The sequence below is a fragment of the Epargyreus clarus genome, unplaced genomic scaffold (genome assembly GCF_041222505.1).
Source record: "Epargyreus clarus isolate Ecla_fem2 unplaced genomic scaffold, WU_Ecla_fem_2.2 ptg000021l, whole genome shotgun sequence".
Lineage (NCBI taxonomy): Eukaryota > Metazoa > Arthropoda > Insecta > Lepidoptera > Hesperiidae > Epargyreus > Epargyreus clarus.
Window position 1 is genome coordinate 12093013 of NW_027332228.1, and position 112588 is coordinate 12205600.

A 112588-nucleotide genomic window follows, 5' to 3' on the forward strand; every position below is an offset into this window, starting at 1 on the left:
CAATTTTAATGTCAGAGCCTCCGATATTTCGAAAAAACTTTTTGCGAAGGAAAATAAGTAGGTATACAACAGGTAGGTAGGTGTAGGTATATAACACAGGAGTATAAAGAAGAAATACAATTTATTTGATAATGCATCAATAGGGAATATGCACATTTTTATTTTATTATTTTAAACCACTTATCACATCGTTTTAACATAGTAAAAAATATAAACAATTTTATTAGTGATTGAAATATTTTTTTAAAAATTATTTAAAGTATCAATAAAATTTGACACATTTGAACGCCGCCATTTTACGCGCTCTTTGAATGACGTCACGTAGCGTGATTTGTATTAATATTGATGATAACTGTATGCACATAAAGGTATTATTAAACATTTTCAGGTTTCATCGTTATTTACATCATGGGAAAGGCTAAATAACCCCTTTATAAATATTTCCTGGACTTATTGTGCAAAACCAGTACTATAAACTATAAATACATTATATAGTGTTTTTTCTTTTGCAAAAGATGAGAAAATACGAAAAATGTGATGCAAGATTATAGGAAACAGATATAGTATCTCCAAAATCGCATCAACATTTGTATTTACTGTAACAAACAATAATTTTAGGTAAATGATTTTAAAATATTGCATTGATCATCTACTTCGTTAGGTACTTATCGACTTCTACAACAAATACTATCATTTGAAACACACAAAATGCATTATAATCTATTATAATATTATAAAGATAGGTGATTGGTTGAAGGTGGTAGAACCCTCTGTGGTTCGACTGCGGAGGCACTACCGCCACACCTATTTCTACCTAATAACAGCAGTGTTAGGTGATACTGTGTTCCGGTTTGAAGGGTGTGGTAGGAGACAGACTTTTCCGAGGCGTTCCAGCTTAGTTCTCAGGGGTAGCGGCGCATCTGTGGCCGACCTTAGGTGGGAATATCTAATCCTATCTGGGGTTGATTACATATGTCCATGGGCGGACTATATGCTCGTCTGCTACTCCTATATTATAAAAAAAAAATATTAACATAATAAGTTATGATCAGTTAAATATTTCCAAATTGACCTAGATGCATAAAAACCAGTTTATTCATTTTGCTTATTTTAGGTAAATAGTCCGATTGTGCTTTGACAAAACTACTTTCAATCATTGTTCTTGATTATTCCTAATAATACTATGTAGAAAAATCGCACTAGGTAATAAATAACACTGTAGGAATATAGACAAAAACAATTTTTCTCTCAAACAGTTTGAATATCGACGCCGATAAACATCGTAACACGCTATGTGACGTTATTTTTCGATTCGACCAATGGGAATGCGTTTTGCAAATTTGAATTTCGCGCGCATAATATACGATTTTTGATTAAAGTTTTAAACAATTTAACACGAAATAAAGAAAGAATAATGGTTTAGATGTAATTTCAGGACCGTAATGTACCGAGGAAAAAAATAACAAGCAAATCTAAATCACATGCATATTCCCTATTGCCGGGCAAGGACCTCTGTATTCACCCCCTGTATTACTATTAAAAACTAACACGGCAACGCCTATTGCTGCTGTTATTAGGCAGAAATAGGTATCTATAGAGGTGGTGGCTACGGAGTCGAATCACGAAGAGCTCTACCACCAGGTTTTATGCACCAAGTGAACAAATTTAACAAGAAGTGGTACTAGTGGCAAATTAACTATTTATTGTACTGTCACAATTTAAAAAAATAATAATTTGAGATTAACACGTATCTACTCGTACGCATGTATACCTTCTTTAATAGGATTTATTTAAAAGTGAAATTGATTTAAGGGGAATGACATTGGTATTTCTGGGGATCATCAGGAAGATATAACGCCCTTTCTGTATCCCTTGATGTGTTTTTAAGTGCGGACCCATTTGACCCTAACGTTCGAATCGACGCTCAAACTCCGCACTATAATGGACTATTTAATGAGTTGCTTTATTTAATGTAAGTAGTAAGGATCATTTTTATCCTGTTTTAAAATTAATAAACTAGTTTTCAATATCATGTGATAGCTGGCTGCATTGGTGCTATAGAAGTAATTGATACTTTTCAGTCTGTTTTTTACCGTCCATACCTTTCTGTTTCTGTAAGGATAACTAACATACTATAATCCTTTCTTAGAAATATGACAATATAAATAATTATTATAAATATGTTGAATTAATTAAAATATGTCCCAACCAACATAAAGGATTATTATAATGCTGCAAAAAATAAATACGTAATTTATATACTCTGAAGAATCAATTATACTTGCTTACTTTTATAATAAATACAAAAATAAAAATGAACATAAAATTAACTTTCTTAATAGTTGTCTATGGCCTTGCCGGATGTGGTCGTGGTGCTAGTGTTGCTATTCCATAAATCTCCGCGTCGCTTCGCTTTTGAATTGACAGTTCGCGGCGTCTTAACAGCTGTTCGACCATTGCGTGAACCTCAAAGTGTGGATATAAAGCAATTGGTTCATCACACGTGTTTGTGCTTATTAGGATTGAAACAATAACGGCGACTAATATATAGACCATGGAAGACGAGACAGGCGTTAAAGGTATTTAGATAGACATTATACTATTTAAAATAATCGTAAGAGCACGATGCGCAACCGAAATTGCGTGTTATCAATGTTCATTTTAACGTGCTCCTGCTTTTCTTTTGCGTATAACTTGATATTTATGGTTTATATCCTTTTCCCGAAACATGTTTTTGATTATAAATGCCCTCTGCAGTTACGCAAAAGCACATCTCTAATTTAATTTAACAAATCCTGAGACACTTTAGAATCTTCTCTCGACCTTACTTTAAGCCGGTATTATTTGAAAACTACATAGGTTTCTCAAATATACATATGTAGACAATTACTCATATATTATGTAGAACTCGATTTAAGTATTGCACAATAGTTATCATGCAACAATGGAAAAGAGTGACCATGTGATACAAACGATGATTATAGTATGCTGCACAAGTTTTAAGGTTAAATAAAATATAGTATTTCAAAACGTTTGCGTATTTTATTATTTAGGTACAATGGAGATTAAAATGTGTATTGTTATAAAAATAATTATTTAAAAATAATATCCACATCAGAAGAGACTAGATCATAACTTCAATTTAATTTTACACCTTATACCATTTTGGTCTAGGTGAAGAGGTACTTTTTAATGTTAATACTTTATAGTATTTAGTAAAATATGCACCATTTATTGCACTGATTGGTTTACTCTACCTATTCATGATGATAACTTTTTGGCTATTATTTTTTGTTAATTTTATATTCTTCTAGGCAAATGTCACATCTTTATTTACGTATTCTACAATATTTATTTAAATTTATATTACAAAAGAAAGGAAAAAAATGTACATATTATTTTATTGCATGTTTCCACTATTTTGTTTCGTGGAGTCAATCAGTTTATGTAATAAAGTGTCCATAGATGTGTCTATTATATTTTAAAATGTGTTCTTTTTTTTTCATTACAGCGCCAGTAACTCGGCTTCGAAGGAGATTGTCTGTGGAGCAGTCTGATGATGCTAAGTCATCCTCAGCACCAAATACACCAACCAAGAAGAGAGGTGGCAGGCGGGCAGCTAAACCTGAGCTGGATCTCATTGATGAAAATGGTAATTATTATTTCATATCTCTCTCTCTCTCTCTCTTAATCAATACAATAAATTCAATAAAACTGTGATTGATATGATGTCAACTTTCCACTTCAAAACTAATATCATGACATGTTAAAACTACAATAATCTAATTTGCATACAGTAAACATACTCTGTAATTAATTAGTGTTTAATTTTGAAGATTTTTCTCTTTATATTTTGGTTCCTATTTATTTTCTTGGAAAAAAACTAATATTTCTGCAATATATTAGGGTTGAGCTTGCTGCTTGCTTCTTTTCTTGTAAGTTTTTATTAACATTCTTGCCAGCATCCAAAATCTGGATAAGAAAAGCAAAGATCCCTTTATATTAAGCTTGCTTTCAATTAAAATTTAAAGCTTTGAAGCCTTTTTAACTGAAATATTCTTCATGTCATCTAAAATGAACCTTAGATATGTTTAGTAGAAAATAAAAAACATTTTTGTATATTCTTCGTTCTATTTGACTATTTCAGCCCCTGAAATGAACACCTCAACTAGATCAAAGAAAACAATTGTGAAAGACATAGAATTAATTGAAGAGAAACCAGTGACACCTTCCCGACGTAGTGCCCGGATAAAGTCTAACACTAGTATTGTGTCGGAAACAACACAAGGAATTGATTCACCTAGGGCCAAAAGAGCTGCTCGTAGAACGTCTCAAGTCGGTATGTATTCATTGTGGATATGTTTACTCATCTGCTGTACTTGGTTTTGTGTTGTAAAGTAAATATTATAAACTCCTTATTATAGTACTTTTGTTTAGAAAATAGTTAAATCCTTTGTGGTTCTAGTCCACACTGCTATGCTTATTGTGTTCCAGTTTAAAAGGTGTTAAGAAATAGATGCAAACTTAGACCTCAGGAGCAAGTTAACAATGCATCTGTGGCTGATTTTAGGTTGCACTCTTATTCTATCTGGGGTTGATTTCAGATGTCCATGACAATAGTGACCACTTATTATCAGGTGGACTGTATGTTGTTTGCTACTTTTAAATCGTAAAATAATCGTCTGCATCAGATTCTGAAATATCATCCATCAGGAATGTGTTAGGGACACATCTGTCCGCATGTACATTAAAGTTATTTAAAGTCTTTGGTACAGAAAGATAATAGTTACAATATGGTCCTTAGAAATTTAAATTTTACAGATAATTAGTATTGCTACTTACTATATGTTAAATATAATATGTTAAGTTAATACAACTTTTTTTTTTTAGGGAGCGACAACGAGGCTCCTCTTACACCTGCAAGGCAGACCAGGCGTACGCGGAAGGATTCGGCATCAAATGCTGAAAAAGGTATAGGATATTATCAATACATTGCTTAATATCTACCTTTACCTACCTACCTTTCAAGGATGTAAAGGAATTAAATGAGCTTCTATGGTAGAATAAATAAATTTAAAAAGTAAGTTCTCAATTAAATATTTTAATTTTAAATTTCAGTTGAAACACAATCTTCGGAAATACCGATTGCGCCTATAGCGGAAGCCATTGTTGAAGAATCAGAACCGCCTTTAACGAAGTCTCAAAGAAAGAATGAAAAAGATAATGAAGAAAATCATTCCCCCAGTGGCCTTCGTAAAAGTCCAAGACTTAGTTTGAAGAAGAACAAAAGTATTAATGTAATAGATTCAGATAATACAGTAGATAATAAAGCAGATAATGAATCTGAAGACCTTAATAACTCAAATAAAGAAAATGAAACAACTCCAGAAAAACAATCTGACAAAAATACATCATCACTTGAAAATAGAAATGATTTATCTAAGGTAGACAAAAATAGACTTTCAGCGGCCAGTGCAGAGTTAATTAAACATTTAAATAATGAACCAGATAAAAACAAAAATGTTCTAAACAAAAGTTCCTCATTAGCTGTAGATACACAAGGCTTTAAAAGTAAAAGACATAGATCTAAATCATGGACAACTCTTGCAGACCCCGAATCAAATGATAATAAATGTTATAGCGATAGCGAAAGTGCAAAGAAAACAAGAAAATCCTTACTAAACAATTCCAACTGTATTGATATGCAAAATAATAATAAGTTGAATGTATCTGTTGATCAGAAACAAATAAAATTAAAGGAAGTTTCTGCAAAACTCACAAAGGATGTAGTTAATTCGCCAAATCGAAATGAAGAACAAAAATTGTTATCACCATCATCCGAAAAACCTGGTAATACTTCAACACTAGAAAGCCTATTCGAAAAGGATCCTACTCATACTGTACAACCTATGGTGTACATAGATGAATCTGACTCAAATTCAGAAAAGCAAAATGATCGAAAAATCACAAGGGATGAAGATCAATGTGTTCCTGTTGTTGTGTCCCATCTAATTGGGCATGAGGCACCACCACAAGAGGAAAGCAATGACAATAGTTTTAACTTGAATAAGGGTAATGAAAAAGATAGTTCATTAACTAAGATAGATAACAAAAACGACAGCTGTGAACCTATGGATGTTGATGAAACTATACCTGACAATATTATACCAAATACCTCACTTTCTAAAACACTCAATACATCTAAGAATGAAGTCAATGAAAGTAGTGATCAACATACTAAAGATAGTACTGCCGAAAGAAATAAAAGTAGAAAATCATCTTTAAACTTGTCCACATCGCAGAACCTTGAAAAAACAGCAAATGAAAACAAAAGCACATTAGTCCTGTCACAACTCAAAGATATTTCAAACGAAAACAATGAATCGCAGTCTCCACAAATTCCTACTCATAAAATATTGTCGAAATCTGATCATGCATTAGATGTGACACAAGATGATGAAGCCGGGAAAAAAAATCGTTCACTTAACTATTTGACCAGCACTCCTCTTCAGCAAAAAAGCTTAGTAAAACTAGCTCTGCAAGGAAATACTTCAGGCATAACTTGTAATAATACCAGTAAAATAGACAAAACGTCCAAAAACATGGAAGAAGACGTATCAAGTACCTCAAAGTTGTCTAACAAATCTGAAAACTCTTCAGAAGAGTCAATGTCAGGTGAAGAATCAGAAGAAGAGCAAGATGAAAGTAATTTTGTGGATGATGAAGCGGAAGACGCGGGCGACGACTATGAATCAGGTGACAGTAAAGATGAAGATGAAGAGCAGTATGAACGAGAGAATGAAATCATACAGAAGGGTGAAACACTTACTTCTGAAGATGAATTATCCAATGATTCAGACTATGAAAAAGATTCATTTATTGTCAGTTCCGATGAAGAAGATAATGATTTATTAGATGGATCTGGCGATGATCTGTCTATGAGTGATAATGAACTTAAAATGACTGCAAAGTCGAAGCAGAAATACAATGAACGTAAGATGAAAGAACAGAAAAAGGCGTCGAGAGAAATGTTTGAGGCGAGGCATAAGCTGAATGTATCAAACAAAAGTAATAAATCAGAATCGTCTAAAGTAAAGAGAGGTCGAGCAGTGATAGATTCCTCAGAATCAGAAGAGGAAGACATCGAAGTAAAAGTAAAGAAAAATAACAGAATGAGATTAGATTCTAGTCATGAAACTAGTGTTAATAAATCATTGGAACATAATGTTAGCACAAAAAAAGATAAAAGCTTATCAAAATCAGTTAATAATGAAAGTCTGAATAACGAGGTAGAAATGACAATTTGTGATGAAAACGCTAATGATGATATTGATCCTTTGGCAGTGGAAATTAAACAAGAGCCAAAAACGCCACAAAAGAAAAACGCAAATACTTCAGTTAAATTTGTTGATCCGGAGAACATGGAAGAAAACGAAGTTGATAAAAATAAATCACAGACAAATAAGACATTGGTTGATGATCCGCTAGAAGAATCAGACGAAGCTAGTTCAGATAGTAGCGACAATGTACATATTCAAAATTATGACTCTATTCTAAACGAATTAAATAAGAATAATAGGACGAAGAAAAATAAGGATGGCGACATTTCACTCAATTTAGATAGAAAAACCAAACCAAAGAAAACTGTGCCTATTGTTGATCAACTTAACCTTACGCAGATCAAACCGAAAAAGATGAAGAAAAAGCGATCTGAAGATGAAGTTGATTCTAGTAATAAATCTTGTGATGAGAAATCCATTTCAAAGAAGGAACATACTAATGATGATAGTGATGATTCGATTGATTTACACCTTCTGTTTTCCGAAGAAAGTAACAGCAGTGATGCTATGCAAAGTAAAGATAACATTGAACTGAAAAGTAATGAAGAAGAATCTTTTATTCCATTGAAAGAAAGCCAGGGCAAAACCAATATGCTGGAAACTTCCGGTGAGATCCATTTACAATTAATGAAATAATAATACTTTGTACCTTAATGTACCATAAATATATAATGTTATAACATGTGTATACCAATATCGTATATGTAAAGTATGAAACTTGAAACCAACACGAAATTAAATTATAGTTCAAATATGTATTTAATACACTAATAAACTATATTTATCTTTTACAGTCACCAATGAGAGTGCTAAAAAGAAAAATAAGAAACGCAAATCTCTAAACAAATCAAAAATTGACGATGACGAATGTGGTAAGTCATTTCGTTACAAATAATACCTGCTACTAGAAACTACTACTATATTCAAATAAATAATTATCAAGGTACATCTTATAAATAAAGATTATGACGATGATTATAAAGTGATGTATCAAGTTGCAGCTTGCAATTTTCCAGTTTAATGCAAGTTTATAAGTAGCTAAATAAGGATTGATTTTGTATATTATAATAGCTTTTTACTGTCGTACTATAAACTTTAACTTATTTTTTCACTCTATTTTTTCACATTTCTATCATACTCTTCAACACATAATACAGGTCTATGTTCTTCAACCCTCAACATACTGTCTAGTTGGTTGCAATACTCGTCGCCGAATCGCTTTTCAAATATACGATCGAAATCTCTGCTGCAAAAAATTGGCTTGTTCAATATATCACACATCTGGTACTATAATGAATAAGTAATTTTCTTTACTTTCTTTCGACAAGTGAAAAAATGGAAAAAATACCAGTTAGTCTAGTTGTTAGTTTTTTTCCGACTGTTAAGGTTAATGTTTTTCAAGCATGTGTATGTATGTCTCAGTCTTTGGCACGCCCCATAGTCCAACTGTCTTTGATTTTATGAGGTGTCGTTAGATTCGTCTTATTGTGTTTCGTTCTATAGCCCAATTGTCTTAATTTTGACATATCAGGTGTCATTAGATTCGTCTAATTTTAAGAGTTACATAACCTATATTTTCAGAATTGGGTTTTTGCTTGAATTTTACAGATGACAGTGCCGATGTACAATTCTTTATAGACACAACTGGCACCCATAATTCCACAGCGCTTGAAAAATCTCTTAATGTTAGTACTACAAAGAAGAAAGCAAAGGCCATTGTAAAAGAAGGTAAGATTTCATAACACGTTCACATTTTTGCAAATTAATAAATAAATAATTTGGTGGCTTTATGTCAAATTTAAAATATAAAATTACTAAATACATTTAGGTGAAAATGTCTTATGATACCTTATGTATGGGAATACCCAGTCGCACTTTTCTGTATGATAAAACTTGGTCTTGTTTCAATCGCTTATAACTAAGAGTACGCTCGACAAATTTGTAGGAGTTTGTCTTTCATTGTTTCTATATTTGTTAGTTATTTGTTTGTTAATATTAGTTCTTGACAATGCATGTTGTACAATTTTTCACACTCGTTTATTAAATAAATAAAATAACAAACAATTAATTTTTGCAAAATGTATAGTTTGTTTTATTTAAGTTGTTCTCAATCAATTTATTTAATGTTAATCTATTCATCAATTCTGTTGTTATTACAGAGGGTAATTCTGATTCAGATGCACCTGTTGAAGTATCAAATAAAAGTATGCTAGAAAAACAAGTTGAATTAGAAGAACAAAATAATAAAATTAACACAAGTGTGTCATGGATCAATAAATCTGTCACAAAAACTCCCAAAAGCGATAAGAAAAAGAAAAAGTTGTCAGAATCTCTAGCTAAGGAACAAATTGGTATGTATTACACTATAGTATACAGGATTTTAAAGTTTGAAATGTAACTAAAGCTTCATTACGGTGATACAACAGAAGTGGCTTCGTCGTCGAAAAAAGTGTCATCTAGTCTGAATTTTTTTCGCCTCTTGATAATGGAAAGAGGGTATTCCTAAATTGGATTTGTTATAGCATATAAAACAGTTGTTCATATTTACGAGCTTTTTATCAAAATATATTTTTTATTTATATTTGGCCATAGTAATGATAAAGTTTGTGCCGGAAACATCCTTAATTGATTTTTTTTTAAATAATGTTGTCTGACTTTATTGAACAATTAAAATGTATTTTTAATATTGTGTAATCACAGTTATTTAACTATTTGCCTAAAATGACAATATCGGATTTTATGTAAATGTTGTATATTGTATTTATTTCAGATGACAAAGATGTTGATACAAATAGTAGTATTATGGAGCAAATTAGTCAAAATAATATAGAAGAAAAATTAAATCAGACAGGTATGTTATTTCTTTATTCCATAGACACAAAGAGTCTGAAACAGTTCTCAATTTATTTTTTATATCCTCTCGTATTATTTTAGATTTCACTTATGTTATGTGAAAAAAAATATTTGAGTTTTATCATGAAGTTAAAAAGAAACATTCATTGGTCCTTAGATAAATTGTACATCTATTTAAAAATAAATGTATTTTAATTTTTCTTAACACGAACACATAAGTAATTTTAAACTATTTCATATTTCAGAAAATGGAGATAAATCCCTTAACAAATCAAGTACAAAAAAATCGAAGGGTCAAAAGAAAAGATTGTCAGAATCCAATTCAGAACAAAAAGGTGGGTAACACACAATTTAACTATATTGTATGTTATTGAATGCTTATAAAAGTAGAATAAGTCTTTTTTACTGTTAAATCAGTAGAAATTGCTGGATCATCATTAGACTGTAGTAAGTCTTACTGTAAGATGAGTATACTATTGTGATTTTTCACTTTTAAAATTTTGATGTATCACAATGACAGAAAATCCGTTAAATTACTATACAAAGTTTTTATGTAGGCATATATGTATCTCGGAGAAGGTCGGCTCTCATCGACATCATTGATAGAATTTCTGGGTTTTGTGGGTGTTGTCATAGCGTAGATGCAGGCACAAACACAGTAAACAGTAATTTTATTTTAATTTCAATAGTCTTTTCATTGTCAAATTACTGGCAAATTAGAATGATTGATATTTGCAATTGTTATATCTACAGACTTCAAGACCTAGACACCCTAAAAATTTAGATAACATTTTCAAGATTTCTTAGCAATTATGTTGTACGCAATTGCTGTATGTTTAATGTCATGCTTTTGGCTCAAAAAAATGATATGCATTTAATGTATTTAATACAGAACCCTTTAAACATATCAGTTAACTTGGTAATGAAAATTTATTTTTACTTATTAATTAATAATTCATACTTGTTTATTTATTAATAGATGAACAAGATGCCGATGGTGTGCCTGCAATTAAAATGAACACAAGTATTGTTGAAGAATTTGGTGGACAAGATATAATTGAAGAAATAGGAAATGACACGGGTTCGTTAATTTACGTTACTTTCCTATATTCATTTTCTGAATAATAAATGTTATTTTATCGATTTCCATATACATTTAACATATTATTATATTGATAAACACATTTAAAATTGTTAAGTAAAATGCCTTATTTAATAATAAAACTATATTTTCAGGTGCAGCAGATAAGTCCGTAAATAAATCTATAGCCAAGACACCTAAGAGTGATAAGAAAAAGAAGAAACGGTTATCAGAATCTCAATTAGAACAAATAGGTATTGGAAATTAATTTATGTAATATTGCTAGATTATCGATATTAATTAATTGAAATCATCCCTCGCAGTAGTCGAAATTGCCGTAAATAAAAACTAAAATTGAATAGTTCTAAAGTTCAATATATTATACATATTTACCGGACATAATAAGAAAACTGTTGTACTAGAAAGAAAATTTAAATAAATTTCGTCTTTGTGTTCAATTTATAACTTTAATTATGTCACAACTCAAATCGCACTCATGCTCGCTGAAACCTCATTCGTAAAAAGAGATTGTAGAAAGATGCCCTTTGCTAATTTATATTGGTTACTATATTCGCTCACCAAATTTACTATCGCGATTTATATTACTCAGCCTTTCTATAGTTTCTAGCAAATATTTTGTTAAACAATCAACAAGTATATTTTTTGCCTTTTTCAGCAATAGAAGTCACAACTGAAACAGATCACAACATTTCATTGAATAGTTCTAAGAAACAAAAGTCTGACAATACTGAAGAAGTTATTGAAGGTAAAATTTTCATCTTATACAAATTCATGGATTGTTATTGTTAAATAGTCTTTCTTGTTTCATAAATTTTTCGTCCAATCTATTATTGTGTATATTTGTAGTAATTTTAAAAATATCGAAGTATTGGGCCCCGTTAAATCATATATACAAACTATTACAGACATTGAAGGTATCATATATGGTCCGTAGCAGATAGTCATATTTTTCTATACAATATTTTGACAGGCAGGATCCGCAGTATATTTAAATACATTTATATACATTCTATAGGAAAATATAATGCTGTCTGCAACAGCATGATATACACCGCTATCACCTAAAGAGATTTAAATGAACCTTAAACATTAACTAACAATTCTCTTTTCAGATACATCTGTAAACAAATCGTTAATAAAAACACCTAACAGTACAAAGAAGAAAGCTAAGAAGTTATCAGAATCTAATACCGTAGAAAATATAGGTGAGTTAATACGAGGGTGCGTTTTTAAGTCCGCGGAATGGCAGGGTTGGAGGGGGGATAGCGGGCTCGTTAAGGGCGGTACGTGTTAAGTGACTCATAAATAGTATAAATATAAAGTTTTATCACAATTGCATCATTAGTTTTAAAACTATCGACAATTAAACAACTCAATCCGGAAGAAAATTGGAAGTATGGAGAAAATCGAGCATCGCGCCGTTATAAAGTTCCTTACCAAGCAAGGAAAGTCTGTGCAAATCATAATGGAAGAGATGTCATCGGTTTACGGGGACTCTTGCCCTGGAAAAACGATGGTTTACAAGTGGAACAACCTTTTTAAGCAAGGCAGGGATTCACTTGAAGACGACCCACGACCAGGACGGTCTGTTGAGGTGACCATTCCGGAAACGATAGCGGAAGTCGAAAAATTAGTACTGGAAGATGCTCGGCTAAAGAAGAAACAGCTTGCAGAAATGGTTGGAGTATCGGATACAACCATTTTTAAAATTCTGCATGACCATCTTGGCATGACTAAGGTCAGCGCGCGGTGGGTGCCGAGAATGCTCACGCCGCCTCAGAAACAACAGCGCGTTGAATGTTCCCGTGCGTTTTTGAACCTCTGTGGAGAAGATAAGGATATTGTACTGAATCGAATTGTTACTGGAGATGAAACTTGGGTTCACCGTTATGAACCTGAGTCTAAACAAGACTCCATGCAGTGGCATAAAAAGGGTACAGCACCTCCTAATAAGTTTAAGGTGTCACAATCGGCCGGCAAACTCATGGCGACAGTCTTTTGGGATGCAGAAGGAATTTTGTTAATAGATTACAAAGATAAAGGTGTCTCTATAACCGGAGAATATTACGCAACAATCTTGGAGCGGTTAAAAGAAGCCATCAAAGAAAAAAGACGAGGAAAATTATCCAGAGGTGTCCTGCTGTTGCACGACAATGCGCCCGTACACAAGAGCCGTATTGCACTGGCTGCCCTGCATAAGGTGGGCTTTGATATTTTAAATCACCCACCCTATAGTCCAGACCTGGCTCCCAGCGATTATTATCTCTTTCCAAAAATGAAAAAAGAGCTTCGTGAAAAGAAATTTTCTACAGACGAAGAAGTAAAGGACGCAATTTCCTCGTATTTTTCCGACAAGGACAAAACATTTTTTTATGAGGATTTAAATAAGTTAATACAAAGATCTAAAAAATGCATTCGTCTTGCAGGAGAATATGTAGAAAAAGAAAAATAATTTTGACATTTTATTTTCGCTCCTTGCCCCTCATTTGATCAAGTTTTTGATATTAATGTTATCTTACTCTAATGCATTTAGATTGGAAGTACTTCAAACTACACATCATTACCATTGAAATAATCGTTTGTTTCAAAATATACTTGCTATTCTCTCTAATACATATTTTTTATAATACAGATGAAATTGCGACAGAACAGAATGAGGGCGTTGGCAGTATAAAGAAAAATAAAAAGAAAACTTCAATTAATTTAACTGATGAAACATTAACAAAAGGTTAGCTTAGTATTTTATTGATTAAAACTATTTTGTTTTTATAATATAGACATCTAATTTTCTTAGCTTACATGATGAAATACGTTCTTAGTTAAAATACTGTTGAGTCTTTCTTAATTTTTATGGTGCTTTTGCAATAAGGCAAAGGCATGTGTTAAGTATAACATTGGTATTAATAGAGGCAGAAATATATTTTTACCTCGACGCTGTGAACGGAATGATATGGACCACAAAAAAGTATATACATTAGTAGAACTCTGTGTAATTAAAATAAATTAATCTAAACTAAATATTAATTTTACAGAAGACAAAAATGAGAGCGCCGATGAAGTATCAAGTTCAAAAAAACGCAAAAGGAAGTCATCGCTTAATAAGACCGACCGAGAAGAAGGTAAACAATCACAATTGTTTTCTTTGGCTTTCTAAGGTCAGTTCGTAGATCGATCGGAAGTCTGGATAAGAATTTTATCCTTAATTTAAGGGACGAGGCATTCCATATTATAGATGTCCATGGGTGGCAGTAGCTACTTAACATCAGGTAGACTGCATGCTCGTCTGCTGCTACTGTGCTATATAATAAAAAGTGTCATTTTTGAGTCGAATATTATAGTATACACACTTCTGACATAATTTTACTCAACACCTATGGATGACTACTTGGTTCTAAATTTGCTCTAGGTGGGTAAATTTTATGGAATTTTAACTTTTTACCCTATTTCAGATGTTGAATCCGCAGATACTTCTAAGACTTTAAATGTGTCTATCACAACTAGCAGTCTAAAGAAAAAACGTAAAATTTCACACAATGTTGAGGATTCAGAAAACAATGCTCAAGGTAAAATGAAACATCTACTTTTTTATCGGTACCTATGTGTTTAATTTTTATTATGCATAACTATCGTCCATACTTTTGCAGGTCAACTGACAAATAATGTAGAAATTCCAAAAGAAGAAAAGAAACTAAGCCATGACATTGACAAGACAAAGCAAAGGCATCCACTACCTGACCAAAGTAACATTCAAATCGACACTATTAATACAGGTTTGTTATTGTAACAATATCTAAATTATCAGGCTTCCTCAAATGGCTCGACTATAATTTATTGTGCGTAAATTATTATTATAAATTATATTATACGCAATTTTCTGGGCATAAAAATAGTAATTATGTCCATATTATACAAGTATACAAATAATATATAGATTCGTCTTTGATAAACTGATTGTCCTTTATTTTTTCTTAAATGTATAAATAATTGTTTCAGATATTATCGTAACCAAGAAAAAAGGTTCCAAAAAACGTAAGGAACGGGAAGATGATGAAGAAAGTAATCTGGCAAAGGTTACTTACTTTTGTGTATTTTTTTTATTTCCTGGAAGCATTAACGATCGTACAACCCACCCGACATAAAGTAATTACTGCCTCGCCCACGAACATCTAGCACCCATCATAATCATAATATAATCTCTTTTGCTTGGTTTTAATGTTGAAAACAGTATGCCGTCGCAAAAAGAAGTGTTCTTCGACTTTTATTCATATCCGTAATAAAATCAATTTGTTTAGGTAATATTCACTTGGAATTAAACAATTAATTTGATTTTTAGGTTACGAAAATAGACTCTTCAGACAAAATGCCTGTGCCGCGATTACCCACAAGTATTTTGAACCAACTTGAAGACAAATCAAAGAAAAAGAACCATGAAGTCACAAAACCCAAAGCAATATCGACGACTAACTTTGTTGTAGAAGAAAACAAAATCCGAAAAATAAAGCCCTCTAACTACCTGGAAGAAAGCATTTATATACATGAAGACGAAACATCGGAAATACAGAAGCAAAAACGTATCAAAAACCCAAAAGTTTTACCGTTTCTTCCGACTGTGTCGACATCAAATAGCGGTTATACCACAAACTTTAAAGTGAACATTATACCAAAAGAAGTCAAATTTGTAGCTAAATTGAGCGAAGTCGGCAATTTCAAAAATGATTACCTGCAAAATAAAAAAATGAAGCGATTGGGCACATACGAACATTATAAACGAAATAGAAATATTAAAATGTCCAAGTTCTAATATTCCTGCATAAAAATGCGTTCTATATTGATTCCGCCTTAATGCTCTTTACTTTCCGCTTTCTTTCTATACCTATTTTTATTATTCTACTCTATTTTGTTTTCTTTTTAGGATAAATGTTTATGTTACTTAATTTTACTATTATTTATATCGTAAAAATTAGCATGATAATGATAATTTACTCTTATTGTTAGTTTAATCATTGATTTCTTTGTTATGACTATAATGTTACAATTTACCTAATAATATATAATTTATAATGTGAATAAATGTACCCACAGTGGTCAGAAATGTTTTTGTCGTATGGCAAAATAACAGAATGAGATATTGAATATAAGTAAAAAAAAAACTGGAATATTGTGAAATAGGTAACTTCTCGTTCTTGTTATAAACGTTAATTGTTAACTGTGTGACAGATGAACATATTATAACTTTAGTATAAATTTTAACGTCGAAGCTTAAATAGATCATGTTATTGAAAAATGTGGCCATATTTAGATTATTGTACGTATTTTATGACATAAATACCCGACTCGGCTCTGTTTCTTATCATTTCATATTTCCGCGCCATAAAATAATTTAGTTACCGAATAGAATTAGGTGGCGCTAGTGGTTGCAAAAAAATGGGATTGCCCGTGAACCGTGTTTTTAGTTATATCTGATTACATTTTGTCAATTTTATAAATTATTTCAATAAAAAATGTTCTTTGAATAAATATTGTTATTCTTAAGTAACCATAAATGACTCTAAATATTCACAAACGAGACAAATACTTCCCGCCTTATCATGCCGGTGTAAACAAACCGCCATGTTGTCGAGAAAGGGCGAATTAAGAGAACTGCAAAATCTTCAGGTAAGCAATTTTTAAAACTACGAATAAAACGTAAATAAGTAAAAAAAATTTTTTGTGATTTTATATTTCATCCATAATTTCAATAAAGTTTTCAATATAACATTGAAGTTATAAAAGTAAAGTGATTGACTATTGACGTCAATTCGCCGTAAGCTGTGAGCCAATGGCTACGTTTCATGCCTAGTCACGTGGGCAAAGTCCGCCAATAGTAACGGCGGCCATTCTTTGTGTACCTTTTCACATAATAGTAAAACAGATTGTAGTCTATGGAGTGAGTGGTGTTATATTTGTCAATTTCATGACGCTAAAAACGTAAATGTGTGAAATTCAGGATTATTCTATTGAGCATAGGGATATTTATATGAATAAATATTCGGTGAGTATTGTTTCAGTTTACAAATAGTGTGTTTTACTGCGAAAACAGTATGTAGACAATGGGAAAGTCCAACCGGGTTACGTCCCGCTCTTTTTAATGTCATTCATTATTTTTCTTTTACGTAGCATTTACAACATTTTATAATTTTGTAGTGATATTTCTATGACTGTGTAATTAGATAAAGAATGTGATTTTATCAAAGTGGCGGGAAATCTGTATGTTATACGTATGTATAACTAATCATTAGTGAAAATACATAATATGACCATTTAATTATTGAAGATGATAAACTGAATGGTGATTACGTATGTCTTTTACTAATTATTTGCTTAACAATTATATTAATGGATCCGAAAACTAAAAATTGTTTTGCTTACACGCGGCATAATGGGTTTATAACGGACGAAATTGTTTCATGTTTCCTCTCTTTCCCTCCTGTCAGTTTGCATGAACGCCGATAAGGAAGGCATGAGTATTATTATTTAACAAGTTTTGCTGTAGTAATATCTAAATTAAAGCCAAATACAAACACGGTATATGTATTTTATTGCACGAAAATGTTTAATCATTGGTGTTTATAGAAATAACGATGTTAATCAGCCATTTAGCCGTCAATGTAACTCATTTGTAAAATTTAATCATATGTAAACAAATAAATATAGGTATGTATGTATATGCATAAATGTTTACACTACGGACCGTAATACACTAGGTACAGACCGGAATTATTAGCTTTCAATTAGGATCTTAAGCTAATTTTAATGAAATGGGAGAACCTTTATAAAGCATATTCTATCAAAATGCGATCAATAAAAATGGAGTATTTTAAAATTGAAGCAAAAAGTATTGATCTAAAAAGTAATTAAAAAGCCGTTAATTATTCATTCTTCTGTTTTATATTGTGATAAAAATGTCTCAAAATGCCTAGTTTGGCGTCTACGGCGTAAATGTTCCCACGGCCGGTTCCAAGCGAGAATTTCAAAACGTTTAACAATGAGTGCACCTTGTCTATGTAGTGGTGTGCTTCCACGTAGCCACGTGCATCGGCGGGGCAGCTGTGCGCGTAGCGTAGTGCCACAGTGTAGAGAACAACAATGAAATTTCTTAGAAAAAAATGTAGTGCAGTATTATAGGCCTATTTTTTACAAAAATGAAATCGATCCCTAGTAAGTTAAATAACTGCAATATTGTAAGATCTTTCCGATTTGGATGTGTTCAACTTTGATGTTTTAATAATAAAATGTAGAGTCCTACATAAATATCTAAAGATAGGTACTATTGACGTACGGCGACGCTCGATTCTTTAAACATTTTAAATATTTATATTTGCATGAATTATAATTTGAGAAATTTAAAAGTGTGTAGAGGTAAACTTCTAATGCCCGACTAATGATAATGACTTCAATTATTGTCTATCTAATGCTTAATAATGAGCATTTATTAATTATCATACATATTATGATTTAATGTTAACGAACCTAACTTTGCAGTGATATTGACTCGAATTGAAAAAAACTGTTAGTAGTTCTCCTTTTTCAGTATTATTTACTTCATTCATGCAGTCATCTAGATAAATTCAATTCTTACTCACTAAATGATAAAATATCTTCTACATCTATAGTAATCTAAAAAAAACTAGTGATAATGAAAATTCCGAATTCACTTTAGAAGCCAAAATATGATTTCAAATACCTAAAAAGAAACATAAATAAAGTAAACAATATTTTATATTTAAATTTTCTTACTCTGTGGCAGTGCATTCAACGAAAAGGGACGACGGGTGACTGCAACCTGTCAGTGTGTGCGTATCCCCGTACGTAGATATAGTTTTTGTATACAAATACTGAACGCACACACCTGTGTTAAGTTCCGTCAGCCGTTACACTCTCCCCTAGCGTTAACTGTAGGAGTTCCGAGTAGTGAAAACAAAAAGTAGGACCTTCCTCTTCTGTTTAAATGAAATATAGGCGCTTTTCATTATGCTTTTGTGCTTCAAAACTTATAAAATGTGCTTTATAGCATTGTTTTTACTAGAATTTCGGTTTTCATGTATTTACATTTTAAAAAATCCCTATTTAAGCAATTTGTCTTTCCATTGCAATGTAAATAAGCAGGATAAAAACCACTATGTACTTATGATTTAAAACAGTTTCCACAGTAACCGTGGAATTATTAAACAGATAGATCATTATGGGTGTAGGTTTTGATCCTCTCCTCCTGTCTCAAGGGTGATTCAAAATGAAGTGCGACGGCGAGACTTTCAGCGTCGCCTGGCAGTAAAAAATAATTATGAATTGCTTCCGCTGGAAAGTATAGAACCGTATAAAATTAAAGTTTTAGTATAACTAAAGTCTACTTATACACCCTATATAGGTATAATCCATAGAATGTTTATTAATACGTGTGCAAATAACGTCCTATATTGAGAAACTAAGAAATAATATAGAGTGGAGATTGAATTCATTTATAGATTTTCTCACGCATCCAATAACGTCTATTTGTATGAATTATTATTCCTATTAGCCATTCATGCAAGGTTGTGTCAATGATGATTCTGCGCGGCCGTTGACCTATAAGGCCGTCACTACATTACTACGTTATTATGACTAACGATTTTCGCATAAAATATAAAGTATTGTTTTTAAGACGAATCTATAATTTCTTGGCATAACTATTCATTATATATTTATTTGTGTGTAGCAGAGAATTCTACAAATTTACAGACAGATTTTCCGGTCTAGACGTGAAACTACATAAAAGTTCAAACAAAATATTTCAGTATCCCCTCTACAGTCGCTTGGGAGTGGTCGGGCGAGGGGAAAGAGGGCGCCCGTAACTTTAATCAATACAGGTTCCCTCCAACCTCAGGCCCTGTCTGCGCGCGCAACAGTGAAAATCCAATCCAATAGTTTTCGCGCCAACGAACTTCTTCCCACTTTTTAATTTCCGTCTTTCACTTGAAATTTATCTCCAATTTATATGAATCCTTTATAGGAATTATGTTTAATTACTTAGGATTATGTAGTATTTTTATTTAAAAAAAATCAAATAATATTTAAAAATATGTTGATTTTAACTCATGCCACTAGGTACATATTTCCCTCTTTATATTAGCTGTCGAAAATTCTAATAACGTCCGTTAAATGAAACCAGACGAATTCTATGACAAAAAATTACATTTATATTCAACTAAACAATTTCCGTGTTCCGATTTTTCGCGGTAATTCTCGGGCGTCGACCACCGGCGCAAGAGACATAAAGGTAATTTGTACCAGAGCCGACCACGACGAGTTCAAGGCGATCGCGCGCGGTCAGGTTCGAGGACAGCGGCGGGCCCCTTGCGGCGCCTCCACAGCCAGCCAGCCCCCCTCGCTTCATTATTTGTATTACTGAAAGTATATGCTAAACTAACTACAAAACATTTCAAGCATAAGTTTCAAGTTATTTGCCATTCACGAGTAATAACGCGGCGGCAAACTGCCAAGAAATCTAATCTCGCAAGAAATTATAGTCGGATAGAGTTTGAGCTTATTTACCAGATCTTTTTCATTATTTACCTAATTGTGAGGAAAACAAAAAAAATAGACTCTACGGTTCAAGTTATAACTATGTATATAATATAAATAATAGCGCCATAAAAGCGCCAATTCAAATATTGAAATTGTTAAGATCTTACCCCTCCCCGCGATAAGCTTCTCGCATATTTATAGAGAAATCCTAAAGATTTTCAGAGCGTGAAGTGTTATTCCCTGTAAAGTCCTCTTTAAATTGCAACACCTTCACTTAGTAATAGTAGATAAAGTTGTAAAAAATAGTTCAATTTAAAATAATTTGAATTATAATAAATTAAGACAATTTGTCAGTGTGAATATCATTTATTTATCGGCTTTGTGCTTTTTCGAATAACATTTAGATTGTTTCAATCACTTCATTCGTGAAAAATGTATGTGGTTTATTAATATAAAGAGTTAATCGACATTTATATTAATAAACATTTATATTAATAAACGTATATTTTTATTTAAAATATAGCAGGTTAAAAACTATAAAAATATTATCAAACTATAAAAATATTTTGTGCTTCCAAAACCTCTAGACTCTTAATGATACAAAAAGCCTTTAAGATATAGATAACATTCAAGGACAGATATCCTTTGAACGTAAGGATTATTTAAGCCGAAAAATGAACCAAATATTTAAAATTTGTTATCTTGATGACTACGTGATAAATGCAATGCGCGCGCAGAAGGTACCTAACTCGCGTGGAACATATCTGTATATTAAACCTATAGGTATTTGTATATTTAAAGGCGATATAACTACGTTATTCGACTGCGGCGGCATCCGCCACGCCTATGTCGGCCTGATATTTTCTGGATATGGATAATATAATTTCTATACGATACGCTTAACTTAGTCCTTGAGGATAATACCTTAGTAAAACTTATAATAGACTGACTACTTCAGACTTCAGACCATTTACTCTTCTGTTATATAAAAAGCCCGTACCTTAAGTAACAACCGAATGTACGAATTAAAATGTATTATCAAATGACTTAGTTCCTACTTCATATCGCACGTACACAGATGAACTCTTGAGTAATAAAGCGAGTTCATGGCCCTCTACAGCATGGCTCGGCTCTGCCACCAACGAGACGGATATAGAGACGTTTTTGGTTCGTAAAAATACCTTAACAATGCGAATTATTAATGCATCTGTCTTGAAATTGAAGGTATTCAGGATTATATTTTCTTTGGAAGTATAATATTTTAAGACATGATATAATAATTATTTTTTTAAGTAGGTATTATATCTATTCATCAAACACATTATACTTATTATTACACAATAGTATAGTTTAAAAAAAGCTAGTTTATATGAGAAAAAATATTTTTATTTCGTAAAAATCATATCAATATCCTTTTAATAAATAAGCTTTTAAAATTTCGTTAGTTTGCAAACTTAACGATTAGTAGTTAGTACAATATTCGTACGAATTAACTGCCTGGTCGTAAACTCAAAAGGGCGCGCTGTGGCGGCTGCAATGTCATTAGGGGTCGATTCACCCTCTTTCGATCTTCTGTAGCTATCTCTTTTTGGCACCCCTATGCTTGACTGTCTCTTTCACTCAAAGGGAAGGTATACATACACTTTACGACTCAAGAGTAGAATACTTTTGTAGCTTTCATTTATAATATGCGCAGGAAAATACACAGGACAAATATTTAATTTTGTTTTAAAGTACATTATTTCGCCAACACTTGAACAAAGCTCGCTTTTAATTTATTTAACATTTTACAATCAAACTTGTCTGAATAAAATGTTGTTAGTATTGTTATCATTTTAAAAGTTCCGCGATAATGATTAGCAAAGGTAAACAATTTAAAAACGTAAAACCCTGAGCCCGATTGGTCAAAGCTATCATATTCACGTTTTTCTTATCTGCCAATGCACTCACTTCACATTTGGTTTGTATGTTTGTGTCGGTATCTATGTTGTGAATGATTATGCTTAGCAACGAAATAAACAAAACACAGATAGATAAGAATCTACACGTTACATTCCAATGAATTAATTTTTAATCTTGTATCAAATCCAATAGCCGCGCCGCATAGTTCAATAACGTGCCATCGTTTAAAAATAAATATAATTTGTATCTTAAATTACATCCGATCGGAAGAAGGTCAAAGTAAATTCATGGTTTAGTTCGAAGCCGCACCAGACAGTATTTATTTATAGGTACAGGTCTTCACAAAAATAACATCCCAAACGTTGGAAGCCTTTGAATCTGTACCATTCTGTCTTAAGGCGTTTTTTATGTTGTTCCCTAGGTAGCGAACGACCCAATACAGACCCTCGACAACAAATCATGGGTTGGTGTAGGTCTGTTCGAACAAAAAAAGTCATCCCAATTTCGACATTGCAAAGAATGTTTAAAATTTGTCATGACAAATTCTTAAAAAAAATGTAGAGGTGAAAATTATTCGAATTCTCTATTAATTGCTTAGATACTTAAGATCTACATTAACATTAATGTCGTCAAAATAAATACAGAAAAGTACAACAAAAATTGCTCCCACTTGCTTCAATGAGCGTAAACGAGATAGCAATAAATACAACTTAACTCTTTCCTTACTTGGGAACGCATACCTTAAGACAAAAACAGGTTTCTAAACTAAATAGTGGTTTCAATGCCGCCTCTCCCGTCCCGCTGTCTCGTCAAGTACTCGTAGAATCGTAGATACAAATTATGTTCAATTGAAAAGAAATTGGCGCCAAAATACTACCACATGTGTGTTATTTCGCATGATTTGTTATAAATAATAACTTCAATGACTTATTAAAATAATTTTCCATGTTTCATTACAGGGGTGCTCAGACATGGACTTGTATATTACAGACTCGCTCCAAGACATGCTAGACATGGATATCAAAAATGAAATAGCAACAGACCTTAGCAGTATCACAGATTTCTCAGTTAGTCACATTTTATTGTACATTTTTTGTTTCATTATTACTCTTACGTCATGATAAATGGAGTAACATAATATCATTTTTCGACAGGATTCATTAGGACTAAACTTCTCCGAAATGCCGCCATTATTAGATATGGACACAGACAACTCTGCTACATGGCTAAACAACTCGTCTAGTTTTGTCCAGAACCTTGATCTATATGGCTCTGAGGCGAATGCAGTAATGGTAAATCCGAACTCTGTTATGCCGTCAAATTTTGCTGAGACGCCAATAAAAAACATAGTGAAAGAGGAAGCATCAAACCTGTTACTCACTTCCGCAGCGAGTAACAGTCTAAACAATAGCTTGTCAGTGCCGAGTCCAAAGGAAGAAAAAAGTCACTTAACATTCTCTCCAAATACTATTAAAGTATCAAAAGTACAAGAATCTGATGAAACTACAACTTCAACGACGACGACCACTACAACAATAACTCAAAGAAAACCAATGGAAGAAGCTACACAAATGGTTATTTACGTACGGAAACATGATAAAACTGTAGTCAAGGATTTATTAAAAGACTTAGATAACAATTGCAAAACCAAATTGACTACAGCTCAAACGACCACGCCCACCGTGCGGATCAAAGCGCAACCAGAAGTTGTCAAAGTGAATGGGAAAAGTTGTTCTATTTTAAATACATCTCAAAAAATAGCACACCAAGTAGGCACTAAAACAATAATCTCCGGCAATATACACATATTGGACGCCCAACAGTCTAGGACAATTTTAGCAAATGGTAACAAAAGTCAAGCAACTATATTAATCGATAACTCATCATTAAATAGTAATAGGCAAATAATAAAAACCTCTGTAACTGGAGCATTCACAGTTGACACTAGCCAAGCGAAATATGTAAATACCGCTAATAGTAAAAATACCGTGGGAGAGTTTCCCAAGCCCGCCTATTCTTACTCATGTTTAATAGCGATGGCTCTGAAGAATTCACGAACAGGAAGTTTGCCCGTTTCAGAGATCTATAACTTTATGTGGTAAGTAATTTTATCCCAACAAATTCAAAAGCTCTTGTTCAAACCCTCATTAGCGGAGTTTAGTTATGGCTATTGATATGTTTAATCCCTTTCTTCATAAAAGTTCGTTAGACGAGGGGAAGTTTTTAAGATTACGCGTTTATAAAGAGAAAATCATATAAAACTAAAATACAGTTTAAATAAATTCACACAATTCACAATTTTTTTATCCCTTGTATTTCAGCCAACATTTTCCTTACTTCAAAACTGCACCAAATGGATGGAAAAATTCAGTCCGACATAATCTTAGTCTGAATAAATGTTTTGAAAAAATTGAGAAACCCTCAACAAATGGAAGTCAAAGGAAAGGTATGTACATAAATAAAAGAAAAATACCTGTGTATACCTGACGACGTAATTTTATTTTCTCACGACAACATCAATACTTGTTTCTTTTTTAGGTTGCTTATGGGCCATGAATCCCTCTAAAGTTGTAAAAATGGACGAAGAAGTTCAAAAATGGTCACGGAAGGATCCACAGGCAATAAAGAAGGCAATGGTTTATCCAGGTAATTCTAACAATAATGTTGTACAAATATTTAATAGAAAAATTGTAAATCAATGATATTCTTTCGTGATTACGTTCGTCTTTATTTTACATGTACAGTACAGTAGTTCAGTTCTAGTGTTTGAACATAAAATGTGTTCTTATATTTTGTCTGTATCTGTATGGGGGAAGAATTAATCATTACTGTTTCTGCGAAAAAACAAACGAGCAAAAACATTATTTTTATGTGCAGACCTTCATTCAGTGTATTAAAAACTTCATAAATGATACTTTGTAGTTGCATTGGTACTTTTACTAATGTTAAGGTTTCCAGATTCAATTCTAAACAGTTCCTCTTTTTACCAACTTCATTTTATATTTCAGTTTTTTTTTCGAGCCGTAAAAACCAAATTCTTTGATAAATTTCATGCCACTCCGTAAAAAATAACTTGCGGTGTTAAACGACTAATGTTAACAAAAACTGTTCCGGCGAAAAGATAGTGCTAGTTTATAGGTTTCCATATAACAAGAAGTCATCTAATAAGTAACTTTTGTTATTTCAATAAATCCTATAGCCTAAAACGTTTAATATTATGTATGTGTTAGGAACCTCGTTAGGACATTATTTGAAAGCCAACTTTTTATAAGTCGAGAACCTTAACTTTCCACAATAAATTAACAGAAACACAATTAAACGTAAATGAGCAACAAAAGTGGCAGAGTAACGTTATTTACAAAGATCGGAAAATAACTACTCAGTAGACGACCTGCAGTGTTCTTATATACGCCCACTTTTAGTTAATATCCGCATTTGACAATTAAAGTTTCTTAATCTTACCACTCCTAACATATGTGTATATTGTGACATGAAATGAATCTAATGATATTATGTGTATTATGAACAGATAGCTTGGAAGCGCTGGAACGGGGCGAGATGAAGTACAGCGGGTTCGGCAGCGACACTGACGCGGAGGATGACGTGGACGCGGACGCTGACGCAGAGCTTGACGCGGACGTCGAGATCGATCCCGAGGTCAAGGAAGAGGTGGAGGAAGACGACACAGTGGTGGAACAGGTTAGTATCATGTTTTCTAACGCTTTTTATACTTATAGACGAGCCGCGTGGTGGAGCGATCATACTGAACTGACAGGCAAAGTGTTCAGATTTCGATACCCGGCCAGAAAGATATGATTGATAGATTTTGATTTATCTTCTGGGCGTTTGTGTATGTCCATGGCATCCCCGACACGGAATCCTAGTGTGTAACGATTTTTACACTTTTTTTTTCGAGTGGGAAACCCACACAGAGGGCGCGACACAGAGTGGGATTCTTACCGCACTAAAACCCCCCCGGTGGCTGTCCTCAGCGCTGCGTAAAGGACTCCGGGATCTCCAGAGGAACGCAACCGGAGTAGTCTTAGCGCGTTGCCCCGTCGGGCTCCGCCCAGATGAGCACCTCTGTCACACCGTCTGTTGTACACGACGGTATGCGACCACACTTACCGCCGTCCTTCCCGGCGTCGCTTGCCGGGCAGTTTGAGCTCCTACTCTTGCTACCCGCAACCCCGGAAGGCCCATTTAGTCGCCTCTTACGACAAGCAGGGGATACCGTAGCTCTACTCTGGTCGCGGAACTACACGGACAACACTCATTGCCCCTATGAGTGTGAAAATCGTCTCATAAACCCATATCAGGATTTTGTATTGTCGGTGCTATAGACACGCACAACGACGAATACGCAAACACCCAGATCCAGAACAGAAATCTTAATTCATCTATAAACATATAAATACCACTGTTGCCGATAGTGGTTTCTATACAATACACCGTTTTGGGAATATTAAAGAGCAATGAAAAATTTATAGTTTTCATAATAACGTTTTAGTCATCACCTTGTTTTCAAAAATCATAAAGTGCTTGCCTGTTGTGTACTCTTGCAGTGCAGTTTGAGAATCCGAAAATCAAACCACCATGAAATATAATAATCACTATCAATTATTATTATTTGCTTTGTGCTTAGTTCTTATTAACTGCCCAGAGCATGATTATATAAATACTATCACAATCTTTTCCACTTATACGTACCGTAGTCGTCATAATATGTAGGTTATCCAATAATATCCCATCAAACGCACATCGGCTACGATGACTATAAAGTGCAGTCCGACATTAACGCAAGGAAATGACCGGTGATCAAATAACACTTGGGTAGTGTTATGTTCCTGTTTACGTAATTTCACTTGATTAAAGCATTATAGATATGTTGCTTCGTATCATATATTAATGTGAATATTATAGGTACTGTCACTTCTCTTCGTTATCACTGCTTCACAAATATCGTTCGCTCCACGAATTCACTGACCTATGTCTTTTATGTATGATTATGTTAGTAGCTCAAGTAGAGGTCTCCATCAAAACAGGCGAACCATTTTCCAGTTTGTTAATTCATAGGCGTAGTTACAAAAAATATTCTCGCTGCTATTCTTTGAGTCGAAGTATTAAAAGTAATTAAGGTTATATTATGATACTTTACAAAATATAATGATAACAACTGTAGTTTAAAAAGAGACTACTAGGTGATCAGATGAATATTTTAGGCATATCCATTGTGTAATAAGAAGTAATTCATCTCATGCATCTTATACATACAGTTAAGCAGCTACTTATCACTAAATGTTGAAGATTAAATTCAAATATTTAAGACTTTAAAATACTTAAGATATTAACTGTATGATTGTAAACTCGAGTAATCTTGCTGTAATAAACATGTAATAGATTTTATTTTTAGGTTTTAAACCTTTCTGGTTTGCATACAGAGACACTAACTCCACTTATTTCTGCCTTATAACATAACAGCAGTGTTTGAAGATCTCTCTTGTGTAAGTGTCTACGCGGAGCATTCAAACTTTGCTCTCAAAGGTAGTAACGGTTCTATGATTGGCGTAGGGTAGAACACCTATTTTGTATGAAGTTGATTACAAATGTCTGTGGGCAGTAGTGATTACTTCCCAACGAATACACTTCAGACTTGTATGCTATTTCGATGTTAAAAAGCTTTAGTATAAAAAAAATTATAATATTTATAATATAGCAGTAGCAGACGAGCAAGCAGTCCACCTGATGGTAAGTGGCTACTGCCGCCCATGGACATCTTTAATCAACCCCAGATAGGATTACATATTTCTACCTGAGGTTGGCTACAGATGTGCAGGCACCCTTGAGGACTGAGCTGGAATGCCCCGGAAGAGTATGTTTCCGCTACCACACCCTTAAAAGCAGAACACAGCAGTGCTTAATGCTGCTGTTATGACGTAGAAATAGGTGCAGCGCTGGTGCCGCCGGAGTCGAACCACCAAAAGCTAATATTTTTATTTCAATCGTATGTATATTTCCAGGAGGTATCAGACCAGGAGTTGGAAGTGGAGGAGGTGGAGGGTACGGGCATGGTGGGCGGCACCTACCGACTGCTGGCCGCTGGGCCCTCACTCGCTTCGTACGTCACCGATGTGGACTCCGCTGAAGAAGTCAGCGATATTGAGGTGACGTATAATAATATCTTATATATAAAATTCTCGTGTCACAATGTTAGTTACCGTACTCCGTAACGGCTTTACCGATTTCACCAAATTTTATATCCATATTCAGTAGGTCAGAATCGGCGACTATCTATTTTTCATACCCCTAAGTGATAAGGGTTGTTCATGTTCACCCTTAACATTTTTTTAATTATATGGCAACACGTTTGCCGGGTCAGCTAGTTATTTATAATATGTTATTCAAATCCATGTTATTTCATTAAGAGTACTACTTTGTATTAGCCTGCTATAGTCCGCGCCAAACTGCTAGTCCGCTCTGAATATAGAAACGAGTCGCGTCGAATAGCAAATCATAGATATTAGCGGGACGAAGACAGCGCGAAATCCCTCCAGGCACCCATCCGCTGCCCGCTCTCACCCACGGGTACGTAGCTGCGTTAGTATACCCTTATGTTGCCACAGAATATATGCTTGTAGTTGTGCGCAACAACTTCAGAGCGGACTACGAGTTTGGCGCGGACTGTACCAACTTGTACAATGGTACACTTGTATATTTAAACCACGACCACCCTTTTTATGACTTAACGATTAAGTATACTAAAGTCAACTTACTGTAATGATTGATATTAATGTCTTATCTACTATTTCTTAACTTAAAAGGTTAATTTCAGACTGCTCTATCAATATTGGACAGTTATAAACAGAAAAATCAACAAATATTGTCAATGTCATTTGAGTTATAATTTATTTATTTTTGTCTATTTTTCTTAGGTTTTGGACCACTCCTACGAAGAAATTGATGTTGAAGTAACGAAGCCTGTGAAAATAGATCTGTCAACAGTCACTGAAAACTATACCAGTAAGTATTTTGAATTAGTAGAAGCCAAGTTTGTTGAACTGTTGAATGTTGAAGGCACTATTTAATAAATGTAATTGCTCATTCATGTAATTTATTATTAGAAATTACAAATAAAGATGTCAAAGTCCTGAGGTACTTTCCCTCAGAACTATGACATGGGCTCTTCAAGAGAAGTGTAAAAAGAGCCGGCAATGCATTGGCGACTCCTCTGGTGTTGCAAATGTCCAATTGTCCATAGGCGACGGTGACTGCTTTCCACCAGGTAGCCCATCAGCCTTATCGTTAGCTTAAAAATTAAAAAAAAAAAAACAAAATTACTGGCTAATTCCGTAACTTGATTTTAATGGTACTGCTACGAGTATTAATTGCAATTTGTTCTGAAAATATGAAGATTCACTAACTCAGGCTTTTACACGAAACTTTTACCCTTGTTTCAGTTCACCAAGCGAAACGAGCAAAGACGAGCTTCATCTACCAGCCCGTGGCCACACAGTCGCACACCAGCCGACGAAAAACGCCGCTCGTCAACCGAGTCGCACTCATTTGAATGCACGTAACAAGACTTATTATTCATAATTGTGATTTAACAACATAAATGTAGCAGTAACGTAGTATTTCCAGTGTTTGAAGGAATGAGTAATTGTATTTGTAATTGTAATATGATAGCTGTGAGTTGTCTGTAGTGGTGAGTGTTTTTATTTTGACTGTGAAGTTGCGAACGTGATAGTCTGTACCAGATAAGTGTATTTACACGAATGAAAAGAAACATGAACACTTGTTACATATCGTACACTGTAAATTTTTTTGTTATATTAATAAGTGAAGTGTAACCCGCGCGTTTATTTTGTATTATTGAAGAGAAATTCAATTTTGTATGGAAATCAATTTACGGACCGAAGCAATGAAATGTCGTAAATAGTTTTAAGTGGACGGCTTTACAGCCTATACTATCAGTACAAAGACTAGAATTTTGCTACTCTATTGATACATTTCGTATTCTACAAATGTTTAGGAAGATTAAAGAGGTCGTAGGGACAGTGCTGTGTGTAACCTGACCATAACAAGAAATTCTTATGTTCTGCTAGGCATGTGTAACCTCAGTCCTAAATCTATACAGCTTAATGGAGCTGAATGTCACTGAATTAATGTATAGGCTCTTTCATTGACCTACTCATGCCTACTGTGAAAAACTGAGAATGAAAATTCACAGATATAAATGTTAGAGTGCATATAAGGTTTGACATTATTGATTATATTTAATAATATCATGTCAGTATCACTATCACATGAATAGCAGATGACGATTAAAATATCCATACAATTATATGCAAATATATTTGTATTCAAAAAAGGGAAGAAGTCTTAAAAAATGTCAACTCTATATGCATTCTAAAGATAGCATTTTACAAGGGTTTTATTGTTATGGTCGGAAAGTGACTGCTTTTTTATATATCTAACATTTTTACATGGTATAAGAAACATAAATTATACAACTCGTCCGCTTTTTATATTCCAAAAATGTTGTTCAATCGTATTACAAGGTGATATTTTAAGTAGTAGATCTTGTCAATCAATGCAAATGTTGATTATACACCAAATAACTACAAACAAAATTTTGTTTATTAAAGTAAATGAATACACGCTGCATTTCACTTGATGGTAAAAACTAATACTTTCACGGTTTTTCAAGGTCTTATACGTGTTAAGAAAGTTTCTGTTACCATCTTAACAACAACCAGGGCATCATAAATACCATGGGTTTTTAAAGGAGATGAAAGATACTTACACTTAGAAGATTAGCTGGCAGGGTGGGTTTTAGCCGTCTCCGCCCATACACTGAACCGCCACACGGGGTACAATATGAAAGTTAAGGTAAAATGTAGGTGGCGCGATTTATTTCTGCGGTGTGTGCGAGTCTCTTCGATTTCCGCTAAAACTAGGAACTATTCCGATTCCGCGTAGATGCGAATGAAAATCGCCTCGTGAGTTCTCACACTTACCGTTTTACTATCGGATGAAATGCAGCCAATAATAAGTAGAATTTTACCATGTCTTATTTGCTTGATGAAGAACATTGTATCTTTGTCTCTACTAAGATGATCAGTCAATTGCATCTGGTATACATGTGTTCATGACATTGTCCAATAATTAATGATTCTATATCAATTATGTCAAGTTTTTATGAATGATACATTGAGCAATGATGATATAAGCAAATATTATGAAAGTACTTATGATAAAATAAAATAATGTGCAACAAAAAGTTCATGCCACTAAAAGTATCACTATAGTAGCAAGAAGAGTAGCGGGTATATTTTTAATTTCCCACCGCTTATATGTATATATGTTTGTATTTGTGTTCATTTTATATGTTGACACTGGCAGGTTTATTATTATTATGTAAAGCAACTTGATTCCAAGCCCTTTTAAGAATACGAAATACTTAAATGTTGAAATATATAGTCTCTTTTGCTTAGCTATAGAGTGCATACGTACTTCATGTAGTATGAAATATTGCTTTACCACTAACTCAATCATTTGATTATACAAAGGTTTTGGTGCAAAGTAAAGTATAGATGAAGTTGGAGAATGGGTATGTCAGTTGATTCGTTGGAATATCGTGATCGGTAAAGCTATGATTTTCCTACATTCAGCAAATTAACTGCAGGTGATATTATAAAATGAAGATAATGATTAGTGATTAGTTAGTAATGATAGTGATTAATCCATATTGCATCCATATTGACATCGACATTTGAATGAAATACCGAATATTGCGTTTTTCATGAATTGACCGTGGTTTGCCTAAAATAATCTCGATTCGAATAAAGTTATGCGTTATAGCTGTGTGAAAGACACTTTGTTTACTACTTAGTATTTTAAGTCCTTTAATTAAAATTAAAATTAATATTGATTGATGATAAAACCCTTAAAAGGCTTGGAATTGACTTTTTTCGCAATAAATTATGCCGTACATATAACCGATTATTCAATTTTAGATATAGCATTTCAAGTCTCTTTATTATATTATAGTAGTTTGTACTATATTTCCGTACAGTTTAACTCTAGTTTTGTTCCCGAATTCTGCACTATAGAAGGTCATAAGCAAAGTAATATAGTCCGCACGGTAATACGCATTTCAAAACATAATATAAAGTATTTTCTATTTATATTCATATATTTATATAATATTTAATCATGCAACTCCAAATTTAAAATATTTACAGAATAGTCAGCCCTATTTGAATCTTAGTATAACTAGGGATTTATCCATTAAACAGGGATTTATAACCTTTAGTAAATGCCTTATATAGCCAAAAAGTACTAATCTGAAATATAATCATAAAACACCAATTATTACACCTATAATATAATGTATCGTAGAACAACCAAATTTTATTTATCTTAATGTATCATGTAGTATATTTATAATAATTACTTATATATAAGCAGAATGGAGTGAAATATTCAGATGTTGGTCAAGGATATGTTCTAATCTGTCTAACATAGTTTTAATCGTACAATTACTGTGTAATATTAAGATGTAGACATCACTTTTCTCATTGTATGCGTGAAATTCTACTTGGTAAAAATATCTTGTCAGTATTGGTTGTGAAACGGATCTCTGTTGCGTTAAAGTATAATTTGTAAAGTGATAAAGGTGGGTCAAAGTATTGACAGAAAATATCAGCATTACATAAAAATGCAAAATGCGTTTTTTTACTAAAAAAAAGTTTTCATACTTGAATCCACCTTTATCTGTCTCTAAAACAGTTCATATATTGTGTTTGTACGAAAATACTAAAATCATAATGTTTTATTTCAAATGGTTATTAAAAACGCCCTCGATAAATGTTGAAAGATTGTAAATAACTTATATTTAAATTAGTTTTCTGCACTGCTTGTTTGCGCCAATGTATCTTAAATCGTCATCGGCACACTTTACTGAACCATGTTACTAAATAAAAGAAATATATTGTAAGTGATTCTAATAAAAATGGCTAACTGGCAATTGCCTAATAGTAAATAAACTTAACTATTTGTTCTTAGAATATTAATGTTTTAAATACGGGTGCAGATACAGGAAGAATAAATTGATAAATGGGTGATTAATGAGTTGATATTAAAATTAATTTGAGACATTTCTAAATTGTGGATGTTGCCAAAACGCTATTAGTTTATACGATATAATGTCACGAAATTAGCCTGTATTTGCGCCTGTTTCAAGTGGTATGATATAATGTGTGTTAGGGACAAAATTTAGGTTTGTACTGTCATAGTATATTATACTATTATGTAGCCGTTTTTCTTCCTTCTACATTAAACAATTAGATAATGTAAAACTGTGATATGAGATTCGCTGATAGTCCATTTTGGCTCTGGACAAAAATAAAATTTCAAGGCAAGCAACATAATGGTAATATATTTGCTACTTATAATAAAGTAATTAATGTGACTCCTAAAATACCATGGTTCTGATAATCTTGCACAATCATTCAAGATATAAACGGTTCTTCGGTTAAAAATTCTATATTGACTTTAAGATACTGTAGAGGCAATATGTGTAGTAATGGTTGAGTGTAGTAATAACTAGAGACAAAGGGATAGGCACTAGATAAACCTGCAAAAAGGTAGTATATTATTACCAGAACTTAGCAGAAGTATTTATGGCATGTTGAAGTTCACTGTCAGTGTTTAGAATGTAGCCAGTGCGTATGCAAATATAACCTTAAAATGTTTAAATCTTAATTTTGTACCGAATTAATAATACTTATGGTTTACATTTGATGCCACAACAAAGATTAAATAAGGGTGCTTTTTCGGTTTAGATACAGTAATGTGCAATTTATGTGAATGAATATTTCTAGTGAAACAGTAGCGTATAGGTTTCATAATAGTTACGCTTTTATATCCTTAAACGATTTAAAACATAACTTTGCAAACTATTATAAGACTCTGAAGTAGAGAAATATCAAATATGTTGATATCGATTCAATTTTTGGTAATTTTGTATTCACTACTTGACGAGTATCAATAGTAAAGAGTAAAGAGCATAGAAATAATATGTACCATAAAATAAGTAACGTATTTTTCCACTGCCAGTATTTCAACATCCATGTAACATAAGCTTAGTGTAAGAGTAGAATATAGTTGGTAGTATTAGATCGATAGCTAAGTTGAATGATTTTTAATAATTTTTTTTGTAATAAAAATGAAATGAATCAAAAAAATTGTTTTATTTTGATTTTATTTTTGATACATTTATGTCCTTATTTAACTTAATACAAACCGCATATATGAAAAAGTATAACCTAATTCTTCCCTTAATTAGGTAAAAAATTAACGACTTATTATATCTATAAACAAAGTTAACCTTTATCGACTTATTACTAATCTACAGGCGACATTTGAACGCCTCAGATGTTTCACAATAATGAGGTTAGTCATGGTCTACCACAAATACTACATTCATTGCTAAAAATATCAAAAAATAAAAATGTACGGTATATAACAATAATTTCCTGTATTATTTAAGCAGATGATTATTTTATTTATACGAAAAGAAATGTGTAACTAAACCATAGATTAATAAAGATTACTCACTCCTAACAAGAAAATAATTGGCTACTTGACACTTTTTGGGAAAGTGTTTTAATGAATTAGTATACGTATTATATATGCCTTTCATTGATCACTTTTTCGAAAAAAGGGTTATTCATTAATAAAAATCGAACTTTCTTTACGGTGAACGGAACGTCGCGTTAAATCAGGCGGTCAAGTGTCATTTTGTGGCGGAACGTCATTACACTGTAAACAAACAACGCTTAGAAGAAAATTGAGAGTTATTTAGCTATTATAACTAAAATTTAAATAAATGACAAGTTATTAGACGTGTGCAGTGACGATGTGTATAAGTACGATCGCTAAATATCCTAACAAATTTGCTTATACAAGTTCCTAAACCCAAACCTCATAAACGTTAAAGAACTTGCAGATTCTTATATGTTTAAATCCTCTGTTTGCAAGCAATGACATTTTATACTATCTATGTAAGAGAAGTATTATTGAAAAAAAGGAATAAATTTAGTAACTCTCGAGTGATTCGTCAATTCCAAATCATTGGAACGGGACGTAATCAAAACAAAACAACAAGTGGAAGTATTCATATATTTAATATATTATATAGATGTCTATGATAAGAATAGAATTATAAGACGTCTATGAGAATTCTATTTTAAGGGCCCATTCTGTAATTAATAGGACACAATTAAAATATTTCATGACTGTGTTATTATTGATGGTGCATGTGCACTGTAACTTATTACAGGACTGTATAATTAAAAATACATGATTTGCTAATATTAGTATTTTATTAACCGATTTCTTTGTTTATTTGGTTTATATGGTTCTATTAGTGAGTACACACAGTAGAACTTTTGTATATATTTATCATATGTTACAGTTACAATAATTACTACAGATCACCTAAGCTAAATTTTTGTGCTGCTTGCGTGTCTGCTTTTCTTCATTACTAAAATTATTTTCCGTAACAAATGGATATATATTTTTATCACTGTCATTTTCAGAATTAAATTGCAATGCAATAATAGGAACTGTATGGTCACTTTTCTTCCTTCATCTTGTCGGGTAGGTTATGCAAGTAAAGAAGTACTATTTCCCGTGTACTTTACTTTATGTATTTCAGACTGGTGCCCACTTTCGAAACTTTTGGCTCCTCACTTCTTCTAGGCAGGACAGTCATCACATTTTCATTTTCATTGATGTACCTTGTGTTCAGGACAACTTTTACTTTTCATGAAACACAAACTTGCCTTCCTCTTAAACTGCACATACTCTATAACGTCGTCACTATATGATTGTCGGGAAGATCTGTAAATATAAATATAACCAATTAATAACCTTAAAACAGTTCACATAAGAATATAAGTATATTTAAAAAAATCTTAATAATCACTTGAAGACAACCTTTCTTCTGTCTGAAGTCAGTTAAGAAATGTTTTAATTGTCCGATATGATTAAATGTAAATATAGAGAATGTTAAACTTACGTTGTTTATTTGATATTTCCATAGGTTATCTCACGGAAGTATTTGATTCCATTTTGATTTATTGCACTGCATATATGGATCTTCTTTAAGCAGGTTCACGCTATCAGCTTTAATATAGTATGGCTTCATTTCGGTTCACAACATAAATTCAATCAAATCTAACAGCAAACGATATTATTTGTCTTGTTTGGTTTCGATGTAGTGACGTCACATGACATTTGAGGCAGCACTGTCGCCGTTTTGGGATTTAAAATCCACAGATAAAAAATCGAAAATTTCTTTTGAAAAATTAAAATACTTAGAACGTATTAAAAAATAAACGAAATACTGCATAATTTATGTTTACTTATAAGCTATCATATCCAACATATTTCATATTTTATTGTTATAACTGTCAAGTACCCAATTGAAATAGTTGCGTAAAAAAGTTTTGTCACGTCTCCGTGCTAAATGTCCCTAAAATATTTGAAATAATTATTTACTTATTATGTAAATTACGCAGTATTAGTTATTTATTCGTAAATTTTCTCTAAATTATTCTTGAAGAATGAAAACATATTTGTCAAGAATTCAAAAAAATAACTTACACATCAGCCGTTTGTGGCTTCATTCAATTTCAAGGCGGCGAAATATCTTTACTAATCTATGAACTATACTGTAATATGACTGTAATCCATGCTTGGATCAAAACAGGACTTCCAATGTGAAGTCATCTAGAGTTAAGTTTTTGGTATTTATAGATAATGTACAGTTCAGCATTCAAAATACTGCATAATAATGATATTACGGGCTTTAAATGATTCTTAAAGTATTAGAAAGCAATCACATTTTTTATTTATGTTACTTTTATAAAATGTAAGCACTAAAAAGCTTGTAGTTTTGAATTTTCGCGCCCAAATAGTAGCCGCCATTCTGCTTAACTTGTAATGTCATGTTGAGTTTACTATTATTATTACTTTATGCACAACACCTGAAAAATCTCTTCGTTACATAGGCATCCAAAGAGAAATTAGTGTTTTTAGTATTTGAAGACTAGACTAAAATTAATGAATTTTAAAAATTGTGTAATATTTATGCTGATTACTAAAATAGGCAAAGACAACATGAACCCAGAGTACTGTGTTGTCAGTATCCGCGTCAAGGAGTGAGGCGTATTTTTAACTGTTCCGATATATATCGGAACAGTTAAAAACAACAGTTGTCATTGCAAGGCATTGTGGAACTGTTATATATACCTGTTCCAGTTCCACAAAAGCTTGAATCTCAACCGAAACATGCTCCTCTCTATTCTAGCTTATGGAACTTACCTTTGTTAGAGAGAGATGGCAGCTGTTACGAGTTCAGAACAGATGTTCGTAGCGATGGAAGTTTATGGTTGTTGCATTCGTTCGGATACCCAAACTGATTGGCATACAAAATCTGATGTATACATTCTATTATTACTCATATAAAATATATGCATTATAAAGCATACACGTATATACTAAATGTACACATTTAATACTTTTCATTTGAAATATATATTTTTGATCACCACATATTGTTGTGTAGACAAATATTGTAAAACTTATATTACCATAACTTGTCGGAAATTATTGCGTATGCGTGTATCCAAACTTTTTCCAAATAACTTCAATTTATTTGACATTTCAGTTTGTTGTGTTTAGAAGAGTTTATACGAATTTTGTTTTGGTTGTGTTGGAACTTACACTAAAAACGCTTTTTCAGCACTGATTTTATACCTAATAGCTATTTCTTTTCAAACTGTTACAACACAACACACTGTTATTTTGGAACAGTTTTTTGAAACTGTTGTCTTACTGAAACAGGAACAGGCGGAACAGGTTCCTTGTTTTGCCTGTTACAGACCACTTCTAGTATCAATGCGATACTGTCAGTGTCAATCAAATTATTCAACGATTAAACAAAAATGTCACAGTCACGGTTGCCAACTTAGGGGTTTTCCCCCCAGATTTAGGGGGTAAATGAGTGTTATGGGATTTTTTTAGGGGTTTTGTAAAGGCGCGGCGAGCAAAAAAAAAACGGGAAACGTGTCATCATAAGCTGGCACGGCGTCCAAAAGAAACATGTTCGGAGCCGGCGCGGCGAGCTAAAAAAAAAAACGGGAAACGAGTCATAAGCTGGCACGGTGTCCAAAAAAAAAAACAGAAGCGCACCTAAAGTGTAATATATTTTTAGGGGAATTTTCAAATAATTAAGGCAATTATAGGGGGTTTCGACTTCAGTTTAGGGATAAATATTTTTGAGAGTTGGTAACACTGGTCACAGTAACCATACCGATAAACAATGAGACAATGTGTTTATACTTATGCAAGTAAATTTAATTATTGCAATTTCACTTATGGTTCAGTAACCATTTATGGCTTAATCGTAAATATTACATGATAGTAAACATTCATGTAACTTCGTCATGTCTACTCGTGAAATATTAACATTACAATTTGGACATTACTCAAACTATGTAGGAGCACATTTTTGGAATATCCAAGAACTAGGTTTCGACTACACAGGTACAGCTAAGGCTGAATGTAATAATGATATCCTGTACAGAGAGGGTCAAACCGCGCGAGGGGAGGTTACATACACTCCTAGGTTACTGATAGCCGACCTGAAAGGGTCTTTGAAGACATTACCAGCGAGCGGTGGACTTTCCGATGAGGAGCAACAAGAAGACTTTCAATGGACCAATGTAGAAAAAATAGAGGAACCAGAAGTAAATAAAAATAAATATTTACAAGACATTGACAGTGAAAACCCACCGGAGGTAGAAACAAAGGAATATAACTTAGACCAAGAGGTGTCCACATGGACAGACTACTTGTACCCAAGACTACACTCCCGGTCCATCCATATTATTAAGGAGTATCAACATGGTGCTGAAAATGTATGTATTGTTTTTGTTTCTTATGTAGAAGTTTAGAAGAACTGGTGATGACTGTACCTAACAAATATTATTACTAAGATGTTATGTTGATGGTAACAAATGCATTGCAACAAAATAGTTGAGGTATATTGTCTTGCTTTACTTGAACAAGAAAAATTCAACCACCTTTCTTAAAATAATAAAATTAATCAGCCATTTTAATTACTATTTTTAAGTATTAATGCTGCTAGTGTCTCAAGCAGAACATCGGGGCCTAGCAATTTAACTTATTCAGCAAAATTTTATATTTTTTATGTAAAAAGTTATTAGCATTAGATGATAATTATTAAAAATATTTATTTATTGTTTTCACAGGAGTCCTTTGATATTAGTACAACTGGCCATACATTATGGAAATCAGATTTTGGTGATACTTTCTCAGACAATATCCGTAAATATGTTGAGGAATGTGACAGCATGCAAGGCTTTCAAGTTAATTTTGACTGCACAGATGGATTCTCAGGACTTGCCGTGAGCTGTATTGAACATCTAACTGATGAATTTACAAAACCAATATTGGCCTATCCTATTATTGCTTCCCATTTTGGTGACAATAATCCAGAAACTCAAGAAGAGAGAGATAAGTCAAATTTGAAGGATTCAATACGTCTAGTAAACACAGCACTAGCGTTGGAAGGCTTATCACAGTATGCTACTCTTTTTGTGCCTCTGTGCACAGGTGAGAAAGGATGGAGGAAACCTGGAAGTCCAAGATCTTTTGACTATGTCAACTATAGTCCAGAACTTTATTATCATTCCTCAGCTTTATTAGCATCAGCAATTGACACTCTAGGTCAGAAATACAGGCATAAAAGCAATTTTTATACATTATCTGACATTTGCGCAGATATGACAGGGTATGGAAGAAAAATGGCAGCTGCATCACTTTGCATACCTTTTGCAATGAATGAATCACAGTATTTAATAGAATATTTGAACACAACTACTCAACCCATATACACATCTATTACACCCAGTTGCAAAATTGCCACTGATAAAATATTCCAGCTTATTACTGTGAGAGGAATACCAGAAAGTTATTTAAAAGCTCCAATGAAAGAAGCAAAGGAACAAATGAACTTGCCAGCGTATAGGTGCAGCAATATAAAAGAAATGTTTGAATTATATTTCCAAGCCAATAACTTCCTCTCAGCTACCAATGTAACAGTATGTGAAAAACCTTTAGAATTGAAAACACCATTCCCACAAATATTCTCACAAAATCTAAATAAATATGGATTTGTTAAGAATGTTACTGAGCAAGAGAAAGTAGAGAGTTGTCCAGTATTAGCCGGATATCATAATGGAAATTTCTTAGCTGATATGATTGAGAAATTACACAGAGAAGTGAGCAGAATAAAATTTGCCAAACTACACAAGTTTGAAGAGGAAGGATTGGAATCTGCAGATTATAAGGAGAGTTTGGATAGGCTAGCAGAGTTTAAGGATAATTATGAAGACGACTTTGAATTGTAAAGACATTAGTTTTTATTCTTATATTCTAATCCACTTTGAAGATAACGTATAATGCTATTATTTGTTAAGCCTCAACTTAGATTTTTAACAATTTTCACGTCCCAAAAGGAACCAAACATTGTTAATGTGTTTAAGAAAATTGAGCAGAATTAAAGTATTTTTCCGTAAATAAAAGTAACTTTAAATATATACAGTCTATTTAATTTAATACACAATATTAAAATTCATAAACTTTATTCTATGATTTAGATAAAATAAATCATATTCCAGCCACACAATCTCATTGTACACATTTTTACACCTAAGAGTTGTTCCGTCGACAATCACGACGATCGCTCTAACGCCCGTTCCTTCATCCGCGTTATAAATGCTGCACCTTTGTTCTTTCTGAAGTTTTCATATGGATCGTTAAGGTTTACTCCTACACCTGCAAGTAAAAAATATAATTATTAATTATAGACTACTATATACCAACTTAAGAGTTAGTACTTCTAAAGTTTTGAAGTACTATTGTGCCATTTTCTAGCTTAGAATCATAAGTTGAATTTTAGTAGTGTGCTTGATTTTCATTTAATCAATGTTCAATCAAAATTGTGACTTCAGTAATAGATGCATTTCTACTTTTAGGACCACCTTATTACATTTTACTTTGAGTTGTACCTTAGAAGAACTTCCAAGCAAGATGACTTTCCAAGCAGCAGTGCTTAACATCGCTGGCAGAAATAGTTGTGACAGTTTCGCCGCAATATATTATACATTTGTTTTTTTTTTTATAATATAGAAGTAGCAGACGAGTGGACTGTATGTCCACCTGATGGTACGTGGCTACTGCCGCCCATGGACATCTGTAATCAACCCCAGATAGGATTAGATATTCCTACCTGAGGTCGGCCACAGATGCGCCGCTACCCCTGACGACTAAGCTGGAATGCCTCGGAAAAGTATGTCTCCCTTACCACACCCTTCAAATTGGAACACAGCAGCGCCTAACACTGCTGTTATTAGGTAGAAATAGGTGTGGCGGTGGTGTCGCCGGAGTCGAACCACAAAGGGTTCTACCACCTATTGTTTATTACTAAGAAGGAGGTCCCACCTTTATACTGGTCCTGGCGGTCCCGTACGGAGCCGCCGCTGATGGGCTCAGCGATGCCCTGCCCCGCGGCGCCCAGCCCCCCCGCGCTCCAGCCCATCTTCTGCAGCAGCTGGTGGCCCTTGTTACTCGAGTCGATACCACCCGATGTGCTCGCTACTGATGTATTCCTATCAACGTTAACATTTTAGATTTCTGTGTATTATTTACCACAGTCGCGTTTAGACAAAAGGAGCACAAGTTTCCCCCCCATAAGGTGGACCTGAAGAAGACTACGAGAAACTGCTGGATTCAAAGGGCCTGTACCGGTTGGAGTGGCGCCGACTTAGCGGAGTCCTAAGTCCTGCAGTGGACCTTAAAAGGCAAGCTAAAGGAAGAAAGTTCTTGTAAGTGAATCATAGTATTTTTATTGTGTATCATTGAAATAATGTATTTCAATGGTTATATGATTAAGTACCTATCCATACTAATTATTGAAATTTATAGTTTTCTTCACTCCTAACAGATGATTAAATGATGTGTGACCATACCACTCATGTGTTAAAGCAATCGAAAAGTGTTACATGTAGCGAATTTATTCTTTATCCACTGGAGCTTGGTACCATAGTGCGTACATTAATTTTACATGTGAGGACTTCGTTTCACCACAGTAACAATAAATAATTATAATTTAAAAACTAAAAACCATGCTTGAATTGTACAAGGAAATTGTTAATCGGACCGTTCAAAGTGGGTAAAAATCGAGTTCAAAGATACCGTCACATACACACATACAAGTCAAGCCAATAAAAGCGTGGTAAAATATTTAAAATTCAAGCAATCAAAGCGAGCTTACATGAAACTAGGCGGTGTCGGTGAGCGAGAGCGGTCGACGCGGCGCGAGCGCGGCGAGTCGCGGTGCCGCTCGCGCGACCTGCTCCGCGACCGGGATCGCGACTTCGAGCGGGACCGCCGACGACCTGGGACAGCGTTACCTTCATTATATACTCTGATTCATAATTACGTGTCCAAAATGTTCAACAAAAACTTCAACAAACTCAACAAAAAACGAAAACTTTAACAACTATACACAATTTAACAAACGCGCTATGAAAAGGAGAAAACATTCGAATTCGATCACAATCACGAAAATGAATAACATCAGCTACGAAACTCAAAAATAGCGGCACAAAAAATGTTTTGGATTCCGAATGTGTTACCATTATTACATTTCACTTTTCTACCATAAACCTTGTTTTTTTATTATTATTACTGTATGTAATAAAATTGAGGTAATATAAATATTAGAAAATGTGAATTGATCTTAATTTATTAATATTATTATTTTATTATTGTTGTATTACTTTAATATCGTCAAAAATAAGAAACAAACATTTAAAACGTATTTTCTTGACAGGTCAACAACACATTTGTTTACATTTTGGACACCTAATTAGGAATCGGACTATAGTTATTTTTCTTTTCGTAAGACTGAATTCGAAGAAGGCATAAGAACTTGCGGTTTTTTTATAATATAGGAATAGCAGACTAGCATGCAGTCCACCTGATTGTAAGTGGGTACTGCCGCCCATGGACATCTGTAATCAACCTCAGATAGGATTAGACATTCCTACCTGAGGTCGGCCACAGATGCGCTGCTACCCCTGAGGACTATACTAGGCTGGAATGCCTCGGAAAATTATGTCTCCCGCACCCTTCAAAACGGAACACAGCAGCGCCTAACACTGCTATTATTGGGCAGAAATAGATGTGGCGGTGGTGCCGCCGGAGTCGAACCACAAAGGGTTCTACCACCTTCTAAAATAAATAATAGTTCCTAAATGAAGACAAAGGAATGTATGAAAGACTTGTAAGAGAATAATAGTAATAATATTACCATCTCTATCACGATCTCGCCTCCACGTTGTCTGTTTCCGTTTCGGAGACGGAGACCTCGATCGTGACCTAGTTGGTGGTGTTGATAGCTTTTCTGGTGTTCTGCTTCTAGACCTGGCAACCCAAAAAATATACTGTACTTTGTAAATGTGATGGTACAATAAACAGTATACTCTCTTTTTAAACTTCAAGTAATAAATTGTAGTATCAAATAAAGCCAAAAAATAAAAATTACATAGTATACTATAGCACTCAAAATAGTCACAATAGACGAATAGACCAACACTGGTTGCATCAACTTTAGGGATAAGAAAAACCATCCAAGAGTTTTATGTATTACTAGCTGACCCGGCAAACTTTGTACCACCTCAGAATTTATTTATGAAATATATTCCATAATTATTCACCTTCTCTGGACTTCCACAAATTATTCTAAACTAAAATTAGCCAAATCGGTCCAGCCGTTCTCGAGTTTTAGCGAGACTAACGAACAGAAATGGATTTTTTTATACATAGATTATAATGTTTTCATTATCAGATATATTTATTGCCAACATACCTGTATACTCTTCCAGGGGGTGTCGGTTGTTTTTGTAAGTCTTTAGGTATTGGGGTCGGAGATCTAGATTTTTCTCTTCTCCCACTGGCTATTTCCTCCTCCTTGTGTTTACGTGCTGCATTTTTTGCCTTATAATATTCATATAATCCTAGTTTCTCCCAGCCCTCACTGAAAATGTGTAATTTGTTCAATTTCCAAAGCGCGTAATTCGCTTTACCGCTCCGATTTTTTCCGAGTTATTATCACTATTTCATTGTTTTCATATTTCTGATTAAAGTGATTTTAAGTTCATATAATATTTAAAAATACAGACACATAAATAAACATGCCTCTATTACTAATTGTAATACTTAAAGTTCAAATTTATATTAATTTTACCTTTTCATGCTTTGCAGTAAAATAAAAGGACATTATATTAATCAAACACTTAATATACAACCTTATATGTAAATAAAGACTTTTTGTTTGTATCATATATGAAATTTGTAATATCAAAATACCCACTTGTCTCTCGGTCGCTCATGATTAGGAGATGCGTAAAACGCATCCACCGCTGCCAGAAGCCTTTCGTTTGGAGGCGCTGGTGGTGGTAAACGAATTTTCGAAGGATCTAAAGGTCTGTATTTATCTTCTTCGAGCTGAAATACAAACACATATCAATATTTGTGTGGTTCTTGAAAGTTGGGGACACATGGGAATGAATTGGAGCGAAAAAAACATGGTACATTTATTGGTTGATTTCACGGCACATGCGTCAAATGATGATTTTCAGACATGTAGATAAAAAATACTAAGGTATTCAAACATTTTTTTAGACTATGTATATCTTTCATTTTATTTGCGTTTGGTATAGTATGTCATTGTACACATTCCCCCTTTTAGTATTAGTTACTTATATATTAAAGACAAATGCGAATAGTTCTTACCATTATAAGAGGCACCATTAAACCAGCAGGTAACTCAAAATATGGAACAGAAGGCATAAGCTCTTCATTATTAATCTCAGGGAATGGAGGGAAGCCTGGGGGTGGTTTACTAAGATCTGGAAGGCCATTTTGGAATGCTAAGGGTTTCGGCTCGAAGCCAGGGGGTGGTTGCGAGAAATTCACGTTTGGAAGGTTCGACAAATCCGGTTCATCTAAGCTCTCAGACTTCTTACGACTTGTTATTTGATCAAACGTTTGACTATCATAGCTATTGTCATTGCCGCTTATACTATTGTTTGAAGGGAAGTTGTCGCCACTCTCACTGCCATATTTCTGGTGACTAGAATTGAAATTTTTGTCATATCCGCCCAATTGAAAGTTTTGGTCATTGAAATTGTTTTGGAAACCCCTTGGCATGGGTGGTTGTTGGTTATCGTTACTGTGGTCGTGGCTGTTCTGCAGTTCGAGAGCGTGTTTCTGCATTTCCATTTGCTGTATCTGCTGCAAGGTATGGTTTACGAACGCTTGATGCTGGCTTTGGTAACTGGAAGTATCACATGTTACATTAAATCATATATATTATTACAACTTAATAGAACCTTAGTGATTATGATTTAAAATTCCTTTGTAATTTACCAGACATTCTCACCTTTTCATTTGAAACAGATAAATTCATATTAGCATAACTTTTAGTTAATAGCTTTCCAGGGGATAAACGATCATATTTACCTCAAAAATTTCGATTGCTTCTGATTCTAAGTAAACAAAAAAGAAACAATTTTGGCATGAGTTTGAAAATTTTCACATAAACTCACTTTTCAAAAGTGCTCTTCGTCTGCTGATTGAGATGAGCAATGACGCCCGAGTGTAGAGCGATCAGGTTGTTCTGATACTCTTGGTAGGAGCTCGTCGGACTCTTCATTTTTTCAATGACGGCCGTCTCGAAATAGTTCGACTTAGATTCCCATAGCCGAAGCAGCTTATTCAACTTAGCCTCCTGTTCTTCAGTGACCGCTGAAACAGCAAAACGATTAAATTGTTGTCATACAAGCCAGATTTATTAATGAAGCAAGTTACCTGACTGGCAAACCACAGGTGAGATGGACAATAGTTGGTTTAAATTGAAGATGAGAATGCACAATCGAACAAGAGACCTAAATCTTGAGGACATTATTATAAATATGTTACCTATACTGGCATTGCAAAACATTGGAACCACCACATTTTCCAAATTTTTCTTCAGATCTTCAGCATTTTTGCGAGCACTGTAATTAGGAATAACAGTATCATAGACACCAAAACGATAATGAACCAAAGGACACCAAATAAATTAACTGTTATATCACTACAAAATATACCCACACAAATAAATTGTAAATCATAAAAAGGATTATTATGTACATACAAAAACATTTCAGCCACTAATACAACAAAATTTTCAAAATTAACATAATAGAATTTTGTAGCACTCTTGAGACCTAAGTTCCGATCACCGGTTTATAATCCACAATTATCAATTCAAAAACATAAAAGAATAAGTTATTAATAAAACATCATCTCTTTACATAGTATTTCATTAAAATTACAGGTATTTAACTTGTTATTCATTGCAACAGGAATATAAGTTATGCCTGAAAAATTCTGATGACTGAAATTATTTGAAATTTGGCAGTTTAATTTTAAAATTTTAACAATTAATTCTTAAAATTAATAATTAATAGTCAATTAAATATTACATTTATTTGTCTTCTAAGAATATTTTGACAATGCAGTAATATTGTTCTCCAATGTAAAATCTACTTTATTAACAGTCATCCTTTATTTATAACATATAGTTAAAATACCTCTCTAGTGATAAAATCATTAAAAAAAATAATCTTAACAAATACAATTGAAATATCCAATATAAAGCTAAAATAATAATAATACCCTGGACCCTATCCTGCCTGATATGATGCATTTTTTAAACTAAATTATTTTGAATAAACATCATATTACAGACTTAAAATATGACCATTTTCATCAATCAATCATTATTTATTTCTAATATAGAAAGTACAATCATGTATAACAATAAATATTATTTATATAGAAATATGAATGTTTGAGGCAGTGGCTGTACTTAATGTTACATATTTTATAATGATGTATTTAATGTGTGTGAATTAATTGAATGGCTAGTAAATGTATGGTAGTGACAACTAACGTGAAACCCAAATTAATGGTAATCAGTGAACTATATCATCCTGTTCTTATGATAAAAGGGTTGTTAATAAGTTAAAATTTAAATGAAAATTAAATTCCTACTACAGGAAATTATGCTTAAGTGTGTATGATTCCATGTTTTAGAAAATAGTTATGATTTCTTGAACATGAATTTGGGGATGTATGTAAATATATTTTTATATTTGACCTACTTTTCAACCACTTTCTATAGCCCAAGTGAGGTCAAGATGCATAAATTTTACCAAAAAAATGTTGCGCCACAATTTGTTACAGAACCATCACATGATTAATAATGTTTAGTGCACAAGTGAAATATAAAATATGAAATAGAGTATGGAAATAGATACAAACCAGTGATGGAGCACATCATTCACCAGGTAAATGATGTGGAGCTTCTGTGTGAAGGGAGCTCCCGGCTGGGTCACTTTCCTGAGCAGGTGTTGTGATATAACTTTGCCAGCGTCATGTGATGTTGCGTGTTGTAATATCCATCCCTTTCCTATGAAAATAATTTCCTTAATTCAGATACTATTGTCAAATTTTGTTATATTAATTGCAGACAGATAATTGGGGTTTTTTAGTATCAATATGAAACATAAAATAATTGGTCTATTTACTTCATACAGTAGTAAATTAATGAATACCTGAAGATATACTATCTTTAGTACATGTGTCAATAATAGGCTGTAGAATGTTGTCCAGCTCTGGAAGACTAATGTTATTTTCATCAGCCATCATTTGAATTTTCTCAACTTGAGCCTTGGCAACTAATTCATTAATTTTTGCCTGTTGTTGTTGAATTAACACCTACAAGAATAATTATTTTTTAATGTACAGCCAAGAACACAAAATACTATTATTGAATATAAAATATTTCATATCAATGCACGCAAAGCATTGATACAGGATTGATATGCCTGAAATAATAAAACCATTATAAATAAATATTCAACATAGCCAAAAATTGCAACTAATAATCATGCTCTTTTATCAATGTATTTTACATTTTGATATTGTGCATTTTAATACTATATTAAATTTTGTTTTGTAATACAATATACAAATGGTAACTCAATAGAAGTAGACTTACGGCGTGCTGAGCATTCAGATTACTCTCTGACTGCGTGATCTGTTCCTTAAGCATGTTGATCTGGACATTGACATTGTCAATATCGTGCGCGTGTTGCGTGGGGGTCGGCGGGGCGGAGTTCGCCGCGAGCCACTGTTGGAGCGCCGGCGCCGCCGCCATGGACGCCGCCAGCCCCAGCTGAGCGGGCGTCGCTCCGGCCTGTTGGGGCATTACATATTGCCTGTTCTGTGCCATATAAGCCCCGGCGGGAGCGGGAGCCGTCTGGCCGCCGGCCTGCTTTAGAACTATAAACAGCGGAGGTTCACTTGAAACGGTTACAATAACAGCCAACCAGCGATCGGACGAGACCGCGTTAATCTATTTCTGCGATCGTCAATATGCTTACTTGCTTGCTCTGTCGTCACTTTGTACTGGTAGTAGTTGAAGTGCTCCCCGCCGTACAGGAAGCTGAACTTCGGGTTGTTTTTTTGTTTCGTCTTGGTCATCTTCTCGAACTCGGGGCCATTTCTTGCGACAAACTGCGCGAGCTTGTCTATTATGTTGCGGAGATCTTGATCTGAAAAGGAACGCGGTCGATTCAAAACCATAATAAGACGTACTCTTAATTAAAATATATAAAGCCAGTTTTAAATAAACACAAAGTTAACTAACCTTGCGGTGGCTGTGGTAGCTCCATTTTTATTTGGACTCCTTTTGAGGTTAATTGTAATACATGTAATGAACCACTAATCTCAACACAAACGCATAACACTTCACTTTTCAATCATTATAATTAAAACTATAGTCCACGTAAATATAAAAAGAAGATAGAATAAGACGTTTTTTGATAATAATTTATATGAACGCCGAACGTCACAAATTTTTGATGCTACCATTCGTCGGCCATTTGTATTCTGTTTCTTTCTTTTTTTCATCTATCTGTCTCACGTATTTGTAGGGATGTACTTTGTAATGTAACTATTTGAGTAATTACTAATTACTTGTCGAGTTCTCAAATGCCGATTATTTAGATCACTTAACTGAACTAACTTTTTATCTAATCGACTTTTTCAAGCGAATATTGTAATAAAATTAACATAAAAGAAAATTATTTGTTCATGAAATACCAAAAACTTTATAATTTTCAATTCATAATTCTTATTTCAACTGCGTAACTCAAAAATCTTATGTTATTAAGAATTAAACATTTAGTTTTCAATTTCCAACTGGGGAAATTGAATTATCGCTCAGGAAGCAAAAAACAAGATTTTCTAATATATTCTAATACGGCCATTTTTTTAATTCAAGGACATAATATTTTACCTAATATACATTTATTATTCATTATATTTTATGAACGTCAACAATATGTGTCGATTATGTTTCGAGTACAAAGAAAATCGATTAATCGATCATTTACATTTGCGCATTTTGCGATTGCTACTTTAGAAAAGTGATTTCATGACTTTCGTATTCGTGTATGTGGCAAGACTCAAGGTAGTATTGATCGCTTGGCCAATAACTAGAGCCAAAATAATTCATTGCAGTATCTTGTGCAGTCATTCGCTAGTTTCGATGACTGAGTAGCAAGGTGTGGGTGACGGCTGTTGATGTCACATTCATCTACGTGAATCATTTTTGTCAAAACATTGCCTTGAAGCAAAACACAACAAAAATACAAAAATGTGTGCTATGGTAAGTGTGACTCTATATTTTTTCTACTTACAGTGACATAATGCATGAAGTCTTTTACTGAAAACTAATCCAATAATAAAATTATCTGCAGTTTTCTCTTTTTATCATGATACCAAATATGCCTATTTCCTACATTATACTCAGATTTGTGTCATTTCAGTCTAAACATTGATTTCAATTAATTTATTGTTTAATCCCAATTGTATGTAATATCACCGCATCTTTAATCTTCATTTCCTAAGTAGTATTACACAATTATATCAAATTATAATTTATATTAAAATAGCACTTCATGAATGAATTTTTTTCAGCGGATGAAGGCAGCTAAATGCCCCTCAGATGAGCTGGCCATCACTAACTGCGCCCTCATAAACCCTGATGACTTCCCTAGTGATGTAAAGTTAGTATCTTTTTATTAGCATTTAACTCTGTTTTTAAATACCTACATAAAAATGCATTTAACTCTGTTTTTAAATACCTACATAATAATATCTAAGACTAGATGAGCTTGAAATATTTTAATACAATTTATTTTATGTAATCTTAAAATACCGAATTGTGGGAATCTGTTCATTATTATATAAGCTATTCCTATTACACTTGGTGCTATTAACAGCACCTAAATTTGAATTTTAAACCATCCATTAACATTCAGTAAGCCATTATAGTATTAACCAAACCTTATTGAATATAATTGCCACACCCATCAAAACCATGGATCTAAGTAGATTAAAAATAATTTTGAGTCTTATGTAAAATGTTACTTTTTTCATAATTTCTATATAACTTGAATACAGCCTTATTAAGAATATGTGCAATGCTCCTTAGGTCCCAAAGACACATGAAAAATATATCTTAAATTGTAACTGATAATATATTACATCATATCCAATCCAGTACTTACATAATTCCTCACATACAACATACTTATATACATATGCTATCATCAGGCCCATGTCTAATTGTTTTATTTGTACAATTTATGTATCTTTCAGGCATATTGAAGTGTCCACTGGACCATCCCAGCATTATGTCTTCAGTGCACGCTTCTTTAATGGGGTGGATCGTGGGACAGTGGGATTCTCAGCACCACAGAGGAAGTGGGCCACCCTCTCAATTGGCCAGGTATATATTTAATTTGTAATACATATTACTAATATACTTTAATCTACAAAAAAAATAGTTTTCAAAGGTATGTGTAGTCTACCAATAAACATTTGGCGATTGTAGTGGACTATGGCCCAATCCTATGGCTCATTCAGAGAGGAAACCCATGCCCATTAGTGTTACTTTAATCTAGTGATTGACATAATTGTTTGAAATAGATAGTTTGATCAAACGAGTCACTTCCAGGCAGTGAGATTTGAATCCAAGACCTTTTTTGAACCTATTGGTACTATGGCACTATTTTACACAGCACTATCAATAATTTGTAGTACATTGAAATATCATACAACATTTAAAATAAAACCAATGTATGAGAACGTTACGACATACATTATTTTATTTGCAGACCATAGATGTGAAAATATGCAAGCCTCAATCTTTAGAGTGCTTATGCAGTGTTACTCTGGAAGCTGACTTCATGCTGAAGAAAACGTAAGTGCTATTGAAACCAATTGATAGGTGATATAAATGTATAGAGAATAATAACGTCAGTGTTGCTATCTGTAATTTCAAAATGACTGTCATAATTTTTTACGAATTTTTTTTAAGAACATAATATAATCAAAACCAATATTGATATCCCTCATAATTAAGTTGTGTATATTTTAATACCTATGTATTGCTATGTAGGACTTCTATGGAGCCATACGATTCGGAGCAAATGGCGAGGGATTTCCTCATCCAGTTCTCCAATCAGGTGTTCACCGTGGGCCAACAACTTGCATTTGCATTCCAAGATAAGAAAGTACTGTCTCTGCTTGTCAAGAACTTAGAATGTAAGTGGCAATACATATATTTCTATTATATTTTGTAGGAGGGAATCTAAAAAATCTTGTGGAGTCTAATCATTGGTTATATGTATACTACTACATAGCACTAAAACTAAAATATACTGCAAGGTATCTTGTTTTTATATGAATAAATAATCAGTCTATATAAAGAGTACATATACAATGATTAATTAAATGTTCTTTTTCCTGTTAAATGTGGTATTGTTTATATCTGGGAAACTTTTATTTATAGAGTATTTGACTGGTATGTTATCAGAAGGTAACAGTAAAAGGTGTTTTGTTCTAGCCGTGGATGTACAGGCTCTAGCCGCGGGTTCGAACGCGGTACCTCGTCGTGCGAGAATGGGTCGATTGCTGCCCGACGCTTGCATCCAGTTCGATAAGGCCGAGAACTCTTCGCTCAACTTAGTTGGAAAAGCTAAAGGGTAACATAAAATATGCAAACACATACTTTATATGATAGCAGAGTATGAGAAATATACAACGATCGTCGTAAGTGACCGATCTGGCTTGAATGACCAGAAAGATAGGGTGAAAGAAGTACTTAGGTCTTTATCAGTAGAAGAAATCTTTTTGTATGAAATTGTGCTAGCATAGCCACTTAACTTTTTTCTTTACCAGAGAGATAAAGTGAAAAAAGCATTCGTCTATCAGTATTAGAAATCTTTTTGGATAAAATTGTGGTGGCCTGGCAGCTAAAGTTTTTTTTAACAAAAGTGAAGTAACAAATGTATTGTGTACAAAAATAATATTCACGTTTAGGAAGCAACCTCGTCAGTCTATCATCAATCCCGACTGGGACTTTGGCAAGATGGGCATCGGCGGCCTGGATAGAGAGTTTAACGCCATCTTCCGACGAGCTTTTGCATCTCGAGTCTTCCCACCTGAAGTTGTTGAGCAATTAGGTAAAAAAATTATATGTATGACTATGATAAAAATTTGGACTATTTTTTATCTATAAATTTAGAATTTTGTCTTAGATATAGTTAGATGCATGTGCTCACATATACTTATGTTAAATGAGAACACGTACGCTTACATACTTATTGTTCAAACTGTCACTGCGTTGCACAATACAATTGTGAAGAATTATGAAGTAAAGTTACTAAAAAAAATGTTATTCTTTTTTATATTTTAATTTACTAGGTACAAAAATTTTAAAATCAAGTAATACATATTTTCTTTTTTAAAACGACTATGGAAGGTAATGTTTTTCAAGCATAATATGTATGTATGTATGTTTCTGCACCCCAATTGGCTTGACGGATTTGAACATATGAGGTGTTGTTCGATTTGTCTCAATTGAAGTAGTTACATAGGCTTTTTAAGCAGACAGGTAATTTTGGTTTTACAGTAATTCTCTTGTACTGTTATTAATCTGTACCTGGCTTACAGGTTGCAAACACGTCAAGGGTATCTTACTCTATGGACCCCCTGGTACCGGTAAGACGCTGATGGCGCGTCAGATCGGTAAGATGTTGAACGCCCGAGAGCCGAAGATTGTCAACGGTCCGCAAATATTGGACAAATATGTTGGTGAGAGTGAGGCCAACATTCGCCGGCTGTTCGCTGACGCTGAGGAGGAAGAAAAGCGGGTAAGGAATAATATAAAAAAAACACGAGCTTTTGCCCGCGGTTTCGCTCGCGTTACGAAGTAATATTTTCATCCCCTATTTTATCCCCTTGGATAAAATAGGGGATGAAAATATTATTCTACCCGAATTGATCAAAATCCTTTCTTAGCGGATGCCTAAGTCATAACATCTACCTGCATGCCAAATTTCAGCCTGATCCGTCCAGTGGCTTGGGCTGTGCGTTGATAGATCACTATGTCAGTCAGTCACCTTTGAGTTATATATATTTAGATATGAACATAAATAAAGGAAAATGTAATGAATTGTTATATAGTAGTAATGTAATTTAAAACAAATGATGCGAATTGATAGTAATGGAGGGTCTATGGCCCCTTATTAATAATCAATCTATCCAATTTCTACCCATCAAAGATCGAGATTTGACAATGTCTAGTAGGAAGAAAAGGTCAAATGTTGATCTTTGATAGGAAAAATATTAGATAGATTGATTACTAATGGCGGGCGTCCGTTGGGATCAGTCGCTAAGACTAAAACTAAATCAAATTAGAAATAAAACTGGAACATTGAGATTTATTTGTATCTGTTTTTTTTTTCTTTCTTCGTATTATTCTAAGCGAGAACTACTTTATCTGAAAAATGCAATATTTAAATCCCGATTCAAATATGTTAATCACATGGAACCATACACAAAGAACCATAACCAAGGTAAAAACACAACAACAACAATACAATGGTCACAAATTGTTTTAGTGTGGACCAAACAGCGGTCTCCACATCATTATATTCGACGAGATCGACGCCATTTGCAAGGCCAGAGGCTCCGTTGGCGGTAACACTGGAGTACATGACACCGTCGTCAACCAACTGCTTTCCAAGATCGATGGTACGGTAGATTTTTTTACTCCAAAAAAAAAAGTTATATTACTGTAAAGATTTATTAAGTTGTTATACATAAGAATACCTATTTTTACCTAAATTGTAAGGTAACCTAAAATTTACTGTAACATTAAGAAATGCTATTAAGATATTTAAATTTATTTAATTTTAGATATTATCAGTTTATCTTAAATTTTACGAATTTCAGGTATGATAGGTTTCTTATTTATTGTAATTAATTATAAATAAGAAATTATATAAAAAAATGGCCCGTCGAGCCGGATTATCGTGACGATGATGATGAATAAATTATATAAAAAAATGATGGTCCTTCGAGCCGGATTGCTTCCGATTTCGTGTTTCTAATGTAGTCCATATGTGTAGGTGTGGACCAACTCAACAACATCTTGGTTATCGGCATGACGAACAGACGGGACATGATCGATGAGGCTCTGATGCGCCCTGGTCGATTGGAGGTGCAGATGGAGATTGGCTTGCCTGATGAAAAGGGCAGGGTTCAAATCCTGAACATCCATACTAAGCGTATGCGCGAGTATAAGAAGATTGCTGAGGATGTTGATTGCAAGGTGGGGTAACTGGTTTTTATTTGTGAATGGAGATCTACTTATAGTGGTCAACTTATATGGAGATGCAAATCATGCAGATGCGGACTGTGAGGCCTAAAGACGACGTGACGTCAATAAATTGTGACGTTAAGCTCATATCTTTATTTATCTCGAAAATAATTCGTTAATTTATCAATCGTTTTTTAACTAAATATTTTTCTAAAGTCCTTTCTTCTTTCTTATTTCTTAGACCCATCAAGGGGTTATACAAGGTGAATTTTTCAAATAGGCTTTCAGGGCCAAATCCGAACCTATGAGGATTAGCGAAAAATGCTTAAAAGGAGTTACGAGGCCGATTTCGATAAAAACTAAAACTGCATCATTAGTTATTTAAAATATCTTTTTCCTTAGCCGGGAATCGAACGAGTTCATTTTGAAAAAAATACACCCCAGAATTTAACCCTTATAAGCGACACTATCAGATAGTGGTATAATATAGAGGGTGTATTTTTTTTGTTTGAAAAATTCACCCTGTATATCTAAAGATTCAAGACAATCATTCATTAATGAATCGATCTCAAGCACCGGAAAATTGACGTTTAGTTTTATTAGTTGCAGTCACATTTTAAAATAAAAAAAATTAAGAGCTAGCCATTTTTTAGATTTTTGGTTTACATCATAATTTCTAGGGGTAAATTGATGTTTCCATATTTTTTCCTACCAAAAAATGGGAGACCGCAGAATCTCCATGTCTAATCTTAGATTCTTCCAACCTAATCGGTCTTCATTCGATTCACACAATAATTCTTTACCGCGAAATCGCAGCACTCACGAATGTATGAAAGCTAATTGACCTTCACACGTTTCACACAAATATTCTTCACCAGGAAATCGCAGTACTAACGAAGAACTTCTCCGGCGCCGAGTTGGAGGGCTTAGTGCGAGCCGCCCAGTCCACTGCAATGAACCGCTTGATCAAAGCATCCAGTAAGGTGGAAGTGGACCCTGAGGCTATGGAGAAGCTGATGGTGGAGCGAGGTGACTTCTTACACGCTCTCGAGAATGATATCAAACCGGTGAGGAATGGAATGTTTTATGCTCGTTTTGCTTTTGCTCGACTTGGCATGAACACTGCCGTGCCTCCAAACTGTGTTAAACTTAGAAAATACTTTCGTGGATCGTAACCAAGTCGAAATTTAAAACATTTAAAGCGTTGTTCTGTGGTTACTGTTCTTCTGTAAATGGACTTTTATAAATAACCCCAAATAGTTTTGTAAGCCTACCAAGTACAGTCACAAATGCTTTGGTACCCCTTAAGATTAAGACTGTTAGAACAACTCATATAAGTATTTAACAATGTTGTCTTGAGTTTAACGAATTGTGTCGAATACAGCATAGTGTAAACATCATTCTAAAAGCACAAATAGGGGTGGCTGTGAAGTCTCCTCTATTAAATTGTGATCTATCTTATTTATCAATCACAATAAGTCTAGTTGAAAAGTAGTGAATCAATTCTCAATTCTACCTCAATTAGATAGATTTTGTATTCCCTAGGCATTCGGTACGGCGGCCGAGGCATTGGAACACTTCCTTGCTCGCGGCATCATCAACTGGGGTACGCCTGTATCCTCGCTGTTAGAGGATGGACAGCTTTACATCCAACAGGCTAGGGCTACTGAAGCTAGCGGTAAGACTATCCAAGATCGAGTACTAATTTTTATACTGATTATTTTATGACGACTCGCCTAGCGCAGTAGCCATCGTATCGGTCTGAAGATACAAATAAATATCTGAAAGAAGTGTTTGAGATTTGTGGAAAATTCTATTTAATTCAGAATCTTAGAGACTTAAAAGATATTAAAATACTACACTTTATAGCTTTCGTTATTAAGCAAGGCAGATTTTAAATACTTTTAGGTTAAAGTCCACATTTAGTCCTACATATGTAAATTATTTTTAGGCCTAGTGTCAGTTTTGCTGGAAGGTCCTCCGAACAGTGGCAAGACTGCCTTAGCGGCGCAGTTGGCTAAGATGTCCGACTTCCCATTCGTGAAGGTGTGCTCTCCCGAGGACATGGTCGGCTTTACAGAGACCGCTAAATGCTTGCAGATCAGGAAGGTGAGTTAATTTGGTTTTAAACCTATGTCTAAGTTTGAAAAAGACTTTATTAAATCTTCTTTGTATATATATAAAATTTCAGCGATCATATGTTGTTCCGCAATCTCGAAAATATGTTAGGCACTTGAAATATTTCTGAATTTTGTTGTATGTTTATTTGACTTATCTCATAGTTAGCAAGTACAGCCAATTACTTAATAATTAATATCATATTGAACCATAGTGAAAAATGGCCCAGTCCGATGGAAGTTGTACTATGAATGGGTATCCATTAGTTGCGAAATTATATACACACATACATATTTGAGTTACTCATGCCAGCAGTGGGATAATAATGACTTAAAAGACGTATTTGAGTGTAGAGTCAACCCATAATAATATTAAACAATTTGCTTCAAGTATTAAACTTCTTTACAGTACTTCGACGACGCCTACCGTTCAAGTCTGTCTTGTATCCTGGTAGACAATATTGAGCGTTTGTTGGACTATGGTCCGATTGGTCCACGCTACTCAAACTTGACCCTGCAAGCGCTTCTGGTTCTGTTGAAGAAACAGCCACCCAAGGGAAGGAAACTGCTCATCCTTTGCACGAGCAGCCGAAGGTAATGTGTCGAGTGTCTTGTATTGTATTAATTAAGCTATAAGTGCTATTACGCCATCTCTACTTTACATTTTATAAGATAGGTTTAATACTTTGAATAAATATATGCGTCATATTGAGAATCAGGTTCCCCTGGCAAGGGTTAAATTTGAGGCCTAAAGTTTAAAGATTTCTTTGATGATGACCTATTGGCGTTTTATTTTAAAGACTACAATAATTTGAACATGGTAAGACGTAATTAAATTCATTTCAAAAATATACGTATTTGTGACGCCATATTTCATTGAAATATGTTCAGTCGTCATTTATGTTCGTCCCTCTGTTCGTTGTCCTTAGTTTATTCTCCATATATATCAACTAGCAATAGGCACGACAGTAATAAAAAATCAAAGTATAAATGAATCACAGACGTAATATGTAAACAAATACAGGTCTGTGATCTAAGTAAAAACAATATATTGAAAGGATTATCAAAAATGATCCAGTTTTAAAAAAATCTTTAAGATTTATTATATTTTCAATAAAATATAAGTATAAAATACTGCAGTCGGCCATCTTGTCTGAAACGCTAAACGGGGCGCTAAATGACGTAATTTTTGGGTATTTCACTGAATTGCTTGAACTATTGTATGGGATGATCTAGTGAATTCTAGTGTGACGTTACCAACGGACGCCATGACACCCTTAGCGTTTTCGCGCTTAATTCAAAATAGCTATAAAAAGTTACTATTTTTTTCGTTAATACTGAATTTATTGTCAAAATAATACGACTTTTGGATCCATAGACATGTACGTACATTATAGAAGGCATTCAAAATTTGTCATCATGCCCATTATAGTTAATCTTGATATTATTTCTTAATCTGTTCTACAGGCAAGTGTTAGAAGACATGGAGGTGCTCTCCGCGTTCACGGGCGTGTTGCACGTGCACAACCTGTCGCAGCCCGAGCACGTGATGGCCGTGCTGGAGGAGAGCGACGCCTTCTCCAAGCGGGACCTGCATCACATCCAGAACGACTTGCGGGGCGCCAAGTGAGTAAACCTTAGAAGGAGAAAGATATCTTGAAAAGGGAGTGTCTACGCAAGTATTGCGCCTTGGGTCGGTGCCGATGAAGGACGCCAAGTAAGTAAACCTTAGAAGGAGGAAGATATCTTAAAATAGGAGTATCGCTGCCTAGACGTCTGTGTTGGTGAGAAGGAGATAATATATTTTGAAAGAATATGCTGCTATCTTCAGGATTAAGGGGTAGGTGTATTGTATAACATTGCAAAGTGTAAATTACATGTTTGTAAGCAACAAATGCTGGGTGGACTTGTGTGTGAACAACATTTGTAATTGGATATGAATGAACATTGAGTGAGTAGATTAATTACTTCGTAAGAATACGCTGCTGCCTATCCTCTGGATTGGGTTGCTTAATCGCGTGCAATACACGAAAAAAGAATAATACTAACCTATAAAATTGCAAAGTGTAAGTAACATGTTTGTAAGCAACAAAGGCTTTTTTTATTTTTTATGTTTTTTTTTTTAAATATAGGAGTAGCAGACGAGCATACAGTCCACCTGATGGTAAGTGGCTACTGCCGTCCATGGACATCTGTAATCTACCCCAGATAGGAATATTTATTCCTACCTGAGCCACAGATGCGCTGCTACCCCTGAGGACTAAGCTGGAAAGCCTCGAAAAAGTCTGTCTCCCTTACCACACCGGAAAACAGCAGCGCCTAACACTGCTATTATTAGGCAGAAATAGGTGTGGCGGTGGTGCCGCCGGAGTCGAACCACAAAGGGTTCTACCACCTTCAAAAGTTTATGTACAACATTTACAAGAGTATGTAATTGGAAATGCTTGAACAATTGTCAAAATTTGAACAGGTGAGTTTTCACAGGTATATAACTTCTGCTCGGGGCTGCAACTCGGTATGGTATTACTACATTATTGTTCAGAGGAAGAATATTGTTTAACATCATTTTTAAAAACCTGATACTATTACACAATTTATTCTGAACTGTTCAGCAGTTGTGTTCTGTTCTGAAATGTGCAGTGGTTCAACGTAAGCTCTGCTTACTAAGCCTCGGGTAAGTCCTGGCCGAATTTGTCCTGTATATTTACAGGCTATCTGTGAAGCACCGTATGCCTCAACCACGAAGGATGCTCGACAATATTCGTTACTCGACGTTTTCTTCTCGGGAGAAAGTTCAGTTAGACAGGTACATTATTTGATAAATTTAGTTAACTATTTTAGCACTTCTTTTTCTTTATTTTGTCTGATTCATTAATTTTAAGTGATAAATAGTTTATATCAAATAATCCTGCTGCCTGCTATTTTAGTCAATTTCAGTTATATCATCATCATTTATGTATCATTTAGAGTATTTCTCTAAGCCTTAAGCTTAAGCTGTAATTTTTTGAAGTACTTTTTAATATAAATTAGCATATTTTTACACCCCTTTTTTAACTTAATTTTCAACAAAATATTATTTATTCTTTGTTTTCACACATTCATTTTAGTTTAGTGTAAAGAGTTTTATGAAAAATTACAAAATATTCTCTTGTCACAGGATCTTTATCGGAATCAAGAAGCTTCTCGCGTTGGTGGACATGGTAAAGCAGACCGAGGAACAGTACCGCGTGGTGAAGTTCCTCACCAAGATGCAGGAGGAAGGCGGGCTCGACGTCGGCACCACCATACAATAAGATTCGTTGCAACCTTAGGGATTACATACGCATACCACGCGCACGCCCTCACCAGATCACTCCACTAATGCACATATTTCTTCATTAAAGACCCACAGCGCCAAAGTCAACGAGTGCACCCCATGCACCTCCGATCTACGAAGCTACGAAATCGATTACGACGACATAAGCGAAACTGCCGAGTCGCTCATCGACTCCAGCCTCAAGAGAGGTCGCACCGCCAAGGGCAACGAGCTATCCCCGGCCAAGATGCCCCTAATGAGAATACGAAGCGTCGAGATCGTATTCGAAGACGAAATGTCGACTTGCACGGATACAGCCCTGTTGGATCGCAGCATCGAACTCATAGTATCGGACAGCAGCGACGATTCCACCAAGTGCGTGGACGACCTCGAACATTTGCACGTGGAAAAGGACGAAGATTCGGTGACGTTGAACGCGGAGGCCGACTTATCGGATGACAATTCGATTTCCATGACGAAGGAGCGCGTTGATGACATACCCAAAGACGCGTCCCAACTCAACGACCAAAGTTTGGACACGCGCGAGCTGGGCTGCATCACTCTAGCCAACGACGAGAACACATTATCGCTGAATATATCAGAAATAAACGATTCCGGTCGTTACACGGAAGACGCTTGTTCATCGCACGTCGAAGTTCCCATACTGACATATGACGACGCTTTGCTTTCTCACTCATTCGACGTCGTCAACGTGGACGAAACGTCCACAGTGATGAGCATGTACGAGCTGTCTGACGTCAGTGCGGACGGAAGGCCGAAACTGTACGAATATGTGGACAGTAATAGTGACAGCTCAGATAACACGGCGGTTTGTGACGGGCAAAGTTCCGACGCGAAACAGCTGACGTCATTGCACGACACAATCACAGATTTCGAGGATCAGTCACTTTGTGACAGCAGCGATCTCCAATATGATTCGTTCGTAGACATGGGGAAATTTTAAACGACACGTTTTAATCTAATTTAAGTGGTTAATTGATATTTACTATTCAATGCTTCCCTAAATAATCGATGGAAATGTAATTTATCCAAATGTGTTAATCTCAATTATTCTATAATCCAGTATGTTAGACGTTATTATAACTACATTCCAAGGTGTTTTGAATACTCGATTGCACTAGTTTTTTGTTCTACCGGTGTGATAGAGATCTTAGTCTGAGCTATTTTATGCCCCTAAATCTTGACACAGCTTATGCACGGAGGGCTCGGTGGTATGCGACTCTAGTGACCATGTCATGGGTTCTAAATCCACATCAACTATTTCTTTTGTACTGTATTTTTCATAGGAATCTTATGTAAATAAAATCTATTCTTTTAGTATAGCATAGGCACAATTATAGATAAATTAAATAAACTGAAACATGACATGGTTACAGATATCCCGGGGTTGTAAGTCTAGGCAATAGCTCAATAATTTAATTGTATTATATTTTCACTGAGAGCAATATAATTTATTGTAATTTGTTATTGAATTGTGATACAGCTTGATGCTGTCTATTACTTTAATAATTAAAATAGTCGTTCTTGATACTTGTGTTATACTTGTATGAATAGATTAAGAGAACAATGTCAATATGAAGTATTTACTATTGTAGTATTATTCAAGGTAGTAGAATTTGTGGAAGTTTGCCCAGATTGTACTACTGTCACACCTGTTTCCAGTATATCTGAAGGGTGTGATAGATGGTGTGATTTCGAAAAGTGAGGCATTCAGTCCTAGTCCTCCAGAGTGGCAATAACTTGGTGATGAGATGAATAAATGATTACTATTTTGTCTTCTTAAATGTGGATGGTATACGGCCTGAAGCCCAATTGCCACTCAGTTTAATAAAACTGCTGTTGCTACACTTTAAGTAGTAAAAAGTTTATGAAGCTTGAGTCACTTACGATTCTATTAGCAAAGAGTACAATTAATGTAAGCTTTATGTGTCGTACTTAGCTATTCAAATTAATATTTTCATAATATTAAGAGTTTAAAACCTACTTTTAGTAATATTACCTGTCGATGTATTCACAGAGTGAATAAAAATTGCCAAAGTAGTTCAAATGGCATAATTTAAGGCTATAAACACCAACTTTAACTTTATATTTGGTAAATTCTTGACAAGATTCAATTAGAACCTTATAATGTTTATGCTAAAGTTATTAAGATATGAATAGGCAAATTATATTAAAATTAGATCAGTTTTAAACAATTCAGATAATATTGTTGCTATTTATTGTTGTAGTTGATTTAAACTGTTATACTGTATGTTAAATTACGGAGAGTGTTATATACATTCCATTTTCACTCATGTAATGATTAATCTCATTATATATTTTATGTCAAATGACAAAGTCTTCTATGAATCAAGCTTTTAGGGCAGTAGTGCTTGCATGTTAAATGTTTACTACTAAATATTATATATTAGTCTGCGAGTGTATTATAATGTAATTATGTGCAATTACTAGGTAAGGTCAGCAAACAAAATATCAGTGGTATATGAAATTTTATTGGTCAAAAATCTTGACATAATCTGCTACTTGCAGTGAGATTTATTTAAGAAATAGTATGTGTGTGATAGTTGTTACGGCTGACCTAATCTTACTGTTGAAAATAAATCTATGACAAATTACTTTGCTTGTTTCATTTGCATTGTCCTTTTCAATTTTATTTCATAATTTTTTGTGTACAGATAATATTGAATAGTGGGTAAATATTACTGCTAGTCAAATGCTCTGTGATTATATAAAGAACTACTTATTACAACAAAAATCATTAATATTAATTGGTATAATTACTATCATTAAAAAATCATTAATATTAACTTCTTGATAATAAGATAAATAAAAAAATATTAAAAAATCATCATTTCTCCAGTTCCTTTTCCCTCTACTGTTTTAATTTTTCTTGGATACAATTAGAATATGGGGAGTATTTCTCTATGAGTTCCCCTATACAATAAGCATGACTACAAACTGGTACACAAACTTAAATTATACATTTATTAAACATAATAATAGGTACTAGAAGATCTTAAATTAACCTTAAAAATTAATTAGCGGTTTCACAAGCATCAATCCAATCATTGTATACGTCTATGGGCTCAGATAATACGTTTGTAGTCGTTTGGAACTCTTCTAAACACACCCGGCATTGTATCCTTGCTGTATTTCTCGCTCGATCCCTGTATCAAAAAACATCATGAAAATTTTATCGCGTCATGCCAATAAATCAATAAGTTTATTTTTACTTCAATTACCGTACATTTTGACTTCACACGACTTCTCATGGTTACAAAATGGGCAATTGAACTGCTGGTCCAGCGGTTCAATTGCCTTCCTCTTCGCCGGCGGCTTCCTTTTTGATTTGCGGCGACCCATGCCTGTAAAAAAATTGAAACAAATAAAAATTTCACCTGTACTTACAGGAATAATATTGAAATATACTGAAAAAGTAATTGATGAGCGAACTGTGCAATAAAAGTTCCAGTAAGACTTACTTTAATGTTTATATCGATTCAAAACAATATTTTACACGTCGAATGATGAAAACAAAACCTCCTTCTTCTAGCATTCGACAAATTCTGACAAATCAATTTGACATTTCATTTGTCAAACACATCATTTTTTAATTTTAGTGAATGCAAAAGTAGATGTGCTTATTCTGCTTTAATATATTGTAGGCTTAAATAGACACACGAAGTATGCCGTAGGAGTTTTCATGTTCTTTTATTGTCTTTATTGCTTTTATTGTTGTAATATACTTCAATATTTATCTAATCTAAACTTACCTTCTATAAAATAAACTAATAAACAGATAAATGTTAGTTGATAGTTCCTTAAACTTTATTTTGTTCTTGAGAAGAGTAGGAAATCTTTGTTTTCACATCTGCTCTCTGCCTAGCTTCAGTTAATATGATTACGCGTAGCAGATATATGAGATGTGTGTGGCGGTACGCGTGTCCTGCTCCTTTAGCCGCCCATCGTTTCACGCTTGTAATCAAAATCCTTCGCTGAACTAGCTCTGCTCCACAAGCCTCTCTAACCAGCTTACATTCCATTTACGCACCGCTGTGAAACTGGTCTAAGTCATACACTAATAGTATATTTAATATCTATGTATTCTGTGCGGATCTCAGGAATACTCAGGATAATTTATCTGTGACAATCGTCATTCCCTAATCATTTCATTTGTCATCCAAATCGACCAAATCCTAATGATGTGCCGAGTCGGCCATTTTTGGTATTCGAGTACTTTAGTACTCATATAAAAAGGAATCGAGTCAGTACTCGAGTCCAAAGTATTCACAAAGTACTCGAGTACTTTGCACAACATACAGTACAATAGCAAGGAAGAGCAAAAAAAAAAAAAGGCACTCACTACACAAAATTAATCAAGTTTTTACTGGTACAAGTAGTATTTGCAGTGTACGAGTAACGTCAGTATTCGAATATTACTGGTACTCGAGTATCACTATAGGTACTCGAGTATGCAAGTTTATGTAAGTACTCGAGTACTTACTCGAGTCGACCTGACTCGGCACATCTCTACCAAATCCATTCAAACTTCAAAGTGTCATTACAAGCTTTGGCTCTGGGCAACTATAATTTTAAATATTACGAGCTATGTGTACGCTTAAATAAATATATTAAATAAAATGGCTCGTGAAATAAATATATTCGTTATATTATCAATTATATCTATAGTTGGACGTGAGTACATTCTTTAATTTGTTAATAAAATTGTTATAAACAAAAACGGTAACGCCCATTGTAAATGTGTTTGAATTGTTGTAGTTACAACTGTTTCGGCGGAATGTACAATCCCAATGGTGTTGAGAAACACATGGTTTTCTTTTGAAAATGGAAAACAAGTTCTCACAGAGATTAATGCAAGGGAGATGACAGGAAGGTATTTATAAATAATGATCTTTTTGGCTTATATTGGTTATTATATCGTTGAAATAAAACTTTAAATATTATTTTATTTTTCGTAGTTGAAAAATCTTTTACATCTAAGAACCAATCTAATTTTTTATCAATTCTCATATAAGCAATACACATGTTAAGACTTATTATGTTAATACTTATTACATATTAATATTGCTAGTTATATCAAGCACAATTTATGAGACTGATGATCATACATATACAAATAGTTATTATAAACTTTTATTCCATACACTTACTGTTTTATACTAATAAAGCCTGCACAAGCCTCTTTATATATATATTTTTAAATGATGTATTTTTTAAATTATTTTTATATACCTTTTATCCCAAAGTTCCTATGCTAATGGAAACACAACTTTTATGGGACTAATTACCCTATTTAATATCAGTGTTGCAAAGTATGGCTGGGACTAGCTTAGTTCAATAAATCATGTAACAGAGAACCTTAGTGAATTTTATAATGTAAGTATGGTGGAGCATTCACCACACAGGTCCGATGCACAGAGGGTTTCAGGTTCACTCATCAGCCAGACAGATATCTAAATGATGAACTCATATTTCTGTTCTGGCTCTTGGTGTTTGTGTATTTGTCTATGTATGTTTCATAGATTAGTAAAGATTACTCCTAATGAAAAAATGTACCCAGTTTTGAGAATTGAAATAGTTGCGTAAAAAAGTTTTGCCACGTCCCCGTGCTAAAATGTCTCTAAAATATTTGAAATAATTATTTATTTAGTATATAAATTACGCAGTATTAGTTATTTATTCGTAAATTTTCTCAAAAAATGTTTTTATTTGTCAAGAATTAAAAAAAAGAACTTACTAATAAGCCATTTGAGGCTCCATTCAATTTCAAGGCGGCGAAGTATCTTTACTAATCTATGGTATGTGTATGATATCTTAGTGTTCGGCTGTGAGTGAAGTAAGCATCTTATTTATTTCAGAGGTGTCTGCATGAACATAAAAGCAGACTACCATGTGAACTACACTATGGTGTTCAGTTACACTAAGTGTTACTACTGCGTGAAGCTCATTGTGCGCACTGTGAATGTGTTGGAGAAAATAGAGACCCCATGTGTGGACTTGGACCCTAATGAGGAGCCAACGGTGGAGCGAGTTTGCAAAGGACTTAATCCAGATCAGAATCTCATTACATTATTTTCGGAAAATGCTGTTCCAGTGAGTATGGCCATGATCAAATTTTTATCAACTTCTAAAAAGGAGGAGGTACTATGTTCATCTGTGTAATTTTTATATCTGTGTAATTTTTATCATGTTCATGTATATAATTTTTATAAGGTAAAAATCACTCTTATAATATATTTTTCAAAACAGGAAGATCATACAATATAAGATTTTTATGGATATAATTTTGTAGTAATTTGTGTAATAATGTATAATTTCATATGAAGTCAATAACATTATTAAGTCATTAAATAATTTGTTGTGGTTGTTGTGCAAAGTACTATAGTCAATAAATTTGTTTTTCATCGATTTGTAACATTAATTTAAAGAGGTAATTTTAAATATGGTCAGTTTAGATTATACAAGATTTATAACTTTTCTTTCTTCACAGGTAAACTGTAGATCATCACTTGAGGGTGTATGGCGGTTTGCTTATCAAAATCGTTTCCGTTTTACTGGTGAATGCAGTCATCCGGAATCACAAATCAAGTCCTGTCAGACTGCCGGTACACAGTTTCTGATCACTAATCAAAAGTTCAACATAACGTACAGGAAATGTCCTGGTATGTCGGGAACATTTGATGGAGTTGTTGAGTATAGTTGTTTAGGTAAGTTTTTATGAGTAACAATATTATTCTGGATTTTTTTAGTAGATAGCAATTGTGCAATGATGACATGTACAGTGAAGGCAAAGTTATATATGGAAGTACATGAGGATGCAGTCCACCTGATGTTATGTGGCTACTGTCACTTAATATCATCACATTAAATTACACTTAACATCATATGGATCCCATGGACCTCTGTCTGTCTGTCTGTCTGTCTGTCTGTCTGTCTGGTTGTCTCTTCTTCACGCCTAAACCACTGAACCGATTTTCATGAAATTTTGTACAAAGATAGTCTGAGACCCGAGAAAGGACATAGGATAGATTTTATCCCGGAAATCCCACGGGAACTAGGGATGGCGATCTAAGATAGATTAATCGGAGAATCGATCTTTCGGACCCAAAACATCGATTATTTTAATTGATATGTAATGATTGAATCGTGAACTATGCATTTGATCAAGTGATGATCTTTAGCAAAGTTGAAGGTACGAATTTTCAGTTTTATGTATGTTAGTATGTTATATTTATTAACGCGCGCGAAGCCGCGGGCAATAACTAGTATTGAATAAATTAGGGCTCAGATCATCATGGAGACAAGTATAAGTTACAGGAAAATATTGCTGGAAATTAGGTATAAATATTCTTGTTTCCGACAAGGAAAAATTTAATTTTTTTTGCATCATTAATCTTTTTTAATATTGTAATTATGCTAGAAAACTCTTTGTTCATAGTTGCCACGATTCTTAATCACAGTATCTTATGTACAACTTATTTTTTAGGGCATTGGTTTGTTGACAAGAACCATTTCTTCGCGGTGGCTAACACGAAGGAATCTCGAAGGGACGAAAGGTACAGATGTTTCCTAAAGAACAGAGATGACGACTTGTACATCGGTGCATCGATAACGCCGCAGTGTAACACGCTCAAAACTGTCGAGAAATCGCCCGAGAGATACAGGATCACTCCCGTTAAGGTAATTCACTTTTACGTAATAGAAATAGAAAAGTATTGGATTCGAGGCTGGCCCTGGGCTATCACTACCTTTTTTAATAAAAAAATAATATGGCAATTTTATAAGTAAACATAAATCCAAGGTAATTTGCTGTGTATTTAAGACCCACATGCTGCAACTATTCTACACGTGATAGAAGGGCCCGAATTGGGGCGTCGAAAGCCTTAAATCGGACCTGTATGAACATTTATGGACCCCCATGTAGTTATTGATGATTTTACTTTCGCAATTTTTGAAATGAAGCCTCCTTTAGGCACGTTGGACACATTTTATGACATGATTTGCCTAGCAAGTATTGCTAAGATTTTAAGTGCATAAAATTTTACGACGTTTTGCTAACACAAATGGCCTCAGTACCCCAGGGGCGGTAGTGGGTACGCACCCGGGCGCATATTTTTTATGTACAAAAACCTAAGCCTACCTGATGAAAAGCATTCACCATCGCTCATATCAGGGGAGTTCGGCAATGCATCGCCAGCTTTGTAGGAGAACTCACTTTGCACCTTTTTTGAAGAGCCCCGTGTCAAGTTAATGGGGCATATTCAGACATTTTTTTTAATCCTCAGGCTGAAGTAGTGGTTGCCGGTTGTCGGTTGCCACAGAACTTCTCTGGCGACTGGATCAACACGGCGAATATAGATGCGGACGTATTCATAAACGAAACACATATAATCGAAACTTACTATCCAGATGAAGGCAGATATAGGAGAACTATTTATGTTTGCAGGTATTTTAATGTAATTCTAGTGGAATAAACTTTCAATCAATCTGGAGTAATATTGAAGGTAGTAGAACCTTTCGTGATTTCGTTCTGGATGCACCACCGTCACACTTATTTTTGCCTCATGACAGCAATATTAACTGCTGCTGTGTTGCGCTTTGTGTGCATTTTTTCAAACAGTCTGGTAATGGAGATATACTTATCTGAGCCTATTCAACACTTCCTACTACACATACACCTATATAATTGTAATTTTACAGAGAGCAGCGTGATAGCAGGATCATGATGGCTAGACTTACAGTTGATGGTTGCCAGAAAGATTATGTTTGCTTTGATTTTGTACCGCAGCATCACAATATTATAAGGTAAAGTTGAAAAGACATAAGTATTATAATTTTTTCACTCAATTAAATAAATATATATTGATAGAGTATTTCAAACAAAAACTAATTTGGTAGGTTTTTAGGTGTAACAATGTAAATATGCATTGTTATTTTGTAAACGGTGGTATTTCAGTTTAGTAAATAATAATTTAAATATCTCTCTAATACTTTTCTTTTTGTGAAGCTAAAAATTTAAATATTTTTTATAGGTACCGCAAAGGTCTAGCGATGATACAAAGCAACTTTCATACAGTGTGCTCATGGGTTCAGTTTCCAAATAAGCAACAATGGCGTTACGATCTATTCCTCAAGAAGTACCCGTCACCCATCCGCTGTCCGGTTGCCGGGAAATTTAACTTCACACAAAAAGGAGACGTCAGATTCGAGACAAGAATCCTCGGTGGTGTCACTCTAAGTCCTCGTCCAAACTTGTACTGCAAGATTAATATAAGCGATTTCTCAGTATGTGATGTTGATCAAAAAACGATACAAATTAAGGAGAATTACTGTTTGTCGGTGGACTATTTGGGCAGACCTGTGGATATATACAGTGATCCTGATTATAGGATGAAATGTATTGGATACTGGAAGGAGAATTTAAAATCATATCTGATTACATATGATGAGCTAGATCCGTTTTCAAAGTATAGGTGCTGGGTGTATCAACGAGCGGATCTTAACAGGTAAAATGTGAAACATGATTCATTCAAACAACTATGCAATTATTGTAACCTTGGAATTTAATTAATAACCCTGTATTTGTTTTTTTATTTTTTATAATAATAAATTGACAGTGGCTTTGTTGTTACTTGTTGTGAAATAATTGTTGTTAATTGTTGTTTATATCTATGTATTTTGAAATTAAAAAATGTTGTTATTTGACTGAGAAAAAATAATAGTTGCGGTCTTGTGATATTATTCTGTCAAATTAAATATCTTTATTGATATTCAAGTGGAGTACAATACAAAATTAAATATAATTGCGATTTCCTTTATTCCAGAGTTCTCATGTCTCAAGCTCTCGGACCATATTGTGATTTGAAGCAAGACGTGACGTCATGGAACTACACAGAGGGCGCAGCAGTCGCCGTAGAAATGGAGGAGTATGAACGAGAAAGGGACCAATGTCCCATGCACTTCGATGATGGCAGTGACCCGTGGTCCACTAAAGAAAACTACATAAAGTTATTTACCTTCAGTTATTCTTTCTGGAGAGGCAGCGGTGCCACAAATATAGTTGTTAGTTCGACAGTGCTAATACTAGCTTTAATACCCTTACTACAATAGTGCCTTATAATGTTAAGATGTGGACTGTTATAAGAATCTCATGATGTATGTACCTTTTTACTTATTAACGGTATTTTTTTACCTCAACAAATACAGTGTAGATTTGACATAAAAATATTTATATAGCATATTGTAAACTGTTTTTAACTCTCATAGTATACTAAGTATTTTATTTTCTTTCATTAGTAATGACAAGTGCTTTAACAAACTTTTATGTATTTCTATAAGTTTACACTGTATATGCACATTTTACGCATTTATTTTATATACACATTATATAACTATTTATATAGTAATGTTCATATTATGCTGCTGTATATCAATGGTTATTTTAGAATATACATCTTATAATGGCAACTATATATTTTTTCATTATATTTTAAGTAATTGATCATACGAATGTTGTAATCGTTTCTTTTGTAAAAACTTAACAAGGCAGCTGTCTTTATTTCAGTTTAAAAATATAAGTCAATTTTAATTTATAAGCTAGGAGTTTGTGTATCAGTTTATAATGTCACATTACATTATTTTATAGCAAGTTATTTTTTTAATACTGTATTAAAAAGTTCTTTTGTTAAAAGTGTTTTTTTTTCACACTTTAATCTTACCAAGTGATTTTATTTAATATTAACTACGTTTATAATTTGTATTAGACTTTTTTTCTAACACATTGTACAATGTCACTAAAATCATATTTTTCAATGGCGAAAACTTGACATATTAATTTTATATAATTAAAATGACATCCTATCATGCTAATCCATCAAATTGTTTGATATACAGTACAGTGTATGAAAAAGTAATTTTTGTGACTTTGATACTAAGATTAAGTTTTCTTAAGACTACAATCCATTTGAGTGAAAATTGGTAATATACTTGTAGTTATCAGTTTATAGTTAAGTTACATTTGTTTCTATAAATATTATGATGGCTTGTTACTTACGATTGTAATGTAATGTATTTTAGTTAACTGAATTTAGGTTTGTGAAGTAACTTTAACCACCTATTATGACCGTCCATTTAATTTTATAAGAGATGTCCGTCCATTTGATGTAGATTTTACTTTTTTCACTTATACTTTAATTTTAGGTACAAATAAATATTTAAAAATCGAATATTAGTCTTATTCTACCTTCTGTGTAAATGAAATATAAATCAAGGTGCTGTTGTCAGTTCTTTTTTTTTTGAGAAATTTGCTGACACACTATCATTTAATTAAGATCTACATCCATGCTTCATCATGGAGTCATAACTGCTGTCCTGGACTTTGGATTATCTGAAAATGAGTAAGCCCTTGTTCATCACATTGGTTTCAGGTATTTACACATCACATATGTACTTGCAAATATTGAGGAGATGTTAAAGTTGCTTGATAAAGTTCATTTTCATTATTATAGTAGGCAACATTGATATTTAAAATGTACATTCACTGAAATTGGAGACATATTCCTATGATTTTACCAAGCATGATGTTTTTAATAAATAATCCTTCAGTAATTCAGTAAATAAACCACTAGGCTCTTATAAAATAATTTTATTTATTATAATTTACACGGTATAAAACACACAAACATGAATTTTAGCAAACATATATTCTAACTTATTTAGTCCAGGATACTTTGGGTATATCAAAGTGTTCCGTCAAACTGTCCAGGTGCTGATTGAATTTCTCCACTCTCTGTTTGTGTGTCATTTCTGCTTTCTGCTGGATTCTTTGCTTTTGCTGAAATAAATGAAAAAACGTACATTATTGTCAATTTTATTATAGTAATAGTTAAAAACTTTTTGAACACCCAATTCATGGATAAGATAGATATTGGTTGAATAGCAGACTATCAATGTTGAAGGTTGGTCAAAATTCCAGACACTTACATTATGTCCATATTAGAAATGAATTATCACTTGATTTAATGGTAAAGAAAACCTTTGTGAGGAAACCTGCATATCTGAGTTCGTAAAAAATATTTCATCTCAAAGGTGTGTGAAGTCTACCAATTCGCACTTGGCTAGTGCTGTAGACTATGACCTAATATCTGAGAGAAGACCCATGGCCTGCAGTGAGACAGAAATGGGTTGATGATGAAGTTGACATGATTTGATATAGTGCACACTGCTCAGTATCATAGGCTTATTGGACATTATTGTGTGAGAATTGTACAAAAAATACTAGTTGGTAGTAATACAATATAAAAACAAACAAAACATTCAACTATATGGCAACAATAGACCAGACATGGAGGTGGTAATTAGTAATAAGTCATGGACGACACTTTTGTAAGACATAAATCAATTCACGATTGTATCCGCTTTAAGCAGGATGATATTTTTTTTTTTATGAAAATCTTGATTATGTTTGCTCTATATGATTATGTATTGCTCGGGGTTCAACACATCTTCTCCAAGTGATATTGTCATCAATTCACATTAGCAACTAGATCAGTGGCATCTTGAGCCAATATCACCATGAAATGGATAGTAGTATATAACAGGTACCAATGATACAATAATTTTATGTCAATATTTTGATGCAGTATTTCCAGAATGTTGAAGTATTGGTTGGAGGAATATTAAGAAATTTAAAAACTTACCATTTTCTCCTGCATTTTCTGAAAAGCTAATTCCGCTTTAGTTCGAGTATTCTGAACAGTTTGCTGCTTCATTTGCTGTTTTACTTCTTGCTCGAGGACTTTCTCTTTCTCTTTGCTAGCCTTCTTCTTCTTTTTCTTCTTAATTCCAGAATTGTCCTTGATTTTGAGTTGGGCTCTGTTTACACATGCATACTCGTCCTCTTCTCCCATTTTTGTATTAAATGCGCAGATGTTTCTGTAGTATTCTGTACTATACTGAATTTGAATTCTTTTCCACCTTATATTTATAACAGTTGAAAGTTTTAGGAAAGAAAACAATGTCAAAACTCAGAACTCTCAGAAGCAAAACATTCACGACATGTCAAATCGACAGAATGAATTAGTCATTCCGTATTTGATTGACATTAGTCATTCTTGGTTTTTAAATACTTTGACCAAAGTGATTAATGTGCATACAACCAAACATATAATTTTATTGCTATTTATTTATAACAATTTTTTATATTATTTATAAATTTGGCATATATAAAACAAATTTTATACATACATTTATACTTGTATTTTATGACTTGTATTTTTATTATTATTTTTTAAGGAATGTTTTGTTTTATATATCAAAAAACAATACTAATAAGGGTCAATATATAGTCTGCGACGTGGTGAGTCCCTGAGAGAACTGTTTACCACTATACAATACGGTACATAGTCAATACATCTATGAAAATATTATGTATATAAGAAAACACACTGATATGTTTGAAAAAAATAGTAACCACCATAACTTTAATACTAGAATTAGAAATAAATTAGCAATTCCTAAACATAGATTATGCAAGGTGGCTAGATCTTTTATGGGTAACAGTATTCGCTACTACAATAAAATACCTGACCACATTTTGAATCTCACAGAAAAAAAGTTCAAACATGTCATTAAACAAACGCTATGTAAAAAAGCGTACTATAAACTAAGTGATTATTTGACTGACAAAACGGTGTGGTCTGAAGTAGTTCCAGCTCCACATGTACCATTAGGTTAAGTTTAACATTGTAAAAAACATTTTTTTTTTAAAAAAGATGTGTGTTATGGAGTTTCTTTCGCCGCTTCTTCTCCATAACGAAACACCTTGTGAAGTGGTGGTAGTTGTATTGACATTCAAAAAGTGCTCTGTAAAGAACCTATTTTGAATAAAAAAATTGATTTGATTTGATTTTTGATTTAATATTTGTTTTGAAATGGATGTTGTAAACTATCATGCACTGCTATGAACTTTGTTACTATTGAGTCTGTCTGTATAGTAATTATAATCTGATTGCTCGACTTGGCGGGGGCGCTGCCGTCAAGTGTAGTGTAAGCCCCCAGATAGTATTGAATATAGCAGATGTATAGTCGGGTTGATTATAAAAATAACTTTATGTAGTTGTTACTATTAGGTGAACTGCATTCTCATTAACTACTTCTAATTAACTATAAGAGATTATGGGATTCTCGGTGGTAGTTGCTCTCAAGACTTAGATACGACGTCAAGCTGGCCCAAGGCGTACCGGAATCGGCGCAGTAATGAAGAAAATTACGAAGATAAAATCAATTGGTAAAAAATAAAATACCTATATCCATGGTCGGACTAATTCAATTTATTTCAATATTTATGCATTGTGTATTCATTAATTCATACTAAAACGTAGTATTTGGCGAATTTTCTTGCTATTTTGGTGCGATTCGACTTAATAAAGGTATTAAGTCAGCGGTGTTATATCGTTCGTAATCAAAATGATTACAGGAGATCACCCATAACGTTCTTTCGCTAGCAAGGGTGACTGGAGACACAGCTCTTAACACGATCGCATTAACTCACTGGGGTGGCGGGCAGGTTGTAGCAAATATCATAAATAAATATGTGATTGTTCGCGACAAAAGAGCGGGAATGAATAGTATTTCTTGGCGTTATCGGCGTAGCGCACGCGCTCCGCCCGCCGCCGACGCGTACGGCCCCGAGATTAGTTCGATTTGGGGCCACGTGGCGCCACGTGCGCTTTGCCTACCCGCCAAATAAGATTAACGGATTTGCACACTACAGATTGCACACGAATACGCAGGAAGTGTAAAGTGAAACGCCGGTAATGAGATCGCTTTGTGGAATCGCGCGATATGACAATCTTATTAACTTTTCTATTTGTAGCTTAAGCCTGCAATAAAAAATATATAATAAAAATGATATCTATATAATTTTAACAAATTATCAAAAAAGGACAATATAAATGGTACAATATTAAATTACGCCTTTTTTTCATGTAGAGACACTAGGTTATATCTTACTTAAAATATTTCTTTTTGGTTCTTTTTAAGTCGTATACCTCAAATTGACCAAACCTAATATCGTAAAGGTCGTAAGGCAGTGAACAATTCTATCTTAATATCCCATAAAACATCGTAATAAGAGTAATAGTGGCTTTCTAAGCCGAAGGGGCTGTCGACACGTGCGCTCTGATAAGAGTGGCCTTATCTTTCCACCAACCACCGATCAATCTGGCGACCTTGGCTGTGTTGCAAGGTTACGTGAACTTACGTGATTGCATGGTGCCTTAGCCATTAATAATGCAGTGTATGTATAGGTAAATCAAGTTGGTGTGTTGAGGTAATTATATCAACATTAAATGACTTAAAGGTGGTAGAACTTGTGGCGAGCCACGCCCTCGCCGTCACGACATTTTTTTTATACAATATTGGTGTAAAGGAATTTTAGTTTGAAAGGTGTGGTATATAATACAGAGGTATACTGTCATTACTATTTAGTTCGTAAGACAACTCAAGACCATGCATCTTTAGCCGATCACAGATAGGATACAAATACTTTTGGAGGTTGATTGCAAATGTCCATGGCCGCAACAATCGCTTAGGTTACCTAGTTAATGCATGTTGCATTATTAATTTTATTTCAAGCAAAAAAAATTCACAATATTTTTAAACTGCAATATACCTATTACAGTTGTAGGTACTTATTTTGCTTGTTACAAAGTGTTATAATATATCCTAATGACCCCATGCTAAACATGAATTTTCAAAATCAGAGGTAATTTATAGTTATAAAATTCCAAAACGTGTTAAGACCATAACAATGGACACTTGACTTCGCATTGGCTCGTGCGAAAATCTTCGGCTTAGAGAGTCACATTAGCCGAATAAATCTGAATAAATCGTCACTCTAGAGAACAATGGTCGGCTCTAATGGACATTAATACAGCATTAGCTGTAAGGGCGACGGCACACGCCAGCGACGCCTTGTTTGCTAACTGCCCTAATCCGCTATTTGTATGTGGGCGCACCATGTTGTGCTGGGAGTGTTGGGACGGTGGATATAGATTAAGTAAAATTCGTCCGTTCTAGGATATAATTCATTATGTATAAAAAGAAATATATATGATGAATTTATGCAATGTCCTAAATAAATTGTAACAAGTAAGATAGAAAGAACCTTGTCAAGATACCCATATATGAAATCGCATTTTAAATATTAGTTTTTTGAAACAAATGTTACAGGAATATGGAATTTCATCATTTTATAAAAAAAATTAATTATAATGAATTTTCGAATAGTAGAAATCTTTCAAGAGTAATTACTAATTACATTCGATTGTGTTTTTTTATTGGAGAGCAGCTGGCACATTTGCTAATTAATTAAACAAATAAAATGTACATATATGCAATGTTTTACCGATAATGATTTTCTCTTTACATACGAAAGCATTTGCATAACATTAAATTTCGAGCAACTAGCTTATCCGTCTAGTCCAGCGAGTTTGGTCACCCTACTCTATTGCAGAACGTCGCTTTGACTTCTGAGAGGAAATCCTTTTCCCACGAGCTTTATTCAAACATATGTAAAGCGTATGATGGATGACGCCTACGCCGCCCTAAACGGGGGTTAGCCGTTTAAATCACAATCATGTGGCCCCAATCATTTTTTCGCCGGTCATTCAGACTATAGTCGAAATTTATAATGTAATGTATACCGCGCGGAGTTAATTCGATGAAAGAGTTTAAACGACACACGACGAAAAGATTGCGCTTTTTATTGTCGCGTACTCAAGGGTATAGAATTTCGAGTTTAACTCTACATCCCCTGGGAATGACGATAAAACATAAAATTGTTTAATTTCCCGCATTCAATACGGAAAGTTAATTTTATTACTGTTATCCAAAGCTTTAAGTTGTTTTGTTCTGAGTTAGACAAATATGTCTCGAATACATTGTGCAAATGAAGATACCTACTCATAAGACAAAAATCCCGAACGAGCTTACAGTCGGCGGAGGCTCCAAAGTTTTCCCATTACGCAGCTCGCAGACATTAACGGTCTCTGGGGTTCATTAAAATTTGTCAGCTTGTCGTATAGGAGCGACTTCCAAATGGATGTAGAAACTTCTCTAAGTGAAACTCGGCTGACGTAAAAAGTTGCGGGATTTGACTTGCCAGTTTTTTCGACGCCATCAATTTCTCAGCCCGTCAAGAAGATTTTTCGCACTCGTAATGCGGAAAAAGAGTAATTTAAGTTTTCCAGAAGAGTCGTTGCGTAGGAATTATGATCTTTGTTCGAAACTTTGATTGATTTACGAAATTTTCACTAACTGCCCGTCTCAATATTATGATCGAGCTGTTTAAAAAGTTTCTTTAACATTTTATTACATAAGTAATGAAAATGTGATGTAGGTTGGTGCTACTGATGTAAATAAAGGTATTTATTGAATCATAGTTGGTATAGGTACTTCGATTTTAAATCATGAGTAGATAGATAAGATGAGTTTTTCTCGTGTTTCTTTGCAAATAGGTATGAGTTTTCTTTAAAAATGAGGAACGGAGTAAGTACTAACACTATTATATTCACGAAATACCTCATAAATAAGAAACCCATCTAGTTCCTAAACTACGAAGAGTTGCACTACCTTATTGCTTACTAAATTACAAGGGAAGAAAAAGAAAAAAAAAACAGTTCTCAAACTATGCGCCTGCCGCTTAAATGGCTGCAATCAGTTTCTCGGCCACCCTCGACCAGGCGTCATTGTGCGTTTATGATCGAGGGGGTTAAATGTACCCCGCCGAGGGTGACAAGAGCGATAGTTTAGCTTTAAATAACAGATGTAATTGTGTTCGAATGGGTGCACGCGAAACCGTCCCGGATGTCACCGAACTTAAATTATTCTTTCCAGAGATAATTGTTTAGTTTTATTTGTATCAGTAAATGAGAGTGTATTTGCTAAATAGTGATAGTTAATTGGCATGAATGGCTCAATGTGAAATCCAAGTTCAAACATAGTTATATCTTTCCTTTGTTATGTATATGTTAAACTGAGATAAATTGATGAAAATAGGAAATTGAAAAGACATTCTCTTATGGCTAGCTGAACAATTGAACACCCAAATTTTCATATTTTTTTCAATGTTGTGTCCATAATCCATAGATTAGTAATCATGATTCAAAACTTGAAACTCTTTTTATTTTGAGCGAAGATTCATTTATCTAAATTAGTTCTGTTTCAATTTGTCACTTATTTACGTAATTTTAGTTTCATATTTTAATTGGTATCTAATATTAATTTATCCATAGTTTAAATATAACCTAAAACAAAATCAAGCACGGATCGTAATTGCCATGTATCTATTTTAATTAAACGTTTATTTATGAGGGTGTAAGCTGTAATCAAGGGAGGCAATGTAACCCGAGATACCGGTAAATCAAATCATAATGTGGGGTAAGATGCAGCTTCGTAACATGGGGTGGTGTTCTGAACTGAATTGAACAATATTAAATCTGGATATAAACAGGATAAATACAGTCCACCTGATGGTAAGTGATTACTGCCGCCCATGGACATATGTAATCAACCACGGATAAGATTAGTTACCTTCCTAAGGTCGGTCACTAATACGCCGCTACCCCTGAGGTCTAAGCTGGAACGTCTCGGAAAAGTATGTCTCCCTTACCACACCGTTCAAACCAGAAGACAGCAGCGCTTGACACTACTGTTAATAGGCAGAAATAGGTGTGCCTGTGATGCCGCCGGAGTTGAATCATAAGGGGTTTTACCACCTTTATTATAAAAATAATTACAATTATTATAAGAAGAAAAACAACGACTGCTTAAATGTTAAAATATTGTATATGTAACTTATATTATTTTAGATGTATCCACCAACAACTCTTATGTAAAAAAGATCCGACAAGCAATCCTATAGGAAAAAATACGAAAATAAAGAAAAATAGAAGGTAAGTAACCAAACTTATATTTTCCAATAAAAATGGAAGTGTTTGTGATTTACATAATTTATAAATTTTGGAAATTATTGAACCAAGTTAGACTTTCAATCTTATATATTGGTAAAATTACGGAAATATAAAAATAAATGTGTAAGTATAATTATGTTTATAGAGCGATACCCTTATAGTTATATTTACGACTATAGTTAAATCACATCTGCTATTAATTATATTTCTAACTATTACTTCGTACGACTTTACTAATAGACTGCCACACCTTTAATACGCGAGTACACTTAATTAGATATCCAATTATAAATTAAAGTAACCTAATTACTATTTAACTGAAATTAATGGCTAAAAATAATGTTATGTTCAGTAATTAAAACCGTTTTTGGACCGGTTCAGTATTATTATTGTGTTATTTATTTGATATTTATTAAAAAAATTGTTATAATTAAAATGAAAATAAACATTCGCAATTTTTTTTATATAAACGAGGAAACGATGCCTATATTTTATACGTCTAAAGTCACTCATTTTAAGTTTTTTTTTTTTCTGTAGGTACCTACTTTGGTAACTTCAGAATAACTCACTCTCACTTTCCAACTTATTTTGAGTCGGAGACTGGAGTACCTTTGAGATTATTCGCAAACTAACCTAATACCAAGACATAAAATATCTGTTTAATTGCATTTATTTACACTTTTTTATGTTGCACTAAGTATGACCATCTTATTTTAATAATGTGTAAGATTATGTCTTACACGTTGGCAGACTAGTAGGGTGTACAGAACACTAGAAAAATATTTGGTATCATGATTAGACAATAGAACGTAATGTTTGTCGCTTGAAATGTCATACAAACGTCATTTAGACAGACTAGGGATGAGCACAACTGGGAGCATAGACAATAGACACGCGTCGGCCACGCTCGGATCAAACCGCACTAATTCACACTTCCTCACACACGGATATTGGGTGTCATGTGATCGTCTATATTTTTATTTATGTTGAAGAATAGCAAACGAGGACAACCTTATATGGAATGTATCAGTGTGTGTTGCATCAGTTGCTCATAACGTTCATTTAGTTATAAAAGTATTTTTATTTTTTGAAATTGAAAAAAAATGTAGGCACGCAGCCCTGGATTAACGATTTTCGAGGCGAGATTATTCAAACACCTTCAGCAAAGTTCATCGCAACTTTATATTGCAAATAATTATTGCTATTTAGTTTCAATAGGCGTAACTTTTATATCGTGATTTTTAGTTTAGAAAATAATAATGTTATTTCCCTATAAGTCAAATGTTCTGAAACATATCTATAATGCCCTCTTGTAGAATAGTTTTTAGGATTCCGTACTCAAAGGTTAAAACGAAACCCTCTGCGGTCTGTTCGTCTGTCGTTGGGCTTTATCTCTTAAATCGTAATAGATAGACACTTGATTTTTTTACAAACGATGAATAATGGTGGTCGCTATAACGAGAAATACTAAAAATTAATAAATAATTATAGTTCAAAAAACTAAAAAACACGCTTTTATGATAAAATCAACTAAAAAGTAGAAAATAATTTTCAATCTAAGAATCAATTAAGGAACAGTAAATAGTATAATTGTGGAAAAAGTGTGGGGTGCTTTTCGAACCTGATAAATGGAGCACCCCACACTTTTTCCACAATTATACTATTTACTGTTCCTTAATTGATTCTTAGATTGAAAATTATTTTCTACTTTTTAGTTGATTTTATCATAAAAGCGTGTTTTTTAATTTTTTGAACTATAATTATTTTTACTACAAATATTTAATTTATAATCTGCCTATTACCTATAAGGAGTAATAACTGTTTCATATCATTTCAACGCAATAATTTCCTCATAAATTATATTTGATGATATAATAAAACGACATATTAACTTCAAACCAGATGTTCCTCTTGTTCTATCGCGAATAAATAGTGAGTGTTAACAAACATTACAGAAGGTCCGTAGGTTTAATTGTGCTAGTTTAGTGTACCCTAGGGTCAAGTGTAGGGTTGTCGATTTCACTTTACCAAAGCATTACTACGCAATACTATTTTACAACAATCAGTATAAAATCGCAGAAATTCTTTATGAAAAACACATTCGTTCGTTCTTTAGGAGTATCGTACCTACCTATGTGAGAATAAAGTGTTCAAATAGAATGATTATGTGAATATTAAAATACACAGGTACCTATTATTTTTTTTATACGTCAGATATAATCTTTGAAATTAATTAATAATTTATTGAGCGGCATTAACTGTCGCATTGTTCAAAATTGATATAGCTTGCATATGAAATCGAAATCTTTAGTAAAAGTTATCAACCCTAGTTATAGGGTTGGTATATTTAGGGTGTCAAAGAGACATTTGTTTGTGATGTTCGCGTGGTTTTCGCACATTGTCCATTGCGTTTTGCTTGCTTTTATTGTGAGCACGATTTATTGCTTTGCGCAATAGATACATGTGATGTTTTCACTGTCGCAATAACATCTATTAAATGGCAGTCATAGTGGTTTGGAGTCCCCTTACACTGTTCCAAGGTTAAATCTTTGGCGCGACTATGATTTTCTTAGGCGCTTAATAGATATTAAGTAATTTTCTCTTCTTTAAGCGTGATGGAAAATTCCGAGCAAAATCATTTTTTTTATAATAAAGGAGTAGCAGACGAGCATTAGCATGAGTTGCTACTGCCGCCCATGGAAATCTGTAATCAATTCCAGATAGAGATATTCCTACCTGAGGTCGGCCACAGATGCGCCGCTACCCTTGAGGACTAAACTGGCATGCCTCAGAAAAGTATGTCTCCCTTACCACACCCTTAAAAACGGAACATAGCAGCGCCTAACTCTGCTGTTATTAGGCAGAAATAGGTTTGGCGGTGGTGCCGCAGGAGTCCAACCACAAAGGGCTCTACCACCTTCCGAGCATACCCGTTCTCTTAGAATTCTTTGAAGACGTGTGAAGTCTACATTTCCTTATTTGGCCAGCCTAATCGTTAAACCCCTGGAATTTTAAGAGAAGAAGTTTGCTCAGCAGTGGAATAGTAACGGACTAAAGACTTTCAGCGATTGTATAAAGTCATAATAAATAATATATTTTATAAGAGCATAAATATGATATTAAACGCATAATTTTAACGAATGAATTCAAATTGGTACTAATTGCCTTTTTCTGGTTTATTTTTATAACAAAATGGGGCAACAAATTATATAATAGATACCTACCTAATTATGTTCACATAATTTAACTTTCAGGGTTAACGTTAATAATTCTAATACTTAAGTGTTCAAGTGAATCGTATTTAGAATAATAATTAATTAGAGTGAAAAAGTACGTAAATGGCAACCGGTAATTAAAAATATTTTGCTATTTTGGAACTTACTAATCTAAACAGTTCGTACGAGTAATTTTTACGTCCTTACAACTTTATCTATTAACGAGCTTTTGCCCACGGCTTCGCTCGCGTTACGAAGTAATATTTTCATCCCCTATTTTATCCCCTTGGGGGTAGAATTGATCAAAATCCTTTCTTAGCGGATGCCTACGTCATAACATCTACCTTCTTGCCAAATTTCAGCCAGATCCGTCCAGTGGTTTGGGCTGTGCGTTGATAGATCACTATGTCAGTCAGTCACCTTTGAGTAATATATATTTAGATTACATTACCTTACCTATTGAGTGAATCTGATATGGAATAGGACTTTCATGAACCTAAAGATAGTATTTGGATTAAAAAAATCAGGAAACGCACGTAAATCGCGATACAAGTAGCTATTATAGGTATACACGCCTACTTAGACACTTAAGACTTTTCTGCAGTAATAGAAGACTAAGTAACAACATCTTTCAGTGAGTTTTTATAAGAAGTAGCAGACGATAATTCAGCCTACCTGATGGTAAGTAGGTGGTAATTACTTTTCGTAGATATTTCTATTCAAATCTATATAGAACAAGGATTGTACCTGAAGCCGATTACCACTCCCGAGAACTAATGTAGTCGCCTTATATGTCAGTCTGGATGCACATTTTTTTTTTTATAATATAGGAGTAGTAGACGAACATGCAGTCCACCTGATTGTAAGTGGCTACTGCCGCCCATGGACATCTGTAATCAACCCCAGATAAGATAAGATATTCCTACCTGAGGTCGGCCACAGATGCGCCGCTACCCCTGAGGACTAAGCTGGCACGCCTCAGAAAAGTCTGTCTCCCTTACCACACCCTTCAAACCGGAACACATCAGCGCCTAACACTGCTGTATAAATGAACTGCACGTAATCAATCTACTACATCGACGCCCAGCTTTGACTCTGGTAGATCCTGCTTTCTATGTGTCTAATAGTGAGCTTGAAGTTGTTGACATAAATACCTCTCTAACAACGATCGATATTGCACAAACATAATATCACATAGTCAAGTAATTAGGCGAGGAACGCACGAGGCGGGGGACCGGAACCGGAAGCGCGCCGGAGATGAAGCCGCGATACAATATCCGGTTAGACGCCATTTCCGCGCCGTGTGTGGATGCCTTTACGCCTGTAAATATAGTTTCAGGATACTTTCAAGGTATTTAATTGAAATTTGATTACTATGAAAAAGTTATGTTTTTGGAAGCTGCAAACCAGCTTACGTCATCTTATGTGTACCATCATATAGATTCTGCTAATGAACATCAATATAAGAAGACTCCTACGTCTGACCAAAAAAAGTGTTAATTTCTTCGCTCGCATCGTTATAGTTAGAATTAATGAAATTAATGAGAACTATAAAATAGTTTTTGTCAACTTAAGTACCTACTTACGGACATTAATTTCCTTAAAAATTAAGTTTAAATAAATAATTTGATTGCGATATCTCTTGTTTGCTATTGGGTTAATAATAAATTTGCTACGAATTGCTACGAATGAAGGTAAAAATATCTTTATATCACGGCGTGCGTAAATGGACGTTTTTACGCACGCTTCGCGTGCGCAAAACCCCCATTTCCGACCCCGTAATATAAAATTTTATACAACACGCGGACGAAAAATGTTTTTCTGACTCGTGTGATTGCAGTCCTCGCCTGCGGCTCGGCCTGCAAACTCACACTTGTCAGAAAAAAATTTTTCGTCCTCGTATTGTAATGTACTATTCTACAACGTGACGTACTAAATAAGAACCAAAGCGGACAATCCAAGGAGAACAGCGCGGTATTACTAGTGTGCCAATAGACTCATGATGACGATAAAGCACATCTCAGTCCCGTCACCATCTCGACCGTTACCTCGTCGACACTTCAGCCGCCTTTGTTCCTGCTACGGTATACGCTGTCTGCTTTTGTATGTTCACTTCACTACTACTTCTTTGCTTATGGATTGCGGTAGATTTAAATAATGGAAGGATAATTTATATTTTTTTAATATGCAGTATTTGAATAAACAGATGCAAACAAGAGTCATGGTTAATCGAAGCAGAACCGCGCGTTATTGCTAGTGTGCAACCAATAAGCTACTTCAATAGACACATGATGACGATAAGGCACATCTCAGTCCCGTCACCATCTCGACCGTTACCTCGTCGACACTTCAGCCGCCTTTGTTCCTGGGGAGCGGGATTGTTCCCCGATTGAGCGGTTAAGCGATTTTGTGAGTGCGCGCTGAGTGAGCTACGGTATACGCTGTCTGCCTTTTATGTTCACTTTACTACTACTTCTTTGCTTATGAATAGCGGTATATTTATATAATGGAGGCGATCATTTCCCATTTTTTACGTATGTAGTACCTAATTGAATAAAGAGATCCAAACAAGGGCCAAAATGCTTAATCCAAGCGGAACCGCGCGCTAATGCTAGTGTGTAACCATTAGCTATACCAATAGGCTCGTGATGACGATAAGGCACATCTCAGTCCCGTCACCATCTCGACCGTTACATCGTCGACACTTCAGCCGCCTTTGTTCCTGGGGAGCGGGATTGTTCCTCGATTGAGCGGTTAAGCGATTTTGTGAGTGCACGCTGAGTGAGCTACGGTATTCCCTATAGGCCTTTTTATAATCACTTCACTTACTTAAATCACTATGACTGTGTATGAAAAATTATTATAATTTCTTAATACGTTAATAATCTCTAAGCCTACAATTTTAGCGACATAAGAGGAAACCACATTTAAAATAATACATAGTACATTCCCGAAACTACTAGCCTACTACTACTTATCTATTTAGGTACTAATATAGCTTCTTTTTGTAAATAGGAACCTACTTGGATACAAGATCTATGTTAATATTACTTTCACTATTACAAACCTACGTCCGTTACAGACGTATTATACCACTCGTACGTTATTTCAACGATCAAATATTGATAAGGCAGTTAAAACCCAACTTCTGTTACGTTCAGTGTAACGTATTCATATTCTAAACCCAAAAGTTATAATTGAAATGTTTCACTCCGCTACTCCACAGTAAACATGTCTATGTAAATCATAGAGAACATGTAATAATAATTATTCGGTTGCGATAATACAGATTTAGATAGGCTCTGGCGGCGAGATAACCTCTTACATAGCTCACAGCACATAGCGCCTACTCTCCCCTAAGTACCGACAACATAGAAATATTAAAATTTATGATACGTAATTTTTTTTTTTATTTATTTCATATTGGTACTTGTAATTATTGAGATTATTTGTATATAGTATAGATATATATAATCTACATATAGTAGTATATAATGAGAAGTAAATAATTTATAGGCGCACTTTATAAACTAGATTAATACCCATTTCAATCATTTAAGTCTTACAAAAGCCCTTAATGATAATTTAAATTAATTTGTTTTTTGTTGTTGGAAAGTTGTTTTTCGCTAATAACCGAATCATTATAAACTAAAACTATTTAGCAAAATTTAATGGGTTTTTGATTAACCTGTCAATTGTAAGCAATATATAAACTCAAATTTGTTTGGTACACAACATACCATTTCAATCTTTGGAACAGTGAAGATATTTAAACAATCAAACATAGTCATGAAATTCGTAAGTTTATTGTTGTAGTGTTTTGTTACTTACTTACTTACATTTGTGAAATATGTTTCATTTATCGATTCGGAAAACCTCTCCGTTTTCTCGTTTAATAGTGTTTTCATTGACTTTAAAGTATTATTTATCATACTACAAATTATTAATTGTAATACTATCCCAGTTATGTTCTTTCATGGAACGGAATAAGAATAATAGCTAACTTAAGTAACGTAACAGACAATTTGTAAATTAACCGGTACATTTCATATAATCTAAACATGCTTATGATATATGTCGATGATATTGTAAAATGTATACTAAGACAATATATTATTTTTATTTACAGGTCATAGTATTAGTATGTTTGGTATCAGTGGCTTGGAGTGCACCCACCGTCTCAGATAAAAAGCTACTTCGATTACTACCAGCGGTACTGCATGAAGAAGTGCATGATGAATTTGGCCAGTATTCATTCCGCTACATCACCGCGGAAAGTGAGTTCATTTTCACAGACTGATTACCTACTATCTTACTTTAGAGTATGTCTTAGAATTAAAATGTTCAGGATTTTTTTTATAATATAGGAGTAGCAGACGAGCATGCAGTCCACCTGATGGTAAGTGGCTACTGCCGCCCATGACATCTGTAATCAACCCCAGATAGGATTAGATATTCCTACCTGAGGTCGGCCACAGATGCGCCGATACCCCTGAGGACTAAGCTGGAACGCCTCGGAAAAGTCTGTCTCCCTTACTACACCCTTCAAAACGGAACACAGCAGCGCCTATCCCTGCTGTTATTAGGTAGAAATAATTGTGGCGGTGGTGCCGCCGGAGTCGAACCACAAAGGTTTCTACCACCTTCACCTTATCTGTTATGTTTTCTAAGTGGTCGTTGCTCTTAATTTATTGCTAAACTGTTAAGTTGTAGTTCCCACATTACATTAAGATATTTAAAAATTTAGTACGGTGTTGCAATAGGTACCTACTATATACCTATTTATAATGTCAAAGTACCTATACTTGAAGTAAAGCTTTGTTTCTTCCAGAAGACTGGTTAGACATCTTGTGATATTTTAAATATTCAATATTCATTAAATTTCCAGATACCATAGTATCAGAGAGAGGGCGGCTAGTTTCCACTAAGGATGGAGATTCTGTTCTGGAGATTGAAGGTCAGTACCAGTTTATTGGAGACGACGGGAAGACCTACGTGACGAGCTATAAGGGCGGACTAGACGGCTTTCACGTCGAGGTGGAGCATCTGCCCAAGTCCGTACCAGTGCCTACAGTAGCTTAGAACAATAAAGTAATTTAAGTGAAAAAAAGCTGTTTTCTTCTTCTTCTACAAGGTAAAAATAAAACCTTTTTTGTCAAACGTCAGTAGTTTGGTAGAATCAACTATCAAGTTAATTGTTGCATGTAATTTGTTTGCAAGTAAATTTTAGTTCTACAAACTATAACTTTTATGACAAAAAATGTAATAGATGTTACGTTACAATTTTCAAAGCTGAATAAAGTAAAGTAAATAATTTCACGAGCAATAACAAAGTATGTAGTATTTTCACATAAAATTTTCGCGAATGTTTTTGTTGACGGTACTTGCCAGATTTCTGAAAGGATCCAAGGAGGGTGGCGAGGCCTCGAGGATGCGCCTGGGGCGGGGGACGGGCCGTGACGTCACGTCCTATCTCGGCGGCCATCTTGGATTATCTCGTCGCACCTGCGGGGCGCGGGGAGGCTGTATCGACCGAGCCGCTTGTGCACATTTTTCAGGGAAATCTTAATACTTAATGCCTTTTTGATCTGCCTTTGCGTCTCGAAAACGTAGTACAAAATATTTGTTTGAGATTAAATCTTATCGTTGGCGGTATCTGCATTGAATTACATATAGATACAAGTACGCGCTAGATAGATTAATTAACTAATTTAAAATATTACAATCTCATAGGATATATCATTTAGTATATCTGTCGTACTTTTTGTAAGCATGAACATGTATGTATCTTTTTCTAGGCTTGATAATGAGGGGATAATGACGGTATATTATCTAATTTATAAGTATTTCATCGTTGAGTTGGTCTTTAAGTTATAGCTCCAACACGTGTCGTAGTACAGTGATATATAGACATAACAGATATAGTTTGAAGGTGGTAAAACCCATTGTGGTTCGACTCCGACGGCACCACCGCCACCCCTATTTCTGCCTTATAACAGCAGTTTTAAGCGCTGCTGTGTTCTGGATTGAAGGGAGACATACCGTTTCAAGGCGTTTCAGCTTAGTCCTCAGGGGTAACAGCGCATCTGTGGCCGACCTCAGGTAGGAATATTTTATCCTATCTGGTGATTACAGATGTCCATGGGCGGCAGTAGCCACTTACCAACAGGTGGAGAGCATGCTTGTTTGCTTCTCCTATATATATATATATAATAAAAAAAACAGTACATACAGCTTAAATTCAGTCATAGCAATGTTTTGCCTGAAGACTGTTGGAACGCGTCTATTAGTAGTATTAGTACGTGTATCTTCCTTACAACATCCTTCAAACTAGAACAAGGCTTAATACTATTGTTATCGGACTGAAATAGATTTGCCCCTGATGCCTTTGGATTAACCATGACGCGTTTTACGATACTTAAATAAGTATAGAGGTTTTTAGTCTTTATGAAACATTAATTAAAAAAAATCGCCAAGTACGAGTCGAACATTTACTTATTAATTATATTTTACTTATTTTTATAAAATAAACATACAAAATATGTTTTATTGTTCTTATTTGTACTTATTATAATAGCAGTTGTAATAGTAAACGGTTTGTAAAAAATTCTACTGTCTTCCTAGTAGGGTTTAACTATTAGATCGAAAAATGCCGCTTTGTTGTATGGAGACCGCCTTAAAATTCAACTTTATTTTATTTTTTGTATTTGTTGTTATAGCGGCCATCGTTCCACCATCACCGCCACCGCATCCTCAGTAAAAAAAATCAAGTGTCTAATCTATTCCGTTTTTACCCTTTGGGTACGGAACCCTAATAGAGACAATGGCGCTACATTGTCTTAAGAACTTTAATGTAATGTAAAACATAAAATATATATTTAACGTAATGAATATTACTGGTACCTTAACAAAAAAGTGTTTACGCCGATTAAGATTCATTTCCCTATCCCTACAAGAAAGGCGTTTACATTAAGCTCACTTCATTCCGATAACAGGAAATTTAATTATTTTAGAGGAAATTGAAGGATCGAACATGTAGAGAGCGATCGTTTGGAGTGATACTGAAATGGATTAATAAATACCAGTTAATATTCCGCGGTATCATGGTCACACTTGTTTTTTAGAATCAGTGTTGTTGGTGTGTTCTGATTGTAAGGGTACCAACCCCTTCAAGGCAGTTTCTGTATATGAAGCTGAAACTAGTCTATTATTATTTAGTATGTCGGAACAGGATGGCCGAATTAGTTGATTTTGTATGTAATTCCCGAACCGACATCTTTGTTACTTCATATTTGTCAGGATAATTATGATACAGGTATCACGTATACAGTCACAGATATTCTTATCACTAGCTTATGTCTCTTAACTCAATCACTGGTAATACTTTACATAGTCCCTAAATAACTTTACTGAGAATATTCTAATTAATCCAACTACAGCTAAATGGACACTATCAAAACGGAGACAGTTCGTCGGTGCGCGCAAGTCAACTTCACTCGTCGGGTCTCAAGTCGCTCTCTATGCGTTCGTCCCTTACGACCGCCGCACCGAGACTCTGTCGAAGCTCCACCAAGTGCTTTAGGTGTAGCTTGTGTTCTGAAGTACCCATTTTATGACGTCACAAGTGACCACTCCGACAAGTATATTTGTTCTTTTTTAAATGAATGTAGTATAGGAGCTTGCAGGCCATCGGATACGAAGCTGTGGCGTCACGGCTGCCGATGGACATCTGTTGCAGCAATTTCAAATAGAATTGGAGTTTCACCTAATGTCTCTTATAGTTACGTTACTATTTCTTAGGACGATGTGGAAACGCCTCGTAGAAGAGTTTCTCCCTTACCATACGGAATACACTAGAACACAGAAATAGGCTTGGCGGTGGTGTCTTCGAAGTCGAACCACTAAGCATGCCATATTTAGACAATGTTTATTAATTTAATTGTACAGGATTCTTGTATCGGAATCATCTATCTCGATTTAAATTGTAAGGTTTGTAGACCACAGCAGAACGTAATGATCAGTAAAACCATAAACATTAACTAGGCAATAGTGTATTAAAATTCAGCGCGCACACACGCACGTTTTGTTATCTGTCTGCGGCAGTTTGAACTGATATAATCTGTGGCCCCTTCCTCCCCAGTCTTTGTACTAACTTCAAACGATGATCCCTCTGTTTACAAAGACCTATCGCGTTCATTTTTACTCACTCCACGAGAGTAGTGATGCTTCCTGAAAAATATCGATTTTTAAATCGATTCGATCGATGAAAAGTCGTGACACATAAACAAGAAGATCGTGTAATCGATCTCCGTTTTATGTTATCGATGTTTTGGGATCATCAGCAAAGACAATTAGGAGATCAATATTAAAAGGGATGTAGCAATTTTGTTATATGTCTTAAAATACACAAAAAATCGGATATCGATTTACTGGTACTCGAGATACCTCCGTTATATCGATTTATGACTAAGTATCGATGTCGTTAGTCTAAAAAATCGATTCCTTGCTTCAACTATCTCAGATACATCCCTACACTCCAGTTTATAAAGACGCCCGCCAAGTAATGGGATGGGAATAATTATTTCTGCGGTCTCCTTCTCTGTGGTTTGTTTATTTCAAAGCAGCGGATCGTCTATTTTAATTGCATTGTCATTTAGCGCTACGATTGTTCACATTAAACTTTATTTACTCAGTTTAAACAGGTGAATTTGAATCACTTAGCTAACCTACACAGATTGGTATACATTGAGTATATCAATTTCAATTGTAAATAATAAGAAATGAAACCAAATAATAATAACCTTATTTAATTTAAAGTAGGTACCTAATTAATCTTCAAATAATAAAAAATCACCTGATTGAGTCAATATTTATAAATAAGTTAGGTATAGTCCCCGCCAAACTACCGCCTGCCTGCTCACAATAATTTCAGAGCGCACTACCGCTAGTCCGCTCTGAAGTTATTGTGAGCAGGTCCAGTCATACAATTTGCTATGTCGACGCGATTCATTTCTATATTCAGAGCGGACTAGCAGTTTTACGCGGACTATACCTAATACAATATTTCTGTATATTAATAATATTATTAGCAAATTAATAAATAATGCGTTACTCGCGAATTAAGTAAAATTAGATTTTGTTTAACAAAACAGAATACACGTTAGTGACTAGGACCATTACATAGGTTACCTATAGGCACATTACATTCAAGAGGCACTTTTTCATTCTCTTTTAAGTTTCACACGTGATAGCAGGATATTGTAGACGAGTAGGTAATAGATTTAAGGGTTTTGGCACAGTGATAAGCCGCGACATTATGTGCTTCACAGGTTAAAACAGGTAGGAAGCCGCGACTTCAAAAGGCACGAACTTTGAGATTGACTAGCGAGATTAACCACGTCAAACCATCGCGTTCGTTCGTTTTAGACGCACTTCAATAAAAAATACAGGGAAATTATCAAGTGGCAATCAACATGTTAATTGCAGACCACCGTCGCGCAAACACTTGTCTGAAACAATGTCATTCGCGTCATTAAGTGCGTGTGCCACAGCTGCGCATGCGCATTCGATGTTCACCAGGGCGCTGTTTTGTTCCGGAAGTGCATCGAGTGGTCGTAAGAGGGTAAACTGAGGCACGTGCTGACGCCCGGTGGTCAGACCACCTTGTTTTCACTTTGAAGTGTGATATAACATTTATGATTTTTATTAATTTTAATATTAAAGCAGAATTAATTTTGAAAGGTGGTATAATCAGTAGATAAGTACCTTAATATGAATCAGTGTATATAATATATATACAACTAGATTTTATAGGTTGGGTAGTTGGAAAGGGAAGGTAACACCTCATCTATTTCTAGCGTGAAGCAGTTTTTGTGCAGAATGACGACAGACTTAAGTATGAGGGCACCATCTTATTGGCAATACTGTGATCTTCAGGTAGAGCCTTTGTTCTATATGGAGTTAGGTACATATTTCTACGTAGTACAGTACTACTAGGTTGTCCGCAGTTTTATAAAAAAATAATTAAATATAGTGGTTTGAAGGTATAGAGCCCTCTGTGGCTTGACTCCGCCGGCATCACCACCACATCTTTTTCTGCCTAATAGCAGCAGTGTTAAGCGCTGCCGTGTTCTGATTTGAAGCGGATAGTAAGGGAGACATACATTTCCGAGGTATTCCAGTTTAGTTTTCAAGGGTAGCGGCGCATCTGTGACCGACCTCAGATACGGAATTCAATCTTATCTGGGGTTGATTACAAATGCTCACGGGTAGCAGTAGCGACATACCATCAGGTGGACCGCATGTTCGTCTATTATTCCTTTATTATAAAAAAGCATATTAATTTATCTTTTATTTAAGTATAGTTTCCGAACGATGTTTAGTTTTAAAAGGTGTTTCTTTAGCACTTACTTAGGCACATTTCACACTAACGATCTTGATAATGTCAATTACGTATAATTCGTCATTAAGATTGTTAAAAAGGTTAATGTATCTTTTTACACCGCACCCAAACAATATCTTTTCGACATCAAATTATTTTCTGTTTTTGAGACATACCGTCAATAGTTTAAGTATCTACAATTACGTACACTTGCCGCAATTGTAATTCCCTACATAGGTTCATTGTCGTATTTCGTAAGTGGTCAATATACATATAAAATACACATTAGTGCGTCATAACAGACAGAAATGGAACTTATAATGGTACGTATGAAACATTTTTAATAATATTATTTTTAGGTTAGTTAAAAACTTAACTATTGAAGTGAGTTGACTAAAATTCCAAGTAGGTTATAGGAAATATTAAAGTAATTAACGCGTAGGACACCTTTCTAATTGGTTTCATTTTAGAATTGGACAGTAAAGTAAATAGTAAACTTATAATAGGTCGAAATTCCTTTTAATTATTATCTTAAAGGACTCTTATAAGAAATTTATAATTTTAGTGAAGAGAATATATTTTTATTAATAATAAATGTGTTATGTTCCGGTATTCAGGCAAGTAGGTTCCTGTTTAATTATAATTTTTGATGTGAAACATCTATAGCCGCACGTAAAACCGATTTCTGGCGTGGCGACGCATGCCGTGGCGTCGCCACGCTATAGGATGGTATATATATACAGTCTATATGCAGTAGTGTGTACGGTGTGGCGACGCGTCGCCATGCGCAAAAATCGTAATATTTTATTTTATCATTATGACATATTTAGTTCCTATCACAATATGTTCTTTTCTGCATATTACTTTTACAAAATAATGTCAATGTTTCACATCTGCCAGGCGTCCCGTGACGGCTCACATTGTTTTTTTTTTATAATAATATATATGTGGAGTTTTATTCTTTTAAGTGCTCTATTCCACTCATTAGTGCACTTTGATCACACACATATGGGCACACACTAAACGGGTTATATGAACATAGCACCTAGAACAGAAACATAAATTCCTTGTCTTTTTTATTTACTGGCGGATTCTTGGTAAATTTGGTTTAACTGTTTTTTTTAAACTTTGTGTTTCACATTCTATACACCCCTGTATGTATTTTAAACCTTTTTATTTTTATATAAACTTTAATTAAAAATACCTTTCTATGAGATTTTAAATGGTTCATGTGACATAATATTACATCTGGATAAAAACAGGTGATAACTTTTTCAACTCTTTTTTTCAGTATCAATGTTTTTACCATTTAATATTCTGAACATAGGATAGCCTTATTGAATTCCAGAATAAATTGATAATAATCGCCTGCTACCAGACCCACATCGTTTTGACAGTTACTGTAATTGACTACAGCGGTGATACCTAAACTTAAGTGAATGTGCTAGCATGTGTAAATTCAATATCGACTAATCTTGGTCCTAAATTTCTATATCAGGTAGAATTAGAAGATAGGTAGGTTAAAATATGACTATGAAAATCAAATTAGTACAAAATTAAGTGCATTGAGGAATTTCGGATGGTGATCTTTTAATAAATATATAGGTAAATTATATTTATATTCTCATTATTCTTTGATGATGGTTGAACGTCTCGGTCTTCCTTAAGCCACCACCGCGACGCTGCTTTATTTTGATTTGAAGGGTACCACCGTAAGGCCAAGACTCTTATAAGAGGCGTTGCAATTAAGTCCTCAGGGATAGCATCGCATCTGAAACACATCTGAGGTAGGACTAATTCTACTTACTCTTTTTAAACAAACGAGCTTTTGCCCGCGGTTTCGCTCGCGTATCGAAGTAATATTTTCATCCCCTATTTTATGCCCTTGGGGCTAGAACTGATCAAAATCCTTTCTTAGCGGATGCCTACGTCATAACATCTACCTGCATGCCAAATTTCAGCCCGATCCGTCTAGTGGTTTGGGCTGTACGTTGATAGATCACTACGTCAGTCAGTCACCTTTGAGTTATATACGAGTATATTTAGATGTTCAAGGCGCTCAGTGGCGGCTAATGTTAGCTTCGCTTACTAAAAGTATGAGTGCATGTTCATTTTCTACTTTTTTATTATAAAAATAGTTAACTTTAGGTTATTTTCAAGTTGAGAACCCAAGCCTAGACCGAGCTCAGCCTCGCAGTGGCAAAGCACGTACGATTCATTTGTAAAGCGCCACGTGGTAACATTTTATAATTTATTAACCCTTACGTTTTCTTACAACCTCCATAAGGTAGGTACTGCTACTGCCACTTAATAAAGTGGACTTGAGACCTGAGTAGCTAATAAATAGACAATTGTAAAACAGGCAAACTTATTATTTAATCAAGACTATTATGGGAGTCGAAGGTAAGTTAAAGAAAATTGTCTTTATTTTATTTAAGTTACCTTTGTTATATTGTATATTCGATTGACAAATAGGTATATAGACAATTGATATAATTATTATTATTTTTAACGCATTTAGTATATTTTTATACGTTTTATGATTACTATTCATATTGAGCAAAAAAAAATCAAACGATATTTTTTCAACTAGTATTCCGGGGCGGATAAAGTAGGACTCTATCATATGATTTCATGATAAAATTAATAGGTATATAAATAGAACCAAACGAACTATTTATGGGCTGGTAATCAAATCACGCCCAAAGCACATGTTATAAGAAACATTACTATAGCGCCCACCATTATCTGATCAGATTAAACACAGAAGCAGATAATGTATCGTTTTGTTCGTGTTTAATGCTTCTGATTACAGATAAAGGTTTATTTTTTATAGAAAAATGACGCCAGTTGAAGATTTGCATATCAAAGGCATTCGGCTCTACTGAGTCACAGGTGTTAAAAAATATGAAAGATAGTCTTTATTCAATACAAGGATTTTTGGTTGTACCTGTTTGGAAATTTTGAAGCAGTAAAAATAAAATCAGCCAAGTGGGAGTTGGGCTCACATTCGTAGGGTCCCGTATCACGGTGTCATTGAAAACTATTATAATTTAAAAAAAAGTGTGTGTGTGTCAGCTACGACGCACGATTGGAGTTTACTCCTTACGAATGATAATTATGATATATATCGAATAGAAAAAAGGGTAGTAAATGAACGCATCTGCTAAAATGATAAGAGAAACAAACATATATCTGTAATTATTCGGATTATTTATATTACTTCAATAATGCGTATTACATAAAGTATGTTACAAAATAATATAAAATAGCGCCATCTAGTGGCAAGTTTTATAAATTGTAAGTTTGCAAGTTTATCAATCTATGTATTTTGGTTCCAAATATTATAATGGTAACTTAATATAATTGTTTATATTAAAGTAAATTTTAATATAATATAATTATTTATATTTAAAACAATGTTAAACGTTTTATAACTTAAAACTTAATAATTATAATTTCTTTGCCATCTATAAAATATCCTTGTTGCAATTTACGGATGAAATTTATATGAGACTCAATAAACATGTTATTATATGTAATTTGGATTGTTTCTGAATGTTTTATAATTCTAGAATTCATTTAAAACGTATTGCTAATTTTATATAACTTATTTTGAACATAATTCATTAGCAATAATTCTGTAATCAATATTAAATAATACTGTTTTGATTTTGCCCGTTTATCGTTGATAGATGGTGCTGATCAATAATGCATCCATTTTTATAAGTTAAATTAATATATCAGTAACTTACAAAAGCCTCTTTATGTTAAAAACTTATTATGCTAATATTATATCTTAATCAATTGCTTACTGATTTTATATGTTACTCTTCTTTAAAAACGTTCATAAAAGATTGTTAATGATATTATGGCGCCAATGTTCATATTTTTCACAGTGTTTATAAATGATCAAACCTATAACTTAATTTATGCAAAAATGTAAACAAATTAGTTAATGACGTTTTAATGTTTTATATATTGCTAATTATTTTTATTGTAATAATTACTTTCATATGGGATTTGAACTTACTGTATTTTAAATTAATAAAAGCACTCTTGATTCATATTTTGGTTTCCGTTACGCCTCAACTTTTCGTGTTACACTTGATTTTACCCCTTAATAAAATTTCCGTACCGGGCTTTATAACTCAAATCGTTTCTTAAGGAGTAAACTCCAAAAATAATTTAGTAAAACTAAGAAATGTTTACGTCGCTAAGCGCCGAAAAAAGGGACCGTCGATATTTCCTATAGAAGGAGTCCTGCTTTATATTTAACTTATTTTTCTTTTATTATTTGTTGTTTTAGTCGTTGTCACATTTTATATATCTACCACGTCCATCTATTACGGTTTAAGAGAAACCTGTGACAGACGGACAGACAGCGGAGCTTTAATATAGGGTTCCGTTGAAACCATTTGAATACGGATCCCTAAAAAGAGCTGACTATGAAGAGTCCATGATTGTATCATATAAATACAATACATCCATACAAAAACGTGTTGGTTTTCGAAGGAGGTAAAGGAGTCGCATTACAAAACACCGAATTTGATATCTCAATTATTCGCGTTTGTATTAAATGCGTGACAGGTTGTGGGATTCTTAACAAATCTTGTTATTGCTGTAAAAACATCGTTTTTGTGCGTTTTAACACATTTTTTTAGTGTCGTGGTATGATAAAGGGCCTTACCAAACATACTATCGATTACCACTTAATATCATTTATGATTTTACGAAAGTTTATAATTATGGAGGTATGTTATATAAACTTTACTACTGGCATATTGATCTATTCAGTAATAAGTTAGAGGCCAAGTATTGGGTCACTTATTTATTTATTAGGAACAATCTGCGTTCTTTATGCTAAATTACCTTTTTTGTTTTTTTTTTTTTTTTTTGTCGAGGGGGACACCTTCAAAAGGTACCCGACAACGTGGGAGCGACGCCGAGTTATGTGGGATTTTTACCGCACTAAAACCCCCCCCGGTGGCCGTCCTCTGCGCTGCGTTGAGGGCTCCGGGATCTCCAAAGGAACGCAACCGGATTCCTCTTAGCGCGTTGCCCCGTCGGGCTCCGCCCAGGTGAGCTTGACGCTCGCCACACCATCTGGCGTATACGACGGTATGCGACCACACATACCGTCGTCCTTCCCGTGGCCGCTGGCCGGGCAGTTCGAGCTCCCACTCTTGCCGCCCGCAACCTCGGAAGCCCCCTTTTAGTCGCCTCTTACGACAGGCAGGAGATACCGTAGCCCTATTCTAGTCCCGGAACTACAGGGACAATGCTAAATTACCTAGCTACTTAAAAACTAAATTAGTCCAGTATCGCTAGCGTACTTTGTTACTTGAATTTAAGTCTTTATTCTATAACTCGGGGTGCAAGCGATATAATAATGAAAAGACAATAAAAAGCGATAAGTTGATTTCCTTGTTACTAAAAAAATCCTGAAGAAAATTTCTTCGTAATTTTTAAAAGAGACTAATATATTCTGAAGTTCTTTTTTTTAACTTTTTACTTTACCTCCAATGTAATAGCAAGATTTGAGAACAGTGTCTGTTCTCAAACCAACGAAAAGTTCGCAGATCAAAATCCGAATACTTAAAGAAAACAATAGATTATTTAAATGATTGAAGGATATCACGTAAACACGGAGCACACGCGTCGAAAAAATAAATCAACCGTTCTCTTACGACGCCCACCATTAATAAAACTCTTTAAAATATATTTAATAATGTCCACAAAGGTGGAGAGCACAATGCTCGATCCATAAAGGGGCAGCATTTATTATGGCGACAATATATCGAATACAAAAAGATAGTGTGACAAAGACGCGTACTTTTTAATAATATTGTCATTTCTCAGCAGCAGTGGACTCTTTCAAAAAGCCATAATGCAATAATTTATCTCTTTATAAGAGTTTTTTTCTCTGTGGGAGAGTAATCCAGGTGAGCACGGGTTAAATGGTTCGATTGAAGCCTTGTAGAACCTCTGACGGTTGTATTCAATGGTAATGTGTGTTGGTATATTGTTTTCATAGTATTTTTATGATAGGAGATATTTACTGGTCGGTTTGCAGATAATTCTAAAAGGTTATTGAATATTTGTTGATAGATTATATTTGTAGTGACAGTTTAGAAGTTAGTAAAAGGTACATTCGAAATTTACGAATAGAATACACATTGCATATCAAAATAAATTGAAAAATCTACTCGAAACAGCATTTATTTTAAGTTTCCTAGGTTAGCAATAAGAAACAATTTATATGGGTTATGTTATAACTAGCCGTGTTTTTCATTTTAAACTAAATTAATTTCAGAGTTTCCAGACATCCAAACAACGAATCTTGTGCAACATTTTGTCACTTTTAAACTAAATAATTTAGCGTGAAACAAGTCGACTGCAACAAAATTAACGACTATTTTATAGCCTTCGTCGAGACGGGGTTGACATCGGAGCCACAATAAAATCGATGAAATATCTTCGAGGGGCTGTTCCTATAACTCATAGGGGCAAGCAGTTCACCATTGTGACAATATTTGCACAGGTAAGAAGCAGTGGGTAGTCACGCCGGGTCGGTACTACCTATTGTTAGGGAATCCTTTATAGGTCCTCCATTGTTCTTGTTATTGTTTTTATGTAAATAATAAATATAGCGCAATGTATTTTGTTTATTAACTTTGTACAAGTTGGATATTGTAGATATTATATTTGTCGAAATATTTCGTTATCTTTGCAAATAAGTGACTTCCTAATTAATAAGATTTGAATTTGGTAAAGCTTTAAAAAGGCTAAAACTTAGTTCTCCTGCAACCTGATTCTTTTTAATTTTTACCCTACATAATAATTTATTATAATAAATAAAGCGTTAGTTATATTATTACTAGTTGTTCAACAAAAATATAAAAGCTAAAATTACGAATTTTAAATGCTCTACGATTGAAAATCGGATTTCCACTGAGATTAAACTTAAACAAGCATATTATTTCAATAAGTCAGGCATTAGCATTCGTAAGTCAACAAATTTATGAAATTCTTCTTATAGTGAACCCTTTACTGTCATAACATTGGGCACGAAATTTCTTTCCGATTAAGAAAAGTCAGAACTAATATCGTTTAAAATTAATAAGCTCACTGACCTAGCAAATATTCGCTTGAAAATCACTAAACATTCCTCGTTCATCCTGCAGACAAATGTCAAACTCACACGCTGTATAATGAAATCAAATGACACTAACGTCGGGAGCAGGTAGGTATGCATCAAAATTAATTATGGGAGGACCGCCCGCGCGCTACCGGCCCCGCGGGGCGTCCCGTGACGACTTCATGCGGCTTCCCGGAACGCCGGGACGCCCCAGTCCTACCTGTAAGCTTGTACTTAGTGTAACTATTTAGTTAGCGACACTCTATAACGTACACTCTTGTCGCTGTCTCTTATATGTTGCTAAATTTGCAAAATGGAAGCTGTAAGGCTTAAAAAAGCTATACCTGTAAGCTTGTACTTAGTGTAACTAAATTAGTGTATGTTATGGAGTTTTGCTGTTTCTTCTCTGTTACAAAATTTGCGATGTGGAAGCTAAGGCTTTAAGAAACCATAGTGGAAATATGATTATTATCATGAATAGAGTAGCCAATCAATACGTAAGACCTACTTAGTACCTTTTATTTCGAATTAGTGCAGTAGTTATAGTGTCGTTATTTCTTCATTAATGAAAGAATACGAATTGGTGGTAGTGATTAAACGCAGTTTAAACTTCTATTGTAAATAAAACTTAGAGTAAATAAGTATTACTCGTAACTGTACTACTTATTCACTTATAAATACCTACTGCTAGAAACAAGGTCTTCATTTATGTTGTAATTGTAATTAACATAATTGTGAAATCGATAAGTACAGTACATTCCATTTTTTATCTCTGAATATTGTCTTAGTACGAGTATGTACCAAAGGTAAGCTACGATGATAATAATAAGTTGTAATTTTCTTTTGAAAAAATAACTAAAATAATTATTAATAAACTAAAAAACATGTTCGTTTCCGTTATATATACAAACCTATTTAGTAGTTTAGAACTATTTTTCTGGGTTAATTATGAAAATTATAAGAATTTAAATAATGTTGTAAACAAAATCGCGTTTTGCGTCATGGTTGAAGGCCTAGTCAGAATCATCTCATCTTTGAGGTCAACAACCCATTATGCGTAGAACCTACGTGCTTAATTAGTTTCCTTAAATGGACAAGAAATCTATATTTTCTTTATATTATAGGCAGACGAGCATGCAATCCTCTTGATGGTAAGTGGCTACTGCCGCCCATGGATATCTGTAATCAACCCCAGATAGAATTCGATATTCCTACTTAGGTCGGGCACAGATATGTCGCTACTCCAGAGGACTAAGCTGGGACGCCTCGGTAAAGTATGTCTCCCTTACCACATCCTTCAAAACGGAACACAGCAGCGCCTAACGCTGCTGTTATTAGGCAGAAATAGATGTGGCGGTGGTGCCGCCGGAATCGAACCACAAAGGGTTCTACCACGTTCCAATTATAACTATTATCTATGTAACGCATGTTATTGATATATTTAGACCCTTTTTAATGTTCTAAATATAAGACGTAGGTACCTATTTTTCAGGAAGGGGAAATCTTCAAAAGGTACGCCGTAGGAATCGACGCAGGGTTATTTCATTTTTGCCGCAATAAAACCCCCCCAATGGCCGACCTCAGCGCTTGGTGGAGAACACCGGGATCTCCAGCGGAAAGCAACCAGAATTCTCCAAGCGCGTTACTTCACATATGTTCAAGGGCGGCGGTAGCCACTTACCCAGGGTTAGATCAAAAAACAATATTAATTATTTCGATGACTACCTGGCCGAGATAAAATACAGAAGCATTTACGCAACCGAACAGTAGGTATTTCGACCACAGGGACGCTTGCGACTTGATGATCTGATGATAATAAAATTGATCTAAAAATTATATATATTTATATATATATTTCGGAAATAAATTTTCTATATACACTTATTACATCAATAAATATGTTAAACACTAGATGTTAGATATCAATACGAGATACCTATATCATGCCATCGAATTCCACCTGTGTGGCCGTCCAATCTACACGGAATCAGACCATTTAACATTTAGCTGTAGAAATTAAGATCTAAACTACTATGATAAAACAAAGATATGTAAAAGACATATTAGTATGCACAATCACTAAATGTTTCATATCGACATCTGTTAAAAACTAGTTGTAGGTATATTTGAAATGTTAGAGTCAGTACGATTCGACCGAGAGGTATCACCGCCACAACTATTTCAAGCGTTTCGTTGAAAGGCTGAATACTGGCTGATTTACCTGAAAAGAAATTGAATTAAATTTAGTAGCACACGAGCAAGCAGTCCACCTTAAGGTAAGGGGCCACTGCCCCCCATGGACATCTGTAATCAACCACAGATAGGATTAGGTATTCCTACCTGAGATTGACCACAGATACGCCGCTAGCCCTGAGGACTAAGCTGGAACGCCTCGGAAAAGAATGTCTTCCTTACCACATCCTTCATACCAGAACACAGCAGCGGTTAACACTGCTATTATTAGGCTGTTTTGGTGTGGCGGTGATGCCGCCGGAGTCGAACCACAAAGGGTTCTACCATCTAGGCCTGCGTAGGCACCTACAAATTGTCAGTTACAATATGTTACTACTGGATCTAGACACGACCTAAAAACAAGGTCTTAGGCCTATAGATTGGCAACGGATCTGTTTTATATATTTAAACCACTTGCCATCAGATGGACTGCAAGCAATCTTATAAAAAAACCAACCACTCTGAACATTTATAAATAGCGTCCACATTACCATTCGTTATTAATTTAATCAATTAATCGTGTTACGACCAGTAGCTTGATACATAAATAATATTTTATAGTCTCGAAATCCTTGCTCGGACGACCCAGATAACATCGCTTCCGAACGCATCCCGGCGTCACCCGCCGACCGCTACGTTAATGTCTAATTAGACGGATTCGTTTTTTTCCTTAAGGCTACATTCACACTAAGCGTCTTAACATTTTGTAATTCTATTCTTAATTTTGTTTTAACATTTTAACATTCACACTAAGCGTTTTAACATTTTGTAATGCTCAAAAGGAGTTAAGTAACACAAAAATAATCATAGATAAATAAAATGTTTTTTTTCGAATGATTAAACATTACGCCACAAACATTGGATGATATGCGAAATATTGAAATTAAATGGCTGGAATTTAGCTGGTAAACACAAATGGAAATAAGTATCTATTTTCTGAAAAATTACCCTTTTCTTTTGATTTGTGAATTATGGTTTCTTCCTAGGATTTGATCCTCATAAGTGACACTATCCAACGACACTAATATACGTACAGATTGTGTGAAATGAATTCGTAATATTCTCGGCTAAGGAAATATTATTTTTATCTTTTGATGCACTTTAAGTTTTATCAAAATCGGCCTCGTAACTCCTTTTAGCAATTTTCACTTTTTCTTACAGTTTCGGATTTGTATTGATCCTGACGGCCCGGATAAGAAGTGGTGGCATGTGCAATTAATATTGAAGATTTGACGATTTGACGAAGAGATTTGCGAAGATTTGACGAAGAAAAAAATTGCATAATATTATATTTTAACGCGACCGCTTAAAAGCAAGTGCAGTCCAGCCCATAGACCGCCTGAGGAGTCGTAAACAAATAAAATGATTAGGCAACATAACTTAAAATTCTAATCTCAAAGCCACCCGAACAAGGTTCACTCGATACTAAGGTCTAATGAAAATGAATTCGAATTATAGAAATAACGTCAATCAACACTTCAACAATATAGTAATATTTATAGTAATAAATCATACTAAGCTATTGTAATTTCCATCAAAATTACTGACCGACTGACTTACATATGGGGTGACTTTAGTTCTCGAGAAACATATGCGTTTGTTTTAAAAAATAATTCTTGTTCAATTTGAAGTTAGGCATAGATGGTCATGGTCGGCAGTGATCATGTTACGTGCAAAAATGTCCAAAAAATTACAAGATTTTACAGTGACATGGTATGATAGATTTAATTATCCATCCCTTAAAAATGAAGGGTTTTTACGTAGTCACTATGCTTGGCTGTGCGTTCTGACCGAAATAGATAGATGAAGTTCGACGCGATAGGTACCATCTAAATCTATTTCCAGGGTGAAGCAGTACGGTGGCAGGGAATGGAATATGGATACTGGCTGACTTCCACATGAGGCGTCCATCATTGACCCAAGGAGCGGTATAGCATCCGTGATTGACTTCAGGTAGAACCCCTGTTTTATATGGAGATGATTGCAGATTTCCATGAGTAGCATCAGGATGCATGGTCATGGTCGTTTATTATCTCAATTTTATATAAAAAACTAGCTGACCCCGCAAACGTTGTATTGCCATATAAATAAAAAAATGTTAAGGGTGAACAACCCTAACTAACATTGTGACACGAGAATTTTATATATAAGAAATATAGCGGCGTTCCTGACCATTTCCAAAATGAATCCCTAATTAACATCCTCCGATATTATAGATTTGAGATGGGAAGAGTGGTCTTATTCGAGGAAATTCAAATAATTCCATATACATAGGTAATAACTTTTCGAAATCACCTATATAAAAATAACTTCTACCTTTTAAATATATTATCTAGATAAGGATGTTATATGTTATATCTAGCACATAATTCTGTTATGAATATAATGTAATTCGATATCAATTAAAGTTAAACAGATTGAAGCTGTGATGGTCAGCGGAAATAGGCAGTTGAGAGGTCATATAAAATTCCAACGCATATTTAATTAATAGGCATTTACTGTTTAAACGTTTGTAGGACATTTTATCTCTCCGTCTCCTAAGGTAAATTAAGTTGCAAATACTGTTAAGGTAAATAACAATTTTGTGATGAAGTGTTTGTATTTCGGTAATTGCTTTTCTTAGTAGACGAGCAAGTAGTCCACCTGATGGTAAGTGCTCACTGCCGTATACTGTAATCATAATAAAAGGTATTGTACCTGAAATCGATTATAGATGCGTTGCAATTTCTGAGGACTAGAATCATGATCACCCTATTACTGTCCCACTGCTGGACACGGGTCTCCTCTCGTAATGAGAAGAATTAGGCCATAGTCCACCGCGCTGGTCAAGTGCGTATTGGTAGACTTCTAACCATTGAGATTTTTTTTATAAATCTCTTAGGTATGCAGGTTTCCTCACGATGTTTTCCTTCGCCGTTTAGCCAGTGATAATTAATTTCTAATTTCTAATACGCACATAACTTAGGACTAGAATGGTTGTCTCATATTAGTCAACTTTCTAATTTCTAATTTCTAATACGCACATAACTTAGGACTAGAATGGTTGTCTCATATTAGTCAACTATTTTGGTTTAAAGAGTGTATTGCGGCGCGTCAGTCTTTGGGTAACTTATGTTGTTTTTAATACACTGGATGAAAGTCAATATCAAATCTAGGAGTAACATAAAACTTAAGTACTGCTATATTTTGATACTTTTAATAACCGCACTTCGAATGACATTATGTTTAGGACGTGTTCTTTCTCATCTCACTTATGTTAATGTTGCATCCCTTATAAATAAATGTATACAACAATAAAACGCAAATTTGGTGCACGTAACAGGGGTGATTAGTTCGGGCTCATCTATGATTGGGCTTGGTTGGGGGTGTAAGCAAATTTTGCAATTTGTAACGCCACCTTCCCTATTATTTCCATTGGCTTCGGATAATAAAATAATGACTTACTGTTTAGGCAAATGTTTGTGAGAAAATTTGGACGTGTGGTAATATGAGAATTCATTGGAATAGGACAAGAATACTGTGTTTGTGGAATTATAGCAATATTTGTTTATATCAATAGTAGAAACACGACTAGATTAATATTATCGCAAAAATATAAATTAAATTGTTTAATGAAATATTTTTTTGCTTGTGTGTAGGTATGTTGTAGACGAACCAAGGCATCGTAAAAAGGCATCAAATGTATCTATTTTTTCTTTGATAGTTGGTAGATATAATAAACGGCTGATTCAGGTACATAATTACGTATATGAGGCGACCATATTGGTTCTTAGGAGTGATAAGACTTCTGTGATCGGCTTTAGGTAAAATAACTATGTATTATATATTAGACTTTATTTGTAATATTTATTGAAGTAGGTATTGCATGTGTCCTATTAAGTACGATTACGCTTCATTAGTTAATCGCAGAACAAAAACATCGCTGATTAAAACACCTTTAACAAGGTCAATTTTTACGAACGTTCATTCATTAAGTTTACTGCGAAATAATCGGTTCGAACGCCACGAACGCTCGCACGATCTCGCACATAAAATTGATATTTCCGACATCACGCCCAAACGATTTGAAAGTGTCGTAATCTTTGTCAACGTATTAAACTTTGACCGAATTAACGTGTCGGGGATGAGTTCACATCGTTAAATTATCTCGTATTGCAATAAATATGTCGGTTTCTGTAGCTGTTTGGAAACAAGGCGGACCGTATCGAATCCCAATGGAGCGCACAATTGGGGTAAGCGTACCGCAAAACGCCCTGTGTGGCACCACCCGTCATATTTTTTGACTACAAATTGTTTTACTGCCTCTAGACGGATTTATTGGCTTACGCATTCTTTAAAATCGTTGCGTAGTATGCTCCATTGTTGCCTAATGGGAAGTAAAATTAATTTATGAACTGCCTTTGAAATTGCAAAGGTAGAGTTAGTAAGTAAGTAAGTAAGGTAAGGTAAGGCACTTGACTGATATTTTTTCCGATTTACTTTAAGATTTGGGGGTGAAGTTTTATAATGGTTATTTACATTTAAATTGCGAAGTACTTTTATACAAAAAATTAGAAAGAGCCATCTTTTATTAGTAATTTAATATGTATAACAGAAACTTGTGGGTATTCAGTTATATCTAAGCCCGGTTAGCATATCTGATATATGTGTAAGCTGAGGTACTATATCAAAAAATATTTTCACTTATAAGAACCTTGGCACCTCTATACGGAGTAATTTTATTTTTATGTTATAACAATACCCTAAATTATAATTAAACATAAAATGAAAGAATTATGTTTATGTACGTACTATGGATCAGTATTTCTTTTCTTTACACACCCAAAGAAATGATGTAACCAAATAACACAACATATTATTATAAGAATTTACAAATCAACCTTACAAAAAACAGAAACAGCAGCATATAATAAAGATTTCACGTCCATTGTTGCAAGCATTACACTATTGTATCGTCACAAGACAAAGGCGTCTAAGCGCCACTTGAAAGGAGTTTAGTTTTTCGAAGCTACTTTCCTTTGTAAGCTGGTGGAGCGAAAGTTTTACGTAAATAAACAATGTATTCTGAAGCTAATCCTAGTGCTACAGACAAAAGTTGCGCATGTCTTAGGGTCTCTATACACTTTTAAACATCGGCTTGAGTTGATCAGAAAATGCTTTATATGTCGTCAAATTATTACTGTTCCACTGGGCATGGCTATTCTCTAAGAACGAGAATGATAGGCCATATTTCACTGCGCTGCCAAGTGAGTATTGGTAGACTTCACATACCTTTGAGAAATTTTGTTAATAACTCTCTGGTACCTATGCAGGTTTAGTCACGATTTTTACCTTCATCCTTAAAGCAAGTGATAATAAATTTCTTATAAGCGCATAGCTATAAAAAAATCAGAGGTGCGCGCCTGGGATTCCAACCTCGGACTCCTTTATCGAAAGGTCTAGTTTAGACCATTAGGCTATCACTGCTCATGCTTTATATTTACGACATGAAAATAACACCCTATTAATGACGTCACTTGTATGACGTTTGTGGCGAGTTAATATGAAATGTGTTTTATAGATACTGTTACCCTAATAGTTACCGATTTTAGTTATACTACACTCTTGCGGCATAAGCTTTTCACACAAGTTCAATCCGATTCCGTGATCATATATGTGGGAAGGCTCTTATACTCGGCTTACATGAGACAAGTGTTTCATGTCCCGATCTCTATAATAGTAAGCTAGCTTCGTGTAAATATATCTATTTATAGTTTCTTATGTACTTTAGCATTGACTTTGTATGGAAATAGTGATTATGTGGAATGATAGGGATATGAAGCGACTTTAACAACTTTTCGTTATTCAGACGAAAAATCTGGTAACAATAAAGTATTTTTATATTTTAATTGTATGCTTGTTACAATACTTACCTAAATTATAAAATTGTTTTTGAACGTCTATTGGCCTATCTTTTAGTTTAACTTTAAAACACAGACTGTAGAGATCAAAAAATACCAAAGAATTTTTCATAAAAGTTTCAAAACTGTTTTAGGTTTCAAGGCGTGTGAATGTTAATACACAATAAGGTCTGAAGGATAAAACTTGACAAAGATTTGCAAATATCATTTTTCGTTTATCTGTTTACCCACTTGAGGTTATTACATCTGTACAATAGGACCTTTCATTTTAAACCACAGGGGATAGATAACAATAAGTAAATAATGGAGACGCAAATAAATAAATAATCTTTATAAATAAATAAACAGCGGTGTTGCCAGTTTTAGTTTGGGTTTGGCAGTAGCGTCAACAAAAGAAACCAATAAATAATGTTACAATGGCGTTCAACGAATTTGTTATGCAATTAATAAAAATGAGTGTCCGTCATGTTTATGTATACCTAATAATACATTTCAGTGAAGTTTACATTTCATTGAACTTTGACGTTTTGCACTTGCTCTACAGTACCCTTACCATGAGTTTTTACGTTTTGACAAATATGACTGTTTTGGTATTTATTTACGTATTGGCCCATACTATTTCCAAGTTCATATATAATCCGCTAGGGGCGCTAATTGGAAATTGTATGGGCAAATACGTAAACAAATACCAAAACAGTCATATTTGTCAAAACGTAAAAACTCATGGTAAGGGTACAATAGTACCTATTGTCTATGTTGTGGGTGCCGTGGACACACACAAAGACAACAGATACAGCCAGGCCCAGAATTCAAATGAAAATTTAATATTATGATATCGACCTGACCGGGAATCGAATGTGACCACTCTACCATGCCGGCTCTATCTACAATTTAAAGAAAATTTTACGCAGCAGGAGCTAAGTAAAAAAAGGACTATGATGTCCTAGACTTGCAATTTAAACTTGTGTATATTCATACTCTACACATTTGTCTAATATCAAACACGTTACATATTTATTTAATTTATGGATACACATCTAAACAAATTGTAAATTGATAGCTTGCTAGCATTGATATAAAAATAGCGTTGATATGATATTTTACTAATTCTGATATTGTTTCGATTCAACTGTTTAAGTGTTTACATACATTTGGAGCAAATATCTCTCCATAATTTTGCAGCAAAAGGTACTTTGTTGGACACCAACACAATACAAATTCTTGAGATACTGCGCTTAGGCATTGATTAACCTTTTATAAACATTCTAGAAATACAATAGATTTCAAGTGTTGGTAAAATGGAACTGTTGTAAATGATTGTGAAATGAAATTTTAAGGATTTGTCACATTATGTAGTTCTAGTTCGTGCAGACTTGTAGAACTACTACGCTGTTTGGTATTATAGAGTTTTGTTATAGAGAAAAATCAAATGGATTGCATGTCCGTTTGCTATTAAAAAAAAAAAACTAAACCTAACTTTCAATATAAGTAAAATAAAGAAAACATATATATAATGCGAATGGATGATTCAATCATTTTTAAAACAAACTAGTGACGTTTTTAATAATTTCTTAAAATTATTCCCTTTCTTCCTCAGATTGGATTTAGACTGTGGCTTACATTGGATATTGGCGTGCATTAAAAGCTAAGCAGAGAATTTTGTACATCAATCGTACCTATACAAGGTGGATTATTTTCAGCAATCGAAACGGTCCTTTTCGGCTAGTGAAAGTGGCATTCACCTCGGAATGTGGTTATAGATCTCGCAAAAACAAAAAATATACACAGTCACGAATATTTGTACGCTTTTAGATGACGATTAGGGAATCATTAGCTCGTCACAGTCCCTACCTGCTGTACATTATCTTGTCAAAATATTTCGCTGTAGTTTTTTGTCAAATTTTCGTGAATTTGTCCAATTGTTGGCATACAATAGTGATGTCTATATTCGCCACAAAGGACCATTTGTCATTGTCCATTAGATGATATTGTTGGGATACATGTAAAATATTAACGTATGCTTCTTGGTAAGTGGTTAAATGAGGCTTATTGTTGTCAAAAGTTATTGCTTTTTCGTAATATTTTGGTAGGTAAAAGTAAAAGTGGTATTGATTTTGAAGTATAGTACGATAATATTTATAATAATGAAGTTTATTAATTTACTTTAATACTAATTTATTTTTTAATCTTATTTCAGGTAAGTTGCAAAAATGCAAATTCAAAAATAATTTATTATATCTAACTACTATTGGAGCCGTAAAACGAAGTTTTCTACATAGGAACATTCTTATCTATCTTTACCTCTATTTTTTTTTCAATAATCTTTTATATACAAAACTATATACCATATAATTGTCTATTAATTGAAAGTTTTTTGTAAATAAACAACGAAAAATTAACAAAACACCTATTTATTGTACTTTTATTAATCCTCATTTGACCCATGCCATGCAGACTTATGACCTGTACCCTTACCAAGAGTTTTTACGTTTTGACAAATATCACTGTTTTGGTATTTGTTTATGTATTTGCCCATTCCAATCAGCGCCCCTAGCGGATTGTATCAGAACTATAGTGTGAGTAACGTAACATTAAATGTCTAATTTGACAAAATAGCGCTTTATGTTTTGTCTCTTTTTTGCGAATATGTGAGGCAGTCAAAAAGACTTGAGCATTTACTTATTGTTACGTTTACTCAGTCTACTGAAGCAAACGGAACAGAATAATGGATTGAGTAAACGTAACGTAAAATTGTGGGACGTTTTGAAAACTCATGGTAAGGGTATCGCGGTAATGTTCACGATCTAGCTAAAACAATGACAATTACAGCACCTATTTGATGGTATTACGTAATATGTATATCGTTACGTCAGATCATTCTGATCCTTTCTTATTACACGCAGTCTAATCATAGCCTTTGACATCACTGACGCCTTTGAATGCATTTGTTTGCAAATGGGGTAAGCACCCCCATACAGCCGGCCTATAGAAAGTTGCGAACATTAACTGCACTTTTGTCCTAGCCCCTCATCTAAGATATTCATAGGTGTGAAAGTAGGTAAGAGGTAGAACTTCGTGTTATATACTGGAAACTCTTTTGTGAGGTGTTTAAAGGATTAGAAATGTTTACGGTGGATCATCTTTACCTATAGCTGTGTATGTTCTGTATATGTACTCGTATTGTGGGTTTTGAAACGTAGTAAAAGTAACTTTTACATCAAACTAGATGTTTTTTAAGTATGATTTGGTCGACATCTGTGTCCCACTGCTGGACGCGGGTCTCATCTCAGGGTGAGAGCGGCGTAAGTCATAGTCCACTGCACAGGGAGAAACATGATTTATTTATAAACATTGCGACATCAACATAACCAACTGTTATATTTACTTATTGTATACTTACAAAGAAGTAGGTACATACGAGAAAAGGAAAATATGATGAATGAAAGGAATATATCAGAAGATTGGTGTCGTATTAACTTCATATTGTAAAAGAACAATAAATTCAGGCTTCATAAATCTTTTTACACAGAGCTAGATCTTTATATCAACTCACCCTCTGGGGGATTTCTATAATCTGTATTTGACGACGCACGTGGCGGAA

The 112588-nt window shown here is 34.1% G+C and overlaps 8 protein-coding genes and 1 long non-coding RNA gene across 12 annotated transcripts; 5 read left to right on the top strand and 4 right to left on the bottom strand.

Moving 5' to 3' along the window:
* Positions 1–2410: 2410 nt before the first annotated feature.
* Positions 2411–16348, top strand: LOC140750603 (uncharacterized). Its single transcript, XM_073084251.1, has 20 exons — positions 2411–2579; positions 3512–3652; positions 4148–4339; positions 4891–4971; positions 5119–7947; positions 8135–8212; positions 8949–9068; positions 9500–9691; positions 10111–10191; positions 10439–10528; positions 11173–11274; positions 11430–11528; positions 11951–12040; positions 12408–12500; positions 13928–14023; positions 14328–14414; positions 14745–14858; positions 14940–15065; positions 15289–15365; positions 15629–16348. The coding sequence occupies exons 1-20, from the start codon at positions 2555–2557 to the stop codon at positions 16094–16096; spliced, it is 5181 nt and encodes a 1726-aa protein (XP_072940352.1). The 5' UTR covers positions 2411–2554; the 3' UTR covers positions 16097–16348.
* A 676-nt stretch (positions 16349–17024) lies between these two features.
* jumu (Forkhead box protein N4 jumeau) lies at positions 17025–32695 on the top strand. Of its 3 annotated transcripts, none has more exons than XM_073084252.1 (9): positions 17025–17326; positions 23697–23804; positions 23892–24835; positions 25059–25183; positions 25276–25383; positions 26267–26436; positions 28758–28901; positions 29670–29757; positions 30195–32695. In XM_073084252.1, exons 1-9 carry the CDS (start codon positions 17267–17269, stop codon positions 30302–30304), a joined length of 1857 nt encoding a protein of 618 aa, XP_072940353.1. In that variant the 5' UTR covers positions 17025–17266; the 3' UTR covers positions 30305–32695. The 3 variants fall into 3 exon arrangements, with proteins under 3 accessions (XP_072940353.1, XP_072940354.1, XP_072940355.1); XM_073084253.1 differs by lacking the exon at positions 17025–17326 and adding an exon at positions 17370–17623; XM_073084254.1 differs by lacking the exon at positions 17025–17326 and adding an exon at positions 23598–23619.
* Positions 32696–36109: 3414 nt separating this feature from the next.
* On the bottom strand, positions 36110–37241 carry LOC140750606 (uncharacterized). The gene is made up of 2 exons (XR_012103232.1): positions 36827–37241; positions 36110–36648 (listed from the first exon to the last, which is right to left on the bottom strand). It is a non-coding gene; the product is annotated as an uncharacterized LOC140750606 (long non-coding RNA).
* Positions 37242–38973: 1732 nt separating this feature from the next.
* Positions 38974–41435, top strand: mst (misato mitochondrial distribution and morphology regulator). Its single transcript, XM_073084901.1, has 2 exons — positions 38974–39731; positions 40086–41435. Exons 1-2 carry the CDS (start codon positions 39258–39260, stop codon positions 41244–41246), a joined length of 1635 nt encoding a protein of 544 aa, XP_072941002.1. The 5' UTR covers positions 38974–39257; the 3' UTR covers positions 41247–41435.
* Positions 41426–49918, bottom strand: scaf6 (SR-related CTD associated factor 6). 2 transcript variants are annotated; one of them, XM_073084899.1, is made up of 14 exons: positions 49664–49918; positions 49398–49568; positions 49013–49296; positions 48567–48729; positions 48274–48421; positions 46885–46961; positions 46512–46710; positions 45697–46240; positions 45275–45408; positions 44771–44938; positions 44213–44325; positions 43172–43295; positions 42340–42506; positions 41426–41673 (listed from the first exon to the last, which is right to left on the bottom strand). In XM_073084899.1, exons 1-14 carry the CDS (start codon positions 49686–49688, stop codon positions 41570–41572), a joined length of 2421 nt encoding a protein of 806 aa, XP_072941000.1. In that variant the 5' UTR covers positions 49689–49918; the 3' UTR covers positions 41426–41569. The 2 variants fall into 2 exon arrangements, with proteins under 2 accessions (XP_072941000.1, XP_072941001.1); XM_073084900.1 differs by lacking the exon at positions 49664–49918 and having other exon boundaries at positions 49013–49210; positions 49398–49537.
* Positions 49919–50469: 551 nt separating this feature from the next.
* On the top strand, positions 50470–61123 carry LOC140750810 (vesicle-fusing ATPase 1). Its single transcript, XM_073084535.1, has 16 exons — positions 50470–50686; positions 50998–51086; positions 51682–51811; positions 52200–52285; positions 52484–52629; positions 52931–53069; positions 53407–53549; positions 54040–54239; positions 54990–55122; positions 55500–55702; positions 56569–56757; positions 57236–57368; positions 57642–57799; positions 58217–58401; positions 59275–59433; positions 60965–61123. Exons 1-16 carry the CDS (start codon positions 50675–50677, stop codon positions 61098–61100), a joined length of 2241 nt encoding a protein of 746 aa, XP_072940636.1. The 5' UTR covers positions 50470–50674; the 3' UTR covers positions 61101–61123.
* On the top strand, positions 61122–72369 carry udt (protein undicht; the record flags this gene model as incomplete). Its single annotated transcript, XM_073084525.1, has 9 exons — positions 61122–62059; positions 65907–66017; positions 67003–67237; positions 67635–67851; positions 68631–68824; positions 69430–69590; positions 69845–69949; positions 70177–70650; positions 70969–72369. Coding segments are annotated over 9 exons (2721 nt in total), but the record flags the coding sequence as incomplete, so codon positions are not given.
* Positions 64086–64719, bottom strand: LOC140750812 (transcription elongation factor 1 homolog). Its single transcript, XM_073084537.1, has 3 exons — positions 64606–64719; positions 64371–64488; positions 64086–64290 (listed from the first exon to the last, which is right to left on the bottom strand). The coding sequence occupies exons 2-3, from the start codon at positions 64484–64486 to the stop codon at positions 64158–64160; spliced, it is 249 nt and encodes an 82-aa protein (XP_072940638.1). The 5' UTR covers positions 64487–64488; positions 64606–64719; the 3' UTR covers positions 64086–64157.
* A 404-nt stretch (positions 72370–72773) lies between the features above and the next one.
* LOC140750811 (protein FAM32A-like) lies at positions 72774–74091 on the bottom strand. The gene is made up of 2 exons (XM_073084536.1): positions 73843–74091; positions 72774–72977 (listed from the first exon to the last, which is right to left on the bottom strand). The coding sequence occupies exons 1-2, from the start codon at positions 74050–74052 to the stop codon at positions 72855–72857; spliced, it is 333 nt and encodes a 110-aa protein (XP_072940637.1). The 5' UTR covers positions 74053–74091; the 3' UTR covers positions 72774–72854.
* Positions 74092–112588: the final 38497 nt, after the last annotated feature.

Coding starts and splice junctions, on each gene's coding strand:
- LOC140750603 (XM_073084251.1), top strand. CDS start 2,555: ATGGAAGACGAGACAGGCGTTAAAG. Junction 4,340..4,890: donor TCGTAGAACGTCTCAAGTCG/GTATGTATTCAT, acceptor TTTTTTTTTTAG/GGAGCGACAACGAGGCTCCT. Junction 12,041..12,407: donor TACTGAAGAAGTTATTGAAG/GTAAAATTTTCA, acceptor TTCTCTTTTCAG/ATACATCTGTAAACAAATCG.
- jumu (XM_073084252.1), top strand. CDS start 17,267: ATGTGTGAAATTCAGGATTATTCTATTGAGCATAGGGATATTTATATG. Junction 25,384..26,266: donor GAAGGCAATGGTTTATCCAG/GTAATTCTAACA, acceptor TATTATGAACAG/ATAGCTTGGAAGCGCTGGAA. Junction 26,437..28,757: donor ACGACACAGTGGTGGAACAG/GTTAGTATCATG, acceptor GTATATTTCCAG/GAGGTATCAGACCAGGAGTT.
- mst (XM_073084901.1), top strand. CDS start 39,258: ATGTCTACTCGTGAAATATTAACATTACAATTTGGACATTACTCAAAC. Junction 39,732..40,085: donor ATCAACATGGTGCTGAAAAT/GTATGTATTGTT, acceptor TTGTTTTCACAG/GAGTCCTTTGATATTAGTAC.
- scaf6 (XM_073084899.1), bottom strand. CDS start 49,688: ATGGAGCTACCACAGCCACCGCAAG. Junction 46,241..46,511: donor ACGAAGAGCACTTTTGAAAA/GTGAGTTTATGT, acceptor TGATACTTCCAG/TTACCAAAGCCAGCATCAAG. Junction 42,507..43,171: donor CCGACACCGCCTAGTTTCAT/GTAAGCTCGCTT, acceptor TAACGTTGATAG/GAATACATCAGTAGCGAGCA.
- LOC140750810 (XM_073084535.1), top strand. Junction 51,812..52,199: donor CCACCCTCTCAATTGGCCAG/GTATATATTTAA, acceptor TTTTATTTGCAG/ACCATAGATGTGAAAATATG. Junction 58,402..59,274: donor CTTTGCACGAGCAGCCGAAG/GTAATGTGTCGA, acceptor TCTGTTCTACAG/GCAAGTGTTAGAAGACATGG.
- LOC140750812 (XM_073084537.1), bottom strand. CDS start 64,486: ATGGGTCGCCGCAAATCAAAAAGGAAGCCGCCGGCGAAGAGGAAGGCA. Junction 64,291..64,370: donor AAGTCGTGTGAAGTCAAAAT/GTACGGTAATTG, acceptor TTTTTGATACAG/GGATCGAGCGAGAAATACAG.
- LOC140750811 (XM_073084536.1), bottom strand. CDS start 74,052: ATGGGAGAAGAGGACGAGTATGCATGTGTAAACAGAGCCCAACTCAAA. Junction 72,978..73,842: donor AGAAAATGCAGGAGAAAATG/GTAAGTTTTTAA, acceptor CATTTATTTCAG/CAAAAGCAAAGAATCCAGCA.